Source organism: Anabas testudineus, chromosome 8 (assembly GCF_900324465.2).
Source record: "Anabas testudineus chromosome 8, fAnaTes1.2, whole genome shotgun sequence".
Taxonomy (NCBI): Eukaryota; Metazoa; Chordata; class Actinopteri; order Anabantiformes; family Anabantidae; genus Anabas; species Anabas testudineus.
In genome coordinates, this window is record NC_046617.1 from 11,274,152 (window position 1) to 11,386,647 (window position 112,496).

Sequence of the window (112,496 nt, forward strand, 5' to 3'; positions counted from 1 at the left end):
GAACTTCCACCCCCCTGTCCTGGGGGGCGGGTCCCTGCCTTGTCTGCCCTCCTCTGAAAGGAGGTGATTGATGGCGCAGGGTTGACACCATGCTTCCACAACAATTGACTCAGGAGGGACAGAGGATGAACAGAGAGCTTGGGACCCCTCCATGTCTTTCTCCTTTGGTTTTCAGAGGCAAATGTGGGATCAGTTGCAGTTATAATTTAGTCATTTTTCTCAATATGTCTTTTATTTGACATTTTTAGTGGAGCATATGCCACTCGAAGCATTTTTCAAGGCTGCCACTGCAATAATTCTGCAGACAAACTCCAGTTATTTTCTGCTTTACTTGTCAGATTACACGGATCTGAACATGTCGTTGTCAAATGGCTTAAATGACCTTATGCCTTTCGTTAAGATAAGCCCTCTTGTTGCAGCAGCCCTTCAGTGCCCTCTTCCTTAGACCAGTACAATTAATCCTGACCACAGAGTGGAGATGCATGGTGCCTCCAGGGTGGACAGTGCCCTGGGCTCAAGCGTGTGTTGGGTCATCACTAGGTATCAGGCTGTATTCTCGGCACCGTAGCCTGCTAACACAGACCTGACCTTTTGCACTAAACCCCGTGATCCTCCCTGGATCCCTTTCAGCAAGTCGCCAGCACCTCCGTTCTCCTTCAAGATTTACAGCCTGATGGAGGAAGAAAGGAGGTGGATGGCGGGGGTGTGAGGGTGTAGGGGTGGGGGGTTCACTGTCAGGCAGCTGTTCACAGTGGTCTTAAGTAGCTATTTCACATGGAAACAGGGTCATAGTTTTCTGAATTCTTCCAGCTGGCCAATCTCCAACTACGTCTGAAATGCATTCCTGCACAGAGATGTCTATTGCTTTTTCTGCTGTCTATTCACACTACTCTGTGAATGCAAAGGCATCCAGACCTTGCACTGAGTCTCAGTCCACTCTTCATATTTCTGTAGATTTCTCAATAGTTATCTCAAGGAGAAGGGACAAAAATTCTCCCATCTTAATTACTGAAAGAAAATCTTGATCTGATGATCTATAATTTTTACAAGGTCTCCGTGTCCCACTGATTTAAGAAGAAATACAGGACAGTGAGGTGTACTGGAAAAAAAGATTCCCTCTCTCTGTCCTCTGCAGAAACTAGACGTGTGTAAACGTACAGGATTTAATAGCCATTTAGAGAGCTTGTGTGAAAGTCAAACACTTTTTCCCACAATCCAAAGAAAGATCCATCATTCACGTGTGTTTACTTTAGGCAAAAAGCTCCAGTTTCCTACCCTGTGTGCAAGTCTGTGTGTGTGTGTGTGTGTCTGAGTGTGTAGAAAGAAAAGAAGAAAAGAATCAGTGGAAGAGGATACACATTAAATGACATACAACTCCAGTAGGAACTTCCTTTATGATGTGCATTATCCAAATAACATATATTTATATTGAGAGAAAAATATATTCTTTAATCAAAACTTCTTGATACAGAAAACCAAGATATTTACATGAACACATGCTTTTCATAATAAATTAAAAGGCAAAAAGCCAAATACTTCTTTTCTGTGTGTTTTTTGTAACATAGACACAAGTGTGGAAAGGGGGCTGAGCAAAGAAAAGGGAAATATCCTGTCAGAGTGGAGCTGTTTCTTTCCGAATGCATGATCACAGAAACAAAGCCAGTTTATCTTATCACTTGTGTGTGCGTTGGGTGCATGTGTACACACACACACACACACAAAGACAACATCAGGAGCTTCCGATCAAAAACGCTCAATGCTTCCCCACAAACCCTGAATAGGAAATATGTCATACAATTATGGAGCAGCAATTAGAAGACAATCCAGCATCAACCTGTACGCTGTGCTACAACTGGCCCTGACGTCTGCATGTAGGGGGTCTCAGCTGCTGATTGGCCGTGACCAGTTTAGCGGAGGAGCTTCTAATCCTCTCCACACTCTCTGTGGGTGCTCGTAGGGCTTTTCCCACATAAATCAGTCTGGCCTGGGTGGTAAAGTCATCACATCCACTGTGTCCACAAATACTGCCTGTTAGCAACCCTATCACATGGAGCGTGCTAGTACTGAAAGGCCATGAGCATAAAAGGAGGGTATTGGCTGATGTATTGGTTGCATTGGTTCTTATGAGCAACTCTACTTGACACTGTTCTGTTGTGATGATGAATAAAGATATTTAAAAATGTCTCCTCCACAGTTACCATGGGCTTTATTTATAATGACTATGGCAAAGAAACCCTTTCTTTTCATTTTGAAACATATTATATTGGCATGTATTACCCCCGTAGCATGTGGAAAAACACCCTTCCTGTGGTTGTTGGGTCAAATAGGACAGTAAGAGCATGAGCATGCTTTTCTTTCTTCCCCCCCTTGGGTGGTCTTCACTTACCGAGTTTTGGTTAGCTTTTAGTTTTGGCACTGCAAACATACAGTGTCATTCACATGCACGGATAAAAAGTGCTCTGTTTGGACTGTGTATCACAATAGTGCGGCTTCGGTTCTCCACCTATCAACTGCTCACGGGGATAAATTACAATATTATAGTACATGCTGGATGCCAATGGAAAGGCAGTTCATGTTTACCGTGTAAACTAACATGCCCTGATGTGAGCCCGCTATTTTGTCAGATTTGCATATGTTAACTATGAGCAATACAAACAACTTCAAGGCAGAGTGTCACTACTCACTTTTCAGCACAGTGCAGTTATAAATCCCGACCTGTCGCATCTTTGTTTGTGTGATCAGGGACTTCCCCGAGTCCTGCACGAGAATTTTGTCACCAGGACTTTCACTCTCACACTTTCTCTCCAACGCAAACAAAGTACTGATTTCTTTGTCCTGTTTTAGTGTGTGTGGAAAGAGAAGGGGGGCGGCAGGGCACAAGAGATAACAAGGCAATGTTTTAACATGATTAATGTAATGTTACATGTATTAAAATTTTTTGTTTCAAAGGTCATATATATGCAGGTCACAGAATTGCACAAGGTACAGGGGCCTTTTCCATGTTTGTACCCAGCAGCCAAGTTTGTCTCACAATTCGTCCATGGTGGATAACACAATCTACCCGTGATGTTTTTGTCGTGAAAACATTGTTGGAGCTGAAATGATCAAGGCCTTTTCAGAGGAGCGAGGCAAATAAGGCCTTTGTAGACTTTGAGTGGCCAGCTAGAAACATACTGTAAATACAACTGTCTGTCCCTGAGCACGGTTAGCAATCGCTCCCTGGGACCTCCTCCAACTGGAAGACAGTCAAAATACTGCCAACACCTGCCAGGGTGAGCTGGGAGTGTGTCTACTACATCCCCAAGGGATGAAAGACATATTTCACAGCCAACCAAAAACAGAAAAACATAGCATATTACACCTATTTGTAATGTGCATAAACTCTATTACACGTTCCTCCTTGTCTCTCTCTAGTTTTCACTTGCAGCTGCAGCTGCAGACACAGAAACACATGCACACATCTCTTGTATGTTGGATGCATGCCTGCGCGAGATTTAGAACACAACTATCAATCAGCTGCAGTAATATCCAAATGCTAATGAAGAACACAGGTCTGAGTAATTAGAACATTGTGCTCAGAAGACTGAACTGAGCCATTGGCAACTTTGCACTGCCCAACTTTAAACACATGACGGGTGCCAAGTGAAGCAGGTGTCTGTGAGGCCTAACAAGTTCTTTTCATAGACCTATAGATGACGTCACACGCACTAACGAACTTCACTCCCAACCAGCCTGCTACATTCACCTACCCACGGCTTTAATGTATTCAAGGCCAGGAGCAGGAATAGTGCGATAAAGAGGGGGCGCTGGTGGTGTAGGGGCAGTGTGCTTGAATGTTAGTGTGCTGCCCTCCCCTGCAGAGAGAAACTGTGTCATAATGCCGGACTTCTTTTATGATTCAAATCAAGGCTATTGTCTCTGTAAGCGACCGGCTCCGCACTGTGCTGCAGAACAACCAAGGCACTATACACCGGCTGTAGAAAACAAGTCCACTACCATAGGCTGAGGTGGTGCAGGCTGGAGGAGGAACTCAGTACATGAGCTACTGAGAGAACAGGAAAGTCTGCTGTCTGTACACTGTGTTCAGTCTCTGATCTGCAAATGATCAACTGTAAAGAAACAAATAAATAAGCTTGCACCTAATCTTTTATTGCTTTATTTTCATTTTGTTTTCTTTACATTTGAAATAAATGATTGATTTTCTACTTTTTTGAGATCTCAAACTTCTATTAGTTTTTAGGATTCTCTGGATTTTTTTTTCCAATTACAATTTGTATATATTGCCCCAAACAATCTGCAGAAATGTACATTTAAACTGTTTATTTAGTGCAGAGTCTGGATCAAGAGACAGAGGTTGAACAGCTCTGTTTTTCCTAAAGTAAAGCAGATTTTCAGTTTGTGTTTTTTGCATTCATCTTGTGTTGCTAGCTTTGGTTTAGACCAGTTTGACTTTGACTTTCCAACAACATCAAACTCCTTGACTACTGTATTTTCCGAGCTCCATCTCCTTCCTCTCAATTATTAAGAAGCAATGTGCGTTTGTGGTGGTGGTTGGTGGGCAGTGGTGGCGTCGCATGTAAATCCAACGTTGGGAAACTGCGTAGGGTCTAGTGAGGAGGAGAGAGAGAGAGAGAGAGAGGGAGAGAGAGGGAGAGAGAGAGGAGAGAGGGAGAGAGAGGGAGAGAGAGGAGGCGGGGAATACCGAAGCTGGGACAGGTCGGGAAGGAAAAGTTTTTCAAAACTTTCAGGAGGTTAACCGAGAATCACAGCAGCCGTGGCCGAGCTGCGGAGGATAATACGGGACTGGAAGCGACGCTTTCCCACTGGCTTTAGGGAAGACAAATCCCCGTCGATTTTGGAGTCTTTATTTTTTTGTGAACGTAATAAAGGATGTATTTCTACTAAAAACCCACCTTGAAACGCTGGAAACTTTTCCACCGAAATGGAAGGGAATATCCCATGGATTATTTTGTCGTTTTTATTGTTTATGCATATTTGTGAAGGTAAGTCTCATTGTACAATTAACGCTGGTTGCAATGAAAGTGAACGCTATCCATCAATACAAAGAGTGGATATGTCTGGACGACCCACCCGTCGTCCGTCTCCGTATTAATGTGATGCTGTCGTTGACTATCGAGGCTTCTCTTATTTTGTAGTTTGAGTCCCAGATATCAACAGATAATCTATAAAGTTTATTAAAGTATGTATGAATGTGTGCGCATGACGCGTCACAGTAGGACTCCAAGTTGTTTTTGTGATTAAATCTGACACTGCTCCTATGGGGAAATTAAATATTTTGCAAATCACATCGGATTTTTCTGCAACAGTTAGTTGATGTCTGTGGGAAAAAAAAAAGTCTGATGGCACCATGAGCGCTGCTGCTGCTGCTGCTCCGACTCAACAAAGCCCGTAACTCCTGTGGCCCCAGCAGCTCTTCATAAGTTTGGATGAGAAAGGTGGACATGTGCAAAGATGTTTAGTCTAATATGTTCACAAAAAGTGTATTTATAGGAGGAGTGGGGGGGGGAATGTGTTGAGCTTATAACAGCGGGTGATGAACCGATGTTCCCCCCTTTCCTTTCTGAACAAAGACCTTTTAAACAAGTGGTTACTTTTCGCTCGAAGCGGCGGAGCAGTGACTGTCAGATAAATGAATGTGTCCGAGACAAACTTGTTTCCATGCACATGTGCGCATATTATTAATCAGGGGGATACAAAGTTATCTGATTTGGACAACGTAAACAATAAACATGCGGGAGTGTCTACAGTTGCCACAAGTGGTAACTGTAGACACTGGTTTCCATGATGTTTTGCTGAAAGATCTCCTAGGATTCACAAGAGACTGTGATTTATTGACTTTAAGTTGGTTTCAACTGTGTGGTTCTCTAACTCACTTCTCTCATTTCCACAGGGTTCCGTTGCGTGGATAAATACAGACCCTGTGAAAATGGAGGGACATGCTTAGATTCACCCACTCGATGCATGTAAGTGGAACATATATAAAGAAAGTGTTTACCTCTACCTCAGTTCTTCATGAACTCCTGTTTACAACATTTGCATAAAAGGTGGTTGAAGGACAGGACACATCGATGCAGCTTACTCACATGAACATGAGCAAGCTTCAACATGTTTGACTGCCACCCTCATCACTTACACCTGTTAAGGAACTTGTCAGACATATTACAGCGTTTTGTTTTTTTATCATTGTTATTTCCAATGTGTCATATTTCCCCTACAGTTCACCATTTATGAGCAACAATAGGAAAAAACCTTTTCCACAAATTCCTCATTTAATTCTTCATTTCCCGCCTGCTTTGAGCACTTTTAAGCTCTCACATCTTTTGGCAGTGATGAGGCTTTTGTTTTTCAAATTGGTGAGGGGGGGGGTTGTGTGGGAACCTATTACAATAGTCAAGTTAAATAGCCTACAGTGTCTTGCCTGGGGGTCATTTGCCCCATTTAAACCCTTTAGATTAGGAAACTGCCCGAGTGTTTCAGATAGAGGAGATACAGACAGAACAAAACAGATCTTTGGTTTCCAGCTGCTTCCCTCCAAAACTGTAATAGTAATAATAAGGGCAATTGGTTTTCATAGAAAAATGTAAAACATTACACTACTATTATATAGCCAATAGTAACCATCAGACACGAGCCAATGTGTAACTAGGCTGCAGCTGAAACAAGTAGGCCTAACTACCACCCACATTTTTTCAATCATTAGCTGAAGCCAAGCTTGGCGAAAGTCATTAAGTAAGTAAATGTATAATTTTATGGAGCCAGATCGGTATGTCTAACCTAACACCAGTTTTCTTGGTAAATCATTTATTTTCAACATCACACAGTACTTTCCTTCTAGTAGTGCAAATTAACATTTTGATGTTTAGCAGAGTTTGTTTCTCCAATTTAATATTATTCATCATTTTTACTGAGAGAAGCCCTTGATTCTACTCTTGTACTCTAATACTTTACTTCTTTGTTCTGTGTATGTGCACTCACTAACCACTATTAGGTACATGTACAATCAATGCAAACCAATACAGCCGCTTTGCAATTAATTCTAGGGGGCTGAAACATTACAAACACCACTTAATATAATTCACACCAATGTGACTCCACTACTGACTATGACCTCAATAACAAACAGTCGAATTATTGCCTTTAAGATAGTTTCAGCAAAACTAAGAAATTATAACCTTGTAAAAGTAGAATTAATGCAAAAGTCTCTGTATTGGCTTGCAGTAGATTGAAAAGGTGTACCTTTAAGATGTATCTGTACATTAGTTATGTTGGAGTTGAGCATTTAAAATCACTGTGCTTAGTGAAAGTGCCTTTAAAAGGACTTCTAATGGAAGGGGACATCAAATGTCATACGACACAATGTAAAAAGACTCCCATAGCAGGGCAGAGCAGTGGAGCAGAGCATGGCCACATTAGAGTGGTCAAACCAGTCCTAGACAGAGGTGAGTGGTGGAGCCACCCCACCCCTTCCCCTGGGAGCCTACAGAAACAGGAGATGCAAAACAGCAGAAAAGATCCTTTCTTCCACCAGATACCTGGCTGAAACCAGGCACCATCAGAACAGGGTGTAGAGTGGGAGAGAATAAAGGCCACAGCAAAGTTAGGCCAATACAGAGTAGAAAGACAGAAGTACATGCAGTCACAGATACAGTTTTTGGCATTTGAAAGAAATTTGAAGAACGCGTAGAAAGCAACTGTGCTAGAACTCATTGTACTGTAGCATATTGTTCTGCACAGTGGATGGCATTGGTGCCTTCTTGCTGTCTAGTCACCATGTCATTAAATTTTTCTTATGGCAATCAGCTTCTCCAGTGAAAATAATACAGTGTGTATAGCGGGTACTATTGTTTCTGCTCCAGATACCAATGTATCCTATGTCTTATTGACAGACACAGTTAACACACGAGAAATCTCAAAGTTCTTCACAGCTTTCTAGGCCTGACTTTCTTTCTGATACCCATTTCAATTGTTTCAATGATCCAGTAAAACAATTAAATGTTTTAAATATGCGTTGAAGAGTTGAATATGCCAACCCTGTTCCATGACCCTGGTTCAAAACAAGGTATCTAACTTGCAGTAAATATTGTCTGCCTAACCATAAACTCTATATTTGTGATTGATTGTTGTGGATGGGTGGCCTTCACTATTGCAAGGGTGACTTTTAGCATTAATGTGGAGCAAACCTGCATCTGATATGCGTTAACTAGAGTTTTTCAAGTTTAAGTGAGAAATTGTAAAATGAAGATGGGTCTCATTGATATGGAAGTATTTTGCTGGTTACTTTAATTAAGTACTTCTTACAAGTTCTACATATCACTGCTTAGCACTTGATTCAATATACAAATCTATCTTTTGTTGTGAGGCTTTATCTTCAGAGTTTTTTTGTGATTTTACTGTGGCCCAGGCTATTGAACTTGACAGTGAAGGGTTGAAAGTGTCAGAGAGAGTGGCCTTCTAGGTAAGTAGTCAGGAAGTCCTGTTGAAGTGCCTTTGGCTTCTCAGCTCTGCCCTGTGAGGAGAATGTGCAACCTTGTGAGGGCCACAGTGGTGTGGAGAGATAATTAGGCAGATTGAGAGGATCCAGCTGGAGGGATCGGACTGGGGGTAGGGAATGAGTAGAAGGAGTCTGGGGGAGGGTTGGGGTGGGGGGTTGAGTAGAGGACAGCTGGTGGATGTTGTGATGGTAATCCAGTGAAGTCAGATCTTGACAAAGGGGAAGCATAGGGCCAGGTGCTGCCATTGAGTAGCCAGCCACCCCCATACTGTGAGAGACAAGCTTGTGGAGGAATGAAGCTGGTAGCTCACAGGCCCTCTTGCACATGTTGCTTCTCTCACAGTGCAAAAGCACTCTCTCCGCAAGCTGCCGCAGCCCTGATGGCTCATCCTCTGCCTCCGTCTCTCCACAAAGAGGATGTGGATTCTCTGCTGTGTGTAGCTTATGGATGGATACAGTTGTTCTCTTTGTATTAGAACTGTTTTCCTTTTGGCAGCAGGGTTAGCTCATAAAATGTGTCATAAGCTATCTCTGCTAAATTGAGTCTTTTGTTATGACCCTGTTGCAACTCACAGCTTCTGAGAACATAATGAATGAGAACATATTTGAGCAGACTCTCCAGAAAGTATATGGTGATATTTCTCTAGTAAAACATGTGTATTTGCTTATTTTATTTCAGTTTTGCAATATAGCAAGAACTGGATATTCTTTCTTCTTAATTCAAAGGACAATTTCTTCAATGTTTCTCAAAAAGGCATTTTCCCTTTGTTTTCCATATAAAAGTAAATCCACTTGTAGGTTCAGCATTTCCCTTTCTCAAAGGAAATTCTTTAAACATGGTTGGCTAAAAAGTGGATATACACACAAATGCCAAGATATATAGAGGCAGATTATATTGGTGGCTTAGTTTGGAGCACCTCAGGGCTAGTGTTTTCTTTGGCATCTTTATGGTGGATTAGAAAGGAATGCTTCGTTAGATTCCTCCTGTCCTTCTGGTTCTTTCAAGTTATTGTCCATACCTCCCATCCATTCACCCTGGCAGCCCCTTCTGGAATGCCTTTAACAATACTGCCACTCTAGTCTCATTGAAAATGGGATGGTTAGAATGACGTGTTTGGTTTGCAATTAGTTACTTTGCAATTTTGTGGGGCGGCATATAGCCCATGTCACTCATGCTCATCTGACAGGCAGATGGAGCTGATGCATTGAAGGCCCAGTAGTTTCAAATAACTTAACGGGAGAACTCATAGATAGAAGTCATTTCAATGAGGAGATTAGTTGTATCTGACTAAAGAGATTGTACCATCATAGGAAGGAAAATTTGGGTTTGTTGTCTCTTCTCGCAGGGTCATGTCTACAGCCATGGAGCTGTGGTTCCCAGGCCCCATCACAGAAAGCGGTGCCTTCTGACCTCCCAGCTACGCACATCCTGTTTTAGGGAAGAAGCATAAGCAGATTACTTAGTGCACCAGGGTCTTCATGCTTCTCAAACCTCTCAACTTTTGCTCCATTTTTATTTCATCCTGCGTTCTCAAGCCACTTGCATCATTGCGTTTTACTTAGAACGTACATCTGTGTATGTGGAAATGAAAACTTATTTGCACAACTTCACACTTGCACAAAATGAACACTGAGCACTAATATTGTAAGTTTGGGAACGTGGGAATTTTGTATTACTATTCATTTTCTGAAAAGACATTCAGGCTGACGTGATTGGAATAACTGCAGTCTGCCAGTAAAATTTCCCTATTCTCTCCCTCCCTTTTTGAAGAGGAAGGGATGGGTCCATCATTAAATGATTCAGGAAAAAGCATTCACTTTTCCACTAAGCTCACTTTCCACAGACATCTTGATGTTAACCAGGCAGCTTTTTGGATGTGTTTATCTTTTCCTAATTTAAGATTTATCAGTGGTTTGGGGACTTTGCCACGTGGAAAAAAAACCCTGACATTATTGTAATTTATTTTAGTTTTTCTGAAACATTATATTAGGTATGACTAGCTTACACCCCTCTTTAACATCTCTGGGATGTTGGGTGACAGCAGTTGAGATAATAGACATTCTCTGGCTGTTTTTCTGGTGTACTCTTCAGCTTATCACAAAGAACCTTTGCCAGTGGCCCGTAAACAGACCTTATTTTTTCAGGACTGTAAGCCTGTGAGAGTCTGAGTGCTGGTTTTAATCAATCTCTGCAACAGTTCATGTCAACACTGTGAAACTAGAGAGTGGTTTATCAGATGTTGTACTTCTATTTAATCCACTTTTATTGTGGAGCAAATGTTTCCTGTGAAGTTAATGTCAATATGGGCCATTAGTAAGTCTGTTTTATCATATTATGTTCTTCCATGTTAAGACCAACTTGAGACAAAACATTGGAAGAGGCATCGCAGTTGATATTTCATGCTAGGCTGGAGATGAGGTCTTTTGATTTTAATTTCAAAGTTTTACAGAAATCTGGTTCAGTTTAGGTAGTTGGGTGGAGTTTTAGTGGTTGAGTTCAGTGGAGAATGCTTTGAAAGACCTCGACCCTGGGATTCATGCAATGTGGTTTTGGGCAAACGCATTGCTATTTGAAAAATGTCAGGCATTATTCTTCCAAAAATCTGTTGACACGTGAATTTCTTCAGATAAACTATGAACTACAAGCGTAGAAATGGCAAGCATTTGTCCAACCCTTGACATGGAAGTATAACTGAACACTTAGCCACAAGAATACATTTTTATTCTTTCCTTCAACATATCTTTGCAGAAAATGCCATTTGACAAATTGCCAAATGCCATTCCTTTGACGTTTATCATTTATATTCTCATACCTGTAGAGCATTGTGGGACTATCAGGTCAGAAGGATACATCACTTCTGAACTTCTAATGAGAATCATTATAGCTCTTTCTTTAGAGGAAATCAAATGTCTTTACATGTTTAATATTCATGCACAGAGGGAGTTCTGGAAAACCTTAGTACTTCCATTGTGTGTCTAAGCCCAATTGTTGACCAAACTTTTCAACACACACCCGCTTAGACATGATCATACTTAAATACCAGACTAAACTGGTCCCGCGTGATGCTCAGTTCTACCTGCATATATAGAGGAACTGTCCTCTGAAGTGCCTCAACTGTCCTTACAAAACCTTCTCTCTCATCCTCCCTTTTTTCTCACTCCGGCTCACTCTCACCATGGGTTACTGTTGCCAGGCTACAGCCGAGGCCTGTTGGTCCTGCCCAGGTCTGAAAGACTAGCTGTTTGGGTCACTGCCCACCCACCCCCCACCCCCAATACTTTCATACAAAGGAGTTCTGACTGCTTTGGCCCTTTTATTTGGGCCACAAAACACTCCCCAACCCCCATTCTGGCTGAGCCAAGCTGAGAAGGGCAGACCATAAGAGACTGTTGGAAGTATAGGGAATGTGGATGGGCTCCTGTTGGCAGTGTGGTGTTAGTATGGACTCTCATAAAAGAATGAAACTAGTTCCTGCTTGTTTATGGAACAAGGGGTGAGAGAAAGAGGACTGTGTTGAGAGAAAAAGGCAGTTGAAAGCTATTTCCAAGAGATTTAAATATTTCTAGTATGTTAAATGAAAATATGATAGTTCTGTTGTTGCTCTTCCTTCTTCCCTCTCTGTTTGTCTCTGGACGCCATTTCAGATAGGAAGATACCTTTGTACTTGTTGCTTTGTAGAGCATGACTATGTGTATGAACCGTGTCAGAGATTACAGCCTCTTTGTTCACAGGTGAGCCACCCTTTGACCTCTGGCAGAGTAGCTGCTATTGTCTAGGAGAGGATGAGCTCAGGTTACCCTGCTTCGGTGACCCAGAAAGCAGGAAAACTGGCATTGTGTTACACAAGTTTAGGTCAAATACATAAATCAAATGGTTTTAAGCAGAATACGCTTACACTTGATCACAGCACGCAGCTGGAATGACATGTTTCAATTAAAATAAAACATTATAATTTTAACTTTTTGCTCTCCTTTATTAACTGTTTCACAAATTTGTCATCTATTTTCTCTTTTTATAATCTCCTTAGTGGATCTTCTCTTTTAGGGCTTCTTAATACCACCATTCCTCAGAGGCTGGTTGTAAGTTTCTTTTCTTTGTGTTTGGGTGTGTAGTGATTGCTGCATGTCTTTGCTTTGTTGCAGTGGTGCCTTTGTGTAGCAGTCTTGAAACCGTGTTAAGAGTAATTGATAATGCATGTGTTTGTTAAGGATGACCACATCTCCTCCGTGGTGTGAAATGGCCTGTGTGTTTGTGTGTGTGTGTATATGTGGGAAGGAAGATCATCTCGTGAGCAAAACAGTTGGGTTGGCTTATGTTCTGGCAGGAGAGGCAAATGCCAGACACCCAGAAGTGTGCTGACAGATGTGGACAGATGCATGGTCTGGGTCTGCAGCTGGCATAAGCCCTCATATGTGTTGACACAAAGATATTGCCCATACTGGCCATACCTCGAATGCACCCAAAGACCCCCTCGTCATCTGCTGGAATCTCTTCCTCAAAGGTCAGAAGTCGACACTCACTAAATGCTCAGGGGACCATTGCACAACAGCAGCCTGCACCTGCCTTCTACATCCGCCACAAATAAGGCTGGGCCCAAGCGAAGGCACAGCTCCTGCTCTGCAGTTCCCAGAAGCAGTGGAATCCACAAGGTTGTAAAAAGGCTGATAAGGAGACTCCCAGGTGCACCGGGACAAAGTTGCATGTCTCTTACCGTGTCTGCACTGATAGCACTCTGATTTGTGTGTTTTGGGAGTAGCATGTTGGCAATGAGTCAGGTCTAGACAAAAGAATGTGTGTTTTGGCTGCTCAGTTCATTGTGCATTTGTAAGTAAGGGGGACAAATGATTTATCAGGTAATTCTACTGTCGTCATTCTTACACACCTACATGCACACATGTAGATTAAACACAGAAATAAACACCAATTGGCTTAATTCTCTGGACACACCTTCTTTCTGGATACCTAGTATTTTAGTCTTTGACACACAATACTTCCTGGAATAACCTGTAAGTTATCCTCTGTCCACAGAGAGTCACAATGGTCTTTGGAGAACAACAGCCTTTTCAGACTCTAGACATTTGACATCAGCTGTCAAATGCCAACAGTACAGAGGTGCTCCAGAAGAATGTTATTATTATATTTCAGCTCTGTAAGCAACTTCTTACTCAGCTACATAAAAAGCCACTTTTTACCAGATAGTGATACTCTGAATTCCAGACATAGTTAATTTGCCTCTAAATAAACTGAGCCAAGCCATGACAAATAGCTATGGGGACCAGAGGTGGGTGGTGGAGGCTAGTGGTGGGGGGGTGATTAGTTGGGTGTCAGACTTGCTTGTTCATCTGTGAGGTTGCTAGGGTAACAGGCATCGTGCATTAGGAGTGAGTGCAGTGTTTTCAGAGCAAGGGACGAGGGATTACAGGAAATATAACATGACATTCTTGCTGGACCAGACCAGTCTCTGCTCCTCTTCATCACCCTCTCCACCAATTCCACCTTCAAAAGACATTCCCTCCCACTGAGCAGCCACACCCCACTCCCTGCAGCTTGAGTGACATTATCATCACAATCAAATGAGGAAACACTGACATCTGACCTCTGGGCGTTTGAGAGGAGGGGTTTGTTAGGGGGAGCCAAGCTGGCATTCGGGGGATGGGTGGTTTTAGGAGATGGAAGATTATCTGTAGTAACTTATTCTCAGCTTGGATACCCTGATGCTGCATCAATTTCAAACTAAGTGCCATAGTGCTGACCTTGTACTGTTTGTAGTGGTTATTCCAAACTGTTTTATAGTTTGTATGTTTAGATGCTTCATTGTGTTTTATAAATTTATCAACAAACTATTACTTTGGAGACATTTAAGTTTTTGTGGAGTGTTTCTGTGTATAAGCACATTTTTGTGGACACGCTTGTATGCCTGGCTCCTTCATGCTTAACTCTGTGGTTTTTCCATTTTACTATTGTCTTTTAAATGTGGAAAGAAAAGCCAAACAAAGTAGTAGTAGTAAGAGTAGTATCAATTTTTGTCTGAACCAGAGCAGAACAATCAAAATGTAAGCAGTTGACATTTGTAAAAATCTAGATCTGGTTCAGCTTATCCTCTTGACTGACCTCAGGCTGCTTAAGTATTCATAGCCATTGGAAATAGCCAAAAAGCGTTTTATCCTTTTAGGAGAAAGGCTCGTGGAAAAGTAAGAAAATTAACTATCACCAGCCTAGTGGTAATTTTCCAGTAAAAGAAAAGAGATAAAACCCTATTATCAATCCTGCCCAAAGGTCCAAAGAAAGAGAAGACAGAGCCCAAGGGCAGACTAACACCCAGCCATCATGCGCCTGTCATCAGCATCAAACAGGCGGTTTCAAGAGGGGACATGTCTCCAGCCACGGCCTCCTCTATAAGTGTAGAATTACCAGTTCATACTGATCTTTTTAGGGAGTCCAAACCTTGCCTAGACTACCATAGGACCTTGTTACGTATAGGAAATCCTGCATATATGTTTATTTCTGCATAGAATGGCATAATATTAACTTGAAGCATATAAATATATATGTTGTTTTACTATTGTGTGCACAATCGTTTCTGAATGCATTTATAGGTGAATATAAAAGCATCTGTTAACTGTAAATATAGTGAGACAGACCAGTAAACCAGCCATTCAAGATCAGAGAGAAAGGATATGTTGTTCTTTTCAGATACCACAGTTGTTTCTCCTGTGTGGTTACACTCATTTGTAACTGGTTTTTCATGATATTATTTGTTGGGAATTGTTAAGGTTTCAGACTTCTGTTTTGGGTGTGTTCAAGTCATTTTACAAATACAGAAACAAAAGCTGAGGTGCGGAAAAACGGTAACAGTGCAGGAATGTTAACTGGCATAGACAAACTGAAGCTTTCCAGCTGGAAATAACAGCTTATAGGCTGTCTAATAACAACCTCATAACAGCTTATAAGACATGTATTTGTGTCTCATCCCACAAACAGTGTATTACATGACTAGTACTTGTGAGAAGCTAGGTTGATACAAATTCATTCCAGGGCCCAGAAACAATACTTATGCCAAGGCATTAGTCAGGCAGCAGGCCTTGCCAAGGGTCTTGATTAGTGAACCCTGAATATGATATAACTGGGCTACACTACAAATTTACTTTGTCAGCTTGTGTTATGTGTTGACCTGCAGGCCTAATAAATGATGTGTGTGCATGTGATTGGTTTGTCCAGATGTCGTCCCGGATTCATTGGTCCTCTCTGTCAACACCCGGATCCCTGTCATCGCTCGCCATGTCTGAACGGAGCAGCTTGCAAGAGCCAGGTCATTAATGGTATTCCACAGTATTCCTGTGTGTGCCAAAGGGGTTTCAGAGGTACATTACATTTATCAGAATTTGTTATCATTAGATAAATCTTATCAGAGAAGGGAGATTAAAAGTTCTTATTTTAATGGAATATATTCACTCTTTAATCTCAAGGCCAAGACTGCTCTCTCATCGATGCCTGTGCCACAAGTCCCTGTGCCAATGGGGCTCGCTGTGCCAACTGGAATAACCACTACAACTGTTCCTGCCCACCTGGCTTCCAGGGAAAGAACTGCCGCAGTGACATTGATGAGTGCCGCAAGCCTGGCTTGTGCCTCAATGGTGGCATCTGCACTAACACTCATGGGTCCTACCGTTGCCAGTGCCCACCTGGATACAGCGGGCGCACATGTGAGGTGTCCACCCTGCCGTGTGCCCCATCACAGTGTCTTAATGGGGGTACCTGTCGTCAGACCAGCGAACATTCCTACGAGTGCGCTTGCCTCCCAGGTAAAATAGCTCCCTGTCAGCATAATAAAACACACATACACAAACAAAATCTGAGTAAATGGGATTTTAGGAGGCCCTGCTGTTTTCCCAGGCTCTTAGCACAGTGCTACACAGGCATACAGATATTCCCAGCTTGATGACGTAGCTGTTAGTGCTGTTGCTGGGATTTACTCTTCTGTCCTAGGTCAACTTCCTGTCTGCTATTAATAGTTCCTGATGGGAGATGGGAAGGTGGGAGAGTTGAAGAGGCAGCACGCCTGCTCTACTCCACTCTACTCTATACACAACAGAAGGAATTTACTTTACAGGCCTTCTGCATTCCCACTGGGGAACAGGCAGGAAATGTCTCTTGCCAGAGAGGAAGTCATTGAAACTGTGAGAGATTATAAAACAAGCAAACACTGTGGGGAGTGCAGACCTCTGAAACAGGCAAGGGTCACTGCTGTTGCTGGTATTGTATGGGAACCATCATGTGAAGATGTAAACAGTCATCTGTGCAGTTAAACACCCTCTGTACTTTTTCACCACCTACCTTGCCCCACACTTCTTGTAGTATATGACCCACAGTAGAAATAAGTTGTAATGGTTAGTGTCATGAACAGGGGCTATTGAATGTTTATTAGACTCTCTGTTTGTTTGCTACTGTGTCTTAATGTTTTTCTCTTTTTGTCTTAGGGTTTGAGGGACACAACTGTGAGAATAATGTGGATGACTGTCCAGGTCACAAGTGTATGAATGGAGGAAAATGTGTGGACGGAGTCAACACCTACAATTGTCAGTGCCCACCAGAATGGACAGGTACAGCTCTATTTATCACATTTGAAATAAATATGACATATATATTATGGTGGGTATATGTAACATATCCTGTAAACACTCTAGGTCAATACTGTGCTGAGGATGTCAACGAATGTCTCATGCAACCAAATGCCTGCCATAATGGAGGTACCTGCTTCAACGCCATTGGTGGTCATACCTGTGTCTGTGTTAATGGCTGGGGTGGAGATGATTGCAGTGAGAACATTGATGATTGCGCAACTGCCGTTTGCTTCAATGGGGCCACTTGCCATGACCGCGTAGCATCATTCTTCTGCGAGTGCCCAGTTGGAAAAACAGGTATGTGCGTTTGTCTAATGGCTCCTGTAGACATCTTGGCTGCCTAATCATTAATAACTGGCTTGTATGCTTCTTGGCTTTCTCTGCAGGTTTGCTGTGCCACCTTGATGATGCATGTGTGAGTAACCCCTGCAACGATGGGGCAGTGTGTGACACTAATCCACTTAATGGCCGCGCCATTTGCACCTGTCCTGCTGGCTTTGTAGGAGGTGCCTGCAACCAGGACATGGATGAGTGTTCGATTGGTAAGTCTGCTATATTTTCATGTTTCAACATGTGCCATCATATAAACTTCACTTTATCTTTTCTTGGGGTGTGTTTTGTATATTGATCACAAGCCTTCTACCCTCAGGTGCCAACCCATGTGAGCATTTTGGGAAATGTGTGAACACAGAAGGCTCCTTCCAGTGTCAGTGTGGTCGGGGATATGCTGGACCCCGTTGCGAGATTGACATCAACGAATGCCTGTCAATGCCTTGCCAGAATGATGCCACTTGCTTGGACCGCATTGGAGAGTTCACCTGTATCTGCATGCCAGGTATTTAGACCTGTTAAGTTGTATTTCAGCACTGCCAATAAAACTATACAGAACACCTCGATTCAGCCTGCTATCATTCACATGGGATGGCCAAAAACCAACAGCAGAGTAGAAGAACCGATTATTTAAACTTGACCTTCTAAAGAAGTATTATCTACCATGCTACTGTGCTGTCTGCCAGTGTAGATGGTTATGTAATACATTCTCATTAACATTCGGGGTATGGAGGCACTTCTCTACTCTCAGAGCACTGTACAGCCAGACAGGGTATTAGTTTGGACTAAGTGATGGTTTGGATACTCGGTGACAAAAACACATTGAAACTCTCACGCACAGTCCTACATGCATCCCGGGGTTTTGGGAACTATACAAATTAGGGCTGGGAGTTGGGTCTATAGGACTGGATGTGAGAGAGGGCGAGCAGTTAGGGGGAGGAGTGTGCTGTGAATACTAATGAGTGGTAGAGTGGTGGGAATGGAGCGGAACAATAGAGTCCCTCTGTGCTCCACTTTGCACCCCTCATACTCACAGAGAGGGAAAGAAGCCTTTTCCCAGAGCCTCCCTCCCTCCCTCTTCATTGCCAGAGACAGGCCCTTCCTCCTCACCCTCCTCATCATCAGCCAGCCTGGCAAAGCTCATGTGGTGCGACTGATTATTTCTGATTCCACGCTAGCCTTTCCCCAGTGGCAGCACTCTGATCCACAGTGTCCCGCCTCAATGAAGGAGCCCTCCCTAGTTTGCTAATGCAAAATGTATAACATGCATCTGGTTAATGGGACACCAAGGTTTTATGGTATGAGGTCAGTAGAGTGGGAAAACTGGGGATGCTCTAGGGATCTTTTATTACATCTTGTGGTTCAGCAGAGACTGGTGTCAGAAACTCTGAGGCCCCATAGAGAAGAAAGTTTCCCACACATCCATTTCCTATCATACACAATTGCAAGTACACCGTGCTGGCTTGAACTGGTATACCCGTTCATAGCAAGTGAACATAGTGAGTGTGTTTTAGCTGCAAGCACATAATATGTTAATTCAGTTTGAATTTCTTTCTTCCAGGATACATGGGTACTTACTGTGAGATTGACATTGATGACTGTGAGAGCAATCCATGTGTAAATGATGGCATCTGTCGGGATATGGTCAATGGCTTCACATGCACCTGCCAGCCAGGTAGGACTTATTTTCAATAATTTTTTTTATTCAATTCTGTGTGTTTATTTATATACATGTTAACAACACAAACTCAGTGACTGCAGTAGCAGTAAGAACAGAAAGCCAAAGTTTAAATGTCCCCAGAACCAGAAGAGGGAGGGTCAGCTTTGCTCCTTCTGCCTGCTGGTGTTTAGAGCCACCACTCTTATAAAAAGGAAGGCCCAAAAGCCTGCCTATCCTCTTGCCTGAACAAAGACACCATTGTGACCCCCGCTCCCCTCTTCTATGGAATGTGGAAGGGACAGCAGTCTCCCTCATCCTGTCCTGTTGGTGGGGGGAACAGCAGTCCTGCTAATGAGATTCTTTTCCAGGTCTGCAATTTACATCTGGGACAGACGTCCCCCCCTCAACCCCCCATATAGCTATTGAGCCAGTGGAGCTGATGCAAGAAGGGGAGGGGGGAGTTCCCAAAAGAGAAAACAATCCCACCGTCTCCTTCAACCCCTCCCATTTAGCACCCCAAGCACCAACACACAGACCGTCCTGACACTGTTAATCAACTAAGCACTGTGCTACCAATGCACCAATTCACCCCTGTCTGGGCACTGTGCCCACTCAGTTCAAGCCTGCACAGTTTCTCAAGCTTTTCAAGCTATTATTATTATTATTATCATCCATACAATCCATCAAATTATACATTCCACACATCACTGACTATGTAGAGTAGGTATTAAGCAGGCATTCAAATATGTCCCAAAACCAGAATGAGCTGCAGCTGTGTGCTGCATTTTGCAATATTAATTGTAATCATATGATTGCAAGTTCCTCTTGCACAGTATCAACATCTCATGTTTTGCATTTTGTGGTGGCCACCTCCGCTCTGGTCCAAGTACATAGATCACATGTCCTTAACCAGTCAAGATGCTCTCAAACCCAGCCTTAGCCAGACTTAACTAACCTCACCAAAGACCTCTGCTATTGTAAAGAGAGACAGGAATGCCCCCTGACTTGAGCATGAACGCTTCCACTGGACCTTCTTTCTGACCCTTCACCTTTGTGTTTGCATGTCCCAGGGTTTACTGGCACCATGTGTCAGTTCGACATAGATGAGTGCGCCAGCACACCCTGCCAAAATGGAGCAAAATGCTACGATCGTCCCAATGGGTTTGAGTGCCGCTGTGCTGAAGGTAAGGGCTTTTGTACCTAAAAGTTGTCATTGGATCTTTTCTTTTTGAGCACTGCTCAGAATTCCCAGGCAGAAGAGCAGATGCGTCTTAACCACTTGTTGGGCTGTGTCTTTGTTAAGTGTTCAATGTTTTTTGGGGGTCAGCTATTTCTCTGGACGTCTGCTAGGCAAGCAGACTGACTTGAGGCCCCTAATCCCCCTCGTTCTCTCATTGGCTTTTAAGATCGTGGGGTCACTGAGGACCAGCAGTTGCCAAGAAAGAAGCCGTGGTCATCACCCTGACATCTGTTCATCTCTTAAACTCCCACACACCACCTTATGCTGCATCTTAATTGTCATTCCTTTACATAAAAATAATAAAAATATCTTTATAACCCCAGATATGGTGAGATGTGGTAGAATATGTCACAAAGACTGCATACATGAGCTGGCTGTGTGTATACATTGATATTTAGCATGTTTGTTTGGACCAATGCCGATGAAGGAGCCTGCTTCATTGTTTCAGTGGCCAGCTGCTTGGTATTCCCTATGTTTGTGGGCCCCTTCTGTTGAGTAAAGTGGCTCTGTTTGACGTGGCGCAGTCTATTGTTCCCTCCACCACTGAGAACAAAAGCATGACTGGGAGGCCTCAACCCAGAACTGCACTACACACATACCGCACAAACACTTGCCTAACACACAGACACTGTTGACATGGAAACCCTAGTGATCAGAACCCCAAACTGTAGAAGCTTTTATAAAGAAAAATGGGAAACAGACACAGGAAGTTCAACAAAGTATCAGATGAAGTAGGGGGAAAAATGAACATTTGAAATTCAAGGAGAAACTAAAAATACATGGGATTAAAATGAAAACCATAAAAAAGGTTTTATGATGGAAAGGGGAAAACCAGCTTCAAACTCAACCAAAAACTGCCATAACTCTACACGGGATAGGACACAACATAAGGTTTACTTTAATATTTCAATTACAATTTATTTAAAAGTTAATTGGTAACAATGTTTGACTGGAGAATTCATTGTGCTTTGTTTTTATTGTTTCGGTTTTCTGTGGTAAATACTGAAATCTCAAATGAGAAATAAATAGTCTAAACTCCACCTTCAAATATAGCTGCCAGATTTTGTACATGCAAATAATCCAGTACATGGGTTGACAAAGCAAAATAACTCAACACTTTAACAGTCAGTTAATCAACCCACAAAACTGTCAATATCTAGCATATAATCATGACAGCTCACTGTTGTCAGATGACCTGACTAACTCCCATCCTCCTCTACATCACACTCTTATGTGTGATGTAGTATTGTTATACACAAAACAAAGTTAGCTATATTCCTGCTTTCTGTACCACCTCTAGCCACACGTTCTAAAGCCCTTTCTTTCAACTACAGAAAATGCCTGAAGGTCAGTTGCAATGAAGTTGCCAATTACTCTAGATCACACATGGGTATGTTGAAGAGGGGTGCAAAATGAGTTCAGCAGTGTCCTTTCCCATTGTTATGTCTAAATATTAGTGGTGCTCATATCAATGGTGTTAGATGTTGTGCAAGACACTTACGTGTTGCTCAACTTACAGTTAGTCTCCACCTTGTTTTTCTTTTTTCGCAACAGTTTTACAGGACAGCTGAAATGTTGCTGTAATGTCTACAATGCATGAAGGTTTGCTTCACACTGTCAAGTACCCCCTGCTGCAAAAAGCAGAGTAATCTTAGATTGCAGAATGGACCTCAGGAGACTCCTTTGTATGATAAAGGGACAAGCGCCCTCTACAGCACAAGATATTGAACAGACGAGGAAAAACGTGTATGGTTGACTCTGGATGGCTATTGTTCCATTACTCTTAATAGCAAAATTAAAGCGTAGCTAGTGTTACAATACAACACAGTACATATTGCGAGGCCAAACAATGCATATTGTAATGTTTTGATATATAGGATTTTCACATCTGTCATTTCCATCTATGTTTTCTTCCTCTAGGTTATGAAGGGACTCTCTGTGAGAGTAATATCAACAACTGTCAGCCTGACCCATGTCACCATGGTACATGCATAGATGGCATTGCCAGCTACACCTGTAATTGCCATCCTGGATACACAGGTTATCGCTGTGAGAACCAGCTCAATGAGTGCCACAGCAATCCTTGTCAGAATGGGGGAAAATGTGTCGACCTGGTTAACAAGTACATCTGCCAGTGCCAACATGGAACCTCAGGTAAGAGGAAAATGTAATGTATAGAAATGTTATTTGCAGCTGTTTGCTAAATCCTGTTGTATAGTCACACATGGGCAAAAGCTGTTGCTGCTGACAGTGACATTAATCCGGAATAACATATATGATATATTACTCAATAGTACTAAGGCTGATTTTGATTTGTTATCTTTTTTCAACACAGGCACAAACTGTGAAATAAATTTTGATGATTGCGCGAGTAACCCATGTGACTATGGCATCTGCAAAGACGGCATCAACCGCTATGACTGTGTTTGCAAACCAGGCTTCACTGGTAAGGCCCTCTGAAAATAAAAGCACACACTTGACCGAAAAACGTATTCTCATAGGAAAGGGTGACATGATGCACTTTTTTCTCTTACATCTCCCCCACCAGGTTCTAAGTGTAACGTGGAGATAAATGAGTGTGCATCGAGCCCCTGTAGAAATGGGGGGACATGTGTGGATGAAGAGAATGGATTTCATTGCCTGTGTCCTGAGGGCTTTAAGCCCCCTTACTGTTACTCCCAGGTGGACGAATGTGGCAGCAGCCCATGTGTCCATGGCTCATGCAGGGATGACATCAATGGGTATGAGCTCTTAAGCCTTTGTCACAGTTGCAACACTATGTGATGTCAAAGAAACTTGGCATGACCTACAGACTGTTGCTAATCCTACAGGTTCCAGCTTGTACATAATTGTTGTTTAACCTTTGCAACATGTCGTGTTTCTGATTATTAACTACTCAATGCTGTATTTCCAGTTACCGGTGTGACTGTGAGCCGGGTTGGGTGGGGAAGAACTGTGACCTTGACAGGAACGACTGTTTGCCGAGTCCCTGCCAGAATGCTGGCACATGCATTGACCAGCTCAATGGCTTCACCTGCAAGTGCCGTCAAGGCTTCAGAGGTAGGAGGGTTGCACATAACACAGTAACACCGGATTATTCTTTCTGAATAACAATTGTCTACCACCCTCTAGTGGTGATCTTAAATGTCTGAATATACTGAGCAGTGCAGACCATTTCAACGTTTTATGTTTTATGATGAAAGTCTCCTACACCCTCTTTGACAGGTAACCTCTGCCAGCTGAACATCAACGAATGTGCGTCCAGTCCTTGTCTGAACAAAGGCACTTGTGTGGATGGTGTGGCAAGTTTCACCTGTCGGTGTGAGCTTCCTTACAGTGGACCCACCTGTGCTGAGGTCCTCACCCCTTGTTCCCCTAACCCCTGTGCCAATAATGCTGTCTGCACCCACACACCAGACTACTTGGGTTATCAGTGTAATTGCCAGTCAGGGTGGCAAGGTTAGCAATTTACCATCTTATTGCCTCTTTATCTTCTGTATTGTGAGCTAGTCTGAAAGCGTACAGAAGGTAGTACATATACACTTATGATCTTGAGTTATATCTGACTGTATCCATCTCTTACATTCTTTAGGTCAGTTGTGTAACGTAGATGTAAATGAATGCATCTCAAACCCCTGCAAGAACCGTGGAGCTTGCACTAACACACTAGGGGGCTTTGCGTGCTCCTGCAGAGCTGGATACACTGGGCTGACTTGTGAAACAGACATAAATGACTGTGCTTCTAGTAAGTGCCATGTAAACTTGTCTCACTATATTACTGTTACTGTCTGCTCCTGTCAAATACAAAACTGTGTCCATGTATATTTACTGTTTTTGACCAAAGCCATCCTCTCCTTTTTTTTCCATCAGATCCATGCCTGAGTGGAGGTTCCTGCACAGATGGCGTCAACGGTTTCCACTGTAGCTGCCTGCCCGGCTTCACTGGACCCCGCTGTGCTTTAGAGATAAATGAATGCCAAAGTTCACCCTGCAAAAATGGAGGCACATGCACAGACTATGTTAACTCCTACACCTGCACCTGTAGGCCTGGCTTTACTGGCATCCACTGTGAAACCAACATCCCCGACTGTACTGAAAGGTGAATGTTTGCCTTTGAATTTTGGTGATATCTAGTGTTGTTCTTATTCACCCTGCTTGTAGAAACACTATATAATAATAATATATATAATAAATAAAAGAGTATTATAATAAAATGTGAACATTTAGGTTTTAAAACATTTTTTATATATCCACAGCTCTTGCTTCAATGGAGGGACGTGCACAGATAAAATCAATGGCTATTCCTGTACCTGTCGCACTGGCTTCACTGGCTCCCACTGCCAGTATGAGGTCAATGAGTGTGACTCCCAGCCCTGTCTCAATGGAGGAATCTGTCAAGATGCTCTGGAGTCCTTCCGCTGCTCTTGTCCCAAGGGATATACTGGCAATCGTTGCCAGGTAGACTCACACTTACATATATATGGTCTTGTTAAGGCCTTCTTTATACCTTCATGTTTTTAGACCAATAAATGCTGATCATTTTTTGTCTGCCTCATATCTACTCAGACACCAGTTGACTGGTGCAGACGCTCGTCTCCCTGCCAAAATGGAGGACGCTGCCGCCAAAAAGATGCTTCCTTCATCTGCGAATGTACGAATGGCTGGTCGGGACGTTACTGTGACATCCCAAGGGTCTCGTGTGAGACAGCTGCTCACCAAAGAGGTACTGTACTAGACATAATAATTGGATCTGTGGTTGTGTTGTTACTGAGCAATTAAAGTTTAATTTTCTCTGAAATCTTTCTAATCAGGGCTTCAGACAGATGAGCTATGCCATCATGGTGGTCACTGTGTCAACACTGGGAATAGCCATTATTGTAAATGCCCTGCTGACTACACCGGGAGCTATTGTGAAAGCCAAGTGGATCACTGTGAAGACAAACCGTGTCGCAACGGTGCCACCTGCAGGGGATATGTTGGAGGGTACCAGTGTGATGTGAGTCCATTGCTTTGTCAGTGTTAGGTGCTTCTCTGTCAGATTTCAGCAAAGTCACTGTTCACTTTGTGCTTTGATACAATTGTAAAAATGATGTAATTGTCTAAATATCTGCATGTCATTACAGTGTATGCCAGGCTATACTGGAAAGAACTGTGAGATAGAGATCAATGAGTGCCAGTCTCATCCTTGCCAGAATGGAGGCAGTTGCATTGATCTAGTGGGACATTACATCTGTTCCTGCCCTCCTGGGACACTGGGTATGCAAACGCATATTGGACAGCAACTCATGTTTGTCACTAAAGAGCTATCATTGTATATAATTGAGACATGATATATGTATAATAATAATAATAATAATAATCTCTGTTAAAGGTGTTCTCTGTGAGATCAATGAAGATGACTGTGCTCCAACCCTGAGACTACGCAGTGCTCCTCCAAAGTGCCTGAACAATGGCACTTGTGTGGACAGAGTGGGTGGATACCGCTGCAATTGTCCCCCTGGATTCACAGGAGAAAGATGTGAAGGAGACATAAATGAGTGTCTCTCTAGTCCCTGCAGTTCCTCCAACAGTCTTGACTGCATCCAGTTGTCGAATGACTACCAGTGCATCTGCAAGCCTGGCTTCACAGGTCAGACAGCTGCTAGTAGCCCTCCCGGGCTTCTCATTTATCATTCTCCTTGTGTAATTTCAGACCCTTACTGTCAATATGCTGTTTTTAGGTCGGAGATGCCAGAGCAGGTTCAGTGCATGTGAGTCTCAGCCGTGTCAGAATGGGGGAGCATGTTCTGTATCTAGTAGCTCTGCACTAGGATACACCTGCACATGCCAACTTGTAAGTGTACATTTGCTTTCAAGGATTTGACTTTTAGCTTTTCTTGTTTGAATATTGAAAGTTGGAAATCCAAGTGCATAAATAATATCTATTTTTAGGGATATACTGGCCCCAGCTGTGAAAGAAGCATGTCGTGTCGGGAGCTCTCCTGCTACAATGGAGGAAGCTGTGCTTCTACCACAAGAGGGGCGCGTTGCGCCTGCCTTCCAGGTTTTGGTGGACCACAGTGTCAGCATCATAGTAATGAAGGCTGTTCCTCACAGCCCTGCAATAATGGAGGATTGTGCACTGAGGAGACCAGCTTTCCATTCTTTCACTGTCAATGTCTCAGTGGCTGGAAGGGTAAACGTTGCGAGCAGAGCATCAGAGTCCCTCAAACCCCAAAACCCACATGTCCTATAGCAGACTGTCATGGGAAAGCAAATGATGGCGTCTGTGACAAGGAATGTAACACGATCGCCTGTCGCTGGGATGGTGGTGACTGTTCTTTAGCAGCAAACCCCTGGGCCCATTGTAAAGATCCTCGCTGCTGGCGTGTTTTCAACAATAGTCAGTGTGATGAGTCCTGCAACAATCCTGAATGTCTGTACGACAACTTTGATTGTAAAAACAAGGAGAAGGTTTGCAAGTGAGTTTACTTTTACTGTTGACAGGATTACACCTAAATCTCTGTACACAACTGAGAATATTTGAGCTGAACCTTCTGTTTATGTTTTGTCTAGTCCAATATATGAAGCCTACTGCATCGACCACTATGCTGATGGACGGTGTGACCAGGGCTGTAACACAGAGGAGTGTGGCTGGGATGGCCTGGACTGTGCAGAAAAGGTTCCAGAGGACCTTGCTGATGGAGTCTTGGTTTTGGTTGTACTACTCCCTCCAGAGGAGCTTCTCCGCAGCAGCACAGCTTTTCTACAGAAATTAAGTGCTATTCTACACACTAGTCTACGCTTCCGATTGGACCACAATGGAGAAGCCATGATCCGCCCCTATACCCGCCAAGAGGCACGCCTCAAGAGGGAGCTGCAGCCTCAGCATGAGGTCATCGGGTCAGTCATGCACATGTTAAACATAAAATCTAAAGTCATATGTGCAGATTGTACAATACATTAAACACCTTCCTCTATGCTATCCCTGTAGCTCCATAGTTTACTTGGAAATAGACAACCGTCTGTGCCATCAGGGCTCTGAGGATTGTTTCCGTACAGCTGACAGTGCTGCAGAGTACCTGGGAGCCCTGTCAGCCGTAGAAATGCTACGTTTCCCTTACCCTCTCAAACAAGCTCGTGGTGAGTAGAGATAATTGCAGAACACCAAAAAGATTAGCAAGACCATTAAGGCACAAAAATATATTTACTACTTCTCTTCTTTCTGCAGGTGAAGTGATTTCTGGTCCCCCACCCCCATGGGGCATGCTAATGCTGGGGGGGATAGCGTCCGTCTTCCTTTTGATCATTCTTTTGATAGGCATGTTGATTGCTCGAAGAAAGCGAGAACACAGCACCCTTTGGTTCCCTGAGGGCTTCTTCCTCAAGAAGGAGCCCAGCAGTAACAAAAACCGCAGGGAACCTGTTGGCCAGGATGCTCTGGGAATGAAGTAAGTTATTTCTGTTTAAATGTTATCACTTGTGACTTTAGCAAATTAGCTTTTTGAATTTGTTTTGAAATTAAATGTGTTTCATTGCGCTAATTTATTTTACATATTTGCCTGGAAACAGACATATGCCAAAAACCGTGGAGGAATCTCTTCTTGGAGACCACAGTGACCAGTGGATGGACTCAGACTGCCCAGAGGCAAAAAGGCTCAAGGTCAGTCACAGAGCTTTGTTTTATTTATAAATTGGGTTAATGAATTTGCACACACACCAAATTAGTGTACTCTGTTTAAAGTAATAAAACTTAGTTTTCTCATTCTGTGATTTCAGGTCGAAGAGCCAAGTATGCTTTCAGACAGTGAAGATGCAGTGGACAGCAGACAATGGACTCAGCATCATCTTGCAGCTGCTGACATTCGAGTGCCTCCCACCATGGCCCTCACCCCACCACAAGGAGAATTTGAAAGTGACTGCATGGATGTAAATGTCAGAGGCCCAGGTAAGTAATGAGATCATCAAAATGTTCACATTTCCCATTTTATTATTTCTTCATGTGTATTGATCGACTGTGCTTCATCTCTTACCAGATGGTTTTACGCCTCTGATGCTGGCATCATTCTGTGGTGGCGGCTTAGAGCCTGAGGTTACAGAGGAGGAGGAGAATGAGGAGTGCTCAGCCAACATTATCTCTGATCTGATCTATCAGGGCGCATCTCTAGCTGCCCAAACAGACCGCACTGGTGAGACGGCCCTCCACCTAGCAGCACGCTACGCCCGTGCTGATGCTGCAAAGAGGCTGCTAGATGCCGGAGCAGATGCCAATGCTCAAGACAACACAGGACGTACCCCGCTACATGCAGCAGTGGCTGCAGATGCACAGGGTGTCTTCCAGGTAAATAAACATCAAAAAATACTGTTTATTAGTCATTGGTAGAAGTACCAATATCTAATTTTAGCATATATCATTTTATCAATAACGCATCAATAAGTGTTGAACCTAAACTTTACCATCCTCCTAGATTCTGATTCGAAATCGGGCTACAGATCTTGACTCCCGTATGTACGATGGCTCCACTGCGCTAATCCTGGCTGCACGGCTAGCAGTAGAGGGCATGGTAGAAGAACTCATCACTTGTCATGCTGATGTCAATGCAGTTGATGAATTGGGTAAGTGTGTGGAATTTTGTCTGCCCTGATGCCTGATGTTCCTATAGTATCATAATATTTACTGAAACCAAAAATGTTTAACCAAATTTTTTTTGTGATTTCTTAGGTAAATCTGCCTTACACTGGGCTGCTGCTGTTAACAATGTGGATGCAACCGTTGCCCTGCTAAAGAACGGAGCAAACAAGGATATGCAAGATCTCAAGGTGTGACATCCACTAATATTGTTATAACGACACCTTTAGTGTCTGAGATTTAGTTGTATCTAATGTCTATTTTTTGTTGCTCTGTTTTTCTTTCCAGGAAGAGACTCCTCTGTTCCTTGCAGCTCGTGAGGGCAGCTTGGAGGCTGTGAAGGTGCTGCTGGCTCACTTTGCAAACAGAGAGATCACAGACCACATGGATAGGTTGCCAAGGGACATTGCACAAGAGCGTATGCATCATGATATTGTTCAGCTTCTTGATGAGTACAATACAGTCAGAAGTCCCCAGGGTCATGGAGGAGCTGGACACCACCTTACTGGGGGACACACTCTGTCTCCTCTGATGTGCCCTCCCAGTGCTTTCCTGCCAAGTCTGAAGAACACCCCACAGAGCAAGAAGAATCGTCGGCCTGGAGCCAAGGGTTCTAGCCTGGGAGGCCAGCATGCTGCCAGTCTCAAGGAGTCAGTCAAGGCCCGTAACAAAAAGCTGACCCTTGACATGCAGAGTGCCTTACTGGATAGTTCTGTTACCCTGTCCCCAGTTGACTCACTGGACTCACCCCACGGGGGAGCTAGCAATGCTGGCTATATCACCAACCCCACTTCACCTGTGGCAATGCAGTCACCAGGGCTGTTCCACTCCTCCATGTCTGTTCCAAACACGCCCATGGTACATAGTAGTATGTTGGAGGGTGGTGGCCCCTTCGCTGTGTCTCTGGCCCAGCTCACTGACCTAGGAGCTGGAGGAATGTCCTTGCAGGGACGCGTCACATCCGATGTCAACCATAGCTATCTGCTGAGTTCAGCCCAGATGGGGCTCAACATGGGCATGGTCAGTCCTGTCAGTGTGCCCTTTGACTGGCACAACCGGATGCCCCCCTCCTCCCAGTGTGGTCAGCAGATAATGAATCTTGTGCAAAGCAGTCAAGCAGGCATGCACCCTCAGAGCCCAGCAGTGCAACAGCAGAACATGCTAATGCACCAACAGCAACTTTATCGCAATACCATGCTGCAGCCCACACCCGTTACCTCCACACCCACTATCAGCCCGGTTAAGCTGCCCACCATTTCTGAGCATCAGCAACAGCAACAGCAGCTGATCAACCACACCATCGCCAACCAACAGAACACAGCACGCATGAGTACCTCCACCCCACCGACACCCCAAACCTCACAGCCTCCACCACCTTTCTTCCAGCAGCAGCAGATGCCTCAACAACAATCTCAGCCCCAGCCTCCAGCTCAGCCCCCACAAGCAGCAACTCCAGCAGCCCAGCCCACTCAGGGCCTGCCCTCCCAGCCAAGTAGCAGCACTGCAGGAACAGAGGATTACCCAACACCTCCTTCCCAACACAGCTACTCATCCACTCCCAAGCATTACCTCCATTTGCCCAGTGAGCACCCCTACCTGACGCCCTCCCCAGAGTCTCCTGAGCCCTGGTCCAGCCCTTCTCCTCAATGTGTCTCTGATTGGTCAGATTCGACACCCAGCCCAGCTGTCGCTGGCCCTGCCCAGACCCAAATTACTCAAATCCCAGAGGCCAATGGCAAGATGCAGGTGTTTGCATAAGATCCCATGGCCTCTGCTTGAAAATGGACTTGGGGTAAAATTATTTGTAGACTGGCCCGTGGGCCTGTCTGTGTTTATATAGGTCAGCCTGTTTCCAAGATTTTCTTTGGATTTGGATTGACTGTTTATCATGAGGACTGTCTGCTAGTGATTTTTGCAGAGGAAAAAAAGTAAAGGGAAATGTGTTTTGTCTGAAAAAAACTACAGACAATTTAATGAAGTAATTCTGTCACAGATGGACTTGTTTTTATTATAAAAAAAAGTATATGAAGAAAACCAAGTCTTTCATTTCAAAGACTTAGGGATGCTCTCCTGAAAACTAACAAACATTTAAAAAGTAGATAAGAGAAAAAAAGTAAAATGTTGAAGGGAATTCGTTTATTTTTATTTATTGTTTTTATTGCTCTATGTCCTTTTTTTTTAGGTTTTTTCACCCTCTTTCTGTCCTAGTGTTTCACATAATGTGCCACCTCCTCTTATTTTATACAGACTGCCTACATTCCTATTTAGCCAGTGTGGCCAGTGATGGTAAAAGAATATAATTCATCATTCAGACCAGCTAACAGAGAGAAAGAGGAATTGTCAACTCTTGACTGATATTTATTTAGTTTAACAGCAGCTGGTGAAGATGATAAACTGGTCCTAGCAAATATATATTAAGAGTTGCTCAGCAGTAGTGATATGTTCTGAGTCGATTGAATTGTGGTAAATGATTACTTTCCATATGAGTATTATGAATAAGAATGTAGATAAGTGTCTCTGAAGCACTTCGAGTGACCAGCTTCGTAGGGCAAGTGTTGGTCAAATACAACATTTAACAACAATGTATATTTATAATGTATGGGTGGCATTTAATCCATGTCAGTTTTTACCTAATTACATATTTAATCAGTCGAATAAAATGTTAGGTTTAATGCTCACATTTCATCTGTAGCTTCTCACGGACTCTACAGGACCATGACCTCCAGTTTTGCTGCCAACCCTGATACCTTCAATTTTGAAGCTTGTCTTTATTCACTTTAAAAACAAACTGATGAAACTTATGAAAAATCAGCCTCTCACTGCCCTTTTTAGTTTGTTACAATATTTGTTCTAATTGTTTTATACTCTGTATATTTGTGGAAACCATGGATACCTTTCTTTTTAAAACATCACTTCAGATGTACTAAGCTATGCTTATCAGCTGCTATTCTATGTCACTCTTCCCTGCAAACATTCCTACATGTTGCCTGTCCTGTTGAGTCTGGATATTGTGCCTTTCAGCAGCATCCAACACCAAGTAGAACTAGATGACGGACAGGTTGTTGAGCCCACATCACGCCCTTCACCGAACAAAACTGAAGCAACAATCCTGGACTATCCCAGCAGGGTCCTTAACGCTCCTGTCTCCGTCTGTGATGAAGTGCTAGTCCGTAAACGTGTGGCTGCTGGGCTGTCACTGCTTATGCCCTGTCACTCCTCAGGGAGGTGTTTTATGGCATGCAGTGGGATAATTCCCCTGCATCTACAGTAGCTTCCAGTCCAGGGGCCATGGAGTTGCATCTTAAGATGATTGCTAGAAAAGACTGAAGTTAAAACACTACTATGTAGTGCTGCACCCTTTAACTTTTTAACAGGATTCTGAGATGACACTCCCAGCCGTCTAGCTCACACCTTGTGTAACGTCTGACCAACTCTTCATCCTGACATGACGACTGTGTACGATAGAAGTCATCCTGTCCTTAATGTATTGTGGACTTTTCAGCATAAAGTCAATTGCGAGTAGTAGATATTTCAGAAAATAACAGTTTTATTTTTTATCTTGTGACATCATAAACAGAAATGACTAAGCTGCCATAGCTATTACTTTGGTGGTGGCCGAACACTGCCCCTAGTTGTGTCATAGGCTGAGTTTATCTTTCATTCATTGTTTTATCCTATTCACTGTAGACTCAGCTACAGTTCTGTCAGACATGGGAAATGTTTCTTGTTGTTGTTTTCAATTCAGTCCAAAATTGACTTACCACAAAAATTGTTTTTTTATTTTTATATATAACTGGTCTTCCCATTTCTCTGTTAGGTCGCACTAAGTGTTTTGTACATTTCAACCAGTTTCTGTTTGTAAATATGTTGTTTCTGGGTAGATCTTTGCTTGAGAAGTCTTACATTTCTAAAATGATTGCTATGTACTAAAAATGACAAAAATAAAACATACTTCATTTAGCATTATTTGAAGATAAGGCTGTGACTGATATTTTATTGGTCTTGTGTTATTAGAAAAGTCAGATATTTTCTATCATTATTAATTTCAATACTTGTTTAAAAGTAGTTCAAAATCATTGTACAGAAAACCTTTCCACAGTTTTTCTTTATACAGTCAAAAGTTGTAAAATAAGTTACTTATAATAAAAACAGTAGGGAACTACATTTTTGTGTCTGCGTGTTCAGTAGTCGCTTCATATTATAAAGTAGGGTGGTCACTAATTCATGTCCTCATAATCATAATTTAATTATATGTAGGTAATATATCTATATCCAGGCTCTATATCTAAGATTAATTAAGTATATTCATATTTTATTATATATTCAATTATATAAGTTTTAAGAATATATTAAGTATATGCAGCTCTTGTTGGAATTGAAATCATTTATAACATTTCAGACCCAGAATAAAAATGTAACGTTTTTGTTTAGTTTTAGTGGCTTCAAAGATGAAGAGGCTGGTGAGTTGAACATTTTATAATTTTAATTATTAAAAACCAAACAGTAGTAGTTCTTAGTTTGTCCAATAGGATAAGTTATAGGCAATCAATATGGTACGATTATGGGTTATTGCAATAGGATCATCACTGCGTGATAAAACAGATTTTGTATTCATTTTATTGCTGTGCTTATTTTATTAAAGTACAAAAAACAGAACAGTGCAAAAATTTCTGTTTGTTATCAGACTGAATTTACCTCTAACAATCTCTAGAAAATGTTTTAAAATTCTTGCCCAGCAGGTATTAAAACCTACACATCTCATGTGCACATATGAAAATATTATTTGTGTTTTCACACAGACATCAGACAGGCACCATTATGTGGTCCCGATTCATGTTCATTAACACTAGTCGCAGCTCCTCTGTCACCTTATAGCTGAACCTTATCCTAACAACACGACGTGTCTAATACAGATAATCACTGTCTCCTAGCATCTATGGTCTGTCCGTCTTTATTTCTCCCCGGCCCTCCTCTGCAGCATGCGCAGCACCCCAAGAGTTGCATTGAACACACTGTTATGTTTAAAGGTCATTTTATAGAAGGCGTCCAGAGGCAGCCGACCGGTCGGATCTGCGTGCTTCAGTGCAGTCATGGGCACGTACAGGCGGTTGGTCTGGTGGCGCAGAGGCGGATCCTCAGCTGTGATCACTTTAAATGTTTGCTGAATAATGAAAACAAAATGATTTGAACACTGCAGAGGCCTTAATGACTCACAGAACTGAAACGGCAAAGGTATTTGTCATCACTTGCCTTGGCAACTTCCTCTGGTGTCTGGCCTAATGAGCTGAATATCTTCTTCGAGTACGGTAGATATACTTCACGAAAGATTTTAGCGGTCTCCTCGTCCGCCCCTGACAGATCCATCTTCTCAGCATCTTCGTACACTTTCCTTTCAAACTCTGTCACCACTGGTCCAGGCTCCACTAAGGTTGTCCTTGTGAGAGAGATACAAAAAAAAAACACATATAAAAAAAAACACACATATGGCCGCTGTTCCATTTAGCTGTGGTGTTGTTAAAATGAATATGTGTTTAAGGACATATCACTTGATGTTAAACTTCATTGCTTGCACTGCCAGACTCTCACAAAATCCTTCCACGGCAAATTTGGAGGCAGAGTAAACATCATTGAACAGAAGCCCTGTGTAAAAACAAAAGAGAAACCTGTTGGCCACTTCTTTACTCTCTTGTAATCATTTGATTCTTCTGTCATTTCACTGACAACACACAGACTCACCCTGTATTCCCATGACACTGCTCATCACCACGATATGGCCGCTCTGCTGTCGCTTCATGTCGGGCAGCACCTCTTTCACCAGCCGTGCCAGGCCAAAGAAGTTCGTGTCGAAGAGTTCCTTCATGGCAGCAATACTCTGGCTCTCGAGGGGTCCAATCATGCCAACACCTGCATTACTCACTACAGCAGCAGAATATAGCATGTTCATATAACGCGGGCTTGTCGGGAGAGCGCTTGAAAATGGCTTTGCGAATGAGAGGGGACACACCAAGAACATCCACCCTTCTATCCGGCAGGCTGTTGACGCACTCTCTGATGGAGTCTTCGCAGCAGACGTCCAGCTGTTTGATTTCCAGGGTTTCGTTTAAGGAATCACCAGCTGCTTTCTCCAGAGCTCCCCGTTTCCCAGCGTCTCTCATTGTGGCAACCACTAAAGCAGATAAACAATTCATAGGCTGGGTGTCAGTACCTGTGGTTATTTTTGTCATCTGACCCACTGGGCGACATTCGATTGGCTGAGGAGAGGAACTGCTAACCTTTAAACCGTCTAAGCTCATCTTTGGCCAGCCGCACAGCCACAGCCAAGCCGATGCCAGACGAGCACCCAGTCACCAGCACCCTCCTCGTCCCCATGGCTCATTGACTCCGACCTCAAGGCCCAGTAAGATCCTGATTGCTGTCAAAGAAAAAACAAGCAAAAATGTGCAAAACAGCTGATATTAAATCTAAATGTCTTTGTTTTAAATGCACTTCCACTGCGAATACCTCTTACTAAGGCATCAGTTGAGTTAAACAATAATTAAAATAAAGCCGCTCGTCCTGCCCTGTGAGGAACCAGTCACCGAGTCAAGGTTGGTGCTTGTTCAGAGATTATGTCTAAACTGATTTATTCATCCTGTACTTTTGAGAAGCTTACAACAGCGACCCTAGTGGTGGATTTAGTCATATTTGATCTCTGTAGCATGGAAAATCACAGTTGATGAACAACAAGATGGTTAATGAACATATGAACAGACACTATAGACACAGCAGCTGAAGAGTAAGCTCGACATTCAATAGTTAAATTGTCATTACAGTAGTTTTTATTATTATTATTATTATTATTATTATTATTATTATTATTATTATTATTATTATATTTATGACTTGTCTTAAGCCTGTGGCCCAGCTCAGCTGTTTATCCTCGTTATGCCAAATATTCAAATGTTAATTATGAAGCAATGTTCGTGTCTGAATCTGATCAGGCAGATTCTTACCTAAGATTTTGTCTGACCTGATTTCTAGAACTTAAATTCATTTCGCTTATTGAACTTCAGATTTTGACTATTGAGTGTTTTTGTGAACCCATATGAAACAAAGTCTCTGCCCGCTGAGTTTTTAAAGCAAATGATTTCAGTGGTGTTCAACAACAACTACAGCAGCAGCAGCAGCATTAAACGGACTGCACAGTAAATCCCCGCAGGATGAGTGAAGCACAGCAGAGTCCAGACTTACAGTTCAGGCCTGAAGACGTGTGGTGATGTAGGAGGATGTAGGAGCTGCTCGTCCTCCGCTGTGACAGACAAGAGACAAGAGACTGGACGCAGCCTGCGGCTCCACAAACTCAGGTTGGTGCAGCTCTGACAGACGAGCAGCACGGACAAGTCTCCTCGGGACATGCGGCTACATAAGTCTAGCGATTATCTAAATGGGTCACATAAAGCCGGGTGTGGGAATTGTAGTTTTTTCAGTCAAATCATTCACACAGCCTGCAACAAACTCAGCAGATGACGAGGAGCCCGTTACTATGAGTGGCATTAATAGACTATTAATCAACTTTAATTTGCAACAGTAGTTATTACAAAAAAAAAAAGAACAGCTGTATTTCTTCATCCATCATCTGTTGCTGCACACCAGTTTCTCCCGGGGCTCATATTTAACTTCTCCATAATCAGCATCTAGTCTCTAATTAAAGAAACACTCTGCAGTGGTTCACATTGTTTGATAAACAGCAGGATCGTGGAGAAATGTTGATTTCTATTTATAATTATATTATGTATGTAGCCCACACTTTACATTCTGCAGTTCTTCATCGTGACAACAAGAAAGCAGTCAATACCATCAGTTCCAGCAGCTTCAGTTAAATTGTGAATTTAAAATAACTAAATGTGTAAAATCAATTCAAAAACGCTATGATCCCATATTAAAAATATAACCATCTAAATAAATAACTATCACCTCACAAGCGTTGCTAATTTCTGTGCTGTCTTCTCTGTAATAGAGTAAATGTCCACATACTAGATTAAATCAAAACGTGGATTTATTTATATTATGTCTTATTAATAACCAATAATCCACTGTTGCTAGTTTTATTGAAATGAGTTTATGACAGCGTGGCACAAATTCAATTGTGTTGTAGTTCCCATGTACGACCACCGGAGGGCAGTCTACCCCCGTGATACTGAGTGTACAAACTAATGTGTCCGGTAAAAACGATTCAAATATTATATAAATAAATAAATGCTATTTCAAATGATTAAAGTGAATAAACTTAATATGTGGAAGGGGGAAATGCCAACCTGCAGGTAACAAAAAAATGTCCAACCGCATGATGAGGAAGGAAACAACAGCAGCTGAGAGTGTGACCTCAGGTTTGTGGCACCACCTGTGTCAAATATTTCATATGTTTATAAAGATTTATTATTATTGTAGACCTAATTATTAAATCAATATCATTCAACATTCGCTCACAGAGTCAGACAGATCAATTTCCACAATTTCAAGTGTGCACACATAGCTTACATTATACAGTACAGTCATGTCTGGAACAATTTCCAGAGTTTTGATGTTGTGCACATAGAAAACAGGTATCATGTGGTCGTTGCCAACAAAAGGTACAATGAAAGTGATTCTCTTGAGATGTGACTGCTAACATGCTGTAGTTCATCACTTCTGTGCGACCCGCTGTGTAAACTAGACACAGGGTGGTTATGTAGGTCATTTTGTACAATGTGGTGTCAGATAATATTGATGGGAACAAGGTGTGTGTCCTTTCCTGTGTGTGCTCAGAGGAAAAACGTGAGCTGCATCACATGATGTTCTGTCACGATACCATCTGATGTTAAGGTTAATTAACCTGTTTATTGATTGGCTTGGAAATGTGGAGCTAATTCTAAACTTTGTCTACATCAAATTAATTTATTCCATATTCTGCAATCTGCATCTGTCAGCATATTAAACGATAGTTAAAAAAAAAAAATCTGAAAAATGTTGTTTCAACACACCCTAACTGTAGTAGAGTAAAAAGTACAATATGTTTCTGTGTTACAAAATCATTTTTGGTTATGGAAGTTAGAAAACATGTAAATGCCATGTGTCTTGTGTTTTGCAATTCTTCCCAGTCCCTCTTGCTGCCATTGGTCCTGACACGCCACTGTCTGGCTTGTATTATGGATTCAGGGAGGGGCCCGTTTTCTTTTCATAACCAGAGTTGGAATAAATACCTGCTTTGGACCAGAGAGCAATGATCCATTTCTTGACTGCTAGGAATCCAACACTCTGCTATAATGTAAGTATACTTCACTTTACTAGAATCTTTCATATGGATAAACAAAGGTTAAATGTTGTTTGACTATTATCTCTTAACTGGATGAAAAAACAGTTCAAGTTAATATTTTTAATGTGTGTGTGTGTGTGTGTGTGTGTGTGTTTCAGGATTTATTTGTCAGGGCTTGTTGGCTTTCTGCTGGTGTTAACAGCTGAAGCCAGAGTTGGGTAAGAAACCTGAAACCTGATCCCGTAGTAAAAAATTGTTGTAACATTTGTAATTGAATTTCTATTAATTAAATTTCATCAGTGCCCTTTTTAATGCTTCCTCTCTAATCTCACAGGAACTCCTCTGAGTTAGAGTTCTGCTTCGAGACAAAACAGTGCCTGCTACATGACCTGATCTGTAAAACCGACAATTACGAGGTGCGTGTCTCTGACCATGAGAGACGAAGCATTTCGCATTTCAAGAATGTTACAAACTTTTAAGAAGCTCACCCGCTGTTTGTTCATGTCCCTCAGGCCCGTCACTATGACTCTGTGAATTGGGTTTCAACTGAGGAGACATCCTTCTTCATGGAGCTGGCATTGTATAGAGCGTTTGGACGACTGTTTGAGTACATAACTGGTGCCAATGAGAACGGTATGTGTTTTATTGAAGCATATTAAAGACAATAATAACAAGTACTATTCAGAATGTTTGAGTATAATGTTCCTAAATGTCCTAAAATACACGAGACATTTCAATTGCATGTTTTTGTTGTTCAGTTTTTATGGAAAGTAGTTTCAGAAGCCACTTTCCTGTCCTCTTTTTGAACATGCGGTCAGCTAAAATAAAAAAGTCCTTTTGACCTGCCTTCATAATTACTGTATTTAGTTGGAAGCAGAGAGCAGAGAAGGTCTAGTGGTTTTATTCGACCTTCAAGTCAGAACAAGGATGCATTTTCATCCGTTTACTCATGTTCTTTATGTGCATTTGTTGTGGTGGTCATTTCTAGTTTATGACGTTTCTAAAAGAAACTGTTATTTTGTTTGTTTAATATCAGGACAGAAAATTGAAATGACAGCTCCTGTTGTGGTGAAAGTTGTTGACAAGAGCTTTTGGGAGAGGGGCGTCTACACAATGAGTTTCTTGCTGCCAGCTGAGTATCAGGCTAATCCCCCGAAACCTACTGATAGTAAGGTCAGTTTCTCCGGCACGGAAAAACACAAACATTCAATTAGTTATAACTGTCTTCATCACATTTGAACTGATTCTTTAAAACACACAAGTTCTCAGGTAGGTAATAAAGTCTTTGCCAACCTGCAGGTGTACATCCACAAGACTCCAGACATGAAAGTGTATGTGCAGGGCTACGGAGGCTGGCTGACGCAGTTTTCAGATAAAAACACTGCAAGTAAGCTGAGCTCTGCCCTCAACTCAGCTGGTGCCGAGTACAAAAAAGGCTTCCACTATGCTGTTGGCTTCAATAGGTGAGCAAATCACCATTTTCTCAGTTATAATGAAAAAAACAAATTAAGTTTAAAGAAAAAGTATTTGATGATAATTCTATTGACAGAGTTTATTCTGCAATAAGTGATGTGTGTTTGTGTCTTGCAGTCCAATGACCATCTTCAACAGGCACAATGAGGTGTGGTTTGTTGTTGAGGATGATCCGGCGTGTTCCAGCAGCGAGGAGTTTTTCTATTGAACACTGTGAGGCCTGAGCTACGGCAGCACGCAGCAGATGGTGCATGAACTGGTGGTGTAGCAGGGCTTTTGCTTCACTTTTGCTTCACCTGCGAACATTTCACATAGATAACCTCTCAGCAATTTTGAAATGTTATGTGAACTGAATACATACATTACTTGTGTGGCTATTTTCCTTTGTATTCAATAAAGTTTTTTTTTCCAATGAACTCTCCGGGTTGTTTCTCACCAAGTCACTTTTGAATACCTATTTTAACACATATTTTAAGCAGCTGCCTACGAATGGGTGAAGTCCAGTCTCACTGCAGCACCACCAGATGGCACTGCTCACCAACACCCTCCCACCCAGGACTGTGCTGCTGTACACTGGCCAAAACGTCGGGCCTTTCAGTAACATTCATTATTATTCAGAAAAGCTGAACATTTTTCAATTCATGATTCATCCTCTGAGAGAAGAGAGGCGAGTTCAAGTGTTACAGACGCGAACACACAAATGAAAGTAGCATGGAGACTATTTTATTGATGAATGTCACAATTCATTTACAAGCTAATGTGCAGGTGTCATAACCATCCACCCTTGAACTGCCCTCCCTGCTCCTTTGACGTCACTATGAGCTTCATCAAAGCTGACTGTGTCATTTGGGCTGTTAAACAGCCTTATCACCTCAGACACTGGCTGGGAATCTGTGAAATATAATGACAGTCTGTGATTCCTCTGGTGGGATTATATTGTGCCACACTGACTAAAAAACGTTGATGATTGTGTTGATGATAGGTTTATTTAGAGCACGTTTTTAAAGACTCTACAGCTGTGGAGTTGAACTTGAATGAATTGTCTTGAAGTGCCTCAGATTTATGCTGTGACTCTTTTGGTGGATCCTAAAACATCTGCTTTGTCCACACATTACACACTGGCGTGTCAGTATTAATAATACAATGATGTCCTTTCTCCCCTCACGGGAGTATTTTTTGTTGTACTTCTGTGTTAACTGTCGATATTTTACTTTCCATTTTTATGTTTCTGATTGGTTGGCGCGCTTGCTGACCGACTGACTGGGAAGGAGTGCCAATCAGGAGAGGTTTTATGACACTCACTACAGAACAAAGTCCACTTGTGGGCCTCAAACAATCACCAGTCCACCGGGGCGGTTGGGGCAGCCTGTCAGCCTTTCTCTCCTGGCTTGCCTGCAGTGTCTGTCTGGTGTCCTGATCTCTGCAATAATGAAGATCAGGTTGGACTGACTTTGGATTTATGCCCCACATCCAGCATGGACCTACCCGGTTATCACCCACGGCCGCCTCAGCCTCTTGTCCCCAACTCTGACACCTACACAGACAATGTGTTGAATTTGGAAGGATCTTCAACCTGTGAGTGCTTGAAGGAAATGCACTATGTGTAAAAAGTGAAATTTTAAGAAGGTGTCAAAATATATAGTTTGAACTTGTGCAGTGTTACAGAGGTATCCCTGTTTCAAATGCCTTGGTTTGAAATAGGGGAGTATAACAGTGTTTGGAAATCGTGTATTACATAAAGAACAATTATCACCTTCACATAAAAACCCACATACAAAAGAAGAAGTAATCAAATAAAATGTACAGCTGTGCTGGGCTTTTCATTTGGGACTCTGGTTCCTGGAGAAGTCGAAACCAGTGATCTCTGACAATTATGTAATGCCATATGTGTGATCATACTACAAAAGTCAAGTGTCTAGGTCAAATCGGAGTATGCTGCCCTACAAAAGCAAGACAACAGTACTTCCGCTTACTAAGAGATGAAAAAGTAATACAAGAAAATGTAAATTAAAGTAAAGTTTATATTTCCACTTAACAGCACTCCACAGATTTAAGGATAGTCGTTCTCCAGCCCAGGAATTAAAGACAGAATCAGATGGCAGACCAGAGACAGAGGAGAGCTGTCCGGTCTGTGGAGACAGAGTGTCAGGATACCACTACGGATTGCTCACTTGTGAAAGTTGCAAGGTAAGAAATTGGTTTTGAACAGTATGAAAAATATATCCATACTATTTACAGTGTGTACCAAATATGACTAAAATAATATCTATTCACATTGTCACTTTTGTCAATCTGCGTATGAAACAACACTCTTACATCCTCTTTTCCTCTTTGCAGGGATTCTTTAAACGCTCCGTGCAGAATAACAAGCATTACACTTGTGCAGAACAACAGAGCTGCCCCATGAACCTTTCCCAGAGGAAACGCTGTCCTTACTGTCGCTTCCAGAAGTGTTTGGCAGTCGGCATGAAAAGAGAAGGTACACTCTCTCCACCAAGAAAGATCCTTATATACACTTGTGTCAGGACATGCGTTCTACTTCATGGTTACATGCCCATATTATTTATGATGACTGTATTATGAAGCTAATCTGAACTCTCAATGTGAAGTAGGCATATCATCATCATTTTTTTATCTCCTGTCAACAGCTGTAAGAGCAGATCGTATGAGAGGTGGAAGGAATAAATTTGGCCCTCTGTATCGACGGTACAGGCAGATGAAACAGCAGGCAAACACTGCTCCCTACAGGATTAAGATGGAAACTACACAAACACACCAGCACGCAGCTCCAAATGACCTTCAACTAGTGAGCAGTCCCACAAGCACATCATTATCCTCTGATGTTTTTCATCACATGTATCCCTCAAGCATGGGGCAGTCAGGTGTCCCCATACCTATGACTGAAGACAGGATTCTCACAAGTCCACCCTTGGGCTACCCTGGACTGTACAGCCGCACATTTCCTGGATTCATCCAGGACAAAGGAGAAATACCTTTTAGCAGCAGCCTGGCTCCCGCAAACTACCCGCTGCACCCGACCTCAAATAATTCATTCACGCCTAGAACCATACCATCACCATCCCCCTGCCCAACAAGCTCAACTACGCCTCTCTCCCAGACTCCCACCAAAACCCAAGACACTCCCTCATCAGCCACTCTTACAACCAACTTCCTGAGCAAGCTCTTGGAGGGGGAGCAGGACGAGAGCCAGCTGTGTGCAAAGGTCCTAGCCAGTCTGCAGAGAGAACAGGCCAGCCGAGGCAAACATGACTGCTTGAATACATTCAGCATCATGTGCAAAATGGCTGACCAGACGCTGTTTGGGCTGGTGGAGTGGGCCAGGAACAGTGCGCTCTTCAAGGAGCTCAAGGTGAGGAATCAGAAACTCAGGGGACACAGTACTAGAACGCTTTCACTTTTTGTTATGTGCTTAGTGTTTCAAAGGTGGTAGCCTTTAATTAGCAACTACATCAGATCAACATCTTATGGTTCCCACAGGTGGAGGACCAGATGGTGCTGCTGCAGAGCTGTTGGAGTGAGTTGCTGGTCCTGGACCACCTCTGTAGACAGGTGACCTATGGCAAAGAGGGGTGCATATATCTGGTCACAGGACAACAGGTAAATGAACTGAACTAACATGTCGTATTGGTATGTACAGAAACTTAAAGTGTAATCGCCACCTTCCTCTTATTCTGATGTAGATTGAGGTGTCAACCATCATGTCTCAGGCAGGAGTGACACTGTGTACCCTGGTATCAAGAACCCAAGACCTGGTGTCCAAGCTCAAGGCACTCCAGTTAGACAGACATGAGTTTGTCTGTCTTAAATACTTGGTGCTATTCAACCCTGGTGAGCATTTTCTTCTGTAATCTACCTTTTTTGATTGTTTAACTGTGTAAACATGTAAATATTGTATGTTGATGGTAATATTCTTCCTGCCCCAGATGTGAAGTCCGTTCAGAGCCGCAGGCAGGTAGAGCAGACTCAGGAGAGGGTAAACAGAGCCCTGATGGAGTACACACAGCAGAATCATCCAGGACACTCAGACAAGTTTGGCCAACTACTGCTCCGGCTGCCAGAAGTACGCAGCATTAGCCTGCAGGTGGAGGAGTATTTGTACCAGCGCCACCTTCTGGGAGATTTGCCCTGCAACTCCCTGATCACTGAGATGCTTCACACCAAGCACAACTGAGAAGCTGCTGCTGTGTTTTCAAGCAGAAGAGTTGCCGAAGTTTTCTGCTGTGAATATTTGCACTTAATTTTATGAAAATCCAAATGTGCTTTTTTTTTTTATTATTTTCTTTTTTTGATGACTGTAGCAACCAGTATCTGGGCACATTCAGTTAACAGGAGAAGGCCTGTGCTTTCTATATTTTATTGTCATTAAATCCCATATAATGGCTAAACATAACAATAAATTTGTCTACTCACTGTATCTGGAAGCCGAGTCATGGCAACTTGACTTCTTTCTTGTTAGACTGAAAAGTTGAAAAGTGCTGTAGCTCTTTCAGTCGACATCTGTGAATCCAGAAACTTGATTTTAGCTCTTTCTTCTGTCATACAGCTTAATTGTTGTTCAATCACTGAGACTCACCATCTCTAAAATTAATTTCTGTAAGAAATAGTTGAGTAAAAAGAAAAAGTTTATTCTATTATATCAAAATGATATCGATTGAAAAAGAAGGAATGTCACAACACCAACCGATGATCTAAAATCAGATTCTGGATTCACAGACATTATAGTGGAGCAATTTATTGTTGCTTTAGCCTTTTATGGAATTTATGGACAATAGCAAAAACACAGAGAATCACCAGCCTTATCCTTCAAACAGCCCTTTAACCATAGAAGTGAGGGGAATATGCAGTTTGGGATTAGCATTAAAGGGGAGTATTTATTTAAACGGTGCCATACTTCATCCAAGTTCCCATTATTGACAGTATTACAACAGCCACACAGTCTAAAACATGCTATTAGCAATTGTTTTGCATCCTGTAGGTCTGTGCACTTAAAACTTTTAATTAAATATAAGTTTGCATGCCCATTTATTAGAAATCAGTGTCACCTTAGTCACTCTAGTTTGTCAGACAAACTAAATCATCATGTCTGAAGCATAATGTGTCCCTGGGCTGGAGGCACTGACTGATATCAACTGTAAAACTCAATGCTGATGGAAATGGGAAATAAACATGGGAATGAAAAAAAAAAAAAAGACATTGATTTAAAAATGATTTTTTTTATTTTTTATTTGTGTGGTCCAGTTGCCAAGGGGTAGTCAGTTCATGAAATCAACATACATAATGTGCTGGTACAGATTTGATGAGAGAACAGAAGGAAAAGACGTTATGACAACTTCTATGAAATGAATGAGTGAGTAACATCTTACCCAAAAAAAAAAAAAAGAAATAGAAACTGAACACCAAATGCAACATCTAATGCAAACCAAATAAATACACCTCTGGGTGATGTGGAGATTTCTAGGGGAGAACTGCACAGAATCAAAAAAATAGTGTTCAACTATGACATTCTACTTCTTACAAACACATAAATACAAACATCCACCAACTCCACGTGCACTCCTCCACACACACACACGCACACACACGCACACACACACACACACACACACACACACACACGCACACACGCACACACACACACACACTTTCAGTTAAATTACCACTTTTCCTAAATGCTGCTCCCAACATTTTTTCACATGCGTATTGGAATCATTTAAGCAGCACATTCACTGGAGGCAGACAGTGACTGGAAAGAAGACAGTTGCACCGCGGCAGCTGTTTTAGTGCTAAAGACTGGAAAGGAAGAGAAGAAGGCCAATCTTTCCACATTTGTCGTGGTGATATTGACCTGATCATAACCATGTGCACTGCAACTAGGACAAGTATTTATGGCATGGACAAAAAAAAACAAAGGTTTGGCATTGTACATTCCCCCAATTATACACAAAGGAGTCTCTAAAGACTGTGTGGGAAAGATGAGGGCTGTTACAGTCCGGAATGATCCTTCATCAAGATACAGTACCTACTGTTCACTGAAACGGGGAATCATATAGTAGGAAACAGACTCCTGGTGGCCTAAAGGATTTATTAACCCCTAGACAAAAGGTTTCAGCAATTTTCAGCTGTTTGACATTTTCTATTCATTCTCATTCGCTCATTCTCATCTCAAACATACATTTCAATAATGCTTAAGCAGCAGGGTAGCTTATTCATAGCTTACAAAGGTCAACTTACTTTTTACAAATTATTGTCAAAAAAATCAGTAATTAGCATTCAGTATATATTAAATCAGCATTAATTGTCATTTTCACACAGAGTTGTATCCAAGTAATAATAAACATAATAAAGCCCTCCTTCATGTTTCCAGTTTTTTTTTTCTTTTTTGCCCTATATAAGCTAACATTTCAATTCATCGCATGTTGAAAATGACAAAGCAAGTTAAGAGGAAAAGGTCATATGAATTTCATTCTTCGTTCAGCCCTCAAAGGCTGAGGTGATTTACCCAGAAAAAACATGTCAAAATAGTATAAAAAAAACATCCAGATGTCTACAGCTGAAGAAAGGTTGGAGTGGAGTGGAGTGGAGTGCATGAACTATGGGCGCACAGGCAGTTGTCTGGGTGTGCCACAAAGTTTGCTCACAACCACCACCAGTGCAGCCCAAAGATGAACCACCCGTAATGGTAATTTCTGGTCCTGGGTAAAAACTCCCCTGAATGAAATGAGCGGTTAGTGAGTGTCCTACATTCATATGACAAAAGTGTTAGCTAAGATCTCCAATCAGAACCGACAGCTGAGCCATTTGTCTCAATAGACTAGAGAAAGAGAGAGAGCCCTGGAAGAAGAAGGAGAAGTAGAGGAAGAAGAAAAGGCAGCAAGAAAAGAAAAAAAAAAAAGCAAGCAGAACTGAGAGGGGCAGGAACTACTCTGGCCCGAAATACTGTTGTGCAGGCAAAGGCAGTGTGGTTGTCCCCTCTGTTTCTTACCTAAGAGTCAAAAAATGACTCCATGGTCTGGGCAGGGTAGGGCAAGGCACGGGGAGGCAGGGTGCAAAGGAAAGAAAATTCTTCATCCCGACAGAACCAGTCACAACACATATTACAATCAAGGTAGACCAGGTAGAGCCAATCAGAGGCTCTCAAAAGAAAAGCTGAACTATCTTAACTACTCTGGCTAAATGATTGAGTGACTGGCCCTTTCATTTGGCATGTAGAGCTGACTGGATTGTTGTTAGGGTCCAGACTGACAGCTCAGTCATGCTAGACTACCTGGGAACTAGAGAACTATTTCAAGTGCCTCGCCGGCCAAAATACAGGACATTAGGAACCAAGTCAGGAGTTGTTTCCCTGAATGGTGACATCGCTACCAATCTTGTTTATGTTGTTATTTTGGGGTGCCGAGCTTCTTCGGTGTTCCTGGGCGCTTTTGCCAAAAGTGACCAGGGATGGTGAAGGCATCAACACTCATGGACATGGTTTTGGACGGGATGACTGTGAACTGCTTGCGGTCAGAGCTGTACTTGTAAATAGACTCAACCATCTCAGGTATAATGACACGAGGGCCAATCCCTGTGAGCCGTACCATCTCCTCAGTTTCAGGGTTCATGGTGTAAACTGCTCTGAATTGGCAGCTGGAATCTCGGAAGAGGATGAGGAAGTGATTGGCTGCGCTCTTCTCCATTTCCTGAACAGCGACAGAGAAGAAGAAGAAGAAAAAGAAAGTTAAATTCAGCCAACAACAAAAGAAAAGCTGTGTCTTAGGGTCTAGCTAGGCAGAAACTCTTACACAGCAGGATGGCTTACCTCTACAATCTTGTTTTTTTGTGGTTCATTGACCTTGCCAGCCAGACAGCAGCGAGTGATAGCATTATGAATAATGAACTTGTTTGACTTAAAGCTAGGCTCCTTGTACAACTTGGGTCCTGCAAGACACATATCCAAAAGTTAACTACAAAACAATGCTTTCTTGATTCATTTTTAATAATATCTTATGTTTGTAACATGTCAGTGACCTGTGTATTCCGGGACCGAGGCAGGGGAGGAAATAGTGGAGCCATTCTCCCAGTCCTTTTCTCCATTGTGAGCACCTGCTCGTCCAGGTGACATCAGTCGGGAAGGAGAGTGTGAACGACTATAGGGAATCGAAAAGGATTTCATTAGAAGTCAGTAATAAAACTTGAAGTTGTGTGTACAAGCAACTTTGTCCCTGATAATACTGATAAGAGCTACCACATGACCTACCATGACCATTATTTATCCAAGTCAAAGAATTTTAGTTTAGCTAAATAATGACAATACTATATAATATTTTGAATTAAATAAATAGTCTCATGTAGAGTCGTCCCTACTTTCCAAGCTTTTACTACATAAAACAAACCAGTGTGGGTTCGGTTACCTGGGAGACTTTCTGACTGTCAGGCCTCCAGAGTCACCAACCATTGAGGACAGATTCATGGTGGACTGGGAGTACACTTTGTTCAGTCTGGTACCTAGACAGAAGAAAAGTGCAACATAACTGAAATTACATTGAGAAATCTAATACTGTACACAAATGTAAAGGGTTAATAATGACAAAGACTTTACCCATTAAACCCTTGACAGGGCTTTGAAAGAGGACGGAGTCATCTCTAAACACAGTCTTAGGTCTCTGCTTCTTGACACCGCGAACTGTGGTGGGTTTCTGCTTTAAAACCTTGTCCAAGTCTTCCATGAGCTTCAGCTGCTGTCTCCGTTCATACTCCTGCCTAGTGAAGTCTCCTCTGCGCTGGGGAGTCCCCTCTACTGGTGGGGTGCGGGATGCTGGAGGGGTTCCTGGGGTCTGTGGTCTGTCCTCACCCTTATTCCCCCAACCCTCAATGATCATCCACTGAGGCTTGCTAAAAGTACAGAAAAATGATGAGAAAACTTTCAGTGTGCGACACTCATATCACAAAAATTATGGTAAGGACATGAATAGGCTGATATACAGACAGGAAAAAGCAACACTTATTGTTTTGGCATATTCATATGCAGTTATTTATAGACACATGTATATATGAAATTCTCCCATAATAGGCTGCAGAAGAGTCTGTAGACGTTTTTTCTTTTTTTTTAAGTCTGAGCAAAGACATCGACCAAAGTCGACATTTGATTATGGATACAGGAGTTTAAATTACAAGGGTCTTACTTCAATTCTTTTTCTTTTTCCTGTTCAAGTTTGCGTCTTTTCATCTCTTCTGCTCTCTTCTGCTGTTTCTCCAGCAAAGCTGCTCTTCGCTGGGCCATCTCATCCTCTGGTCGGTCCTTGTCATCCTTTTGAGAAATAGACAAAAAGGCAATTAGCAAAACTTTTTTATTTTTTATTTTTTAGAAAGACATATAGTGTTATTATCATCAGATGCCTACCTTGAAAAAGAAACCAACACCTCCTTTTGTCTCTGGCTCTGTCCGGTCACTCATTGAGTCGGATAAGGCATCAGGTACATGGTCGTCTTCTTCAACATCTCCTTGCAGAGCGGACAGCGAGATCTCTATCAGGCTACTGCGTTTGCCATTCAACATCCCCGCAGGGGCATCACTCTCAAAGGAACATTCTGATGGGGCACCAGAGCTGCAGGCCCCATCTGCTAGCCCTTCCTTCTTAGCTGTAGGTCCATGTGAGGGCCCTGCCTCGAGGTCCATGCTAAAGATACTATGATCATCATTGGAGCCTACCTCTGACACGGTGTCATCTGTGGCAGGACGGGGAGTTGGGGTTACAGTTGGTGTGGGGACAGGAGTTGATCCAGATGAGCGCAGCTCACCTAGGCTGTCCGAGTCACCAATGGAGAATGAGGATGAAGTCTGGACTTGGGATTGCCAAGGACTTACACGACGAAGGTGGGGAATTCGGTCTACATTTTGAGGTGCGTTTAGAACCCTTGAAAGGGTTGGGACTTTAACGTCCATGGGACGACTTTGCTGGTGATGCTTTGGGCTTTTAGGGGGCACAGAATGGGCTCTACGATTAACCTGAGGAGATTTAGGAGTGGTGTGGTTGGCGAATTTACGAGATGGAGATGGAGAGGAGGAGGCCGAATTTAAATCTCGGGTGGTTTCTCTAGACAGTCGTGCAGGAGGGGTGGCAGGGGTGGAGGTTTTGGAACTGGCTGGAATAACCCAGGTTTTGTTGCTGGAAGCTGCAGCTTTCGTCTTCATCAACTGGTTTTGCTGCTCAGTGAGCCGCTGCATGTCACTTTGGAGGGAGCTAAGAGCTGCAGTCAGCTTTGATACAGCATTGTTGTAATCCCCTAGTGGAGCTGCCATTTTCTCCCCTGGGGTACCTGCCTTTTCTTTGGAATGACTGGCCAGTTTTTTAAGTCCTTCTTTGACAGTACCCTCATTCTCCACTGAGGGGAGCTGTTCACCTTGCTCTTGTTCCTCTTCTTCCTCCATTCGGGCTAGCCTGTCTTCAAGTGTCAAATGAGAGATGTCTCCCTCTGTGGATGAGGTGTTGACCTGACCATCTATTCCTTCCCCCTCACCTCCATTTTCGCGCTGTTCCTTCTTTAACTGCAGAAAAGCACTCTTCCCTAGTCTTTGACGGTGCTTTTCAAAAATGGCCTCAATGCGTTTCTTCTGAGCTTCGATGGCTTTGCGCTTCTCTTCAAGCCGAGCACCCAACTCAGACACCTCATTATTGAGTTGTGGGCTCTTACCGGGGCTTTCTTCAGACTTTTGTGCCCATGTTGTCATTTGAGGAGAAGAGGAATCACTAGCTTTTGGAGAATCCATAATCTGCTTCTTTTTGCGTTCTGCAAAGCTGGTCATCTTCACACCACTGTCAGAAACCTCTTTGCTACTATCTGCACCAGTTGGCACTGTAGTTGGAGTGGACTGGAACTTAGGCAGGTCTTCTGATGCATCAGAGTCCACACTGCCATCTCTCAAGACTGAGTCATCATCTCGTGAACATTCAGAGGTGTTCCTAGTGCGACCCCCTGTGGGCCGGTATATCATTCCTGAGCGTGCAGGGGCAGAACAACTAATGGGAGTAGGTGATGTTAAGCTGCCCTTATGTCCAGAACTAGCAGGGTCATCAGGAGAGTGGAGGTAGAAGCCATCAGGAGCACCATCGGGGTGTAAACGAGGTTCCATCTTGCTCTCGTTGTGGATAATTTGGAGAGCCTCTTCAATGGTAGGCAATTCTCCTGTTTCACTTGCTGCCAGGCCATTCTCCTCAGTCAACCTTGGAATACTGGGCATCTGGGATGCCCAGGAGGCTCTCTGTGGACCATTGGGACCGGGGGGGTTGCCAAGCCAATGACTGAGGTCTTCAGGAGGCGTGTAGGGAACCCGACTCATGTTTTGGCCTGCTGGGTTGAGTTGGTCTGAACTCACGGAGCGGGTTATCACAGGGTTACCCATTACAATGTCCACGTCACTGTCCAGACCAAAAGGAATGCTGAAGGATACAGCTGACAAGGGGCGGCTAAAAAGAAGACAAAAGCAGGTATAAGAAAAACAAGTATAAATAAGCACAAGAATGGACATGGTTAAATGGAATATACAGGCCCTACCTGAGAGGTTTCTTGCCCCACGTCTTTCCAACTCCTTCTATATGAGACATTGAGGTAGACTGAGTCAAAGATCCTGAGTACAATGGGACACATACAGACATTTAAATGCATGCACACCACACCAAGATGCACAAATCAACCAAGGAATTCACTTGTAAAAAGAAAAAGAAAAGATAAGAAAAATGTCAAAAATGACATAAAAATAAGAAGACAAGACAGGTATTCAAGACAACTTGCACAACTAAATGACAAACCAGGAAACAGGTGAACCAAATGAAATGTGAAACATATGCAAATACTGTAGCTTGTTGTAATGTTGAGAGGGCAGTCTTACTCTTACCTGGTGCAGGGGAGGAGATGGGGAGAAAAGGCTTCTTGAAGATAGAAGGGGAGGTACTGAAAGGCAGAGTAACAAACTTTAAGTTCAAACAAGTGCTTCATCCTAAGTCCAAGAAAAGCAAAAACATAGCTAACTTAACTGTACCTGTTACTCAAGCTACTTGGTGTTACTGGTGTAGGTCCAGCTGAAAAGGAAAAAAAAAAAAAAACACACAATAAGACTTTTTAAGAGATATTTAATATTACGATCTTAATGGTAGGATTGCACAGTATTTACAAAGCAAAGCAACGCTAAATTAGTGACACTTACCCAACATGTCTATTGCCTGAACGAAGTCTGGCCTTCGAACTTCAAACCAGTTAAGCAGTTCTGCTAGGAAGCTCAGAATATTAACCTTAAACAAATCAGACAGAACAAATGAGACATTCAGAAAACAATACATTACGTAATGTTTTCACTGATACGTCACAGAGTAGATAAAAGACATACTGTATGTGTGAAAAAAGTACCTGAAGCTCCTGTGGTGTGTATAGCATATCCTCTAGTGTCAAGTGACAGCAGCTCTTCAGACAGCTGTCACAGAATTCACGTATGAACTGCAGGTTGTACAGGCTCTCTGGTACAGACAAGGAATCCTTCATACAAACATCTTAAAGACAGAGAATGAAGTGTTAAACAGGCATAAAATCATTAAGTACTAAAAAGCCTGTTGATTTCACTCTTATATTTTTAGGCCATAATGTTTGTTGGTACCTTCAAGTCTTAGCAGACCAGGGCAATAGTAATGTATGACAGCAGCCACAGCACAACCATTGGACAAGTCCTTGACTTCATTCACCCCTGGAAAGATGGGCTTTTGTTTGGTCTGAATTTTATCCTTTCTGTAACGAAGCTAAAGAAAACAACAACAAACAAGACAATCAAATACTCCAATGTGACATTAAAAAGGTTTATATGCGAAATGTTTGTCATAAGTTAAAACCATTAAAAGTTAGAGTTTTTAAAAAAAGATTTTATTAGGTTTATATGCACTCTGATACATAACAGAAAATGTTCTAAAAGAACTGTATTACAAATGTGACTGAGAGACAAAAACAGGTCATATTAATGTGTACAAGAGACAGCTCAGGAGAACAAATGACAGATGGAGACAGAGTTAGATAATTAGAGCAGAAAGAGGGAAGATTTTGTCAGAAAAGAAACTGGGACAAGTGAGGGTCTCAGGAGGCAGAGAGAAAGCAACAGTCTCAAAACTGGTAAAAACTGCTTCAAGTACGACTGAAGCAAAGTGAAAAGCCAATTAGTACACTACCAGCAGGGACCAGCTGACTTGAAGCCTGCTCTGTTAACCTCCATAGTCATTCACACACCACACAGCTCTGTCACATTGACAACCAGAGGAGCCGGTTATACATTGTAGTTTCAAGGCCTGCATGAGTGCCAGCTGTGATTCATGCACAACTTGTGTGTCAATAAACAATGCCTTTTTCACTCCAGTTCTGCCCCGCCCAGTGACATTTATGCTGACGTGCAATATAATGCAGACAAGGATGTGATGCACACTTCCATTCTCACATCAGCATGTGGAGGGAAAAATAACACACCTGACTATAAAATATTTGCCGATAAATTTGATGAAGACACTGGAAGGATGGAGGGACAGGGGCAAGGAGCAGAGGAAAGGAGGGAACTTACAGGAACAAGTTTCCAGTACCAGCGAGTAGGACACTGTCAGAGAGGAGAAGGAGGGAGAAATAGAGAAAGACCAGGAAATGGAGAACAGGAGCACAAGAGAACTATTACGTCTACAGTGGAGGAACTAGACAAACAAGAGAAAGGGTTGTGATGACAGTAATTTCTTGGCAAGACAAGACAAACTTGTTGACGAAGAAATGACACTGCCCTTAGTTTAACTGTTTCAACCAACAAGAGTGATTAAAGGCTCGCAGGTGCAGCTAAATATAAAACAATATGATCTTAATATATGGGTGTTTTACAAGACTGTGTAGATTATCCTAGACTGATTCTCACTCGTTTAACAACATGTACAAATATACAGGGTGTGTAATGCAATACTCACCGAGGGCTGAACAGGTTGGGGCTCTGTGATGGCCTGAGATGAGTCATACTGGGCTCCTTCAGTATGTTCTCTTAGCTTCTGGTTTAACTGAGAGAATGGGAAGGAGACGATAGTTAAACAGTGATCAAGGGTCAATCAAAACACACAGTGGATTGAAAAATTACAGCACCACAATTGCTGTAGCCAGACAAATACTGGGTTATTGCCCACTGAGATCTTAGGTAGATTAAAGATAAAGGTCAACAATCACTGTTGATCTGTGCTCCTTACCCTATTAACCCAGTGAAGCAGAGCATCCTCCCAGTTGGAAGCTCCACCTAGCAACTCAGCAGAACCACATGTCTTAACCGCAGTCACCGTCTCCATAGCTCCCACGGCCATCAGCGCATCCATCACTGCCAGATGAGCACTCTGCACCAATCACATGGCAGAAAAAAGGAGACACTGTTATATGTGGGACAATTTAAATTGTGAGAGCCCAGAAAACATCAATCAATTATAGCTAGCACTAAAGCTGGACACTGACATTTCTACTGTTCTAACAGAGCATTGCTTCCTGCACAACAGGGATCACCTATACCAGCTGTAGCACTACCTTTATTTACCAGCAGAATCCTCTAGAGGTCTCCAGAAGCCATCTGTGAGTCAGCAGAATCTTTGACACAAGCTCTCAGCAAATAAACATACACATCACTAGATGGGAGTGAACTTTGGACCCACGCTTGTTCAATCATTAAATAGGCAATGAACCTGTAATATGATTACTTGTGTTTTCCAGGGCTGCCATTCCTCAGCTACCTTTCATTTATTTGCCTTCTCTTCAACATGCTTCCCTTCTCTTTAGAATAGTAAAATGGAGTTGTATGACTCATGTAAGACTGAGTGATAAAATGTAAATAGAGCTCAACAAACACTGAATAGAAGTCTATATAAGAAACAGGTGTTGCATGCTTTTATGCAGTTTCAGTGTATGTGTTGTTGTCAGAGAACTTATGAATATAAAACCTACGTCAGATATAGGTTTTCCCACAGAAATACAATATTCAAAGAAAACATTTTTGTTTACATACGAGTATTATATTGTATTCACAAGACATTTCCCTGATAGACAATTACAGAGCTATTTCTAATGGCCAGAGCCCATTAAAATGCACCACCAATATTATGAGCTCAGTCAGAGAGAGCGCCTTAACTCTCTAAACCTGTTAGCTCATTAGACCTTGTGTACTACAAACTGCAGTAAGTTATATGATTCAGACACTTAAAACATTAAATGCATTAAGAGAGACATTTAGCAAATAAATTATTGGGTTTAATCATAATAAACTGACCACTCATATCCTTTGCCCTCTTCACCTTTGTATAAATTAAGCTCTGTTCAATATATGATTCTCGTCTCCTCTATGTGCATCTATTTTAGTTTCCGTCCAACAAAAGCACTGAGGCCCCTCTCTCCTCACTACTGGCTAACTGCAACAAGCTCTTTGTTACAATAATTACTTCTGGCCAACAGAGAGGAAAGGCAGGTTGCAAACAACACATTCCTCTCACTCCTTCAATCTCCAATCTTGTGTTTTGAGCCTAATCTGTGCAAATCAGTGCTTGTACCCTTTTGCTACTTATAAATTCGACTTCAGAGGCCAGGCAGACATTCTTACTCTAACATCTTATGTTGCCCCAGATGTGGGCTGGTTTCAATCCTTCTGCGTACATAAGCCCTGTTTGAATGTCTGCCTATTAAATCCTGATGTAAAGTGCTGACCAGGGCAGACCCAGTGCTGGGGCTGGCAGGGCAGTTTATGCCAGCAAAGGCTTGTCAGATAGCATTGAGCCAAGCTCTGTGGATGTGTTGCAGTCAGTCACTGGAAGCTGTGTGGCCCTGGCTGCCCTGCCCTTCATAACACTGTTGCCAAGACTAGGGCTGCTGCTGTATGCTTGTGAGATATGACTTGTCTGCTCACTGGAAGTGTCTGTAGTACAGACGAGGAAAAACTAAGGCTTCTCAGAGTCTCATGGCACTATTTAATTAGCTATCAAAAAAAAAAGTAGAGCTGGATACAAATTAAATTGTACCATATATCAACTTTCATACTGCTGATGTGAATATACTGTATGTGATGTTTAAGCAAATTAAAGTTATTAGTTTACATGTGTGAAGAGATCTGGCTGTGACATACAGCACAAAAACAGCTCATTGTATTAAATGCCAATGAATCATTTTTACCTGTATATCTGCTGACTGTATACATTATATCAACATTTAAACTACCATCAAATCAGTTCAGTGAGACTTCCAAACCAAGTAAAGTTACTAACATATCTCTGGCTCCAAACATGGGCCACTCATGTTAAGCTAAATTCTGCCCAGTTGCTGTGTTTTGACTCTGCACTGAAACAAAGAGATTTAAGGTAGGAACATACTTATGCATTTAGCCATAAAGTGTAATCATAGGTTTGAGGTACTAAAAGGAGACAGAGTGACTGTGTAAAAGCGAGGAAATGAACACAAGTGAATGAAAGAACGTGGCCAACCATGCTGTCATACTGTACAGTAATTATTGAGAGGAGAGAGTCGATGGTAATTCATGACAAAAGGTGAAGAATGAAAGTGGAAGAAGGGGGGTTGCTACTGGATTCCTGTTGCAGACCCAGGAGAGTTCACTAAGCTCCCTAATGAGAGGGGAGAGAGGTGCAACTCACGAACGCGCAGCACAGAGCCTGCCAGGTCACCATAACAACCAACCAGCTGACCCACAATGCATTTCAACACAAGCCTGACCGCAGCACTGCTCCATGCTTCTGGCTGAGCACCAGTGCACAGCTCAGAAACATCGAACTAGCAAACTGTTAGCAATCCTGTAACGATGCGACAGAGGAAAATAAATACCTCATCAATTAACCCCACGAATGTGAAATCGTTACAGCCCTAGTCAGAAAATCTGTTTTAATAATCGTGTCAACAATTCACAACAAATAATGCAAAGGCATATTGTTTATTGTTGAACGAGATTATGATGTGGGCAAAATCTGATTATGTCTGAAATATGACTTAACCCCATCACCCTACTCAGAGAATAATAAACATGGTGATCAGGCAGCTCATATGTATATGGACTATATGCTCAAGCATGGAAAACATGTTTAAAATACCTTTATACATTTGCTAGAGAAGTTTAATTACTACTCCTCATTAGTTTCCCATTAGGGAAGCCAAAAGCAGAACAAACAGAATAAGATGATGGTTAGTGTTTCTGATAGTCTGCCACTTCTATTCTCAACCAAGCTTCTGACTGATGCTCACTTGACCAGAAACCTGCCCGAACAGCATTATGATGTAAGAAAGTGTCAGTGCAAATGCTAAATCAACTCCATCTCTAGTGTAATCAGTATTAATGCATTTGTGATGATTAATGCTTATTATAAAATTTTCCTCTTCCAACAAACAACAGATGTAACAAATTAGAGTGATGCAGATGCATCGTGAGTCAGTGGTCGTTCCTGGCATATCAATCAGTCGAGGATGATGACGTTCAGTCTGCGTAGCAGATTATGTTTAATCTTTACAGATCTTTGTCCTCAATCTGAAGAGTGGTGGGGGCTGGGCTGCCACTATAATGACAGTTGCCAGTAGGGTGTTTTGGACACATACACAGTGCAGCATGTAATAGAGGGAGGCAGCTGGATGCTCCATTTAGGCATAGCTTCAAGCAGGCTAATATAGCAAAATTTTCTTCAAGTTTATTTTTATGTAAACAATTGCAAGAAAATATAATGATAAATAAATTACATACTTTAATGCACAGTATTTGTTATTATTGTGTGCAAACATGTACAGAATAGAAATACGTCCAGGAAGAGGTTTGCAAGACTCCCCAAATTTATATAAATCATAGCAGTAAATTTACTCCCAATCCAAACAAAGACATGATAGCAGTCTTCTCTGCAGCTTTCAATTTTACTTTAAAAACTGTGACTGGGGTCAGTAATCAGGATTGCTAAAAGTAAAGTTAAACTGAAAGCTTGACAGAACACTGCTACCATGAATCTGTCCTGTGCTAAAGTGACTTTACTTTAACATTGAATATTATTTGAACTCCTGGTTAAATGTAACTATTGCAAGCATCACAAATGTCTTGCAGGTTACAAAGTTAGATATATAGTATTGATTACTATATATAGTACTTATAGATAAAATATACAAAAAGCAATATGAATTTTCTATTCTGAGCTAGAGAGAGAGAGAGAGCTCTAATATTACATATATTTCCACAGAAAATGGTATTCACTTTCCAACTACCCTAGATTAAACAGCTCATTATATGTCTATTCTATTGTTTGACACAGATATAGGAAGCTGTAATATACAGCAGTGCTGCAGCAGATTGCTGCTGCTCCAAAGCTGGCCAAGACCCACATTGATGCTCTATCCTTCTAACGCTGCTGCAGTATGACCCACTTTTCTTGCTTGCCACACTAGCTATAGTGCCAGTCAGTGGCAGCCAAGCTCAGAGAGCAATCTAATGCCAGGCAGCGGTTGGAAGGCTCACATAGCAAAGCAGTAAATGGCAAATGCAGCATTAACACTAACAGCCAAAATCAGAGTCTGATGATTGAGCTAACCTAAATCACGCATGCTGAAACGCACACAAGCAGACAAGTCACGGAAACAGCAACATCATACTGTACATGCGAGAGAAATAGTGTGTCATTAGGCCATTATTACTTGTGCGATAATGATTGATATGATAACATTTCTTAACCTTTTATGCCGTTTTTAAAAAATACTTTTGCCATCAAATGCCCTGTTCGTGTGAAATGACACATCTGACAGCCCAAATGGTAACTATCAGTAATCTAACAGCAAGTAGGTGAATTGAATTAAACTGTGTAGGTTTCAGAAGAACAAACAAAAAACTGTTTTGTGAACGCCTTAAGTACAGGCATTATAAGACTTCACATTCAGTGTAATGGTTGGGCACACAATATAGTGTACATTTTAACAAAACATTAAACCAAAACATAATGAATTTAGCATAACTAAAAATGACTAAAACAGATTGATGACATTGAACAGAAACACTGAAATAGTTACTGGGACTGACTGATTAAAAATTTCAATTCAATTAAAATTTTATTTGTATAGCACCAAATCACAACATAGGTCATCCCAAAGCACTTTACAGTGCAAGGTTTAAGACCTTACAAAGTATAATTGTATGCAGGTATAAAAGTAGTGTAGAGTAAGTCAAAACCACTAGAAATAAATAAATAACTCAGGGTCTGTGCACACAACATCACAACAGCAGTACTGTGTTGTGCTCAGTCACCTGCTGCAGTAGCTGCAGCAGCTGCTATTGCCTTTAACCTAACAACATTATCCGTACAGATCCCCGGAGACTCTCAAATGTAGCTTTTAAAAACAGACTGCATGTGCATGAACCAAAGTGGTCGAAAAATGCAGCTCTGTGCAATTTTGTGAAGAAGATAATCTTCAGGCAGGCTTTGTTCAAAATGTTCAGAATGTTTCAACGTTTAATTACACTGAGTGAAAGATGGGCGACAGATAACGCTTACATGCATTTAGAGAAATCACGCAACACAGGCAATCAGGGAACGAGTTATTGGTCACATGCAGCAGGTGAACCATCTGACTTCTCCTCTACCTTGGATGTATTTTGGAAGTATGGCGCACAGATCTTAACAGATTTCTATAATGACTGGAGACACTACTAATGTGAGTGTGACAACACAGTGATAAAGACAGAGCTCTTTCTCATAGTGCAAACAAGTTATTTAGCTAGTTTTGGTTAAACTTCAGAAGGATTTTAAAACAAAGCATGTGTCTCTGTAGCCTTTTGTTATGCGCATTTCTTTAATCCCCTACCACGATTACAGAAACCGGGTTCCCATTTACATGACCATTAGGAAATCTGTTTACTCTAATGAGCTGCCTGTAACCTATCTCTTGTCTCTCAGTGTTACATACACTTAATATACATCATTAGAAATCATTATCAAATTATCAATCTGCTGGTTCATGGCTTTCCAGTATAAAAGATTCTCAAGTGCATGTTAAGTCATTAACCAATTTTTTGTATGAATGATTTAAGAGAAGATGGATGGATGGATAGATGGGGGAAGGGAGAGGGAGAGATCCATTGCCAGGACAAACCAGTTTCTCCTGATTTAATTCACTGAGTCAGTCCATAGTACTCTCTGAACACACAGTCTAACATTTCACCAGAACTGTTTAGCTATTGTTCTGATCTAGACCATCCATTGTATCTAGACTATCCCTCCCTCCAACACCCTGGAATTAAAGTAGTAAAGTAGTCGCCCCTTGTATCACCATGACTGTCCTAGCAGCTGGATCCACTCATCCTGTGGGACCGGCTGGGGCAGAATGGAAGAAAGGGGGCAGGGATGGATAAGTGGGGGTCTTTTTGATCTTCTTTAATCCCTAAAATCAAAGCATAAAAACCCCTATATCAACCTATATGACCAACCGAGCCCACACGACCCTTTTCTGCTTTTCTACAAACTCCTGGATAGCAGGTGCATCTGATTACATGGGAAAAGACATTCACCATCTTTTTTACTGTTTAAATAACCTTTTAAAATGTGCATGAGCACCATTATTTTACCATTTTGATGGGTTTGTGTCGGAGGTCTGCATCAGTCACTGGTGTATCCTGGTCTCTGGGGATTAAGCCTCTTTGAGAAAGAAGCTGCAGTAGGGCAACATAGTCTTTGGGCTGTGCCTCAGCTCCAGCTCCCCCCTGTAACAGGCTGTAGGCCCGGCAGTAGAGCTCTGAGGCCTGCAGAAGACGAGTGACTGGTGGTTTAAGGTGCTCCTGCTCATACTGGTCACAGTAGAAGGGGTCACGCAGCTCTGCAGGGACATTCTCTGCCAAGGGAAAAACATACAGACAAACTGAGATCATTTCTGGAGCAGTGGTGATAATGCAGTGAACTGGATCATGCATGTAATAAACAATATGTTAAGGAAGACACATAAATGATTACGTTCTATAGAATGTGAAAAATGTGAGGATCTCTCTTTAGTAAATGCTTTAGGAAACTGATTAATGATTAGAGACCAATGTGGATATGTTCTACTGTTCCTGGAGTGGAAACCACGTTTCTGCCATGTTCAATAGCAGATTAAGACAGCTGGTGTATACCCCAGAGCTACAATTAAATGAGTGAGCAGAGATGAGCAACCATCAAGGTCAGTGGGGCATGTTGAGCTCAGTGTTTGAAATCTGCAGATTACTAGATGCATGTCTGTCACATGTTTCCTCTGTGAAAATTGGTGTTTCAGATATTTCAGTATAAACTATCAAAGGAAAATTCTGTGTCGCCTCAAAAAAAGTACAGTAACATGACTTCACTAACCGTTCAGACTGGTCTCTCAAACAAACATTAACAAACACTATCCTAAATACACAAACTTGACACGCCTTATGTGAAACTGGTTTTTCTGCACCCAGAGTAAACCAGCGGCAAACTTACTGGCCTTCGCCTCTGTGTAAGCATAATGGAATAATCGTCTCACTGTTAAAGGGAAAAAACAATATCACGTTGAAATACCGCCAGTATATCTTACAAGAGAAAGGAGAAACTCAAAAGTAGCAAGTGACTGTGAGTAACTAAGACTGCATCTAAAAGAGAACAAAGTGGTTATTACTATGTTGTTGTATCATTAAAAAGTCGTATAGTAGACAATGACAGTTTCAGAGTCAAGACTTGTCACCGTTTCCCCTTGACAAGTATAGATGTTAGACAATAGTGTTTGTCAAGCCACGTGTTCCATTATGTTTTGTAAATATGGTCCTATGTGCCAAAAATACAAGGCCCACTTTACTGCTGTAAACACTGACCGAGCAACTAAAACGGCTTCAGTCTTAGGTTCTCACAGTTACATAAAACAAAATGAAAGTCTTCCCACGATGACGTGTAAGAAGGAAGAAGAAAAAAAAAAAACCTTTAAAAACTTCCACAAAAGGCAAAGCAGTATGCAAATATCACAACTCAGTGAGATGGCAGAGAATGATCAGGGCACAATTTCCCTATAACACAGTGTGGCCATGAATGATGACTTTGTTTCGCATACAGTATATCACAATTATTTTGTTGCAAGTACATAAACAGTTTTCCAAAATTATTCACCAATATATCAAAAATAGCTACAGCTTTTAAATAAAGAACGCAATTAACATATAATATTAATAATAATCAGAAATAGGAGGTAATAAAAGAAAGATAAGCTAGTAGTCCTAAACCTAACTAGAGTGGAAAGCCTCCATATTCTTGACATCAATACACCTCTAGGGAAATATTTACATTGAAAACACAAGTGCATAAACTGGAGCAACACTCAGTCACTTTCATAGGTCAGTTAGTGTTTATCTTTGGGTCTGAGTAAAAAGACAAAGGTCCAATGTGCACAAAGTTCAATAGCTCATTATGATAGTGGGTGAGCACAGAGATCATTCAAATAAACATTTACCCTCTGCTGAGGAGATTCTGATGCAGGGACTTGATCCCTACAACCTACAGGAGCTGTTCTGTAGCTGACCGTGACCTCTTGCCTTCTTGTGTAGGAGCAAAGCAAACACATTTTTTTCTACACCAGTGTCGAAGTTATTTAGCAGGACCAAAAAACAAGAAGAAAAAGTACAATTTCAGTGATGTGGTGTCATGTACAAGACGCACAAGGTGTATTTCTTTCTTATTGAAGTACAGTGAAACTGGTGCAGTTTGCCATCATGGCTGTGGTCAGTATAGCTGTGTTAGCTTCTACTGTATCTGTACTGACTTGCGTTGCTTGATAGCTTGGCGATAACATGAGACACGTGTCCTACTTCATTGACTGGCTAAGCTAGCATGCTGCTACTGTCACAGACATTACAACATTTGCCATTGACATTAATCAACAGACACAGAGCAACACAAACACATCCAAACAAAGGTTGGTTGATATCAGTCACAGTTTAAACCAAGTCAGCTGCATGGGGAGAAAACTGTTATACAACAATCCACTACCCACCCTTCTCACTTTACACTTAAGTGAAATAATCTGCATTTGACTTCATGCAGGGTTTCACAGTACCTGTGAATTAACTGGTTCTATTAGTAATGAAGCCAAGAAGTTTGTAAAATCTATTGGATTTGATGACCTAAACCATCAGGTGGATTACTACTGTGGAACTCAGCCACATATTGAATAACTCATAACATCTCAGTTATGCAGAAGGTGTGCAATTACCCATTTCCACCCCAATGTCATTTTTAGGCAGTAGTGCATAGCTGCCCAATCAGACCTCCCAAGCAGAAGGTAATGTTCTGTGGATGTGCCACTGTTACACATGCTACATAATTAATAACTCAATATAACACATGTTTTAATAGGGCTGTAGCTTCTAAATGCGCCTTGGTAAAAATGAGCTATAAACACCCAAATCATGTGGTGGAAAGGATCAAACACAGATGATCAGATCTAATCTCATTTTTTTAAACAAAGCAGGTACTGTTTTGCTGCCCAAAATCTAGCAATGGTAAGAGGGGCTGTGTTAACCCCTTACCCTACATGTGACCACTGGTTCTGAGAGAAATGATGCTGATGCCAACATAAACATTAAACTCCCTCTTAGACATGTCTACTAATAAGCAACTACAACAATGCTTATCACAGATTATGAATACATCTTCTACAGGCTTGAAGAAATATTTCAAACCATCAGTGAACTTGACTGCTTTAAATCTTCATCTAGTTGTTGAAACTGAGACATAAGTGCATGCACATTGATGATGCTTATGTATTTGATCAGTGAGTCAACATCTGACAATCCTCAAGCACCACACATGAGGTCTAATCTTGATCGTATGATTTCCATTGCAGGTGCCTCAGATTAAAAATAGGAAAACATTGGATTACATGGTGACAATGTGTGCATTCCCCTTAAGTGTCCTCCCAAACAGATCTGTGTGTTTTGCTCTGCAGCTCACTCTGATCTCTCCGTCAAGTGACTTCTCTTACAATCAACTATCACATTATCTTGGAAAAACACTGTGCAACACAGAAACTGTGTTAAGGTGTGGAAGAGTTTCATATAATTTGCCAACTTCCTAGCTCTTGAGTAAACACTAACAGCAAGACAAGATCCTGCTCAGGTCCTTGTCCCTTGTTGACTCACCATGGTTACAATGATTGAGAGAGGATGAGCAGTGGTTTCTATAGGATTTCAGTATGGGCCAAGCAGCTTTGTAGCTAGGTGGAGCTAATATGCTAAAGAAACAAGGTGGTTTCACTGAGGGTACCAAAGAAACTGAGGACCAAAAGAGGGAAGGATTCAGCTGGATAACACAGTTTTGTAATTAAGTGGTTAAGTTGTTTACAGGTGGATAACAAACACTAAAAACAAGTACTAGTTTTGACTGATTAAACAGATTAAACTTTCATATCTCATCCTTATGAACATGTCAGTTAGTTATAAAAGCATTGTTCTTCCCAGCCTACAAACTAGTGAATTAATTAATCTGGTCTGATTCCGATGTAAACGCTCAAAGTAAGCTCTGAGTCACACTGAAATGATCTGTCAAGTCACCCATCATAGCAACTTCAAGGGCAGATCACAAAACATGTTCTTTCCAAACCCCTTTACCTTCACCTCATGGAAAGTAACACACATAAATTATATGTTAGGGCATTACAAAAGGTCATAAAACTGTGTCTAGGTAGTAAGAATATAAATATAAATTATGTGTAGGTCTGTATGTGCTGCATGAATCAGCCAAAATGAGTAGAATATGTTGAATAACAGTTTGATATCTGATGTATATTAACAAACACTAATTCTAGTATACACTATGACAGCATACAATTGTGAGATTATATGATAGTTATTAAAAATGGTATTATGAAAAATCAGCTGCCTCTGAGTGTATCAAACTAAGTCTAAAGATTTGGGCCACCAGCAGTGGTCAGAGATCCAGGATGGTATCCTCTCCTTTCAATCCCTCTTTTCACCAACACATAGAGAATATGACACGGTTTAAGTTCTATGTTTCAAATGTTAGACTTTTAACATTTGTTGGAGATTAACTTAACGCTATTGATTTGGTTGTGGTGAAGACGACTGTGACAAACATAGGGACTTTTATTTAGTAACATTTTAGATTTAGGTCCCAGCATGTAAGAAGCTTTTTAGATTATCATAATTCGACATGGATTCATCTTAGGGCAGCCTTCATAAGACACAAGATCTTTTTCTAGTTAGTTTTAATTTTCATGCCAGCTCCCTTTAAAACTACTGTCTAACCTTTCAAAATAGAGGCCTGAGCTGTATACAGTATGTGGCCCATATTAAAGGTGCTTATTAAAAATCAACAGGGTTCATAAAGACTTAGATCACCTATTGTCATCATTGGGTTAGTTGACCTGGAAGAGCTGAGGGTCAGATGATGTGGTGTGGTTGTTCTACCCAGTAGAGTTTCTCAAATGCAGCATGATGATGTCATGACTTTACAGGAAACTATCAATAAGGTCACAGAGGTAATTAAGACATTAAAAAAAACTATGCAACAGCCCGGTTGTGCCCCTCATATTCATCTACCTTGGCATGGAGAGTGACTTTGACCAGAGGGTGTGGTTAAGGTGCTAAACAGAGCACAGAGGCTGCAGTAGCGTGGACTCCTGGATCCAGGACCTGCCTGGGATTGTGACACCGAGTTTACCTCACACACTTTTCAGTCAAAACTCAGTCTGCGTATAAAACCTTAACCATTATCTCCAACTGATTTACATGCACATCCCAGGAATGTGAGCGTGTTTTACGTTCATGTCTGCTTGTTGTTTTAGACAATGCACACAAAGTGCAGATGTAGACTGTGTAATCTTCCAGTAAATTACAGTTAAAATGAAACGCCAAAATGAGCAGGTCATCAAATCTTCCACAAACAGGACTGTTTGGGCTTCTTTGTGAAATCTAATCTTTAGCCTTCTGAAACAAGGAGACGTGTTATCACCCCAGGGTCAAAGATGACGCTTGTTCTTAGACTCTCTCTTACAATACGTATGCTCTCTGCAGCAGATTTCATTTCTTTAGGTGGGTGTGTTTTCGCATCGCAGGAGCTGGATGCCTCTTTGGGCTTGATTACTGGAGAGCCCTCATCTGCACCTCTCATGAGCCATGTCTGTGTAACCGGATCAAAAACAAAAAAAAACCCTGTAGCCTGCAATGTCTCCAACTGAAGCCTGGCGGATAGAAATACGACAAAATGGGTGAGCGTGATAAGGCCTAGGGAGGAGGCCTGTTTCTCTGAAACACACATACATTATAAAATGTGACCACCCATTGAGTGAGAACAAATGACATGTGTCAGAGTCAAAAAAAAAATGCATCCAGCGCACGGCCCCCCTTTCATATTCTGCTCTTTGTGCTGAGAATCGCTGAGCTGTACACATACTGCAGCCCCCCCCCCTGTGCATGTGCATTTTACTACTCTTTAACTGAATATAAACATGCTTGTGGACAACAAAAGCATGCTGGGCGTCATACGACCTCTGATGACCATTTTCACTCAGCGGGCCTGCAGCAGTCTCATGTGAAAACCTACCTGCGCTGCCGTAGGACTTCGCCAGCAGCCATCCGACACTTGCGCATATTCTGGCTTTCGTGCAGTCATACAAATCCAATGGCTTGATGTCCGGGAGCACAAAAGTCTTCCTCGTGGTAGGAGAGTCCACCATAGCGAGCCTGTGAAAGAAATTGGGAAGTGTGGGGAGGCAAAAAAAAAAAAAAAAACAGGCGACAAGACCGTATGAAAATGTTCAAGCAATCATTGTGTTAGTAGCCTGCTCCACAGGGCTGGGAACACGGATGTGGCTCAGCTTTTTGTCGGGAAAATATCCGCCCCGGAGCTGTTTCCAAGTCACTTAATGTCCTTTTCTGTGCGGTCTTCAAAACGAAATCCCGGTAAAAATGATAGCTTAGAACAACCTGAAGGCCGGACCAGCCGGTTTTTTAAAGGAAACCGGACTATTCCCCTTGTTTTTGCCCTTCTTCATCCGCATTGCTGAGCAGCCACTTCGCCGTACGCTACTCCACCGAGAGCCCCGCCGATGACTGACTGCCAGGTGCTCCACACTGGCGTCGCCGGCTCGCTGCAGCATCCAATAGGAATTCAGCTTTCCACAACGAGGGCGGGATCTTCCCCCCCCCGTGTCAAAGCAGACAGCACCGGCAGAGGTGTAGTGTCTGTTCTCGCTACAGGTGCATCTGCAGCCGCACAGGTGAGCGCAGAAACAGAGAAGCAAACATACGTCACCGTAATGGGAGCATTATTCAATCACAGTTGTGGATTTATTGTATACTGGTCAGAGACAGAAAAGTAAACCTATTAAATATATGGCTGTCAAATAATATAATAAACATGAGCTGGAAATGCTCCTGCATTGTCTTTATTCATTCTCTTTATCTCACCTGGATGACCTGGGAGTTGAACATATGCAGTATAGATGACAATTATTCGTGGCAATTGTCATGAGACTGGTGAAAAACACAAAAATATTAAGATGCAGACGTGTGTAAAACACTGTAACCACAGCTCACTGGTGGGATTGTAATTAGATAAAGCCCTAAATTAGCATGCAATGTAAATTAAATATCTTTATTACTCCTTTATCTGCTCTGCTCAGCCCATCATTATGAAAGAAAAAAAAAAAACACTCTTAGTCTGTTGTTTAAATACCTCAATGTCTTTAAGACACTACATAAGAATGCAAATGAGCTGCAATGACAGGACCACAGTGAACATACTGGTAAACCTCTGCAGAAAAATTGGACATTTAGGAAAAGGATTGTGTTATTATTATTATTATTGGGACTGGAGTCTCTTTCAAATTGTTTTTGAAGTCTTGTTTCCAGTACCACGAACAACACTGGAAAACACAAATCTCAAGAGTACCTCATCACATGATGCTGCTCAAAGTTCCAAGAGCTCTCAAAACACCCCGCTGCAGTAACTTTGTAAGAGGATTACCTCTCAGCTATTTTAATCTAATTACAAAAGAAACCATTTCTTCCCAGTCAGTACTTTGTCCACTCCTCATGGTTTAACTCTGATAAATCAGTGGCTGCAATTAAAAGCATGAGGCCTTTTCCATTGAACAAGTACTGAAATACATCTTGGAAGTAACATTTCCAGCATACAGTGGCAACACAACGTGAACCTTTTGGAATTTCATGGTTTTCTGCATTAATTTATCATAAAATGTGTTCTAATCTTTATGTAAGTCAAGAGTATTGTGTTAATATTATTTAATAGTGTTAATATAACAATGTGCCTAAAATAATAACACAAAAAAATCTGGTCTTTTATGAGAACAACTATAAAAACCTTGTTGTGCTAGTTGGAACTAATTGGAGTCAGGTGCTTGCATACCTAGAGTCTTGTTAAGAAAATGAGTTTAGAGGTATGGACTAGAGCTACTTCAACTGACAAAAAACCCTAACTTTTTGAGTTTGATCCTCCCAAGAACAAAACACTTACTTGAGCCATGCCTCACTAAAAGGAGCTTTCAGAGAATCAACAATCAAGAATTGATGATTTACATAAAGCTGAAAAAGTTTACAAATCTATGTCAATAACTCTAGAAATTCATCAGTCTACAGTTAAGCAAACAATCTACAAACAGAGACACTTAGGGACTGTGGCTAAACCACCAAGAAGTAGGCGGCCAATCAAAATGACCCCAAGAGCACAACAAACACTCATCAATGAGGTAAAGAAACAACCCTGGGTGACAGCTAAAGATTTGAAGGCATCATTGGAACTGGCTAACATCTGTGTTCATGAGTCTACATTGACCAAGCAGGGTGTCTATGGCAGGACACCACAAAGGAAGCCGCTGTTTACTAAAAAGAACATTGCTGCACGCCTGAAGCTGGCGAAAGAGCCAGTATGGTGAAGGAAACATCATGATTTGAACCTGCTTAGCTGCATCAGGGCCTGGCCAGCTTCTAGCGATTGAGGGGAAGATGAATTCCAAGGTCTGTCAAACATTCTTCAGCATAATGTGAGAATGTCTGTACATCAGCTGAAACTCTGTAGAGTTTGAGTGATGCTACACGACAATGACCCAAAACACACAACAGAAGGGCTTCAGAAAAACAAAATCCACCTTTTGGAGTGGCCAAGTCAGAGCCCAGACCTCAACCCAATAGATAAGCTATGGAACGAGTTGAAGAGAACAACACACGCAACGCCCAAAGAATTTGACAGAGCTAAAGCAGTTCTACAGGAAGAATGGACTAAAAATCCTCCTGAGTGATGTGCAGGTCTGATCCACAGCTACAGGAAGCACTGCAGTTCACACTTCTACCCTGTTTTTAAGAACAGTTTCCACCATCAGTTATAGTATTTAACATATTTAAATAATTTTTTTTTTATTACAAATGCATTTAAGACCATGTTGAGAAAGCTTCAGAAATTCAAAGAGGCCAGCTTATCACAGCCAGAATTGCTGAAGCATTATTACAAAACAATGCAAAGGTTTACCGTTTGGCAATAGAATAACTGTCAAAGGTATTATATTCCAAAACACTGAAAGACATTTTTATAGCATTACCAGCAACAGCTGGTGAGAGTGAGAGACCTGAAATTAGAACCGCAGGGATTAGAAAATCTTTCCAATTAACATTTACAATTAACGTTTTTTTTGCAGTGCTTTTTTTTTTTAACTGTACAAAATTTAGATGTAAAATAATAGCTAGAGTATTGTTTAATATTTGGATAGTGAAAAATGCATACAGGTTCTGAAATCTTCTGAACCAGTAGACTTTGCAACAACTCCACCTGCCTACTGATCCTCAAGTCAATAACATGAGGCTTGAGTGAGCAACTTTCAAATAAACGCTCCCTGTCTAAGAAACCAAGCTCCTCCTCTAAGCATTTAATAGGTGTAGAAAAGTATTTTACATAATGTTCGGAAACAGACAAACTACATCAGTTACAGATATCATGTAACCACATTATTAGTGTGTCAAAGCAAAGAAATAGCTGAACAGCAATTATCTGGAGCCTTACACTTGAAAAAGACTGACACCATGTGGCCAAAACTAACTGTGGTTCAAGCCTTTGCATTCTACCAACAAAAATCAAAAAAAGGAAACCATTCTGACTGTAACTGACTGTTTCACAAATAATAACATACTGTGAAAACAAAGTGGATACAACTGAACATTTACACAACTTAAAAATGGCGCCTATTCTGCGACTACAGTCCAGTGAATAAGGTATCTTCAGTCATCTTTTAGGCCTCCAAAGACAGCTGTGGGGACACTCTTCTGTTCAAGCTGCACCTCTGTAAAGGTCATAAGGTGAAGGCAATTAGTAAACAAATTTCACAAATAAAACAACACCTTCATAAATGTTTAAACAATCACCATTACTTTTAGTTTTACTGCTGTTGTGCCACTCACCATCCGGTCCTTGTGATTCATCTTCATCCTCGTCATCATCATCAATATCAATCTCATCGGGATTGGCTTGTTTGGAAAGCTCAGCCAACTCACTGCGAGAAGTGTCACTCCTGCTCAACATATCAAGACAATATTATAAGTCTAATTTTTGTAAAGAAAAGAATAAAAAGAAAAAATAAATCACAAACAAACCTGATAAAGAGAATTTTTTCTTTTGGCTTGGGTTTGTCCTGCTCAGCTTCTGCAGCAAGCTGCTGAGCCTTCTGCTCCAACATCTTCATGTCATCTATTCCCATCTGTCCTGGAGCTAGATCTGACACTGAACACAATGAAAAAAAAGTTACGCAACATTATTCATTGCCTCAATATCTCACTAGCCCGTAATTTCTTGACAGATGCTAATGAGTTAGTGTAAGTTAGCTCACCAGTGCCTGTGGAGGTTGTTGTGGCCTTCAGCATCTGGGAGGACATAAAGTTGACCTGAGTGTTGTATGTTGCCTGGACGCTGCGTTTGATCCTCAGCATCTCTCTAATGGTGTCCTCATTTCCATGGCGGATCTCAAATTCTTTCCAGGTCTGCCAGAAATTAGCGGTCACCTGAAATATCAAATTAAAAATATGAGAAGGGGAATTATGAAATGTGCGTTCATCATTGACCTAAATGTGATACTTTCTTCAAAAAAAACAGAGGTAAGAAGTAGTTTATCTTACCCTCGGGTCACAGATCTGTGAGCAGTAGGAGTAGATTGCTCTGGCCCGATCGATCTCACCCAGTTTACTCTCCATGTCTGCAAATCGCTGACACATGTCTCTGGCATGCTCATCAGGAAGAACCTGGATAAATAACAAGGTACGTTTCAAATTCTGGTTATTTTTGTCCTAAATAGAACAATTTAACATTATATATGTATCATTTTAATTTTCCAGTAAAAAATTACAATTAAAGAATGCACCATAAGTAGTTTAATTTCTTCAATTCAAAGAACAATGCTAACATACCTCAATAGCCTTCTGGTAAATTGCTCTTGTGTATGTAACTCCATAAATTTCAGCTGCTCTTTTGATGTAAATATTGAACATGTGATGCCTCTCCTCAGTTTCAACTGCCTGCGTTGCTCTTTCATAAACAGCCATGGCATGTCGCGCCAAGCCATACTCCTCCTCCAATTTGGCATACAACAGGTAAATGGCTGAAAAACAAAGCATAGTAAAACATTTAGTTTCAGTGTATGTTTATCTAAAAACGAATGTGAAATGGCTTTTAACAAAACTACTTACTCTTAGCAAACTTGGCGGGACAACCATCTAGGGCTTGTTCAAACAAATCTCTAGCTCTCTCCAGCTTCTTGCCCCCATAACGATCAATGAACTTTGTGAGGTAAGTGTTCCAGATGTCATAAACATTTGGCCACCTGAAGAGAGCAATACCTCGCTCATATGCCTAAACAGATGTTAACACAAGCATATAAGAATTATTTAAATGGGCAAGGGAAGAATACAAGACATACTAAAAATAAATGTTGATGTGACTTAGTGGCATATTATTACTTTGAAGCTTTCCTCAAAGTACATGTGCTCTTCCAGAAACATGGCATAATTTATGATGATCTGTGGCGTGGCGATGCGGAGGTCAATAATCCGATCATACACTGCTTTTGTAGACTGAGGAGGAAAAAAAGGAAAAGAATAAAGACAAACAATCTACAGCTTATAGACATGAGAATCTAAGACCAAAACGAAATATCACATGTGATTTATACCTATCATATATATCATTATCTCAGATAATATACTGAAGCATCACAGATATATAGGGAACATACCTGGAAAGTGCCAAGACTCTCCTCCAAGTCTGCCAGCATAGACCAGACCTTCAAGGACTTGTACACTCTGTTTTGGACTGGCTCAGATGCATCGAAGTACTCAGCTTTCCTGGATGGGATGGCTGTAGCTTTCTATATAGAAATCATTAAAAGCAAATATATTACTACAACTATATCTACAAAGCATATATCCGCAAATCTGACTGGATTCATTTAACGTCAAAGCAACCAAAATACCTTGGTTCAATACTAAATATTACTATGCTATGTAGCCTCAAGTGTATCAGTTGCCAGATTTTAACCTAGAAAAGAAAACTCTAAAAAAAGACATTTGGCAAAATTGTTGTAGTTTCTGTTGTAGTTCTGCCACTAGGTGTCACTAAACACCTAGCAAACAACTAGTATTACTGCTAAAAATAAATGCAGATGGGAAAGTGTTTCACCCTCAATATCCGTAGTGCCTGTTCATAGTTCTCATGGCGAAGCTCCATCTCTCCATATTCACACCAAACAGCCGCAAGGTCATCTACCTGCTTGTAATTCACCTTGGTAGCCTTTTCAAAGATTGTCCGTGCCTGGCAACATTAAGTAAATATAAGATATTTTAAAAATCTTATCCGAGTGTATGTGAAATAGTTGTAAAAATAGTTCTGTGACTTACATCATCCAGCTGCTCATTTTCCTCATAAAACTTAGCAAAGGAAACCCAGAGGGAATGAGGCTTCCCTGTGGCTTTCATTGGATCCACAGTCTGCACTGCCTCAGTATAAGTATTGATGATCTGCAGAGATTATGGTGACATTAAATTTATTAGTCATCTACAACACAAACCCAATGTGGTGTATATAGTATTTCCTTTCTACTACTACGGTGGTACTACTGCATAGGAAAACAAAAAAATCGTACCTGTCGTGGATTTCCATCATACAGTTTTACCCGCTTGTGCCACTCGTGAACATTATGAGGGTTCTGTCTCAGCAGTACACTGTTCAAAAGGAGGGGCCGTCTGGCTATCAGCTGCTCAAAGCGGGCCAGTCTCAGCTCTAAGTCTATGTCATCTGGATTAAGAGAGACAAAACGTAAGGCACAAAAGAAATGAGAACTGAAAGGAACTAGTAATTTCAGTATTATGTGTCTTCACACACCATCTTCATCCTTCCCAATCTCAGCAGTGGTCTCCATCTTGGCAGCAATCATGCTCTCCTCAAACTGGGCATAGCTATCAAACACTTGTGTAAAGTCTCTTACTGTTACTACTGTAAGGATGGCCTCTTCATAAACATCACGGGCCTGAGAAAGTAAATACACAAACATAGTTACAGTCAATTAGTCAAATCAGCTAATGACTAGCTTAATATAGTGTTGTGCAGCAACAACCTTCAGTGTGTCATGGTCTATTTGATATGAACTTAAGCTATTCAGAGGAAACACACTTTCTCAAAGTGGCCACTCCTGATGTAATAGTCAGCTAAAGAGCACCACAGTTTTCCAAGTTGATCTGTGAAGCGAGTGAGTCCTCCTCGGATGATTGCTCCTACATTCAGAGAGGTCACCTTATCAGGGTTTTGCGAGATCAGGTCACATAGCTCGTGCCACAGCTGTTCAAGACATGAATGGAGAAAATAGGATTTGTTAATTTTGCCATTCAGCTTACAAAAAAATAGGGACATTGGAAGATGCTTGGGGTGAGAATAAAGTCTTACTTGATAGTTAGACTTGCCCTCTTTGGACACAAAGCTTTCGTCATTAACAACAGCTGCTAGTCGCACAGCTGCTTCATCCAAGCGGCCAACAGACCGTAAGTAGTCTATGTATTCCTCTGTATTCTCTGGAGAAAGCTACATGATAAAAAGAGTAAATAGCACACTTTAACATTATTTTCATTCAGAACAATTTTGACCAAAAAGTAGCAGCTTTTCCTTTCAGCTGTAACTTCACCCATTAATACTGTAGTAATCCTGCTGAATTAGCACAATATACTATAAGTAGTTGTGTTTCATTTATCACCGATTGGAGCTCTATGATTTTGAAGCCAAAACATTCTCAAAGATAAACAAGCTGCTACTGATGTTGATCTGTTTCAGAAGAGTCAAATTATTGGCATGCATCACGCAAAGAAAACATCTAAGGAGATTAATGAAACTACTAAAACTGGGTTAAGAACTGTCCAATGGAAGAAAGTCATGTGGTCTGATATATCCAGATTTACTCTGTTCCAGAGTGATGGGCATCAGGGTAAAATGAGAGGTGGGTAAAGTGATGCACCCATCATGCCTAGTGCCAAACGTACAAGTCTGTGGGGGCAATGTTATGATATGGGACAGAATGAGAATGAGGTCAGCTGACTACCTGAATATACTGACTGACCAGGTTATTCCATCAATGGAATTTTTCTTCCATGATGTCACGGGCATATTCTACGATGACAATATCAGAATTCATTGGGCTCAAATTGTGAAAGAGTGGTTCAGAGAGCATGATCATTTTCACACATGGATTGGCCACCACAGAGTCCAGACTTTAACCCCACTGAGAATCTCAGAGATGTGCTGGAGAAGACTGTGCAGCTGTCCGACTCTCCCATCACCAATACAAGATCTTGGCGAAAATTAATGCAACTCTGCACGGGTATAAATGTTGTGACACTGCAGAAGTCTATCAAAATGATGCCACAGTGAATGTATGTTGTAATGAAAGCTATAGGCTTACATAGTGTGTGACTTTTTTGGACGGGCAATGTATATAGCTATGTAGGTTAGACAGCATTTCTAGCCTGGATAATCTCTGCAGTACATTTCAAAATTGTGTAAAAAGACGGCTCTAGACTGTGGCTTGATATGATCTTTCGGACAGACAAATATGACACTGAGAGAAAAAAAAATACGATCAGTGCTGTGTGGAGATGGTTTGTGCGCTGTACTCTCACCTTAAGGTACCTGCGATATACCCGGATGGCTGTCTCAGGAAGGGGCAGGTTGCGGACAAAGCGGAGATACAGAGGCCAGATGCGTGGGTGCTGAGTAACAGGAAGTGCTCTGAGTGCACGGTCAAATGTTCGCCGACTTCTTGTGATCTTGCACTGAGACACAAGGAACTGGCAGTAATCCAGCCAAATTCTAGGCATCTAGTTTAACAAAAGACGGATGGTTAGTTTTAAGCACAGCTTACATAAACCTGGTGTAATCCTACGTTTTTTTACTGCCAAGACATTCAGGAAGTTTGACATACAGTTTTATAGTATTACCTTGTGCATGAACACCAGTGCCCTTTCATGGCAGTTATTGATCTCTTCGTAGGCAGGTTCAGTGAAACATTTGCCTTTGACTTGCTTCCGCCTCTCTCTCAAATAATTGTACCATAGCTTATAGCTGAAAAAAAGAGAAAAATACACCATGAGTGAATGTTTTGTAGCTCAAGAATATTGGGACAAAATACATAAAATACACAGCAAAAAGATTAGGTGTGGACAAATAAACGATCTGGTAGATTCTTTAAAAAAAAAAAAAAAAAAAAATCATCTTGGTAAGAAAGTCAAATGGAAGATCATACAAAACAATAAAATGACAGAAGAAATGTTTCTTAGGTGAAGACTATGTACAACAGCTAGACTTCTGGAGATAGGTGCATCTGTGCCAAAGTCAGCAATCAAGGGAAGACTTCACTGAAGTAAATAGGACTTTTCACAAGATAGACAGACACTTTAATAATCCCACATGGAAAGCCTAGTGTTGCAGTAGCCATTGCATTAAAAACACCAAAACATGCTAATGCAAAAGACTGCACACAAGACATTACAGAATAATAATACAGAACATCATGATTTGCAACAAAGTAACAGAACGTAAAGTTACTAAAACTTGTGATCAATGAATATAAATATATCTCTGTATGGACACAATTCTAGATGTTTCACACAATATTAATCCTGACATGTACATCTTGACAAAGTAGCCTAAAGAAAAGTCCGTAAATTTATCCTGCTATTTGGTACTCTGTCAAAACTGTTAGTTACCTTCCAGGCAGCTCTTTCAGAGCTCGCTCGTATATCATGTTGAGGGTAGCTTTGGGTCCGTTCTGTTTGAATTCGATGTAACGCATCCAACACTTGACCGAGTACGGGTTTCTGATAATCTCCTCTTCATAAGGAAGATCATCATCCTCCTAACACAGCCAAAATTCACAGCATATTACAACTTAAGCCCGACAGTAACAACGTTTTACAACTGTAACAACACTTACGTTTGCTAAAGCTAACTTTAGCGTGAAAGCGTAAGATAATTTTAACTTGTCATTCATCATATCAATAAATACATTAACAATACCTACTGTACGATCAAATGTTTAATACTATAACTATAATTTAGGAGCCATGCATGTGTAATTACAAATCTATTTTATTCATATCTCACGATCAGTAACAACCTGAACACTGTTAAACACAGAGCTAAGCTAGTTACCAGTAAAACTCAGCTAACATTAGTTTACAAACGCTGTCATTAAACATTAACAGATAACGGTATATGGTAAAGTATAACTTACAAATATAACATCAGTTCTCCCATTTAATGAAGGCATTTCTTTATAGAGAGTGAAAGACAATCTCCACCGTTGCAGGTAAAAGTAAAGTTAAAGCTAACTATAGCTAACACTAGCCTTCAGACGTTTCAAAAGCGTGTTGTCTTCGGCGAACTTCCGGCCTTGCGGTGGTCGTCACAGATGACGCAAGCGCGCAACACTCGGCAAAGACTACAACTTCCAGATAGTTTGTAGTTCGGAAATGGCGCTCAACAAGCACATTAAGCATGGACTATAGGATTACTGAACATGCCTGTCTGTTCACATCATATTCATATCTGAAACCAACTGCAACCCAGGCTGTTTCATAATTGAAATATTGTCTATGCACTGAAGAAGACCCACTGTAGGCTATGTGTTTATGATCAACTTATTTTAAGATGTTTCCCTATCTAGTACCCAAGTCTGACAAAACATTTTCTTAATAGTGCCTTCATTGTATTTTCCCTGAAATTTCTATTTTGACTGCTTTGTAGCAAATAACTAAATGTAATAAGATCTGACGATTACACAAGAGAAATGCTGATGCAGCTGAAACACGCATAGTGCAAAGCTACATTTAAACCCCAATTATTAGCACCCTTTATAAAATTAAACTATATATAAAAACTCTTAACTTTTATAGTTAGTTAACGTTTAATTACTTCCAAAGGGATAAAGACAAAATCTCCAAATCTTCAAGTAGATTAAGATATTTTCCTAAAAAAAGAAACTAAAATAAGAAAGGCCAGTTTATTACCCGAGCAAAGGCTGGGGCAGGCCTTCAACCTTAATCCACAGTTGAATATAGTGGATGTTGTGGGACAGCCCACTTTTTGTTGCTTCAGGCTCAGGGATCTTTGTTTGGGTGCAGGAAGAAAATTATGTATGTATATGCACTGTAACTAGTTTTGGCATGTCTAGTGACAGGGTAAAGCTGTAAGAAAAATATTTCTAAATAAATTAGGATGGCTGTTAAGTAGGTTTGTAGTTACAAACTTATTAAAATATATTTAAAACTGTATTTGTTTAATTCTGATAGAGCTTTAAGAAGTTGTTAGTTAGTTTTCAGGACCGCAGAGGTTGTTGTTAAAGCCAACAATGTCTGAAAACCAGAGTCACATAGTTTTTCAAGGACACCAAGTTCCCATAACAGCAACAACATCCTTAGAATCAAATGTAGCACTAGGATAAAGATCTTTGATATTTGAGTGTGACTTATTATAGGTCTTATCTCAAATGTCCTTCTAGTCCTTTTAAGGCAAGGTGTAATACCACTTGAACTTTAGGGAAAGGGCCTTACATTCGGTTTTAATAGCGGAATATGAGCTGTGCCAAGGGCCTGCAACTATATACCAGCAGCACTTGGGTGCTTCTCCAAAATTAAGTTCCATTCCTGGCTATGAACATGCTTAATTGCAAGGGTAAGTAGGGACAACATCTCATTATAAAACGATGAAACCCTCCACAAGAAAGTCAGAATCTAAATTTATATGAGTAAATTACTTATCTGAGCAAATAAGTGGTTCAAAAACATGTTAGTGTCGCACACAAAATCTATTTTGGGACATACTTTTGACATTAACATCACACTTTCATTGAATGAACAGAAATAAAGTTAAGTCCCTTGCTTCTTTATGTCATATGATTCATATAATTACTAGTTTTACATGACATTTTGTTCAAAATTAATATATTGTGCGTGAGTGATACAAACAAATTCTCTCTTTTTTATGTGTCAAAAATTTAAAATATGTACAGGCTCTGACACTTAATACCAATGACATTTAAGGCAAGACTTAGTTTTCAAAATGGCACAGATCTCTTAACAGATTATTACCGTATTATTTGATGATTATTTGTGGATTTGCATAAGTTTGGTGTTTAGATACTATTGTTCAGAATGCATAATAAATAAAATGTAAAGTGCCTGGAGCAGTAATGCAATTTGAAACTGCATCCTGCTTTCTTCCTATCTTTTCAGTTTTGCTAAAATGTAATAAAAATTTGATCCTACTTTGGTAGCTTATTTAACAATTTTCATTTGACTAGTTGAATTGCTATTTTGACAGTTAAGCAATATTATATACTAAAAAAGATTACTAAACCTCTAATGTCACAAGATGGGTCTTAAGATGACAGGGATGCTTGACCAAATCAAGCAGTAGACTGCTGCTGACAAGGCAGTTCCAGCCCCTATAAATGCAGCAGCTTCAGACCTCTCTGAGAACTGACATCTGGCATCCCACGCAGGTTAGTGCTTTGTGTTTGTGTACGTGTGTGTACTTACCCAATTTACTTTTACTATTTACTTTTTTTCATGTCTAGTAACCTTTAAGATATAATGTCATTAATTGAAGATGCTACTTACAACAATGCTAAAATAAATCTTGCAACTACTTTAGAAACATTGAATTTACACTGAATGTGTGATTTGATATTCTTTGAACAATCAACACATTTTGGACTCACTGGCTATGAAAATGGTTTCTTAGTAGTGTAGTTACTACTAAGTTTACATACTAGTGAGTTCATTATGAAAGCTATAAAAAATGGCTAAACAGATTAAAATTTGACTAGTGAGTGGAAAATAGTTTTAATCTATCAATAATTTTTCAATAATCATATCAATCTCTCTTTAAAAGTTTCCTTGGATAACATCAGATCTGTGCCACTGATTTGGGATACATTGAGGTAAGGTGTGTCTCACGTAACACAACCTCCATAACATTTAAATCCAAACAATACAAACATATTCTTGACTCTTTTTTACTCTAATCTTTTAGTGTCAAGTGCCATCATGAGTACAGACGCGGAGATGGAGCAATTTGGCCCGGCGGCCATCTACCTCCGGAAGCCAGAAAGAGAAAGAATTGAGGCCCAGACTGCTCCATTTGATGCCAAATCAGCCTACTTTGTGACTGATCCTGAGGAGATGTATGTCAAGGGTAAACTCACCAAAAGAGAGGGTGGCAAAGCCACAGTTGAGACACTCAAAGGAAAGGTAGATAATTGAGTGCTTTAGCTGCAATTCATGAAATATTAAAATAAGATGACATCCACTCTATAAAAAGAATATTAAATGCTTATCAACTGAAATATAGTATTGCATTTTCTGTTCAGACTGTCACTGTAAAGGAAGATGATATCCATCCCATGAATCCTCCAAAGTTTGACAAGATTGAGGACATGGCCATGATGACCCACCTCAACGAGCCCGCTGTGCTGTATAACCTCAAAGAGCGTTTTGCATCATGGATGATCTATGTAAGTATTTAATTTAACGCTCAGGTGATAGTGAAGATACAGAGCAACAATACGCAAAAGTTTAAAACAAATATATACTTTATTTATAAAGTATATATTTATAGTTTACAACTTCTAAATTAACATTAAAGAGGAATGACAGTTCACTTTTAAAATATATAGATGTCTATATAACTAATGGCCTCTCTTTGTCTAGACCTACTCTGGCCTGTTCTGTGTTGTAGTGAACCCATACAAGTGGCTTCCTGTGTACGATGCTCAGGTTGTTGTGGCTTACAGAGGCAAGAAGAGGATTGAGGCTCCACCCCACATCTTCTCCATTTCTGACAATGGCTATCAGTTCATGCTCACTGGTAAGGTATTTTATTTTAGAAAGAGGGCAAAAATTTGTTTCTACATGACACAGCAGATATGACATAAAATGGTACTCTATTATTATTATTATGAGTATTTGTTCATTTCAGACCGTGAGAACCAATCTATCCTTATCACGTGAGTGATTTACAAATAACTGGATAACAATATTGGACATTTACATTAAGTAAATAAGTTAAGTATGAAAAGATTAATACAAAGATATCTCTAAGACTGAAGCTCTCTCTCTTTCCCTAGTGGAGAATCTGGTGCAGGAAAGACTGTCAACACCAAGCGTGTCATCCAATACTTTGCAATAATTGCAATGACTAGCTCAAAGAAGACTGAGCAAGTACAAGGCAAAATCCAGGTCAGAATAATTGGGTTTACAAAAAGACAGAGAGAAAAATGTCTGTGCATGTTTATCCAATTTTTTTTAAATTTTTTTGCAGGGCTCAATTGAGGACCAAATTGTTGCTGCCAACCCCTTACTGGAGGCCTATGGTAATGCCAAGACTGTGAGGAATGACAACTCTTCTCGTTTTGTAAGTGGTTGAAAGGCAAAAGAAGAAAAAAATATATAATTCACTTGACTTGCATAGCGAGAATTTTGCTTAATGATATTTAATATGTTTAGGGTAAATTTATCAGAATTCACTTTGGAACTACTGGCAAACTGGCATCAGCAGATATTGAAACATGTAAGTTGATTTCTAGATGTTGTTTACTTGCCCACCTTCTATTAAATTTTTCCATTCCTTTTTTCAAAATTCCAATTGTTAGAAAGGTTTAACATTAAATATGAAATTTTGCATCTATTTGTAGATTTGCTGGAGAAATCTCGTGTCACCTTCCAGTTGTCTGCTGAGAGGAGCTACCATATCTTCTATCAGCTGATGACTGGCCATAAGCCTGAGCTCCTAGGTAGGTTAAAATAAAACGTGTTAATTAGGAATTTAACAGTACAATTAAGAAAGTGGAATATTGTATATCTCCCAATCTTTTGCAGAGGCTCTCCTGATCACCACAAACCCCTTTGACTACCCAATGATTAGTCAGGGTGAAGTGACTGTCAAGAGCATCAATGATGTGGAAGAGTTCATTGCCACAGATGTAAAGTTTCAAATCATACATAGTTTTATAATGCACAATTAGCAGGACTAGACAAACGTGACAAAAGTTGTTGTCTGTCATGTGCAATACAGACAGCCATTGACATTTTGGGCTTCACTGGTGAAGAAAAGATAGGCATCTACAAGCTGACTGGTGCTGTGATGCATCATGGCAACATGAAATTCAAGCAGAAGCAGCGTGAGGAGCAGGCTGAGCCTGACGGAACTGAGGGTAAATATTAAAATAAACCACTCTCATCATGTCAATTTATTGTGGAAAATACTAAACACGTTAGTGTGTACAATACTGAGAAGCCTATTGTTTCTCTCCATCAGTGGCCGACAAAATTGCCTACCTGTTGGGTCTGAACTCAGCTGATATGCTGAAAGCTCTGTGCTACCCAAGGGTCAAAGTCGGAAATGAGATGGTGACCAAAGGTCAAACTGTGCCACAGGTGAAAATATGAAAATGTTATGTTAAAAAAAGGAAAATATATTGAGATTATATAAAATATATATACATATTATTCCCATGCTTCCAAATTCTTTATTCTAGGTCAACAATGCTGTCATGGCTCTGTGCAAGTCCATCTATGAGAAAATGTTCTTGTGGATGGTCGTCCGTATCAATGAGATGCTTGACACCAAACAGCCAAGACAGTTCTTCATTGGAGTGTTGGATATCGCTGGATTTGAGATCTTCGATGTGAGTAGTTAATACAATTTTGAGAAGTGTTAAAAGTCATCACTGTGTTGACATGATAATTAACACCTTTCCACAACTACAGTACAACAGTTTGGAGCAACTCTGCATCAACTTCACCAATGAGAAACTGCAACAGTTTTTCAACCACCACATGTTTGTACTGGAGCAAGAGGAGTACAAGAAAGAAGGTATTGAATGGGAGTTCATTGACTTCGGTATGGACTTGGCTGCCTGCATTGAGCTTATTGAGAAGGTAAGTAGCCACTCTGTAAGACTCTTAAAGTAATTTGTGTTAAATTAGTAGCTTCTGCTGGTTAATGTTTAATATATTTAACCTCTCAGCCAATGGGCATCTTCTCCATCCTTGAAGAGGAGTGCATGTTCCCCAAGGCCTCTGACACAACTTTCAAGAACAAGCTGCATGACCAGCATCTTGGCAAGAGCAAGTGTTTTGAAAAACCAAAACCTGCAAAGGGCAAGGCTGAGGCTCACTTTTCCCTGGTCCATTATGCTGGTACGGTAGACTACAACATCACTGGGTGGCTGGACAAGAACAAGGACCCACTGAATGACTCAGTTGTGCAGCTCTACCAGAAGTCTTCAAACAAGCTGCTTTCTCTTCTGTATGCAACTCATGCTGGGGCTGATGGTAAGAAGCCGACGAGTCAAACTGACAATTTGTACATTCATGTTAATCAGTTAAATACGTGGTTTTCATGTGCACACAAACAGGAGCAGGAAAAAAATGTTGTTATTTATTTATTTTTCTTGAAAAAAAACAGAGGCTGCTGGTGGTAAGAAGGGTGGCAAAAAGAAGGGTGGCTCCTTCCAGACCGTCTCTGCTCTTTTCAGAGTATGTACTGTTTTTTCATGGGGTAACAATTAAAAACTACAGTTCAAGCACAAGTAATGTCAACTGATTATCGGTTGTTGCTGATCAATAGGAGAACTTGGGCAAGCTGATGACTAACTTGAGGAGCACTCATCCTCATTTTGTCCGCTGCCTGATTCCCAATGAAACAAAGACCCCAGGTAAGAAGACTGTATTACACTTTTGTGCATTTTGTGTCTTTGGGTGTAGTACAAAGTAACAAAAAGATTTTTGTTTTTAAACTGCACATTTACAATATCCAGGTCTTATGGAAAACGCTTTGGTCATCCACCAACTGAGATGTAATGGTGTGCTGGAAGGTATCAGAATTTGCAGAAAGGGATTCCCCAGCAGAATCCTCTACGGTGACTTTAAGCAGAGGTAACAATTATCTCAAATAATTAATTTCTCAGTTTAAATTAATTTAAAATCTAATGACAAATGTCAAACCAAGAATTAAACTGCATCTCATTATAAACATCACTATTTTTTTTTTGAAGATACAAAGTATTGAATGCCAGTGTCATCCCTGAGGGACAGTTCATTGACAACAAGAAAGCTTCAGAGAAGCTTCTGGGCTCCATTGATGTGGACCACACTCAGTACAAGTTTGGACACACTAAGGTGAATTTGGACAGACAATATTATCTGGGCTATTGTTGTACTGTTCTGTGTACTGATTGCTGTTTTCACATTACAACATAGGTGTTCTTTAAAGCTGGTCTGCTGGGTACCCTGGAGGAGATGAGAGATGAGAAACTGGCTGAGCTGGTGACCATGACTCAGGCTCTTTGCAGAGGATACGTCATGAGGAAGGAGTTTGTTAAGATGATGGAGAGAAGGTTTTTATCACATTACAGTGGAACTAACACATGACTAATTTCATATTTACAGATTTTATATGGCTATTCTCGTTAGTTCTACAAAACCCCCTTCACCAAAGTGACATCACTTTTCTTTTTTCTTTTTCCAGAGAATCTATCTTTTCCATTCAGTACAACATCCGCTCCTTCATGAATGTGAAGAACTGGCCCTGGCTCAAACTGTACTTCAAGATCAAGCCTCTTCTGAAGAGTGCTGAGACTGAGAAGGAGCTGCAACAGATGAAAGATAACTATGACAAGATGCAGTCAGACCTGGCTACTGCCCTGGCCAAGAAGAAGGAACTGGAGGAGAAAATGGTTTCATTGCTGCAGGAAAAAAATGACCTGCAACTGCAAGTGGCTGCTGTGAGTAGAATGAAATATACGCATGCTATCTTTGGATCTGCACTAATTTATAACTGTAAATTGCTTATTTAATGATTTAGATTAAATGACAAAATGTTTATTAGCTCTGTAGAAATATGAATATAAAAATATTTTGTGAAATTAATAATTATAGCATCCTATTGTATTTTCAAAATGTACTATAGGAAGTTGAGAACCTTTCTGATTCTGAGGAAAGGTGTGAAGGACTCATTAAGAGCAAGATCCAGCTTGAGGCCAAACTCAAAGAGACAAGTGAGAGACTGGAAGATGAAGAAGAAATTAATGCTGAGCTCACTGCCAAGAAGAGGAAGCTGGAGGATGAATGCTCTGAGCTGAAGAAGGACATTGATGACTTGGAGCTCACCCTGGCTAAAGTGGAGAAGGAGAAACATGCCACAGAAAACAAGGTTAAAAGGATGTATTCATAAAGAAATTTGAAAAAAAGTTGATCAATCATAGAATATATTGAAAAAAATAACAGACTTATCATGTCATTTCAGGTGAAAAACCTGACAGAGGAGATGGCATCTCAAGATGAGTCAATTGCCAAGCTAACTAAGGAGAAGAAAGCTCTCCAAGAGGCCCATCAGCAAACACTGGATGACCTTCAGGCAGAGGAAGACAAAGTCAACACTCTGACCAAGGCCAAGACAAAGCTTGAACAGCAAGTGGACGATGTAAGTAAAACTTTGGTCTTATGTTCTGACTGTCATCTGAGGAACAAAATATATAATGTTCAATACAAATGCAACGTTTTATTTCAAAAGCTTGAAGGTTCACTGGAGCAAGAGAAGAAGCTCCGCATGGACCTTGAGAGAGCCAAGAGGAAGCTTGAAGGAGATCTGAAACTTGCCCAGGAATCTATAATGGATCTGGAGAATGACAAGCAGCAGTCTGACGAGAAAATCAAGAAGTAAATTTTTGATTTACATCATTAATCCTCTTTTCTCACATACTGTGCACACCTACAACAGTAAAAACTATGTTACTAAATGTTTTCTTGGTCTCTTCATCAAGGAAAGACTTTGAGATAAGTCAGCTCCTCAGCAAGATTGAGGATGAACAGTCTCTAGGTGTTCAGCTTCAGAAGAAGATTAAAGAACTCCAGGTAACTTTACTTTGCATGTATATTAGAAGTAGTTTTTAAAGAAGAACAAGTTTAGGAAGTGCTCTTAATCCTACATTTATCAAATCAAGGCTCGTATTGAGGAGCTGGAAGAGGAGATTGAGGCTGAGAGGGCTGCTCGAGCTAAGGTTGAGAAGCAGAGGGCTGACCTCTCCAGGGAGCTTGAGGAGATCAGTGAGAGGCTTGAGGAAGCTGGTGGAGCAACAGCCGCTCAGATTGAGATGAACAAGAAGCGTGAGGCTGAATTCCAGAAGCTGCGTCGTGACCTTGAAGAGTCCACCCTGCAGCATGAAGCTACGGCAGCAGCTCTGCGCAAGAAGCAGGCTGACAGTGTTGCAGAACTTGGAGAGCAGATCGACAACCTCCAGCGTGTCAAGCAGAAGCTGGAGAAGGAGAAGAGCGAGTACAAGATGGAAATTGATGACCTCAGCAGCAACATGGAGGCTGTAGCTAAAGCAAAGGTGAGTGGTTGAGAGTTTGTCTATAATTAACAGATTTACCTTATTCAAGATGAGTCGTCCATCTATTGTATCTACTGAAAAGCATGAAATATTTATGTTTTTGAAACTAAACTTGTTTAATTTTAAAGGGCAATTTGGAGAAAATGTGCAGAACTGTTGAAGACCAGTTTAGTGAGCTCAAAGCCAAAAACGATGAGAATGTGCGTCAGCTGAATGACATTAATGCACATAAAGCAAGACTGCAGACAGAGAATGGTGAGTTACCTGTAATGAAACCAGTGTTTGGGTGGAGTCCTCACATTCACATACTGATTAACACATTGTCCTTCAAGGTGAATTTGCTCGCCAGCTTGAAGAGAAAGAAGCTCTTGTTTCTCAGCTGACCAGAGGCAAACAGGCTTACACTCAGCAGGTTGAAGAGCTCAAGAGACACATTGAGGAAGAAGTGAAGGTACCATAACAACCATTCTTTCCTCAAAGGAAGGACATAATAACACAAAATAAAATATAAATAAAACAAACATCTTGTGGAAGACACCAAGGAACATTTATTGCTGGTTACTGGTTGTTTTTAGATATGTAGCTATTGTCTCTTTTCAAAAGGCCAAGAATGCCCTGGCCCACGCTGTCCAGTCAGCCCGCCATGACTGTGATCTGCTCAGAGAGCAGTATGAGGAAGAGCAGGAGGCCAAAGCTGAGCTGCAGCGAGGAATGTCTAAGGCCAACAGTGAAGTGGCTCAGTGGAGAACCAAATACGAGACTGATGCTATCCAGCGCACTGAGGAGCTGGAGGAGTCTAAGTAAACTGATAATTTCTACTTTTTCATACATCATATTTGCATATCCTATCACATATCATATTTGCTATGATTTTGTCTAACTAAACACAATCAAATTCTCCTTCACTACAGGAAAAAGCTTGCCCAGCGTCTACAGGAGGCTGAGGAATCCATTGAGGCTGTGAACTCCAAGTGTGCATCTTTGGAGAAGACCAAGCAGAGGCTGCAGGGTGAGGTGGAGGACCTCATGATTGATGTGGAAAGAGCTAATGCACTGGCAGCTAATCTTGACAAGAAGCAGAGGAACTTTGATAAGGTACATAATTGTTATAAAAGTTTACAAAACATAATGCTTCTACATTACTACCTAAAACTACCTATTATTCTAGGTCCTGGCTGAGTGGAAGCAGAAGTATGAGGAGAGCCAGGCAGAGCTGGAAGGAGCCCAGAAGGAGGCTCGCTCTCTCAGCACTGAACTGTTCAAGATGAAGAACTCTTATGAGGAGACTCTGGATCACCTGGAGACCATGAAGAGAGAGAACAAGAACCTGCAGCGTATGTTAACCTTTATACTTATTATAAGAGGAAAAAGTAATGATTATGTTCTAACTCCTAAATGTGTAATTGGCTTTGGTTTTGTATTGTTATTTCCTGCAGAGGAGATCTCAGACCTGACTGAGCAGCTTGGTGAGACTGGAAAGAGTATCCACGAACTGGAGAAAGCAAAGAAAACAGTGGAGACAGAGAAGTCTGAAATTCAGTCAGCACTGGAGGAAGCAGAGGTACAACATCAAAATTTAGCTGGGAGTCAAAAACCATCCAGTAGTCACTCTAGAGTTGGACTAAACTGAACTTGAATTATACTAGTAATTAAAGGTATTCTGTATTGCTATTTTGTTATAAATAATTTTGTAATTTTTAAGTTATGTCCTTGTGGAATGCTAAAATATACAGTAGAGTTTTATTAAAAGTGTAATCACATTAAATGTAATCAGCTAGCTTTTTTTTAGTATCTTTCATATAATTTCTAATAATATGATAATTTTACACCAACTTATTATTTAGTTATTACTGATATATTTATATAAATTATTCAAAGGGCACACTGGAACATGAGGAGGCCAAGATTCTCCGTATTCAGCTTGAGCTCAGCCAGGTCAAAGGTGAGGTTGACAGGAAGCTGGCAGAGAAAGATGAAGAGATGGAGCAGATCAAGAGGAACAGCCAGAGAGTGATTGACTCCATGCAGACCACTCTTGACGCCGAGGTCAGGAGCAGGAACGATGCCCTGAGAGTCAAGAAGAAGATGGAGGGTGACCTGAATGAGATGGAGATTCAGCTGAGCCATGCCAACAGGCAGGCTGCTGAGGCCCAGAAACAACTGAGGAATGTCCAGGGACAGCTCAAGGTGGGTTTTGTGTGAATGTTAGATAAAATACATTGACAAGTAAAGAAGGTTTTCTCATTTTTCCTCTTCATTGTCAGGATGCCCAATTGCACCTTGATGATGCTCTCAGAGGACAAGAAGAAATGAAGGAGCAGGTTGCCATGGTGGAGCGCAGAAATGGACTGATGCTGGCTGAGATTGAAGAGCTGAGAGTTGCTTTGGAGCAGACAGAGAGAGGACGCAAAGTGGCTGAGCAAGAGTTGGTTGATGCTAGTGAGCGTGTTGCATTGCTTCACTCTCAGGTGTGTTTTCAATAATGGACCAGAAACTGGTATTTTTGGAAATCCATTACAAATATTATATTAAGGATGACTTTTTTTTAAACATCCAGAACACCAGTCTACTGAACACCAAGAAGAAGCTGGAGGCTGACTTCGTACAGGTCCAGGGTGAGGTGGATGATGCTGTTCAGGAAGCCAGAAATGCTGAGGATAAAGCTAAAAAGGCCATCACTGATGTGAGTTAACTTAATGTGGTTCTGTTGAATATGTTTAATAAATAATTTTAAAGCTTGTTTTTTGTTAAATAAACTAGACACCATTTACTGTTTCAGGCTGCCATGATGGCAGAGGAGCTGAAGAAGGAGCAGGACACCAGTGCTCATCTGGAGAGAATGAAGAAGAACCTAGAAGTTACAGTCAAGGACCTGCAGCACCGTCTGGATGAGGCTGAGAACCTCGCCATGAAGGGTGGAAAGAAGCAGCTCCAGAAACTGGAGTCCAGGGTATGCATTATATGTATACATATTGCATACATAAATGGTTGTTTTGGAATGTAAATCAAATGTTCAATGTTTAGAATAACAAAACTATGTTGAACGATCAAATCACAGGTCCGTGAGCTGGAAACTGAAGTTGAGGCTGAGCAGAGACGTGGAGCTGATGCTGTGAAAGGAGTCCGCAAATATGAGAGGAGAGTGAAGGAGCTGACATACCAGGTAATTCCCACTGAAAAAAACGCCTTAATTCCTCTTCAGTTCTCTCTTTGTAATCATGTAGTCATGTACAATCCTTTATCTGTATAGACTGAGGAGGACAAGAAGAATGTGACCAGACTTCAGGATCTGGTAGAGAAGCTGCAGCTCAAAGTCAAGGCTTACAAGAGACAAGCTGAGGATGCTGTATGTCTGCAACACATAATGACTTGATGATAATATTATTACTATTTACAACTATTTACTATTTATTATTACATTCACAGGAAGAGCAGGCCAACACTCACATGTCTAGACTCAGGAAGGTTCAGCATGAGCTGGAGGAAGCTCAGGAGCGTGCTGATATCGCTGAGTCCCAGGTCAACAAGCTGAGAGTCAAGAGCCGTGATATTGGAAAGGTAACTTTGGTTAGGTTGTTTGTATAGATACAGTACAAATTATGTTGACTTTAGAAGTAAAATTATTTGATGATGTGCACTATTACTGTTGTTATATATATTGTACAAATTATTTCATATTTCAATATCTACATGAAAAGTGAAAATAACTTTATAAAGCAACTTGATTCATATAATTTGTTAATGTGTTATTCCCTTTTTTCAGTCTGAGTCTGCTGAATAAGAGTCATCATCCAGTTGAGGCCTTTCAGCAGAGTTCATAAAATATGAACTAGTCGTTGGGGGGTTCTTTAACAGTTCAATAAAGATGATGAGTGCTATCAATAATCTGAATCTTGTCGTTTTCTTTTTGATTATTAATTTGTTTAAATGTTTAGTCCAAAACAAAGTAGAGAAGCTAAGTTGTAATGTCTTCTGGGAATACTCAGAGATCTGCAGGCCTGCCCTGCATCCATGCAATGCTCTATTTCAGATGTCACAGACGACAACTAAATGTTAGTTGCCAAGTCAAGTCCTTGAACTATGTCCCGTGGAAGAAATTAAAGCTTGACTTGGAATCTTGGAGCAGAATAAGGTCTCCTCAAGCTTTTGATGACCTGTCATTTAGTAGCCTTGTGGGATTTTCAGGGAGGGATACTTAGATTTCACATGACTTTTGTGTCCTCATAAGGGGACTATATGGTGACTGTGTAAACATTTCTGTCTCAACTAAGCATGCAAAAGAAATCAAGACTAGACATTCACCAGTGGATTCTTTCTATAGCAGAATACCCAATCACCAGCTCATTAATCTAAATAATAACCAGGTTGTTTGTAATGTAAAGCTTGATTACAAATAAAGCAAACCTCATCGATGAACTCCCAAGTCATTCTAGCTTAAAAGGATGGAGGATAGTTACCCTGGCCAGGTGTAATCTGTCAACTCCTCAATTTCTGTCAAGTGACAGAAAGTCTTTGTTTCTCTCTTTCTGTCTCACTGACACACACACACACTAACACACAAACACACACTATTTCATTAGTACATTAAGATAGAACAACATACATCAGTTAGTTTTATAAGAATATGAGTTTTAACAGTGACGTGATGTAAACAGTATCTGCAGCAATAAAGTATAAGTGGAAAGTGCAATAAAAAATACTTGGTTACTTAGGTTACTTCCTTTCTTTGCACCATCAGCTCAAATCAGTATGTTTCCTAAAAGCCAACCCAAGCAGGTCAACATTAGAAATACATTTATGAAAACTGTTAACTTACATCCCAGAATATGTTTATATGTTTTAATTTGCCTAGCAGTTTGAATAAAAAATTCCATAATGAGTATAAGCCTCAAGATTCCCCAGGACACTTGAATCATGCTTCTTTAACAGATGCCAGCACCTATCAAATGTAGCAGATGGATGAACATTCATTTTGCCTTGTGTGTAACTTATTTTGAGCTTGTTCCCCAACAAGTTGCCAACTGTTTTCAAGTCCATTTAGAGAGTTATAAACCCGGAGATTGAACTTACATGGATAGTACCTCATCTTTAATTTTATTGCAGGGATAAGTGCCAGTGTCCTGTAACTTTAGCCCACAAACATTTGGGGGCATTTCCAAAACTAAACGCCATGCATGCGTTAAAGTGGTATAATTGCTGTTAATAAAGTGGTTTTATTTTAATTTTGAGCAAAAACCTCACAAATACAGCTACACACGTCATGGTATATACTGTATTAAAGAATTATTATTATCACAAACAAGTTTGTAAGTTTTTGATGAGCACCATAAATATGGTAAATATGGTATTTTTGTAATTACCAAGTGGTAAATTTTAAATTTTATTTATTATTTATTATTAAATTATTTTTTCCACAGATTTAGTACAACCTATAAATTAATGTTTAATATTAATACTATTTATTATTCATTTTATTTATTCATCTGTGCTGACGACTGTCTTAAAATAGTGTCATCTTCAGGGTTCTTAAACATCCAAGGCAAGTGCCCTGCAACTGAATACCAGTGGGATTTGAAAGAGTTTCCTAAACCATTCCCAGAGTTACATATGAATTAAAAAATAATTTGTTAATGTTAGCTACATATCTAAGCTTTAAGGCCTTTAAATCTAGATCAGGTTTATTTGGTACGGGGCACAAGCCATATTCTGCACTATTTTCTGAATAATACAGTTGGTTCATCATTTCTATGCACTTCTGTGAGGCAGTAGTGGACTAACATTTAGAGCAAGCAGACTTGTACATTTTTAGGATAAGCTGGAAAAGAAAAGAAACGTCATTACCTTCTATACTATACATCTTTAAACAGACCTTTAAGCTTAATTTGGTTTACTAAACTGCTTTTATGTTTATTTGAGTTAATAGTTAATATCACCAACTAAAATAATGAGTTCATATTGGTAGTTTTCAATTATATCAAATTACTTGTAATAGCATCATAAGGCATTCTTTATGAGTTTTTTTTAGTTACATAGAATAATGGATATCATTTCCTTAAACACCACTGACACAAAATAAGCAACAGGATGAAAGGAGGCTATGACCAAATCAAGTGAGAGACTACTGCTGACCAGGCACTCCCACTCTCTATAAATGAGGCAGCTCTGGATTTCTGCATAAGCTGATAGGCTTCCAGCACAGGTGAGTGTATTCTGCATGATTTGTTTTTGTACTTTTAAGTGTCACTTATTTCTTATGCATACGTTTGTGATATGCAGGTGGTATTCCATTTATGTACACTACTTATTAACTAATTACTACTGTCTGCTTATATTACTCTAAATACATGCTATGTCTCAGTTTGAAAGAAGGAAATGAATGGAGCTTTCATTCAAATGAATACACTTAGCATTTAAAATATTTCTAATCTTCACCCTCACCCTCTGATGTTCTCAAACTCTGAATTTAAGGAACTAAACTTAAATGTTAAAATCAGATAACTGAAAAAAGTTTTTGTGCTCATGTTTTATAGCATCTTGAGACTCTACCAGACATTGCATCACCCATTCTATTTTGGAAAGAGCTGAGGTAAAACACATAAGAATAAAACAACATAAAATCTCCAACAAGACGACAGAAGACTATAAGAACACAATGTTATTATGTTAACACTATCAAGTATTCTTTTGGACTTCCATCTTTTCAGTTGCGACTGAAGTGCCACAATGTCAGACGCGGAGATGGAGCAGTATGGCCCGGCGGCCATCTACCTCCGGAAGCCAGACAAAGAGAGAATTGAGGCCCAGAATGCTCCTTTTGATGCCAAAACAGCCTACTTTGTGACTGATCCTGAAGAGGTGTATGTCAAGGGCAAACTCACCAAAAAGGAGGGTGGCAAAGCCACAGTTGAGACAGATACTGGAAAGGTAGGTGTTATTCATTATTAACTTTTTAAATCTATTTAAACAATAGCTCAGTTCAGCAAACAGTTTATTTCTCATTGTATCTTACATTCAAACTGACACTGTGAACAACAATGGTGTCTAGTTCATGAACATGAGTTATTTGTAATAACATTAAAATCTGTATTTCCTTTTCAGACTGTCACCGTAAAAGAGGATGACATTTTTCCAAGGAATCCTCCAAAGTTTGACAAAATTGAGGACATGGCCACAATGACCCACCTCAATGAACCTTGCGTGCTGTATAACCTCAAAGAGCGTTATGCATCATGGATGATCTACGTGAGTTTCTACCACTCTATATCTCTATGCAGTGTTTATGTAAATATGCAAACATCTTTATCTAAATATTAACACTATGTTTATTGTCTCCACTATGACAGACCTACTCTGGATTGTTCTGCGTTGTCGTGAACCCATACAAGTGGCTTCCTGTGTACGATGCTCAAGTTGTGACTGGATACAGAGGAAAGAAGAGGATTGAGGCTCCACCCCACATCTTCTCCATCTCTGACAATGGCTATCAGGCCATGCTCACTGGTAAGATTCAAATTACAAGTCCTAAAATGTGCATATACAAAGTAGAACTTAGCTTACACAGATCCTTTTGTAGAAACAATGATAAAAAAATTCATTTGAAATGTGTTCTAGATCGGGAGAACCAGTCTGTCCTGATTACGTGAGTATTACACATATTGACGTTCAAGATCTTTATATAATGTATGATACTGAGGCAAAGTTTTGACAAATGTGTCCTATACTCCAGTGGAGAATCTGGTGCAGGAAAGACTGTCAACACCAAGCGTGTCATCCAGTACTTTGCAACAATTGCAGCTCTTGGCGGTAAAAAGGCTGAGCCAACACCTGGCAAGATGCAGGTAAAGTTGGGTTATTTATTAGAAGTGTTATCCAGAAAGAAAGTATTTTCAATGTATGGCAAATTGGACTTCTATATTCTCTTGCAGGGTTCCATTGAGGACCAAATTGTTGCAGCCAACCCTCTGCTTGAGGCCTATGGTAATGCCAAGACTGTGAGGAATGACAACTCTTCTCGTTTTGTAAGTAATATATGAAATATCTTAATATCTTTTACTGTTGCTGCTGAATTACAAAAGCTGATGTTATAAATTACATGGATCTCTAGGGTAAATTCATCAGAATCCACTTTGGTTCTTCTGGAAAGTTGGCTTCAGCTGATATTGAAACATGTAAGTTCCGTCCACAGTGTGTGTAAAGATTCATGTTATGAACTATAATGTGGTCTTCGATACACCAAAACACCATAATGTAATACAGAAGTCCCACATTCACCAGTGAAACTTGCTATTCTTAGACCTGCTGGAGAAGTCTCGTGTCACCTTCCAGTTGTCTGCTGAGAGAAGCTACCATATCTTTTATCAGCTGATGACTGGTCATAAGCCTGAGCTCTTGGGTATGCAAATATATTCCTTAAACATTTAAAACACAAGACACACCATCAGAAAAAAAACAATCTCATTGAATTTCTTTCTGCTTCTTTAGAGGCTCTTCTGATCACCACCAACCCCTATGACTATCCGATGATCAGTCAGGGTGAAATCACTGTTAAAAGCATCAATGACGTGGAGGAGTTTATTGCAACAGATGTAAGACAACAATTCAGTTATACCGATAGTATACTAAGCAAAATGCTTGAAATTCAAACAGTTTTCTTTCATTGCAGACTGCTATTGACATTTTGGGCTTCACTGCTGAGGAGAAATTGGGCATCTACAAGCTGACTGGTGCTGCGATGCATCATGGCAACATGAAATTCAAGCAGAAACAGCGTGAGGAGCAGGCTGAACCTGATGGAACTGAGGGTAAACATTAAAATAAACCACTCTCATCATGTCAATCTATTGTGGAAAATACTAAACACGTTAGTGTGTACAATACTTAGAAGCCTATTGTTTCTATCCACCAGTGGCTGACAAAATTGCCTACCTGTTGGGCCTGAACTCAGCTGATATGCTGAAAGCTCTGTGCTACCCAAGGGTCAAAGTCGGAAATGAGATGGTGACCAAAGGTCAAACTGTGCCACAGGTAAAAATATGAAAATGTTATGTTAAAAAAAGGAAACTATTTGGATTTTGAGATTATATCAAAAAATATATATTATTCCCATGCTTCCAAATTCTTTATTCTAGGTCAACAATTCTGTCATGGCTCTGTGCAAGTCTGTCTATGAGAAAATGTTCTTGTGGATGGTCGTCCGTATCAATGAGATGCTGGACACCAAACAGCCAAGACAGTTCTTCATCGGAGTGTTGGATATCGCTGGATTTGAGATCTTCGATGTGAGTAGTTAATACAATTTTGAGAAGTGTTAAAAGTCATCACTGTGTTGACATGATAATTAACACCTTTCCACAACTACAGTTCAACAGTTTGGAGCAACTCTGCATCAACTTCACCAATGAGAAACTGCAACAGTTTTTCAACCACCACATGTTTGTACTGGAGCAAGAGGAGTACAAGAAAGAAGGTATTGACTGGGAGTTCATTGACTTCGGTATGGACTTGGCTGCCTGCATTGAGCTTATTGAGAAGGTAAGTAGCTACTGTACTGTACTACTGTAAGACTCTTACAGTAATTTGTGTTAAATTAGTAGCTTCTGCTGGTTAATGTTTAATATATTTAACCTCTCAGCCAATGGGCATCTTCTCCATCCTTGAAGAGGAGTGCATGTTCCCCAAGGCCTCTGACACAACTTTCAAGAACAAGCTGCATGACCAGCATCTTGGCAAGACCAAGTGCTTTGAAAAGCCAAAACCTGCAAAGGGCAAGGCTGAGGCTCACTTCTCCCTGGTCCATTATGCTGGTACGGTAGACTACAACATTTCTGGCTGGCTGGACAAAAACAAGGACCCACTGAATGACTCAGTTGTGCAGCTCTACCAGAAGTCTTCAAACAAGCTGCTTGCTCTTCTTTATGCAGCTCATGCTGGGGCTGATGGTAAGAAGCCCATGAGTTCAAATGTTCATGTTAATCAGTTAAATATGTGGTTTTCATGTGGGCAGAAACATGAGCAGGAAAAAAATATTCTGATTTACTTATTCTTATTGAAAAAACAGAGGCTGCTGGTGGTAAGAAGGGTGGCAAAAAGAAGGGTGGCTCCTTCCAGACCGTCTCTGCTCTTTTCAGAGTATGTACTGTTTTTTCATGGGGTAACAATTAAAAACTACAGTTCAAGCACAAGTAATGTCAACTGATTATCGGGTGTTGCTGATCAATAGGAGAACTTGGGCAAGCTGATGACTAACTTGAGGAGCACTCATCCTCATTTTGTCCGCTGCCTGATTCCCAATGAAACAAAGACCCCAGGTAAGAAGACTGTATTACACTTTTGTGCATTTTGTGTCTTTGTGTGTAGTACAAAGTAACAAAAAGATTTTTGTTTTTAAACTGCACATTTACAATATCCAGGTCTTATGGAAAACGCTTTGGTCATCCACCAACTGAGATGTAATGGTGTGCTGGAAGGTATCAGAATCTGCAGAAAGGGATTCCCCAGCAGAATCGTCTACGGTGACTTCAAGCAGAGGTAACAATTATCTCAAATAATTAATTTCAGTTTCAGCATTAAAATGTTTTTGATTTTACTTTATTAGATTACTTTTAGCAATCTAATAAAGAATGTGAGTCCAAGAACTGAAATGCATCTAATTAAACACATCACTATTTTATATAGATATAAAGTATTGAATGCCAGTGTCATCCCTGAGGGACAGTTCATTGACAACAAGAAAGCTTCAGAGAAGCTGCTGGGCTCCCTTGATGTGGACCACACTCAGTACAAGTTTGGACACACTAAGGTTCATTCTTACATTTGATATTATCAAAGAATGAATTATGAAACCATCCTTTTGCATTTGTGTATGCTAACAACAGATATAAAAAAACATAGGTGTTCTTCAAAGCTGGCATGCTGGCTACCCTGGAGGAGATGAGAGATGAGAAACTGGCTATACTGGTGACTATGACTCAGGCTCTTTGCAGAGCATACGTCATGAGGAAGGAGTTTGTTAAGATGATGGAGAGGAGGTAAACTTATCATTGAGTATAAAAAATTGAATTTCCAGTTGAATAATGTACATGATTTTATATGGCTATCCTCCTTAGTTCTACAAAACTTCCTTCAATAAAGTGACATCACTTTCCTTTTTTTTCTTTTTCCAGAGAATCTATCTATTCCATTCAGTACAACATCCGCTCCTTTATGAATGTGAAGAACTGGCCCTGGCTCAAACTGTACTTCAAGATCAAGCCTCTTCTGAAGAGTGCTGAGACTGAGAAGGAGCTGCAACAGATGAAAGATAACTATGACAAGATGCAGTCAGACCTGGCTACTGCCCTGGCCAAGAAGAAGGAACTGGAGGAGAAAATGGTTTCATTGCTGCAGGAAAAGAATGACCTGCAACTGCAAGTGGCTGCTGTGAGTAGAATGAAATAACACATACACATGCTTTCTTTGGATCTGCACTAATTTATAACTGTAAATTAAAAAATTAAATAAATTTAATTATTTAGATTTAATGATAGTTCTTTAGTCCAGTAGAAATATGTGACATGAAATGAGTGTACATGTTTTACTGATTAAAAGAGCCTAGATAGTCTTCTTGTCATATCAAATTCAGAAAAACTGACTGTATTATTTAAAAATAGCAATAAATGTTAAAATATTGTGTAATTAATAATTATATTTACCATTTGTATCTTCAAAATGTACTATAGGAAGTTGAGAACCTCTCTGATGCTGAGGAAAGGTGTGAAGGACTCATTAAGAGCAAGATCCAGCTCGAGGCCAAACTAAAAGAGACAAGCGAGAGACTGGAGGATGAAGAGGAAATCAATGCTGAGCTCACTGCCAAGAAGAGGAAGCTGGAGGATGAATGCTCTGAGCTGAAGAAGGACATTGATGACTTGGAGCTCACCCTGGCTAAAGTGGAGAAGGAGAAACATGCCACAGAAAACAAGGTTAAAAGGATGTATTCATAAAGAAATTGCAGTAAATTAAAACAAAAAAGGTTGATCAATCATAGAATATATTGAAGAAGGAAAATAACAGACCTATCATGTCATTTCAGGTGAAAAACCTGACAGAGGAGATGGCATCTCAAGATGAGTCAATTGCCAAGCTAACTAAGGAGAAGAAAGCTCTCCAAGAGAGCCACCAACAAACGCTTGACGATCTCCAGGCAGAGGAAGACAAAGTCAACACTCTGACCAAGGCCAAGACAAAGCTTGAACAGCAAGTGGACGATGTAAGTAAATATTTTGATGTTCTGCTGTACAAACAGAATATATAATGTTCAATACAAATGCAACGTTTTATTTCAAAAGCTTGAAGGTTCACTGGAGCAAGAGAAGAAGCTCCGCATGGACCTTGAGAGAGCCAAGAGGAAGCTTGAAGGAGATCTGAAACTTGCCCAGGAATCCATAATGGATCTGGAGAATGACAAGCAGCAGTCTGACGAAAAAATCAAGAAGTAAATTTTTGATTTACATAATTAATCCTCTTTTCTCACATACTGCACTCCTACAACAGTACAAATTTATATTACTAAATGCTTTCTTGGTTTCCTCCTCAAGGAAAGACTTTGAGACAAGCCAGCTCCTCAGCAAGATTGAGGATGAACAGTCTCTAGGTGTTCAGCTTCAGAAAAAGATTAAAGAACTCCAGGTAACATTTGTTTGCATGAATATCAGAACTGGTTACTGAGAAAGAGCAAGTTTATTAACGTTCTTGATCCTACTGTGGGTACACAGTTTAGTCTCTTTTGGGCCAATTCAATCAAATTCTGTTTGTAAAAGTGTCAAAAATATTGTAGAAGAGTCACACACCAAAGGGCAGACTTAAGTGAATATCATTGATTATACATCTTTTGTGAGTAAAGCACATTTTCCAAGAATATCCTTTTCAACGTTACTTTTATCAAATCAAGGCTCGTATTGAGGAGCTGGAAGAGGAGATTGAGGCTGAGAGGGCTGCTCGGGCTAAGGTTGAGAAGCAGAGGGCTGACCTCTCCAGGGAGCTTGAGGAGATCAGTGAGAGGCTTGAGGAAGCTGGCGGAGCAACAGCCGCTCAGATTGAGATGAACAAGAAGCGTGAGGCTGAATTCCAGAAGCTGCGTCGTGACCTTGAAGAGTCCACCCTGCAGCATGAAGCTACGGCAGCAGCTCTGCGCAAGAAGCAGGCTGACAGTGTTGCAGAACTGGGAGAGCAGATCGACAACCTCCAGCGTGTCAAGCAGAAGCTGGAGAAGGAGAAGAGCGAGTACAAGATGGAAATTGATGACCTCAGCAGCAACATGGAGGCTGTAGCTAAAGCAAAGGTGAGTGGTTGAGAGTTTGTCTATAAGTCAAGGTTTTACCACTTTATTCTTAAAATCAGGCATAAACGTTTAAACTTTATCTTTAAATTGGTTTCACAGCTGGGAGTTGCTAATGTTTTTGAAACTAAACTTGTTTAATTTTAAAGGGCAATTTGGAGAAAATGTGCAGAACTGTTGAAGACCAGTTTAGTGAGCTCAAAGCCAAAAACGATGAGAATGTGCGTCAGCTGAATGACCTTAATGCACATAAAGCAAGACTGCAGACAGAGAATGGTGAGTTACCTGTAATGAAACCAGTGTTTGGGTGGAGCCCTCACATTCACATACTGATTAAATACTGATTAACACATTGTCCTTCAAGGTGAATTTGCTCGCCAGCTTGAAGAGAAAGAAGCTCTTGTTTCTCAGCTGACCAGAGGCAAACAGGCTTTCACTCAGCAGATTGAAGAGCTCAAGAGACACATTGAGGAGGAAGTGAAGGTATTACAACAACAAAGACACCAAGGAACATTTATTGCTGGTTACTGGTTGTTTTTAGATATGTAGCTATTGTCTCTTTTCAAAAGGCCAAGAATGCCCTGGCACATGCTGTCCAGTCAGCCCGCCATGACTGTGATCTGCTCAGAGAGCAGTATGAGGAAGAGCAGGAGGCCAAAGCTGAGCTGCAGCGAGGAATGTCTAAGGCCAACAGTGAAGTGGCTCAGTGGAGAACCAAATATGAGACTGATGCTATCCAGCGTACTGAGGAGCTGGAGGAGTCTAAGTAAACTGATCATTTCTACTTTTTCATACATCATATTTGCATATCCTATCACATATCATATTTGCTATGATTTTGTCTAACTAAACACAATCAAATTCTCCTTCACTACAGGAAAAAGCTTGCCCAGCGTCTACAGGAGGCTGAGGAATCCATTGAGGCTGTGAACTCCAAGTGTGCATCTTTAGAGAAGACCAAGCAGAGGCTGCAGGGTGAGGTGGAGGACCTCATGATTGATGTGGAAAGAGCTAATGCACTGGCTGCTAATCTTGACAAGAAGCAGAGGAACTTTGATAAGGTACATAATTGTTATAAAAGTTTACAAAACATAATGCTTCTACATTACTACCTAAAACTACCTATTATTCTAGGTCCTGGCTGAGTGGAAGCAAAAGTATGAGGAGAGCCAGGCAGAGCTGGAAGGAGCCCAGAAGGAGGCTCGCTCTCTCAGCACTGAACTGTTCAAGATGAAGAACTCTTATGAGGAGACTCTGGATCACCTGGAGACCATGAAGAGAGAGAACAAGAACCTGCAGCGTATGTTAACCTTTATACTTATTGTAAGAGGAAAAAGTAATGATGATGTTCTAACTCCTAAATGTGTAATTGGCTTTGGTTTTTGTATTGTTATTTCCTGCAGAGGAGATCACAGACCTGACAGAGCAGCTTGGTGAGACTGGAAAGAGTATCCACGAACTGGAGAAAGCAAAGAAAACAGTGGAGACGGAGAAGTCTGAAATTCAGTCAGCACTGGAGGAAGCAGAGGTACAACATCAAAATTTAGCTGGGAGTCAAAAACCATCCAGTAGTCACTCTAGAGTTGGACTAAACTGAACTTGAATTATACTAGTAATTAAAGGTATTTTGTACTTCCATTCTGATACAATAAATGATGGAAAAACTAAAAATTAAAATCTAAATTTAAATTAAAGTGTAATTAAATGAAATCTAATCAGCTAAAAGTTTTTTTTTTTTAGCATCGGTCACCTCATTTTTAACCAGTTAATTAAATAAGAAATTTTCGATAAGCTTAGTATTTAGTTATTACTGATATTATTGTTGAAATTACTCCAAGGGCACACTGGAACATGAGGAGGCCAAGATTCTTCGCGTCCAGCTTGAGCTCAACCAGGTCAAAGGTGAGGTTGACAGAAAGCTGGCAGAGAAAGATGAGGAGATGGAGCAGATCAAGAGGAACAGCCAGAGAGTGATTGACTCCATGCAGACTACTCTTGATGCTGAGGTCAGGAGCAGGAACGACGCCCTGAGAGTCAAGAAGAAGATGGAGGGTGACCTGAATGAGATGGAGATTCAGCTGAGCCATGCCAACAGGCAGGCTGCTGAGGCCCAGAAACAACTGAGGAATGTCCAGGGACAGCTCAAGGTGGGTTTTGTGTGAATGTTAGATAAAATACATTGACAAGTAAAGAAGGTTTTCTCATTTTTCCTCTTCATTGTCAGGATGCCCAATTGCACCTTGATGATGCTCTCAGAGGACAGGAAGACATGAAGGAGCAGGTTGCCATGGTGGAGCGCAGAAATGGACTGATGCTGGCTGAGATTGAGGAGCTGAGAGTTGCTTTGGAGCAGACAGAGAGAGGACGCAAAGTGGCTGAGCAAGAGTTGGTTGATGCTAGTGAGCGTGTTGCATTGCTTCACTCTCAGGTGTGTTTTCAATAATGGACCAGAAACTGGTATTTTTGGAAATCCATTACAAATATTATATTAAGGATGACTTTTTTTTAAACATCCAGAACACCAGTCTACTGAACACCAAGAAGAAGCTGGAGGCTGACCTTGTGCAGGTCCAGGGTGAGGTGGATGATGCTGTTCAGGAAGCCAGAAATGCTGAAGACAAAGCTAAAAAGGCCATTACTGATGTGAGTTAACTTAATGTGGTCCCGTTGAATATGTTTAATAAATAAAGCTTGTTTTTTGTTGAATAAAGTAGATACCATTTACTGTTTCAGGCTGCTATGATGGCAGAGGAGCTGAAGAAGGAGCAGGACACCAGTGCTCATCTGGAGAGAATGAAGAAGAACCTGGAAGTCACAGTCAAGGACCTGCAGCACCGTCTGGATGAGGCTGAGAACCTCGCCATGAAGGGTGGAAAGAAGCAGCTCCAGAAACTGGAGTCCAGGGTATGCATTATATGTATACATGAAGCATACATAAATGGTTGTTTTGGAATGTAAATCAAATGTTCAATGTTTTGAATATATGCAAAGTTGCTGTCTAACAAAACTATGTTGAATGATCAAATGACAGGTCCGTGAGCTGGAAACTGAAGTTGAGGCTGAGCAGAGACGTGGAGCTGATGCTGTGAAAGGCGTCCGCAAATATGAGAGGAGAGTGAAGGAGCTGACATACCAGGTCATTTATTTAACATATTTAAGAAAATAGTTGTAGTTCTTCATTTCTTTCTTCTGTTTCCGTATTTCATCTGTAACAATGCTCTATTCTTAAAGACTGAGGAGGACAAGAAGAATGTGATCAGACTCCAGGATCTGGTAGATAAGCTGCAGCTCAAAGTCAAGGGTTACAAGAGACAAGCTGAGGAGGCTGTGAGTCAAATGTTTTGTGACATAATATTTGAATATCTAGCACTATCAATAATGTTGAGAAAGAAACCACAGTCATATGAGAGAATATTTAAAAATATGACAAACTCTAAACCATTTACAGGAGGAGCAGGCCAACACCCACCTGTCCAGACTGAGAAAAGCCCAGCATGAGCTGGAGGAATCTCAAGAGCGTGCTGACATCGCTGAGTCCCAGGTCAATAAGCTGAGAGCCAAGAGCCGCGATGTTGGAAAGGTAATTGATTTGCTTATAATGGAAACGTACTATGTTTAAAATGTCTGTTTAACTTCACTGGTATAAACAATATAAAAACTTATGTGGTAAGAGTAAATGGCACATATAGGATGAACTCAACCATATAATACATATTATACAAATGGTTTAAATGTTCGAACATATGCTGATTTTTTTTTTCTTGCTTTTTTCCAGGCCGAAAGTGCTGAATAAGAGACAACAACCTCTTGGAACACTTCACAGCATTCATAAAATATGAACTAGCTGTTGACTTGTATTAATTCAATAAACTGTTTTACTGTATAATTTGCTCTCCATGTTATATTTTACGTGACATCAGTGTTCAGCACATCAGTTATTTGAAGCTGCATAAAATAAAATTAGTTGGGTGGGAAGTGCTTTTGGCGCATTATTAGTATATTTTTTATAAAAAAAGAATTGTAGTTCATACTCAAATGACAAGGTTTACAAAGCAGAAACTATGCCATCATACACAAAATATAACCTTCATAGACCCAACTAGACAGATGGATAATAACATTTTGTATGGAAATAAACATTTTATTTAAAAGATAAAACATGTGGAATATTATCACATATAACAGAATTAACCGGAATGGCAAGTATTTTTATTCCTAGAAGAATACAGTTTTATACAGTAATATATTTAAATAAAATTAAGTTAGTGTAGTCTTGATGGTACAACAGTTTACAAACACATTTTGGAAAGATGTGCCATAAGATTTCATAAAGTGATAATATTTCACCTTAACATAAAAAAATATACTGTACAAATGTTTCGGAAAATCAAAATTGTTAGTGTGATACTCTCAAATTCTTTGTGAAAATACAGATTACAGATCTTAATGTAAGTTAAGCATGATATACTACTGTATTTCCCATTTAACCCAAGCAGTTACACAGCTATCAACAAACATGAATTTTACAGAAACACCTCAAGACCAGAGAACTAGAGCAAGAGAGCAAGAAAACACAACCAAAGCATCACTACATTAATTACACAAAAGGTTCTTCAAACACTTACTGTAAGAACAAAACATTCTACATTCACTGGCTAAACACGTCATAGTGTCTGCCATGAAGGAAAGCATGCCTTGTAGCTGTGGTTAAAACAGAAGTCACTCATTAATGATGAAATCAGCCAACTACGCAGGCATATGTACCACCTTATATGTACTCTAAAAGTCTCTGTCAACAGTTTACTGACACTTGAGGCCAGAGATGGAGATGCCTTTCTATTTCTGATCATGCTGTACAGCCCCTAACTGAAAATGTAAGCGGTCATCAAATAAATTGCATGAGCCTGTTATAAAATCTGATATCTCCCTCACAGCTCATCTCATACCCATATTAAGTGTGTTAAGATGAATAGAGGTAGATGTGGCAGTTCCACTTAATGAGATTATAATGAGTTTCACTTGCTCTAAAGACTGACAGAACAAACTGAAGTACGTGAGTTGTTTACAGTTCTATGCTAAAATGTTCAAAAATTAAGGTTCATTATATAACTTTGTACAATGCAAGATTAAATAGTACACTTCATAAATTAAGCAACTGGCTCTAACCCATAAAAGTATTTAATGACTGATAGCTGAACTCCAAGGGCATTTTGAGTCATCTCTCCTCTGGAACTTTATGTATGACTTTTAAATTCTTCATGAGCTGCTTCCAGAAACTTTGCCACATGAAAATCTTGTCATCATATAGATGACAAGTCATAAAATAGACAAGACAAGGGTGCTTTTCTGAGATTTTGAAAAGTTGACAGTTTAGAGATATATGTTTTTCACAGCACACTAACAATTTGTAAATCTACCTGCGGTACATACCTAGGCTGCTCTGCAGTTTTCTTTTTATTCATATCATCTGATTTTTTGCATTTTTGTTACCTTCATGTGGTGAAATTAGCTAAAGTACTAAAAGGAGTTTCTCACTGCAAGAGACAATCTGCTAGAAACAGACAACAAGCAGATGGTAGTGCAACATAAAACTGTAATTTATGTTGAACCCAGTTTACACTGAGGTACTTCATCTTCATCTGTCTTAGATCAAATAGCAGCTAACTTTGAAATTATTTGTCTAAGACACCTTACATAGATATTGGTTTGGAAGGTAGTGCTACCATTACAAATTATTTTAACTTTTAGGAACAATATGCCAGATATTCTCTCAATTACTTAATGACTTTCTTTAAAAATGAAATGTTTGTTATATCCTGTATAACCAATAGCCTAAATCAGACACAGACACATTGACAGGAGAGAGATAAGATAAGACAAACTTTATGAATCCCTGAAGGGAAATTCAGGTAGTCTTGTAGATAAAGATAGTAAAAGTAGTTAGTAATCCTCTGTTGGCTAGGGTGTTGTAGAGCCCAATGGCTGTGGAGCTGAACGGCCTCCTGTATCTTTCAGTCCTGCAACAAGCAGTAAGGTTAGTCGTCCAGGTAATCAGCAGAGAGTAGGGCAGAGATAGTTGGAAAACAAGCAGGGCTGTGGCTCTTGAGGACCAGGGTTGGCCACCCCTGTATTATAGAATGGTCTCTATCATTTTCTGTGTGCGTTTCTTCGCCACAGCCTATAGTGAGTCCAACCTTATTCCAGTCACTGTACAGGCTTATTGCACCAGTTTGTCTATCTACCTTGCATCCTTCTGCTTAATGCTGCCTCTCCAGCAAACTGCACCATAAAACACCACACTTGCTATTGTAGTTTGATAAAACATTTGTAGCATCTTCCTACAGATGTCAAATGACCTAAGCCACCTCAAGAGGAAAACACATCTCTGCCCTTTTTTATACTGCACATCTGTGTGAAGTGACCAGTCCAACTTATTGTCCAGGTGCACACCTAGATATTTGCAGAGAAGAGAACGTCGACATACAAAACATATACTGCAGCGGTTTGGGCGGGATCTTCCCTGAAATCCCTCCTTTCCTTTAGCCAGCTAGGAACCAGTGCAGCAAAGCCATAGAAAAAACTCCAGATGGGCATCAGTACAACACAGAAACCAATTAACAAATCAGGTACACAGCAGTACATAGGCCAAGAGGGGCCACACATTACACCAGTGACTCACCCAACACTACGTGAGTCATAGAGGAACACATCACATCCCTCAAATAAAACTGAATAAATGATCACGGGGAGGCCTATGACGCAGCTGAGTATGTCCTCCACTGAGGTCCCCCGGAGCAAAACCCCCTCAGGTTAGACTTAGTCCTGAAGGAGCTGGTGATGCTGTTTATATAAGCATAAAAGCAGGATCCTCCCGAATCTGCAAACATGCAGGATAGACTAAGAGAGCAGAAAGCAATAGCTGGAGAAAAAAACAGCACCAGACAGAGCAGACACACGAACGGGGAAACCCCTTTATCCATGCGCCACCACTGAAATGCACACCCTACGTGGAGCAACCTAAACCCTTAAGACGGTCCCTTTCAGTGGTGAAGCCCACAGCTTCTGACCTATGATTGGAAAACTCCTGATCGTTTCCCCACCTGGGAGAGGTCATCCCCAGGCCATGGGAGCTCCACCAGCTGAGCTGCCAGCATCTTTTGCAGGTGTGGGAACAAAGACGCTCCAAACATCGCCAAGGCTACTAGAATCGGATCTAGCCTCTCCTCCTGGATTCAATCAAGGAAGGCTAGAATCAGGGTCAGGAGCTGTCTGGGCCAAGGGCAAATGGCCAAGGACAAATGGCCAAGGACAAAGGCATTCACTCCTAGAGGTGGGCAGTCTGCACATTGACTGTGCTGCAAACCACCATGATGTATGCCATCGCTGTCATGTTGTCCATCTTAACCACATTGTTTGCCACTGCCACCACCTGATAGGTGCACTGATGTGACCTGTAAGCAAGGCCTACCCACAGAATATCCTTGGGAGAGGGAGGGGATGGACGCTTCCCCACCCAGAGAACATACCTGTCCCCGAAAAGGGAAGCGAGGCTGGAGCCTTAAGCTTGCAGACAGCTGCGAAATACGTTGTGATAGCAGAAGAGCCGGGCCAGACAGGGCACACGGCAAGGCGTCTACCTTTGGTTGTATTGACCAGAGGTGGTGCTCTCCTGGGGATCCTGGGTCAACATGGGATGAACAGGACACCATTTGGCCACCGAGCATAGGATCTCCGGCAGCTCCTGCAGTAGTTGATCCATCGCGAGGCCAGCAGAGGAGCCGGACTTGTCCAATTTTGAGGAATACGGGATAAAGTCACATGCTGGAAACAGACCGTGGCTCAAATATGACATAGTGTGCCAGTCTGCTTCAAATACAGCATATCCTATGCTTTGTCCATACACTTAACCTGGTGGTTCAAAAGTCCCTCTCTCAAAGCAATGAGCTGGATGCAATACAGGCCCAGACACGTAAATTTGTATCATTCGTCCCTTTGAGCACAAAGGCTGTCAACCATTTAACACAGATGGGCAGGCCCAAAATTAAACTTATTTTAACTTATAACCTTTCTCTTGTTAGAACCTAATGAGAAAAGTCTAATTACCATGACAACTCCCAGATAATATGAAATGGGATGCATCCCAATTCCCTTAATTGCATCTATGTCCCTCATATGTATCCATTTGGTGGGTCTTAGTCCCATTAAAGATGCATAGAGAGAGGCAAGGAAAATATGCCTGGAGAGAGGAACCAGATTAAGATTTTTTTTGTGAACACACAGGCATTCGAAGAAATGGGAGGGCTAAAAAAAAAGATTTAGGATAATGTGGTTGTCAGAAGTTTTTTTTGTCTTTGTTTTTCTGTTCTTTCACATTTCTGGAAAGTATCATTTATCAATGTTACCTAAATTTACAGTGTATCTTTAAGGACCTTGAGGCTTTTCAAGTTTTCAAAAAAATGCAGCCTTTTACTTACAAAAATAAATATGGCATTTACCTAGTAGTAAAATAAGATATGAAAGTTAGGAATATTTTAAACATTTAATAAGATCCAGTTTTGCACATTAAACCAAAACCTTTTGCTATCAGAGCCTGAAAGGAAAAGGTGATCCAAGTTTTCCATCTCAATCTGACAGAAGTACATTCAAAGTTAAAGCTGTTTTGTAAAAAAGGACTTACTTAGTATACACACATTTCTTTCACTTTTTGTGCCACTGGATATGTCTGACAGCACATTTGGCATTTTTTGCCAGAGTATTGCATAAATAGGAATCAGCATATACACTGTACTTACTCAAGCAATAAGTTGCTAATTCTGTTTATTACATTTGTCTCATTTCTGTCCATGCCACATATTGTGAGGAGAGGCAGTTGGTGACTTACATTTAATGATGACAACACCTGTGAATTACAGATATAATAAGATATAAGATACAGATATAAAGCCTTTAGATATAATGTTCTTCTCCTTTGGAACCAGCTTGCATTTTAGGTTTGGGAAGCAGACACCCTTTCTAAATTTAATACAAGTAGACTACCTTTTTTTTCCTAGTTGTCTGTCAGGTACAGAGGTTGTGTTAGACTTTCACGTTGTCTATCATTTTGACGAGCAGGCTTATAAATTCCATCATAATTTATTATTACCCATAATTTTATTATTTTTTATAAGACATATTTAAAACTACAGAATACAATTTAAGCAAGCATAAACATGAAAAATGGAATCAGTCCACTTTGCTCATGTTACAATCTAGACTGACGGATAGCGACAAACAAACAGTTAGGAACCAAAATGCGGTTTATTTAACAAAAGGGCAGCGGGCACACACCAACAAAGTATCAAATAAAAGAGACCCGAAAACACGGTGGGTAAACACAAACAAAACCACAACCTGACATACAAAGTAACAACGAAAAACTACGCAGTAAGGTGGACAAGAAACTAACAGACAAACTAGATGTACAAAGTAACAAACCAAAATCACTGCGGAAGGCAGGCAAATGGGAACAAACATACAAAGCAAACAAGACAAAGTAACAACGAAAAATACACTGCACAAGGCAGGTAACTTACAAACATAAACTCACGAACAAAACCAGGGTCAAACGAACGAAGCACAGTCCAGGGCGGAAAAACAAACAGAGTCCAGAGTGTCCAAAAAGAGTGAGTGACAAGCTGACAAACTAACGAACAAGATCCAGTTATGCACATTAAACCAAAACCTTTTGCTATCAGAGCCTGAAAGGAAAAGGTGATCCAAGTTTTCCATTTCAATCTGACAGAAGTACATGCATGGATCCATGAATCGTGTGCATGAGCGAGCATGAAAGATGCGACAAACCAGGGCGGAAGAACAGAGTCCAGAGTGTCCAAAAAGAGTGAGTGACAAGCTGACAAACTAACAAACAAGTGGCATGGATCCATGAATCGTGTGCATGAGCGAGCATGAAAGATGCAACAAACCAGCACTGAACTGAGGACTGAGGGAAGCTTATAAAATGGAGGGAGTAACAGGTGAACTGAGTTTGTAATTAGTCCGGTGAGTGAGTCAATCTACCTGCTTTGCTATGGCCTTTTATTATCTGCAATGCTTTTTGCAGTCACTCTTTTCAATGTTTGATTTCCCAGTCCTGCAAGCACAAAGTCCTGCAGTATGCCCTCTATTTGCATCAGTTGCTCAGATGAGGTACAGACAGATTACAAGATTGGCAAGACCGCATTGGCAGCAGGGTCAAGGTCAGTGATGATGAATATATACTCTGAAGAATATATCTTTAGTTACCTCCAACAAATTGAAAATTTGGACATAACAGGCAAATGCTCATTTGAACGTGATGCCAGCAAAGCAAACGTATGCAATGAATAAAGCCAGTCAGACAATGAGGTCATGCAGGTGAGATTGAAACAACATCAACGAATATAACTAAAATGGACACTTCTCCAAATGGACAGAGGCTTGAATTACTAAAAGATACAGAAGATGGTCCTCAGTGTTCTAATCTGTGTAATGGACAGCCTTCAGATTTTTCCTTTAATTTAAAAGAAATTGGCCAATAAACTGGGTCACAATCTACCACACACACACACCACCAATAGATTATGCAGAAGAGCACTAAATTTTCAATAAACAGAAACTCTTTTGCTTTAGAGATTTTTTGGACAGCTGGATATGGCTGATTTTACCCTCCATGCTTATTAGCCTTATATTTTCTCTGCAAAGAACAGAACAAAAAAAATCACCCCTGGGCTAAATACCAATGTTTGTCTCATTTGCATCTTTTCTTGGTGTCTTAGCCCCTACAATTTAAGAGATAGGAGAGGTGCAAGGAAAAGATGCAAAGAGAGAGGAACCAAAGAAATGTGTTTTTAAGGACATGAGCCAAATCGCCATCTACCACCACATCTGTTTCTGATGACAGTATTTCAGCTGTGGATCAGCTGTCAGTTACATTTTATATTTGTTGTGGTCACCTTTGTCGGATCAGACTGTATTTGCAGTTGTCCCTATGTTTGAATATACAGATCTGGTCAGTTATTAAAACCTCCATTATTTTTCTTTTTTTTCCATGAGTATTTTTACTGTTCTCTGTGCTTAATTTATTTAGATTCTAATACTCAGAGGTTTAACTCCAGTGGTCGCTCTTCAATCCTTGTTCCTAAAAGTAAAATTAAAAGCTTTAGGATGTCCTTCAAAATGGAGAACCCAAACAACTTCTGCGGGGAGTGAAGATTGAGGATCGAGGAACAATCCCTCCAGGATAAGCACCAATCACTGAGGAGAGAACATCTACTTTTTCTCTCTGTCCTGCTAGAATAGTTTCTGCGACTTAGTGACTCAACACTCTTGTTCTTCAATTATCATTTATCTTATAGGTATTGTGAAAGAGTAGCTGGGCCACCATCAGGTGGGCTATAAACATTTTCTTACAGGGTCTGAAAGCTTCAACAAGTTCTAACAGACCATAAATTGTCCCTTAGACTCACTTGTCTTTGTTAATTTTAATGTAGTGTCTCATGTGTCAGTCTACATATGGTACTTGGTTGAGTCATTTTAGAAAAAAATGGGAACTGGATCAAGCCTATCCTATCCTTCTCCATGTGTCAGCTACTGACATAGATTTTAAATTTTAGAATCTCATGTTCACAGATCCCCTCCCTGAACTGCCACCTTACTGTGGTGGAGGGGTTTGCGTGCCCGAATGACCCTAGGAGCTATGTTGCCGGGGGCTTAAGCCCCTGGTAGGGTCTCCCAAGGCAAACAGGTCCTAGGCGACGGGCCAGACTAAGAGCAGTTCATAAACCCCTCATGACGAGTGACAAATCAAGGTCGGATACGTCGCCCGGATTGGCGTCACCGGGGCCCCACCCTGGAGCCAGGCCTGGGGTTGGGGCACGTAGACGAGCGCCTGGTGGCTGGGATCTCTCCCACGGGACCCGGCCGGGCGCAGCCCGAAGGAGCGACGTGGGACCGCCTTCCCGTAGGCCCACCACCCGCAGGAAGGCGCATAAGGGGTCGGTGCAGTGTGGATTGGGTGGCAGCCGTGTGGAGGTGCCTCGACAACCCAATCCCTGGACAAAGAATCTGGCAATTGGGACATGGAATGTCACCTCACTGGGTGGAAAGGAGCCTGAACTTGTGCTGGAGGTTGAGCGGTACCGGCTAGAGATAGTCGGGCTCACTTCCACACACAGTCTGGGCTCTGGAACACAACTCCTTGAGAGAGGTTGGACTCTCTTCTACTCTGGAGTTGCCCATGGTGAGAGGCGGCGGGCAGGGGTGGGCTTGCTTATAGCCCCCCAGCTCAGCTGCCATGTGTTGGAGTTTTCCCCGGTGGACGAGAGAGTTGTTTCCCTGCGCCTTCGGGTAGGGGATAGGTCTCTCACCGTTGTTTGTGCCTACGGGCCAAATAGCGGTGTAGAGTACCCAGCTTTCATAGGGTCTCTGGAAGGGGTACTGGAAGGTGCTCCGACTGGGGACTCTGTCGTCCTACTGGGGGATTTCAACGCCCACGTGGGCAATGACAGTGATACCTGGAGGGGCGTGATTGGGAGGAACGGCCTCCCTGATCTGAACCCGAGTGGTGTTTTGTTATTGGACTTCTGTGCTAGTCACAGCTTGTCCATAACGAACACCATGTTCAAGCATAAGGGTGTCCATCAGTGCACGTGGCACCAGGACACCCTAGGTCGGAGGTCTATGATCGACTTTGTGGTTGTGTCATCTGACCTCCGACCATATGTCTTGGACACTCGGGTGAAGAGAGGGGCTGAGCTGTCAACTGATCACCACCTGGTGGTAAGTTGGATCCGATGGCAGAGGAGGGAGCTGGATAGACCTGGCAGACCCAAACGTATTGTGAGGGTCTGTTGGGAACGTCTGGTGGAACCCTCTGTCAGAGAGGTCTTCAACTCCCACCTCCGGGAGAGCTACAATCAGGTCCCGAGGGAGCCTGGAGACATTGAGTCCGAGTGGACCATGTTTTCCACCTCCATTGTCAATGCGGCTGTTCGGAGCTGTGGCCGTAGGGTCTCTGGTGCCTGTCGTGGCGGCAATCCCCGAACCCGGTGGTGGACACCGGAAGTAAGGGAAGCCGTCAAGCTGAAGAAGGAGTCTTATCAGGCCTGGTTGGCCTGTGGGACTCCTGATGCAGCTGATGGGTATCGGCAGGCCAAACGTGCCGCAGCCCGCGCGGTCGCAGAGGCAAAAACTCGGACCTGGGAAAAGTTCGGCGAGGCCATGGAGGAGGACTATCGGTCTGCCTCAAGGAAATTCTGGCAAACCGTCCGGCGCCTCAGAAGGGGAAAGCAGTTTCCTGCCAACACTGTTTACAGTGGAGGTGGGGAGTTGCTGACTTCGACTGGGGACGTTGTAGGACGGTGGAAGGAATACTTTGAGGATCTCCTCAACCCCGTCGTCACGCCTTCTGTTGAGGAAGCAGAGGCTGGGGACTCTGAGGTTGATTCATCCATTTCCCTGGTCGA

The 112,496-nt window shown here is 41.1% G+C and overlaps 8 protein-coding genes across 11 annotated transcripts; 5 read left to right on the forward strand and 3 right to left on the reverse strand.

Moving 5' to 3' along the window:
• The first annotated feature begins 4,724 nt into the window (after nucleotides 1–4,724).
• Nucleotides 4,725–32,944, forward strand: notch3 (notch receptor 3). The gene is made up of 33 exons (XM_026359074.1): nucleotides 4,725–5,003; nucleotides 5,912–5,984; nucleotides 15,732–15,874; nucleotides 15,980–16,315; nucleotides 16,991–17,113; nucleotides 17,198–17,431; nucleotides 17,521–17,676; nucleotides 17,784–17,969; nucleotides 19,026–19,139; nucleotides 20,195–20,308; nucleotides 22,285–22,518; nucleotides 22,700–22,810; nucleotides 22,913–23,105; nucleotides 23,279–23,424; nucleotides 23,590–23,823; nucleotides 23,957–24,109; nucleotides 24,235–24,463; nucleotides 24,621–24,822; nucleotides 24,931–25,087; nucleotides 25,176–25,360; nucleotides 25,488–25,620; nucleotides 25,736–25,993; nucleotides 26,085–26,197; nucleotides 26,296–26,825; nucleotides 26,920–27,246; nucleotides 27,338–27,486; nucleotides 27,575–27,794; nucleotides 27,916–28,006; nucleotides 28,123–28,291; nucleotides 28,380–28,684; nucleotides 28,812–28,959; nucleotides 29,066–29,163; nucleotides 29,261–32,944. The coding sequence occupies exons 1-33, from the start codon at nucleotides 4,943–4,945 to the stop codon at nucleotides 30,728–30,730; spliced, it is 7,395 nt and encodes a 2,464-aa protein (XP_026214859.1). The 5' UTR covers nucleotides 4,725–4,942; the 3' UTR covers nucleotides 30,731–32,944.
• Nucleotides 32,945–33,714: 770 nt separating this feature from the next.
• Nucleotides 33,715–35,543, reverse strand: LOC113161484 (retinol dehydrogenase 8). Its single transcript, XM_026359101.1, has 7 exons — nucleotides 35,474–35,543; nucleotides 35,245–35,384; nucleotides 34,977–35,138; nucleotides 34,709–34,888; nucleotides 34,519–34,612; nucleotides 34,223–34,406; nucleotides 33,715–34,133 (listed from the first exon to the last, which is right to left on the reverse strand). The coding sequence occupies exons 2-7, from the start codon at nucleotides 35,339–35,341 to the stop codon at nucleotides 33,924–33,926; spliced, it is 927 nt and encodes a 308-aa protein (XP_026214886.1). The 5' UTR covers nucleotides 35,342–35,384; nucleotides 35,474–35,543; the 3' UTR covers nucleotides 33,715–33,923.
• A 2,639-nt stretch (nucleotides 35,544–38,182) lies between these two features.
• soul5 (heme-binding protein soul5) lies at nucleotides 38,183–40,112 on the forward strand. The gene is made up of 7 exons (XM_026359112.1): nucleotides 38,183–38,255; nucleotides 38,402–38,461; nucleotides 38,578–38,659; nucleotides 38,756–38,876; nucleotides 39,280–39,416; nucleotides 39,543–39,706; nucleotides 39,834–40,112. Coding segments are annotated over exons 1-7 (657 nt in total). The 5' UTR covers nucleotides 38,183–38,253; the 3' UTR covers nucleotides 39,925–40,112.
• Nucleotides 40,113–41,071: 959 nt separating this feature from the next.
• Nucleotides 41,072–44,048, forward strand: nr5a5 (nuclear receptor subfamily 5, group A, member 5). Its single transcript, XM_026359087.1, has 7 exons — nucleotides 41,072–41,291; nucleotides 41,755–41,903; nucleotides 42,054–42,195; nucleotides 42,365–43,086; nucleotides 43,215–43,334; nucleotides 43,418–43,565; nucleotides 43,661–44,048. Exons 1-7 carry the CDS (start codon nucleotides 41,192–41,194, stop codon nucleotides 43,906–43,908), a joined length of 1,629 nt encoding a protein of 542 aa, XP_026214872.1. The 5' UTR covers nucleotides 41,072–41,191; the 3' UTR covers nucleotides 43,909–44,048.
• An 886-nt stretch (nucleotides 44,049–44,934) lies between these two features.
• Nucleotides 44,935–66,961, reverse strand: camsap3 (calmodulin regulated spectrin-associated protein family, member 3). Of its 3 annotated transcripts, none has more exons than XM_026352202.1 (17): nucleotides 66,311–66,961; nucleotides 60,334–60,596; nucleotides 53,960–54,100; nucleotides 53,690–53,776; nucleotides 52,363–52,501; nucleotides 52,119–52,258; nucleotides 51,919–52,003; nucleotides 51,754–51,793; nucleotides 51,610–51,665; nucleotides 51,270–51,303; nucleotides 49,117–51,181; nucleotides 48,899–49,023; nucleotides 48,316–48,608; nucleotides 48,128–48,221; nucleotides 47,745–47,863; nucleotides 47,536–47,654; nucleotides 44,935–47,416 (listed from the first exon to the last, which is right to left on the reverse strand). In XM_026352202.1, exons 1-17 carry the CDS (start codon nucleotides 66,441–66,443, stop codon nucleotides 47,117–47,119), a joined length of 4,233 nt encoding a protein of 1,410 aa, XP_026207987.1. In that variant the 5' UTR covers nucleotides 66,444–66,961; the 3' UTR covers nucleotides 44,935–47,116. The 3 variants fall into 3 exon arrangements, with proteins under 3 accessions (XP_026207987.1, XP_026207977.1, XP_026207968.1); XM_026352192.1 differs by having other exon boundaries at nucleotides 51,270–51,306; XM_026352183.1 differs by having other exon boundaries at nucleotides 51,270–51,342.
• A 2,163-nt stretch (nucleotides 66,962–69,124) lies between these two features.
• Nucleotides 69,125–76,683, reverse strand: xab2 (XPA binding protein 2). Its single transcript, XM_026361011.2, has 19 exons — nucleotides 76,539–76,683; nucleotides 76,012–76,160; nucleotides 75,244–75,367; nucleotides 74,926–75,123; nucleotides 73,703–73,837; nucleotides 73,433–73,597; nucleotides 73,145–73,289; nucleotides 72,906–73,057; nucleotides 72,661–72,780; nucleotides 72,443–72,574; nucleotides 72,000–72,131; nucleotides 71,725–71,838; nucleotides 71,455–71,617; nucleotides 71,176–71,366; nucleotides 70,888–71,010; nucleotides 70,602–70,773; nucleotides 70,369–70,495; nucleotides 70,177–70,286; nucleotides 69,125–70,058 (listed from the first exon to the last, which is right to left on the reverse strand). Exons 1-19 carry the CDS (start codon nucleotides 76,572–76,574, stop codon nucleotides 69,997–69,999), a joined length of 2,550 nt encoding a protein of 849 aa, XP_026216796.1. The 5' UTR covers nucleotides 76,575–76,683; the 3' UTR covers nucleotides 69,125–69,996.
• A 2,070-nt stretch (nucleotides 76,684–78,753) lies between these two features.
• Nucleotides 78,754–89,582, forward strand: LOC113156573 (myosin heavy chain, fast skeletal muscle-like). Its single transcript, XM_026351801.1, has 41 exons — nucleotides 78,754–78,806; nucleotides 79,199–79,247; nucleotides 79,340–79,557; nucleotides 79,677–79,820; nucleotides 80,017–80,173; nucleotides 80,285–80,312; nucleotides 80,433–80,544; nucleotides 80,627–80,719; nucleotides 80,812–80,875; nucleotides 81,000–81,098; nucleotides 81,184–81,287; nucleotides 81,380–81,518; nucleotides 81,623–81,741; nucleotides 81,843–81,992; nucleotides 82,075–82,245; nucleotides 82,335–82,641; nucleotides 82,775–82,845; nucleotides 82,937–83,024; nucleotides 83,127–83,244; nucleotides 83,364–83,487; nucleotides 83,569–83,705; nucleotides 83,837–84,092; nucleotides 84,278–84,520; nucleotides 84,614–84,790; nucleotides 84,881–85,026; nucleotides 85,131–85,221; nucleotides 85,311–85,700; nucleotides 85,829–85,955; nucleotides 86,033–86,151; nucleotides 86,304–86,500; nucleotides 86,612–86,795; nucleotides 86,869–87,034; nucleotides 87,137–87,261; nucleotides 87,579–87,887; nucleotides 87,965–88,168; nucleotides 88,258–88,383; nucleotides 88,480–88,650; nucleotides 88,759–88,863; nucleotides 88,951–89,046; nucleotides 89,127–89,258; nucleotides 89,464–89,582. Exons 3-41 carry the CDS (start codon nucleotides 79,354–79,356, stop codon nucleotides 89,479–89,481), a joined length of 5,811 nt encoding a protein of 1,936 aa, XP_026207586.1. The 5' UTR covers nucleotides 78,754–78,806; nucleotides 79,199–79,247; nucleotides 79,340–79,353; the 3' UTR covers nucleotides 89,482–89,582.
• Nucleotides 89,583–91,829: 2,247 nt separating this feature from the next.
• On the forward strand, nucleotides 91,830–102,901 carry LOC113156549 (myosin heavy chain, fast skeletal muscle-like). 2 transcript variants are annotated; one of them, XM_026351777.1, is made up of 41 exons: nucleotides 91,830–91,899; nucleotides 92,231–92,286; nucleotides 92,405–92,624; nucleotides 92,799–92,942; nucleotides 93,044–93,200; nucleotides 93,312–93,339; nucleotides 93,427–93,538; nucleotides 93,626–93,718; nucleotides 93,805–93,868; nucleotides 93,994–94,092; nucleotides 94,182–94,285; nucleotides 94,363–94,501; nucleotides 94,606–94,724; nucleotides 94,829–94,978; nucleotides 95,061–95,231; nucleotides 95,332–95,638; nucleotides 95,758–95,828; nucleotides 95,920–96,007; nucleotides 96,110–96,227; nucleotides 96,375–96,498; nucleotides 96,591–96,727; nucleotides 96,863–97,118; nucleotides 97,418–97,660; nucleotides 97,771–97,947; nucleotides 98,027–98,172; nucleotides 98,276–98,366; nucleotides 98,629–99,018; nucleotides 99,165–99,291; nucleotides 99,380–99,498; nucleotides 99,585–99,781; nucleotides 99,893–100,076; nucleotides 100,150–100,315; nucleotides 100,419–100,543; nucleotides 100,854–101,162; nucleotides 101,240–101,443; nucleotides 101,533–101,658; nucleotides 101,749–101,919; nucleotides 102,047–102,151; nucleotides 102,247–102,342; nucleotides 102,464–102,595; nucleotides 102,791–102,808. In XM_026351777.1, the coding sequence occupies exons 3-41, from the start codon at nucleotides 92,424–92,426 to the stop codon at nucleotides 102,806–102,808; spliced, it is 5,808 nt and encodes a 1,935-aa protein (XP_026207562.1). In that variant the 5' UTR covers nucleotides 91,830–91,899; nucleotides 92,231–92,286; nucleotides 92,405–92,423. The 2 variants fall into 2 exon arrangements, with proteins under 2 accessions (XP_026207562.1, XP_026207554.1); XM_026351769.1 differs by having other exon boundaries at nucleotides 93,427–93,718; nucleotides 102,791–102,901.
• Nucleotides 102,902–112,496: the final 9,595 nt, after the last annotated feature.

Excerpts from the sequence above, each read along its gene's own strand:
- notch3 (XM_026359074.1), top strand. The coding sequence starts at position 4,943 with ATGGAAGGGAATATCCCATGGATTATTTTGTCGTTTTTATTGTTTATG. Across the intron at positions 5,004-5,911 it reads GTTTATGCATATTTGTGAAG|GGTTCCGTTGCGTGGATAAA; the intron begins GTAAGTCTCATT and ends TCATTTCCACAG. Across the intron at positions 22,519-22,699 it reads GTGCCAACATGGAACCTCAG|GCACAAACTGTGAAATAAAT; the intron begins GTAAGAGGAAAA and ends TTTTCAACACAG.
- LOC113161484 (XM_026359101.1), bottom strand. The coding sequence starts at position 35,341 with ATGGGGACGAGGAGGGTGCTGGTGACTGGGTGCTCGTCTGGCATCGGC. Across the intron at positions 34,613-34,708 it reads CAGTGTCATGGGAATACAGG|GGCTTCTGTTCAATGATGTT; the intron begins GTGAGTCTGTGT and ends GTTTTTACACAG. Across the intron at positions 34,407-34,518 it reads GCAATGAAGTTTAACATCAA|GACAACCTTAGTGGAGCCTG; the intron begins GTGATATGTCCT and ends CTCTCTCACAAG.
- soul5 (XM_026359112.1), top strand. Across the intron at positions 38,462-38,577 it reads ACAGCTGAAGCCAGAGTTGG|GAACTCCTCTGAGTTAGAGT; the intron begins GTAAGAAACCTG and ends CTAATCTCACAG. Across the intron at positions 38,660-38,755 it reads GTAAAACCGACAATTACGAG|GCCCGTCACTATGACTCTGT; the intron begins GTGCGTGTCTCT and ends CATGTCCCTCAG.
- nr5a5 (XM_026359087.1), top strand. The coding sequence starts at position 41,192 with ATGGACCTACCCGGTTATCACCCACGGCCGCCTCAGCCTCTTGTCCCC. Across the intron at positions 41,292-41,754 it reads TTTGGAAGGATCTTCAACCT|CACTCCACAGATTTAAGGAT; the intron begins GTGAGTGCTTGA and ends TCCACTTAACAG. Across the intron at positions 43,087-43,214 it reads CGCTCTTCAAGGAGCTCAAG|GTGGAGGACCAGATGGTGCT; the intron begins GTGAGGAATCAG and ends TGGTTCCCACAG.
- camsap3 (XM_026352183.1), bottom strand. The coding sequence starts at position 66,443 with ATGGTGGACTCTCCTACCACGAGGAAGACTTTTGTGCTCCCGGACATC. Across the intron at positions 52,502-53,689 it reads CCCAACCTGTTCAGCCCTCG|CTTCGTTACAGAAAGGATAA; the intron begins GTGAGTATTGCA and ends TGTTTTCTTTAG. Across the intron at positions 47,864-48,127 it reads ACAGTCAGAAAGTCTCCCAG|TCGTTCACACTCTCCTTCCC; the intron begins GTAACCGAACCC and ends GATTCCCTATAG.
- xab2 (XM_026361011.2), bottom strand. The coding sequence starts at position 76,574 with ATGCCTTCATTAAATGGGAGAACTGATGTTATATTT. Across the intron at positions 76,161-76,538 it reads GGAGAACTGATGTTATATTT|GAGGATGATGATCTTCCTTA; the intron begins GTAAGTTATACT and ends TGGCTGTGTTAG. Across the intron at positions 72,575-72,660 it reads AAAATGAGCAGCTGGATGAT|GCACGGACAATCTTTGAAAA; the intron begins GTAAGTCACAGA and ends TAATGTTGCCAG.
- LOC113156573 (XM_026351801.1), top strand. The coding sequence starts at position 79,354 with ATGAGTACAGACGCGGAGATGGAGCAATTTGGCCCGGCGGCCATCTAC. Across the intron at positions 80,174-80,284 it reads CTATCAGTTCATGCTCACTG|ACCGTGAGAACCAATCTATC; the intron begins GTAAGGTATTTT and ends TGTTCATTTCAG. Across the intron at positions 89,047-89,126 it reads AGAGACAAGCTGAGGATGCT|GAAGAGCAGGCCAACACTCA; the intron begins GTATGTCTGCAA and ends TTACATTCACAG.
- LOC113156549 (XM_026351769.1), top strand. The coding sequence starts at position 92,424 with ATGTCAGACGCGGAGATGGAGCAGTATGGCCCGGCGGCCATCTACCTC. Across the intron at positions 94,979-95,060 it reads CTGGATTTGAGATCTTCGAT|TTCAACAGTTTGGAGCAACT; the intron begins GTGAGTAGTTAA and ends CCACAACTACAG. Across the intron at positions 95,829-95,919 it reads CCGTCTCTGCTCTTTTCAGA|GAGAACTTGGGCAAGCTGAT; the intron begins GTATGTACTGTT and ends GCTGATCAATAG.